This window comes from Mastacembelus armatus, chromosome 13 (genome assembly GCF_900324485.2).
Source record: "Mastacembelus armatus chromosome 13, fMasArm1.2, whole genome shotgun sequence".
Lineage (NCBI taxonomy): Eukaryota > Metazoa > Chordata > Actinopteri > Synbranchiformes > Mastacembelidae > Mastacembelus > Mastacembelus armatus.
The window spans coordinates 9619810-9763596 of record NC_046645.1 but is presented as its reverse complement, the minus strand read 5'-3'; the positions used below and the strand labels follow the sequence as shown (position 1 = coordinate 9763596).

At 40.3% G+C, this 143787-nt stretch overlaps 8 protein-coding genes across 13 annotated transcripts; 3 read left to right on the top strand and 5 right to left on the bottom strand.

Moving 5' to 3' along the window:
• Nucleotides 1-4190: 4190 nt before the first annotated feature.
• On the bottom strand, nucleotides 4191-14761 carry fxyd6 (FXYD domain containing ion transport regulator 6). The gene is made up of 8 exons (XM_026298756.2): nucleotides 14527-14761; nucleotides 8578-8631; nucleotides 8098-8121; nucleotides 7641-7676; nucleotides 7415-7489; nucleotides 7100-7136; nucleotides 6940-6989; nucleotides 4191-5520 (listed from the first exon to the last, which is right to left on the bottom strand). Exons 2-8 carry the CDS (start codon nucleotides 8624-8626, stop codon nucleotides 5483-5485), a joined length of 309 nt encoding a protein of 102 aa, XP_026154541.1. The 5' UTR covers nucleotides 8627-8631; nucleotides 14527-14761; the 3' UTR covers nucleotides 4191-5482.
• Nucleotides 14762-14963: 202 nt separating this feature from the next.
• Nucleotides 14964-22823, bottom strand: tmprss13a (transmembrane serine protease 13a). Its single transcript, XM_026298754.1, has 13 exons — nucleotides 22596-22823; nucleotides 19771-19939; nucleotides 19567-19677; nucleotides 19142-19300; nucleotides 18816-18942; nucleotides 18275-18370; nucleotides 18011-18054; nucleotides 17394-17556; nucleotides 16883-17061; nucleotides 16434-16532; nucleotides 15940-16082; nucleotides 15679-15831; nucleotides 14964-15549 (listed from the first exon to the last, which is right to left on the bottom strand). The coding sequence occupies exons 1-13, from the start codon at nucleotides 22611-22613 to the stop codon at nucleotides 15535-15537; spliced, it is 1476 nt and encodes a 491-aa protein (XP_026154539.1). The 5' UTR covers nucleotides 22614-22823; the 3' UTR covers nucleotides 14964-15534.
• Nucleotides 22824-26349: 3526 nt separating this feature from the next.
• On the top strand, nucleotides 26350-31258 carry il10ra (interleukin 10 receptor, alpha). The gene is made up of 7 exons (XM_026298863.1): nucleotides 26350-26584; nucleotides 27170-27290; nucleotides 27570-27739; nucleotides 27864-28009; nucleotides 28416-28584; nucleotides 29422-29540; nucleotides 29719-31258. The coding sequence occupies exons 1-7, from the start codon at nucleotides 26497-26499 to the stop codon at nucleotides 30646-30648; spliced, it is 1743 nt and encodes a 580-aa protein (XP_026154648.1). The 5' UTR covers nucleotides 26350-26496; the 3' UTR covers nucleotides 30649-31258.
• Nucleotides 31259-38654: 7396 nt separating this feature from the next.
• Nucleotides 38655-51528, top strand: tmprss4a (transmembrane serine protease 4a). Of its 2 annotated transcripts, none has more exons than XM_026315091.1 (13): nucleotides 38655-38946; nucleotides 46148-46199; nucleotides 46471-46611; nucleotides 46833-46985; nucleotides 47090-47216; nucleotides 47341-47460; nucleotides 47968-48011; nucleotides 48248-48410; nucleotides 48525-48691; nucleotides 49201-49296; nucleotides 49381-49523; nucleotides 49745-49897; nucleotides 50228-51528. In XM_026315091.1, the coding sequence occupies exons 3-13, from the start codon at nucleotides 46500-46502 to the stop codon at nucleotides 50237-50239; spliced, it is 1290 nt and encodes a 429-aa protein (XP_026170876.1). In that variant the 5' UTR covers nucleotides 38655-38946; nucleotides 46148-46199; nucleotides 46471-46499; the 3' UTR covers nucleotides 50240-51528. The 2 variants fall into 2 exon arrangements, with proteins under 2 accessions (XP_026170876.1, XP_026170868.1); XM_026315083.1 differs by lacking the exon at nucleotides 38655-38946 and adding an exon at nucleotides 41598-41884.
• Nucleotides 51529-51937: 409 nt separating this feature from the next.
• mre11a (MRE11 homolog A, double strand break repair nuclease) lies at nucleotides 51938-60119 on the bottom strand. The gene is made up of 20 exons (XM_026291647.1): nucleotides 60067-60119; nucleotides 59629-59700; nucleotides 59285-59417; nucleotides 58983-59143; nucleotides 58797-58884; nucleotides 58544-58685; nucleotides 58333-58447; nucleotides 57816-58001; nucleotides 57550-57721; nucleotides 57352-57432; nucleotides 57129-57258; nucleotides 56926-57026; nucleotides 56635-56805; nucleotides 56268-56327; nucleotides 56003-56183; nucleotides 55398-55484; nucleotides 54509-54573; nucleotides 54343-54404; nucleotides 54123-54222; nucleotides 51938-52180 (listed from the first exon to the last, which is right to left on the bottom strand). Exons 2-20 carry the CDS (start codon nucleotides 59646-59648, stop codon nucleotides 52139-52141), a joined length of 2097 nt encoding a protein of 698 aa, XP_026147432.1. The 5' UTR covers nucleotides 59649-59700; nucleotides 60067-60119; the 3' UTR covers nucleotides 51938-52138.
• Nucleotides 60120-60275: 156 nt separating this feature from the next.
• cep57 (centrosomal protein 57) lies at nucleotides 60276-64641 on the top strand. Its single transcript, XM_026333754.1, has 11 exons — nucleotides 60276-60612; nucleotides 60993-61146; nucleotides 61448-61648; nucleotides 61755-61876; nucleotides 62032-62160; nucleotides 62369-62446; nucleotides 62597-62692; nucleotides 62937-63017; nucleotides 63146-63375; nucleotides 63468-63612; nucleotides 63710-64641. Exons 1-11 carry the CDS (start codon nucleotides 60565-60567, stop codon nucleotides 63890-63892), a joined length of 1467 nt encoding a protein of 488 aa, XP_026189539.1. The 5' UTR covers nucleotides 60276-60564; the 3' UTR covers nucleotides 63893-64641.
• Nucleotides 64642-66806: 2165 nt separating this feature from the next.
• On the bottom strand, nucleotides 66807-68629 carry LOC113125379 (uncharacterized). Its single transcript, XM_026298777.1, has 3 exons — nucleotides 68136-68629; nucleotides 67540-67762; nucleotides 66807-67364 (listed from the first exon to the last, which is right to left on the bottom strand). The coding sequence occupies exons 1-3, from the start codon at nucleotides 68464-68466 to the stop codon at nucleotides 67241-67243; spliced, it is 678 nt and encodes a 225-aa protein (XP_026154562.1). The 5' UTR covers nucleotides 68467-68629; the 3' UTR covers nucleotides 66807-67240.
• Nucleotides 68630-70625: 1996 nt separating this feature from the next.
• dock10 (dedicator of cytokinesis 10) lies at nucleotides 70626-126011 on the bottom strand. Of its 5 annotated transcripts, none has more exons than XM_026299305.2 (57): nucleotides 125755-126011; nucleotides 100345-100464; nucleotides 98193-98282; nucleotides 97220-97302; nucleotides 95879-95951; nucleotides 95442-95585; nucleotides 94930-95064; nucleotides 93904-94090; nucleotides 92849-92934; nucleotides 92355-92438; nucleotides 92018-92173; nucleotides 91668-91916; nucleotides 91436-91558; nucleotides 90781-90863; nucleotides 90548-90670; nucleotides 90360-90439; nucleotides 90071-90258; nucleotides 89873-89938; nucleotides 89625-89717; nucleotides 89369-89492; nucleotides 89123-89244; nucleotides 88887-88970; nucleotides 87903-87995; nucleotides 87567-87685; nucleotides 87241-87310; nucleotides 85724-85837; nucleotides 85408-85479; nucleotides 85100-85246; nucleotides 84707-84790; nucleotides 84504-84600; nucleotides 84326-84358; nucleotides 83949-84127; nucleotides 83329-83445; nucleotides 83077-83194; nucleotides 82789-82910; nucleotides 82129-82243; nucleotides 81745-81811; nucleotides 81377-81424; nucleotides 78752-78862; nucleotides 78104-78219; nucleotides 77909-78024; nucleotides 77391-77528; nucleotides 77118-77300; nucleotides 76911-77021; nucleotides 76563-76778; nucleotides 76418-76475; nucleotides 75662-75763; nucleotides 75017-75123; nucleotides 74779-74901; nucleotides 74567-74680; nucleotides 73322-73468; nucleotides 72980-73190; nucleotides 72701-72891; nucleotides 72512-72612; nucleotides 71989-72127; nucleotides 71705-71777; nucleotides 70626-71539 (listed from the first exon to the last, which is right to left on the bottom strand). In XM_026299305.2, exons 1-57 carry the CDS (start codon nucleotides 125860-125862, stop codon nucleotides 71481-71483), a joined length of 6612 nt encoding a protein of 2203 aa, XP_026155090.1. In that variant the 5' UTR covers nucleotides 125863-126011; the 3' UTR covers nucleotides 70626-71480. The 5 variants fall into 5 exon arrangements, with proteins under 5 accessions (XP_026155090.1, XP_026155089.1, XP_026155091.1 ...); XM_026299304.2 differs by lacking the exon at nucleotides 125755-126011 and adding an exon at nucleotides 107420-107916; XM_026299306.1 differs by lacking the exon at nucleotides 125755-126011 and adding an exon at nucleotides 102484-102698.
• Between the last annotated feature and the right edge of the window lie 17776 nt (nucleotides 126012-143787).

Sequence of the window (143787 nt, the reverse complement as noted above, 5' to 3'; positions counted from 1 at the left end):
TCTCCTCAGTCAGCAGGTTTCATTTCCTCTCCACCTGTGGAGAAGAAGCTGTGGCCGGTGAAGTTCTTCCTGAAGCGGTCACAGCTCTGGTGCGGTGGTGCCACCTTGTGATGGTCCAAGGAACTTTATAAAGTCCGGACTTAGTTACTTCTATCCAAGTAAACCGGCACATCAATAGATTGTCTAGAAATATTTTTATTTCAGTGTATTATTATATAACCAAACCTTTTGTACAGGCTGCAGTACTGGACATGTTTAAATGTAAATCACACTATTACACACACAGGGAAACTTTGTCTGTCCTGAGAAAAGGGGGCGTGCCCTCTGAGTCAGGAATGCTTGGATCTGATTGGAGGTCCAGCTGTTGTCAGAGGCGTAAATATAAATAAATATAAACAAATCTCTCCTGAATCCTAAATATTACAGAAAAATGTATCAGGTGTTATCTTCGGTACCAGAAAGGTTCTTCAGGGTTCTTTATTTGTGTTGTTTTGCGAAAGAGTTCACAGTCAGATGTTCCGGCCCAGATCCAACAAACGAACACACCATGGTTACATACAGTTTATTCATAGAAAAACTTTTATACTCTTATACACATAACAGTTTACAGCATCATTGCACATCAGAGCCCCCACCCCCCCCCCCCCCCCCTCGTGGCTGTGTCTGCACAGGTTAGTCCTCCTCAACATGTCTTGGCTGTAAATAATACATCAGCTGTTGTTATTGTTATCTCAGGGTTGTGTGCATTTATTCATATATTTTTCCATTTCTATCAATTACCTGTCACATTTAAGTTCAGTATGCAGAAATTAAAAGGCTGTATTGTCTCATAATGACCAGTAGGTGGCCTTACAAAGCCACATTTTTTAAAAACTGTTTGTTACCAGGTTCCTTACCTTGGATTTGCCACATCTGGCGATTTTGTTCCCTTAATAAGAGAAAAAGAAGATCAAGTGATTAGTTTTTTTCTCAAAGCTACAACCTTTTGTGCTTCATTTGAACAAAGTTGTTCTGATAATAAGCATAAAGGAAAGCAGAGACACACTAGAGCCTCAAGGATACGATGCATATGTTTTTATTATTATTATTCACAGTTACTTGTGTTTGCATATTGCCTGTCTTTCCAACAACATACTGATATGACATAAGCTTCCCACATTCCCCAACACACACACACACAAACACAGCCATCACACCCTAGCTGTTGTGTTTCTCAGGATTTTTCTCTCTATTTTCACTCACTGCATCAGACACTTTTTCATTTGGCTGAAACACACACACGCACACACACACACACACACACATACAATATGACTGGTGACTTACCTGCCAACAGAAATATGGAAAGTAACACAATGACCCCAGCGAAGATCAGACCTCCAACACGTAGTGTATAGTAGTCTGTAAATGCACATAGGACACCAATGTGAGCTGTTGCTTGTTCCCTCTATTCTTCTCTTTGTTTAAACCCCACATTCCTCTTTCATTTCACACCTGCCCCTCTGTTTTCTCTTTCTGTCTTCACTCACCTTTTCCATCTCTCGCTGTTGTTGCTCCTCTTTCTTTCTTCTCTCTATGCGTGCACATTTTATTTACCAATCTAACATCTTGTTTGTGTGTTTTTTTTTAGATAATCTTTTTCTAGAGCACAGGTCAAATGTTTTACCCTTTTCCTCTTCTAGGCTGTAGTTACTTACCATACTCAAAGTCTGCATCCATGTCCATTTCTGCACCTGTGAATAGGCAGAGAGAGAGAAATGCATTTGAAGGAAGGTGAATGTTTATGATATAATATTTATACATTTTAATTCTCATGCTCATGAGACTAATTTCATAATGGCGCTAAAGAAGCGCTGTCTAGCTGTGTTGCTAAAATGAGCTTTAAAGATTTGGAACTTTGCTGCCTGGATGATTAGCTGTCTTGCTGTGGAAATGAAGTAAATGGGTCATAGTCAGCAGTGGTCCATCCCTTGAAGGTGTTTTTAACTCAAACAGCATGCTATTTTTGGGTGGATGTCATATTTTTGTGCATGTGTTCCTACAAATGTAGTTTAATAAGTTATAATCCTGCCCTCAACAGTGTTTCAACTGTGCTGTTACCACCACAGGGCACTTGCACCTATTGTCTTCCCTTTCCTAGTTTCATTATGTCACCCTGTTATCAAGCAGCAGGTCACCAATAGCAGTGCAGAATATCTGAACATGAATATCTGTGGCAGAAAGCTGAAATGTGAGATGGCGAGTGAGACAGGACTCCAGTTGGTTTTTGTTCTTTGTCACAACATCATGGTACCCACAGCATATTAGGCTTTATATTGTTTTTCATTTACCCAGCATATCTATGTTACTCTATTCAGTTAATAAGTCAACCATGTGTTACCCAGGGTGCATGATTAACAAGGTCCTGTTCGTGGTTCTGACACAGAATCAGAAAAGGAAGAATAGCTCTGACCTTGAAAATATTATCTCACTCTACTGGTGTCATGTTAACGCGTCTGTTGTTTGCAGCTAAGCAGTTCAGCTGTTGTGTAACTCACCTTTAGGAGAAGACATGTTGCCGCGTCAGTGTGTGTCTGTGTGTACAGCTGACAAAACTGGAGACATAATACAAACAGTTAACAAAAGGCCGGTGATAACAGCAGACGCCAGCTGGCAATCCATTCATGTCTGCTGAGTTAAATAATTTAATCTAACAATCTTTTCACAGGAACATTCAGCTTTTCTGCATAAACAATAAAGGTATTCACTGGTAGGTCAGATCTTTGAAAAGCATTGTCTGCAGGGGGAGAAGATTTGTGTGGATTTTGTTTCAACGGTCTCTGCATTTTAATAAAGTTAGCGGCTTGTAAAGGCTTGTTTGAAACAGCTTATTGAGTATAGATGAGAAGTAGCTGAAAGGCTCCGAAACTTTATATGTCCTGACAAATTGTTGCACTGGGTTGTCTACTGCAGTCTTAATAGCAAAGTAATTGCCTTGATCTTCACTGAGAACTTTAAGAGGCTAATGGCGATATTGATCCTTTTTCCCCCTCCCCTTCTGTCAACATCCAATACACACACACACACACACACACACAAGCATCTCATTCGATCTACATCTCATTACCTATAATCATTAACACAGAGATTAACAGACTAAAAATTTCCTTTGCTGTTTCCATTTCGTTCCAGCATGCCTCTGTGAATTGTGGACTTCAGTACCTTCATTCATTGTGTGTCAAGCCTGTTCAACGCACCAATGAACGTAAGGGCAGTTACTCATTAATACATTACAACTCCAATATTCATTAACCTTGAACCTTGCACAGTCTGACAGAGGTTATAGATGGAGCAAGAAAGAATAGCTGTGGTGACACCTGCCTAATAATGCAGAATTGATACCCAGTGATTTAGGCAAATAATCACCGCTGAGTTGCATCAGCGGATCACTGCTGTTAAGAATTCCTCAATTGGGGGCAATTAACAAGAACATCCACATCAGGCCACAGTCTGTCCTCTAAACCCACTTTTACTGTGTAAATTAATTGTGTGCTTTTATATTTTACCTCATTAAAGAGTAGAACAGCTTGTTCAGTAAAGATTTTAACTTTTCAATGCAAAAACGCCAATTTTACACAGAAATACACGTTAGCGATCAGTTAAAACCACATATTCATAACAGTCAATTCATCCAAACCAAAGCTTTACTCTATAATTTGGGAGAAATGAGGTCCTAAGATTCCATAGTAATATCTTTTAGGCATAACCTGTACGATAGCTGTAAATGTTGGTTTCTAAAAGCAGATTGTTACTCACCTGAGCTGCTGAAGGCTCTGTATTACTTCTGTCCAGGTGTTTGTGTATGTGTATTCCTGTCTGCAACAGGCGCAGGTGGACCCCAAATTCCCACCACAAGGATCCACCCTCTAACACACGCACAAACCACCTCTCCACACCCATAGCCATATTTCAGTTCAGCTGCTCAGTTACATATTTACAGTCTCATAAAGTTTGTACTCTCTTGCCGATAAAGAGCAGATCTACCAACCTTTGGAGTTATAGCAAAAAAAAAAAAGCAACATATTACTGGTCCTGCTGATGAGGAACCATTTCCTGATGTTGTGCATGGCCTCAAGAATCAGCTTATAACCTTTGCTGACACTAATCTGTGGGTTTCAGCTAAAGAAACACAAAAAACACATTACTATGTGTTCAGACTTATTCAGGTTTATTCATGTATTTATGCCAAAAGCACAACAGGTTGCTACACAACAAGGCCTCATGCATTGAATGAACATAGGTATAATCAGACATCATATTGGTGAAAGCCTGATCTGAAAGGAGATTCACAACAATAGCTGTTCATTTGATCTTTTGCTATGATTTGGCATTAGGCTACTATCAATGCAGTCTGGCACATAAATAATATCAATTTTAAGTTTCACTCAAACTCAGCACCCAAACTTTGTCGTTCTTTTTCAGAAATGTACAGATCATCATCCAAAGCATCATGACGTTATACTGACTAAGACATTTAATCAACAAATAAAGAAAAATAAAAGAAAGAGATGCAGGCTCTGTAGATTTGTGGCACTAGTGAATGTGTGTCTGTGTGTGTGTGTGTGTGTGTTGGGGGCTGGGGACTAATTATATTTTGCTGGAGACTAGCTAATCCTGGTGGAGCCAGTGACGGAGCAGTGTGTGAATGTGGTGGAGAAGATGGCTGAGACAGCTGATACAGCAGCTCCCACCACTAAAGCAGGTAAAACACTGTGGTGGAGGAGCTCATGCAGGTAACCTGCAAACTATTCCTGCGCTCAGTCAGAGACCTGTGGCAGTTGAGATTGTCTAATGTAAGGCTCATCACATTTACATGTAGAGTGACACATGCGCTCGTGATGTACATATACAGTCATACATAAACAGTATATGCAGGATATATGCACACGAAAACACACCCAATCACTCAAACATTGACCTAAATGAAGGATATGTATGTCCTATCTGTAAACTAGCTGTACTAATATATATACTTATACATGTAGTATATAATGTACTGTATCTATTGATATATGTTGTAATAGAAATGTGACAAAGATTATCCAGGACAGTTGACAAACAAGCAACTGACAATCCTAAAACCTGAAGGTAGATAGAAATACATGAAGAAGAACAGCCGACCATACAACATGAAATCTTCTAGGATTCAAAGACAATCCTGTGTTAAAAGTGCTACTGGCTAAGACAAAGAACTAGACTGTCACAGAAAGGCACAGGAACAGACAAGAGCACTGTGGGACTGGCACAGTCACGATGGAGCACAACAGGCTAAAGGTTTGCCTTTAGATTTATGTACATATTACACCTCTAAATGTATACCTTCCCACTTACCCTGTCATATAACCAGTTATAATAATGATCAATTTCTTCACTGTGATAGCGGCTTTGTATCAAATTAAACTGATCATCGTTTCAGAAGGCAGTGTGGTCCAGAGGAGTTTCCTCAGTTCTCTGCTGGAGTCTCTTTGGCAGCTGCAGCAGCTGAAGGAGGTCAAGGACACAGAATTGAAATGCAAAACATTAAACTTGCCCACAGTCGTTTCTCCCTAAATATTTTAGGCCTTCTCTTTGCTTATTCATTCAAGTTTTGTATGTAATCACCAGCTCGTTAAAAACATATATAGTAACTTACACTACACTACTGTCTTTGGTATGTTCTAAACACTGTACTCAGTACAATGATTTAATTTTGAATTAATTTATTTCCACTTTATATTATTTTATACTTGCACTATACTATTTTTCTCTACAGCATAATAATGCACTACTAGACAGCACCATATGCTACTTATGCCGTTCTGATAACATTTATTTGTCTTTCTTTCTTCACTGTCTAAAATTTCATTCTCTGAAATAAGTTGAACATTTAACTTCTGTTAAGTTATAATACTTTAATTCCCCTGATCTCTTTTACTCTACGCTTCTGTTGTAGTAAGCTTTATTTAACACTTTATATGCAAACAAAAGCTCAGACATCATCAAATCTGACATTAGATTGCACGATCTTCTTAAATTTAATAAGCTTTAGGCATTTGTGGAATTTCTGACTGGAGAAAAACAACCCAAATCTAATAGGCCACAATCAACAACCATGGCCCTTATTGATAAGATATTTGTAAGAATTTAAAGTTTTACTTCTCCTGAATCACAATTTTAAATTAGAGTCAAAAACACCCTTATAATATGTCAATGATGATATTACACCTGTGATGATATTGAAAATTGTGAATGCTACAAATATAAATGAAACACAATGATGCAGTACTATCAGTTTTAGTGATTTAGTAAGCTTTAAGAGCCAAATGTGCCACACTTGATGACTTTCTTAAAATAACAGTGCCGGGTCACATTTTATTGAAATAATAAATACAGCCTGGGCCTTTTAGATAGGATAAAACCCAGTAACCAACAACGGCACAACACGGATTCTGTGAAAATCACCATGTACATCAGTTCGTTTCTCTCATTTAAAAGGATGCCAGCTGTACTGGAGCACCATGGACTGCACCACAGGAAGAGATTTTAAAACAGGCCCTGCATGAACAATTAACAGCGTGATAACCTAATTTTCAGAAAAACATAAAGGTGACAAAATGTAAATTACTTATCACAGTTCAGCAAGTCCCTGTCAGTTTATTTTGCTACTGCTGTATATTGAAGTGAATTTGAACCTGCAACCGTTGGAAGGCATAAAATCAAACTCATGATATGCTGCTGAAAATGGTCAGCAGTAAAGTGTATAGAAGTATACTCTGTCTTACTCTACTCACATATGCAGTATAGTTAAACACCCGCACTTTGAGAGAATCCCCTGTGCTGGCGGCACTCAATTATGGATGTATGTCAGGTTGTGAGCCAGAGGTGAGAGGCACTGACAGAGAATTAAAATTTGCATCTTACCCTTGGAGACAATCAGGTTCTCCTCCTGCGCCTCCTCGTCTCCAGGGGCCCTGAAGAGAGGATCCACAGGTTGTCATGGTAACTAAATCATGTTGTATGACAAAAATGACCTTATGCAACCAAGTCTTTGTTTTTTCACTCAAAGAGGGATACTGCATACCTGGGCTTCTGATTGATACTGCAGCGACATCGCCGACCTAAAAACATGAAACACAAAATGATTAGCTATGTTGACTAGTGGGCTAATTAGTTAGACAGATCATCTCTTTCATCACTGTGGTTCAGTGTTACCTGGCCATAAAACATAATTAATAAAAAAAAAAAAAAACCTGACTGAAAATAAAATGGTGTAGTAGTGGAAATGCAATAATGTAGTAACAATTATTAATATAAATGTAGCACTCTATTGTATCCTGTGCATATACATATAATATAGTACACACACACACGTGCACACATACAGAAGTTTACTTACTGAGTATGAGAAGAATACCCAGAGTAAACAGCACCACAGCAAATGCCAGTCCCCCAATCCTCAGGCTCTCGTAGTCTTAAGAAGAGGATGATGAAAGAATATGACAGAAGTGACAGAAGAGGGAAAAATGCACCTCAATGTGCCATTTGTGGCAAAAAAAAAATCTTTGTGTGTACATGGAGTCTACATGCCTTGACGGCCAATGATCAACATATCATAAACTTACCATAAACAAATGGGTTTTCAACTTTCTTCTCATCATCTGTAAAATATAATAGAAAGTGCACATTTAGAACCAGTTTTCACACTTCATCAGTGCTGTTCAGAAGATTATCTAAACAATAGCCAATAGGGTTGGAGAACTACAAAAAATACTGTTAACAGTAAATGCATTGGAAATTCATATATGTTGTTATATTTTCAATCAGATAACCCTCTCTCTTTTCACCCAATCAACCACTCTCATAGCTTTAACATTGATTTCACATTTCTCATGAAAGTCTCATTCTCATCACACACTGTTGGATCTGGTAACTCTTCGACTTAATCCATACATCTGCCACTGATCTATGTAGTAGGCCAATCTATAAGGGTCTGATCTGATCTGAAAACCAACAAACCCATCTGTGTGGCTGTAAGGACTGAGTTGCAACCCAATTACAAATTATGTCAAGTGTACTCACCCTGTGCACTGGGGTCTGCTACAGCTGAAAGATCGCAAAGAGGGGAAAGGGAGTGAAAAGAAATAAGAGAAGATAGAAAATGGGAAATTAAATAAGAGACCATGAAGGGAAAACACTGCCCATCTCTCTATATAAAAAACTACCTCCCTGACTCCACATGTCATTAAAAACGCTTTGCAGCACATCATTTATTTGTAACGTGTGACTGAGTGAGCATGTGATTAGGTGCCTTATATTTAATCATACACTATAAACAGACCTCACACAACCAGTCTGTGAGACCCACACATAAAGCTCTAAAGTAATAATTGCTGTTTCGGCTACGGGCCGACACCCAGTGAGTGCCTTTTTGTGTATCAGCCCTACCTGCCTCTACACTGCCTCCCTATGGACAATTGGTGTGTGTGTGTGTGTGTGTGTGTCTGTGTGTGTGCATTTGTGGATGCATGTGTGTGTTTTGCGAGTCACAGAGCCACTTACCAGCCACACACACCAGGAGTGAAGAGAGGAAGAGCAAAATAGTTTCCATGGCAACTGTTGACATAGAGTAAAAAAGAGGTAACATGGGAATGAAAGAATGAAAGAAAAATAGAAACAAATATATTGAGAGAGAGAGAGGTTTATTTTAGTAACCAAGGCCACTACAGCACATGTACGCCTCTACAATTTGGAACATAAACAATAACAATGAACACATCTACACATACAGATTACATACAGCCTATAAACAATGACAACATGAGCACGCATCACAACATTGCACTCTGTACAAACACCTGGAGTTTAACTGGTGTGAAAGACCTGCAGAAGTAATATTTTATCTTACATAACAACACATTTTCAGTGGCTGCACACATGCTCTCTCTGCCTGTCAGGGATTGCTCCTTCCCCCCTGTGCATGTCTCACAACCTTGGCCTACTTTCATGCAGGCTCTTTAGTGCAAACGACATCTCCTGCAAACCATGTTCATATTCAACTGCTTTCCTCTATATTCAACCCAAATATGTTTTAACCACTGTACTGCAGTAATGTCAGTCTGTCAATACATGGGCAGAACCCCACTTTGACTGCAGACTGAAATACCTCAGCAACTTTTAGACTTCAAGAAAAACTTCAATAAAAATTTGTGCAGACATTTATGGTCCACAGGGAATGAATTGTAATGACTTTTGTGATCCCATGTTTTTAGTGAGGTCCCTGGACCTATGTAAAATTTGATACAAAAATATTATGAAGCCCAGAAGATGTGTCCTAGTGACTTTCCCCTCTAGCACCCCCATGAGGTTGACATTAGTGGTTTCAAGTAAAATTCAACTGTTAATAAATAGCTTACCATGAAATTCAGGTTTTCTATTAACATAATGAGGATATGTTAATTTACATAATCGGCAAGTTATAAATATGTTGATACTGAATCTGTAAAACATCTACAGACACTGTATTTCTTTTCTGCCAGAATGTCTGACCTTGCAGTGCAACATTAACGTTTAGTGACTCCAACAATATTCGCTATTGTTATCGTATGTGTAGGCACTGAAGGTTAGGGGAAGCTTTTGTCACTATGACACATATGTTTATGTACGTTTAACCCAATCCAGGATAAAAACTAAATTTCCATTCACACAATATCTCTTATACAATGGTGAGTTGGGGGGGGGGGGGGGGGTATTTGATTAATAACTTTTCTCTATGTAATTTTTAAGGCACACCGTAACTGAACTTTGCAGTTTTTTACTTTACTTTTATTCAGTGACATCTGAACAGAAGAAACAAAGAGCGAGTACAGTGAATAAACGTCCAGGTCCTCACATTGATAAAACTCCCACAGACTTTGAAAGTTCAGGTAATTCACTGCAATAGACAAATGCAGACTGGTAACAACATACATCAACAATTATACATCACTCTTCTGGAACCAATAGACTCCAGCAGATCACTGGGACACAAAAGAGGAATAAACTGGCATAGATAATGGATGGATGGATGGATGGATGGGTGGAGGATGGATGGAACCATTAAACAAACTAAAAGGGTGTATTGAGAGTAATGGTTCAATATAGATTAATAAATATAGTTTGCCAACGATATTTGACAGCAATGCATTTGATGAAGCATGTCAAATATCCACAATGTAATAAAAACAAAGTGATATCTTGTTTATTCTCAATAAACAAATCATGGAAGCATCTCTCCAAAGATGTTCTATAACTCATGCTTTTCTATTTGTGTTTGAGAGTACCACCTAACTGTCTACCTGCCATCTGTCCAGCAGACTGACTGTCTCTCTGATTGACTGGCTCGATTTATGTCCATTTGGCTGTTTGTCTGTCCTCAGCTGTATCAGTGCTACAGGACATAGTACACCTAAATGAACAGACTCCATTATAGTCATTAGCAGGTCCCACTCTAGCATTCCTTCCCCCACTGACTATTTGTGTGTTAGTGCTTCGTATAGCCTTGTTTGAAATTGTGAGCCCTGTAACATTCATTTAAGTGTTTTTATATAAATCATGTTTTTTGAAATTTGATATTTCTTTTTTTTTTTAGAATGGTATTTTTGAGTTGATGTGAATGGATGGTGAAATGTTACATTTATGGAGGACCGATAGCACAGTCGGAGAGAAGGTACATCTGTTAAAGGTTAAATGTGTAACATAGCGATCTATTAGCAGAAATACAGTATTCAGAAATATGTTGTCATCAGTGTGTAATCATTGGAAAATACCAAGCATTGCATTTTATTAATCTTAAAATAAGTCTTTTAAATCTACATCGGGAACAGGTCTCCTTTCACTGAGACAGCCATGTTGTGTAGCTATGTTTCTACAGTAGCCCAGAATGGACAAACCACACACCAGCTCTAGACAGGGTATCACATTCTGTTTTAAAGGTGATGATCACTGTACCCTCCCTCAAACCCTGAAACTGGGGGATGGGGTGTGAGGGGTGCTCAGAAAGTTGGGTTATGCAATCTCACATTGAATCTTTAAGAAGCTTTCTTGTTTCTATGTTTGCAGGACTCTTTTCCATAAAATCGGGAACTAATTTCTAATGTATAAATCCTTGAGACATAAGAGGATTTTCATTTTAGTTGCGACTGCACAGCCAAGACAAAACCTTTTTTCTCAATTTTTTAGTTCTTTTTTACTGTAACTTTATATGTTGTTAAAAATATAGTGGAGCTTTTGCAGTGTTGTTAAAGCCAAACCTATGAACACTGACTCAGCTCAAGTACAGCAGGCAGGCATATTATTCTCATTAAGGCAGGTGTGGCCTTTAAAATCGCAGTCTATTTTTAAATAATTACATGCTGACTAATCGCACTGAATTCATCTGAGATGCCTTGTCATGAACAGAGAAATGTGGTCTCCCTCAACAGATGTCTACTGTTCAGTACACACTTTCCCTCCTAACACTGTTTTCAATTAGTATTTAAACTAAAAGTAAAAGCTTTATACCTTTAATGGAAAACTTAAATTGAAAATAGAAATTGTGCATGCGGCAGCCTCTTAGAGTAGCTATTTACAAAATATTCCTAAATAGCTTCCACTGACCCCCCATCTCCGCGCCCCATGCAGCACTATACTTAGCAGGAGCATTATGGAATAATGCGTGCACGGCTAGATGCTTGCCTTCATTGGCAGTAGAGACAGGCCTGTCATTGCAAGACTAATGGAAGGGCAGCCTGTTGAAAGGAAAGTTAAGCCTAACCTGGAGGATGGAGAGAGGTCTGGTGCCCTTTTGTGTCCCCTCTCCCTAAGACCTGTGCTAATGGCATAGATACGACAGTAAGGGTTCTGGGTTAAGTGGCGTATTGGACAGGCTCTAGTGCTTCAGTAGGAAACAAAGATAGTCTGGGTTAAAGGCCAAGCAATCAGCCAGACTCAAAATACACAACACCTGGCCCTCTTTTATGGAAAAAGGAAGCAGACCTTTATGCTTTATGCTAGACAAAACAAATGTTTAAAGACAGTCTGTGTTTATTACTGACAGCAATTATTAATTCATTTTCATGATGTAAATCAGCTTCAATTTATGGCTGTCAGTGCTCTCTGGCTGACAAACTATGCAAGGATGTCTTTAGACATATCATTGGCTATTCTGTACTGTGGTTTTATCGGCTACACTGGTACTAATAAATCTAAGTTATTCATATCCTTCTATTTGACTTTATATTTATTGTAACAGGGACCAATATTTTCAACCCTCACACCAAAAAAGGAAGTGATACAATTGTAATAAAGAGTCTAACTTTTGTTAGGGTGGAATATGAATATCTTCTGAATCTCTTATTTTTAACCATTAGTAGATCGGTGTCACATGTTTGACCTATGAGAATCCGTTAGGGTGTTTGGCAGCATGGCACTGCCCAGTGTACTGTGTGATACATGGCACCTGAGCAGTTTCCTCTTCATCTTTCTTCAATCTACGCTGTTATTTAGCGATATCAGGTTACCGAGACAGGCTGGCCTTTGTTTGAGGGGAGAGGACACGAAAAGGGCAGGCAGGAAGACAGTGAAAATGGGGAACATGCAGACGGGGACAGACATGGTCTGGCAGGAGAGCACAGGTGAAGGGCATGCAGAGGAGACACTGTCTGAAGGGAGAGAACAAGGGAAGGACAGTCTGATCTGTAGTATGACAGTGACATCATCAGCATAAAAAAAAACAGTGTATTAAAAAAGATATGGTAATGTAAATGCGATGAGGCGCAGAAGGAAACAGACAAGCAATCAAAACTACATCAGTGAGTCATAGCAATAGGAGCAGGGAGAGGATAAAGTAGGCAAGGGCAGCAGTGATCAACAATCAGTGGGACGTGAAAGAAAAAAAAAAAATCTAACCTCTGACATCATTCTGTGTGACTCACACAAATGTGAGAGCAGTGCCACACAAACTTTTGTAACACAAACATCAAAAATAAAAGTTTAAGCGATGAACTGGCAGAAGCTTTCAGAAAAATGATGATAAACTGACTATGTCTGCACCGCCCACTGTGTATGTGTTGAATATAGAACCGCACCCAACAATTAATGTGTCTTCAGACACTACACACAAAAACACAGAGATTTTGAAATGACATTGTGTGACAGGGGATGTTGCCCTGGCCTGCAAGTCTTGGATATGCAGCTTCACATGAAATACTGCCTGTTCTACATATGTTCTCTGAGAGAACATGTGCCTGTTTGCATGAATATCTGTGTTGATTTATGTGTGTGTGTGTGTGTCCCTCTCTAATGCAACTTTCAGCTGTGCACTCTCATTGTGGTCTGACCCTGAGGTTTCCATGTAAGTTGTTAAACAAATGAAATGCAAAAGTCTCAGTGAACATGGCAAGACTTTTGTCCTACTCGTCCCACAAAATGCAGGGCAGCTGAAATAGGTGAAATAGGAAATGCCACTGGTCTCTGTAACCTTCGTGAGAGAGAGAGAGAAAAAAAAAAACTTAGCCCAGTATATCTGGCATCATAATGATGTTGCATCACCATGACAACAATGTGCGTCGTTCCATAGAGTCCAGTTATCTCCATGGTAACTGTGTCCAAATGAAAATTCTGGCGCCGAACGAGAAACGGGTTAAGATGACGGGCGCACGAAAACACCAGGACGCGCAGGGCGACGGGGTGTGGCACGTAGCTTTAAAGTCAGAATTACTGGAACTGTTTCTAAGAGAAATCGCCACAGATCCATTCATAAAGGAAGACAGCCTATTATAAATACGAGGTAACATTTAGACATTCAGCAGCGTCTGTTAACGTGTGGTTGCGCGCATGAGTAACGCACTTTATTGTGATGTCCATGCACAGCCTGGGCTACAGGCGCGTCCAGGTTTCACTGACAGACTCACAATAAGCCGCTGGCACGGAGTGTTTCAACATCCTTTATGTGACGCCTGCGCATTTACATTTGCGTCCCTCAAACCTGTGGATCATCTGATGGAGCAGAAAGACGAGCCATTGTGGTCTGGTTTTCTACCCGTTTCTAGTAGACTCCCATCAGACACGACATCAGATTTGGTTTTTGTTTTTTTTTTGTTTGTTTGTTTGTTTTTTTGCTCTTCCTATACACGCCATAAGAATCGCCTCAGAGAAAGTGAAGTGGGGACACTTGTTTTAAGCGTTTGGTCAGTAGACTATCACTCAGTGAAGGATGTAGTGATCGTGCCTGTAGACACACCCTCATGGCTGTACCTTAGAGCAGTGGTCAATAACAAGTAACGTTGTAAACTGCGACTCTGCAAGTTAATGAAACCATAAACTACACATGTCGACTCAAAACACCTCCGTCTTACAAATCTGCCTGATTGAAAAAGCGACACGGTTTATTGACATTGCACTAAAAATGATCTCCTGGAAATAAATGATGATAAAATCAGCGTTCCCACCCTAAAAGAAGTAATAATAATAGCACCACGCTTATTGACTTACCTCTGGTTTCTTTAGCCTACAAACTAATATCCAACCACAAGAACGAATCCGCTTGTCTCACAAGGTTTTTGTTCCGATTATTCTCATCTGTCAGATTGTGAACACTGCTCACATCTACTCGTCCTGGGAAAATAGATGTGACGGATAACAATGAGACTCCTTGGAGAGAGTGTTTATTCACCGCCTTAAGCCCTCTGTGCTGCTCTCCTCTCTTTTTCTCCCTCTCCCTCTGTCTCTATCTCACACACACACACACGCACACACACGCACACGCGCGCGCGCACACACACACACACTAGACCTCCCCAGCAATATACCAGCCTCTTGTGTGATTGACAGCTTGTGAGAGTGTTGTGGCAAGGATTGATTTTGTGATTAATCAACTCCATGATAAGGGTTTTCCTTTGTTTGTTATTTAATGTATGCTCAGAATATATTGTTCAGTGGTCCCACACATAACACAAACACAACAGAAATTATTGTTAGACTCCATGGTAAATGTAAATGTGACACAGAGGGAACATACACATTGACATACATTGAGAACAACTACTTCTGGAAGCCGTTGCCAGTGTGGGGATAAGGTGAGGTTTAAGTGTACAGACAGTGCCAGCTCAGTAAAGGACTCAGGGGTCACACTGCTTTCATTCTTCATAAAGTGAATACATAAAGTGTTCATTTTTGATTTAATATGGTAAATAATAGTTAACAATTTAAAAAAAAAAAAAAAAACCTGAGATGTGTCCTGAGGTAAAAACACACCGACACTACTATAAGTCATTTTAAAAGAGCATCACTCTCCAATTAACTGAAGAAATCAGACCTGACCTGAGAAGGGCCAGCTGTATTTAAAGCTTGCTCAACAAGTACAGTAGGTAAACATACAGTATGACTGAGTCACCAAGACACAGGAATAAAATCAGGAATGCAAGACTGAAGGAAGTGGCTTAATAAGGGGACTCACTGGGCAAGGGGGCAAGCCTATCATCAGCAAGGGATAAAGGGATATCACGGCCTCTCTTGCTGTAGGAGACACAGAAAAGTTAAGATGGTTAACAGCTTTGATCGCTAGGTGTGAATGTGTCCTAAACATTTGGATAATACATATGCGTTCCTACACTATTGATTAAATTTTTTCTTTATCCATTATACCTGCATGTTGCTGTAGATCCATGGCAGGACACTGGTGACATTGGTGTAAACACCAGGATTATTTTTTCGGCCACATCCAATTCCCCAGCTGGTGATGCCCGCTAAGTACCAAAGGTTGTTTTTCTGACACACCAGAGGTCCACCACTGTCCCCCTGTGAAACATAGTTCACATTAAGTTCATTTAAATTAGCTGCATGTTCACAGCTCTGTGTATATTGGTCTGATTATTATAAACCTGGCCCTTCATAGTGACAGCTCACCTGACATGAGTCTTTGCCTCCTTTCAGGTCTCCAGCACAGAGCATGTTCTTGGTCACGGCACCTCCATACACATTGGGGCTGTTACACACTTGTGTATCAATGATGTCCACACTCACTTCCATCAGACTCCTGGAGGCAGTACCTGAATTGTAGAAAACAACATGCACCTTGATTTTTTTTAACAAGATTATAAAATATGTAATCTGGCCTTTTGAGTTATTGTTGTAAAGTACAGATCTGAGACTCAGTATAATATGCATTTATTTATTTATTTTTTAATTATGTCTAATAGGATTTATTGCCACAGGGATGCCACACTGAAACACCTAAACAGTGTATTCCTTAATGTTCTGACCTGGTCTGAGTTTATAAGTCCTTGCTCTATATGTATGCACCTTATTATGTCTGTCTGTTTTTTCTGCTACAGTGGAAGCTACTGGGGAATAAAATAAACAATAATCCTAGTATGCTAGGTGAATATGCCCAATCTTACCGGATCCTTCAACAGTGGTGCCAAACCCTGTGGTCCAGCATTTAGTTCCTGGGACAAACTGTTGGTCAGAACCCGGCAGACACACTGGTTGGACTTTGTCTGGGGAGCAAAAAAAAGTATTTAATGCTTGGAAAAACACTCACAATCCTGTGTCCTCAGACAGATGCACACACACACATGCACAAAGACACACAAAAACACTGAGCTGGGAAAATCAGATTACCAGGAGGACTGTGGTTTTAGCACAGTCCTTAAAAGCCCGGACTAAACAACAAGAAAAAACAAAAACATTTTGAGTGTGTGTATTCTCAAGCAGGATCCAATCATATTGGAAACCCACTCCTTACTCTTCTTTGGGTGCAAATAGGTCATATGTCCACAATGACAGCTCTGGTATGCAAGTCAAATAAATAGGGATATTATTTTAATAAAGTGAAGATGTGACTGACCATTGAAGGTAACAGGAGATGTAAGTCTGAGCAGAGCAACGTCTTGATCATTAGTCTTGTTGTTGTAGTCCTCCTTGAGTAGGATCGTTTTAACCAGGTATGGCTGAGGTAATGTGTCCTGAGAAACCATTCCAACATACACTTTCCACCTCTCCACCGTGAGAACTAAGGAGTTGCTTCTACAACACAGAAATAGGCTGTTTGTTTGAAAGGAATGGACTCCTGCTGGTTTGGCATTGGCACTTAAATTTCTGTATTGGCACTTAAAGTGTATGAATTATGTTCAAAGAATAAACAATATAGTATAAAAGAAACAAGACAGATGTAGTGAAGGAGGACATGAGGATAGTTGGTGTAGGTGAGGAGGATACAGAGGAGAGGGTTGAATGTAAGCGAATGATTCACTGTGGTGACCCCTGAAGGGAGCAGCTGAAAGGAAAAGAAGTATAAAAGAAACAAGACTATCAAAGTGTGGAAAGGGTTGCAAGGGTGCATTTTCGATGTAAGTCACCTTGGGAAGCAGTGGGCTGCAGTCACCACAAAATCAGGAGCGATCAGGACTCCTCCACAGACGTGGTGTCCTTGATAATGGAGCGACACCTGCCATGGCCAATTACCCAAACTAGCTATGCTGCCCCCAATGATCCGGGATGTGGACCGCTGCCGACCACAGTCTAGGAGCAAGAGACAATGTAAGACACTGTACAAAACAAATACAATTAAACAAAATACAACATTTTATATTAGGTCGAACGATGCTTCTATATTTCTTATTGAATTTCAGTGAATTTGAGTTGATAGAATCATTATATTGTGCTATATTCTGCCTTCAAAGTCAATTATTCCAAGAAATTCTGAATTTAAAACTAAAGCAAGAGTTTTTTGTTTTAACATGTGAGGGGTTATCCTAGTTTGCCTGGAGGCATGGAAGCACAAGAGCAAAGCACTGATTGCTGAAGTAGACATGACTGAAACAGAAAGCTATTTGAATTTGATCCTGCTTTAAGAATCAAGTCAAAGAAAATGGCTGGATGTGTCATTGTAGGTACTGTGTGCGTGAGAGAGAGAGAGAAAAGACAGAGCTAATGTGTAGCTACATAACTGCAGGAACAGATGGAGGCTCCTTACCTACACACTGCAGGAAGACAGTATTCTGCTCTGGACAGGAAGAACTGCATAATGCCACAATAAAAAAAAAAAACCTGTTAGTTAACATAGGTCATACAGTAAGTCAATGTGTTCGCAGAAAATAAGTCTGAAGGGATATATTTCCTGAAATGTTTTTAAAAATACTGCAGTATTTCACATAATGAGATAATAGAGTGAGGATGAAAAGATCATAGATTAAATGTTTGTCTGTGTGTGACAGAGAAAGAACACTAGATCATATACCTGACATTTAACAGAGCCTGGATAGGCTGTAGGGCGCTGCTGATCAGTGCTAAACTAGTGGGCTCCTCAGACTGGACTGCTTTGGTTAAGTACGACCTGGAGACAGACAGAACGATTATTTGGAAAGCTGAAGAGGTAAAGCACATACAGAGATACTTTGCTGAAACAATGGCCAACTGGCTGTGGAAACCTATTAAGGTACTGTCACACTGAGACACATTAGAGATATCTGTGGAGAAGCAATTCACCCCTACACACACAGCAGCAGGTGAGGAGGACTTATAGTTCTGAGTGAGTAAATTGAAGATAGAAGCCCACATGACTGTCATGTAAAATGACTAGCTAAATCACTCCTTCTTGAAGTCTGAGTTAGCTCTAAATAATTACAGAGAATGATAACAAACATCTTTCTCTTTTTGCTAAAGTGCTGATACAAAATGGATTTTCAGCATTTAGTCCTACAAATCTCAGACCTTTCTATGGATGTGGTTTAGCGCAGTTTAGATCAAATTGGCTTAGACTAAATTGTTGTTGACTTTACTTTCTGAATCCCAGTTGAGCACAGGTTTGTTCAGCAAAGCTCATATCCCAGCCGTGGTAACACACTGGTAGGAAGCGGTTATCTTGAGATGTCCTGACCTGCAGTTTGTTGTTCTCGCCAAATCTCACTGGGAAAGACAATGTTTGGGTTAGGACAATGACAACTTCAGCGACATCGCTTCAGCTGGTCACGGCTAACGCAATGTCATTGCAATACATGTGATGTATGTGGCCTGAGTGGTGCTGCTGGTACTACTAAAATTACTGATAATATTATTAAGGTAAGTGCTGGTGAAGTCATGGTGTATCTGCATGCACCTTACTCACCACAATTAGTTTCATCGGTGCCCATTTGGCAGTCTTTTATGCCATTACACTGGACAGCATTGGTGGAGCAGGTGTCATTCTTTGGCAGTGACAGCTCTTCGCTTCTGTGATCATCATGCTCGTCATCATCCAGTGTTGCCCGGCGGACACCATAACGAACTGTCATTGAGGCATAGTGGAAAGTAATGAGTATGGCTAAGCAGAGGTACAATGTGCCTTGTTATTATTTATAGTTCCCTATATCTTGAAAAAAAAAAAAAAGCAACTTAAATGAACTACTTAAAAAAATATCTCACTGCTTATAATTACTTTTTAAAAGCAGGTGTATCCACAAAAGAAAAATAAATATTATAAAAATGTGTTTATCATGCAGCTCCCTTAATTGGAGCAAGTACAAATGATCTATATGACCAAACATAACATACCTCCAAGCCAGATGCCCAGTGCCAGCAGAGCAAGGAACAGTAAGACTCCCACTGACCCTCCATAACGGTGTGCCGTTTTCTCACAGCATCTGTTCTTCTTACGACTGGGGGCTGGATACAGACATAAACACACATGAATAATCCTCAAAGTGATTCAATAACACTTGAATTGGATAGAATACAGGAGTTGTGGCTATCACTCACGTATGCTTAACTGTGTGACTTGGGGAGCAACCACAGGTGGTGCGTACTGGGGGATGTAACGCGGCTGGGTGGGAAATGTCAGGCCTGGTCCTGCACCATATGGCGGTAGGTAGGGATGAAGCGGGGGATGACTGTGCACAACAGACGAGTAAGGAGGAGGGAGATCGATCTGGGAGGAAAAACATAAAAGACAGGAAAAAAGAGAGGAAAGTTAATGACTAGAGGTGATTCAATTGATAAAATCCCTCATTTTAAGAAAACAAAATGTGATGTCTTTAAATGTACCATCTATTAAGTATAATAATATCAGTAGTTAGATAGACAGTAAATAAGGAAGCAAATCACATATTTTTGGTTTCCCAGTTTAAGCAGCGAATCTATTGTCTTCTATGAAATCTTCTATGACACTATTACCAAGTGAAAATATAAGCCCACACCTGGGGAAAACCTTACACACAGTCATGTGTCCGGGAAACAAAGACGTTTTAACCATTCAGTTCCTCATTCTGCTCTACAGATTTTGAGTTTGTGGTATTTGAATTTTTGGGACTTGATAGCTAATATCAGCTCAAAAAGCTCCATCACTCAGTCACCATGAAGGACTCATGACGCACAGATTACTCAGACTCTCACTGGTAAAATAATAGCCTCTCTTATCACTGAAACCTGTACTCTCGTTATCACAGTACATTTTCAAAAGCAGGAATTTTTCGCCGATTGTCTTGATTGTTCAAACAATCTTCACTGACTGCTTGTCAGAACGCAACCATGTTGAAGTTACGATACTGTACATACTAGGATGTTGTGTCAGAATAAAATGATAGGAAAGCCGCCATCTGAAGAGTCCACCCGCAGCTCCTCTAAAGCTCAATGAGATATATGTTATGTTTTTTTTATCCGTACAAATAGAAACTGGGTTAGCTTCTTCCTTGTGTTTTTGGTCTTTGTACTACTTTAATGAGTATGGCTACAGGCATGAAAGTGGTTGTTCTGATTCTCAGCAAGGAAGTATTTAAGCATAATTACCAGAATATCAGACTACTGTACTTTCATTGTCAGTAAACTCAATCTAATGTGTTTAGTTATTAAAGGCATTAATGTGCACTAATTGGTATGTGTTGTGGTATGAGGATGCAAATTCCTGAAAGCAGAACATTTATGTGACAAAACTTGCTTGAGCACAAGTTGCATGATCACCTGTGCATTTACGGAAAGTAGTACAATGTGATCTAACAGGCTCTTCTGTTGTTCTATGAATAAAAGAATTCAAACCAGGTCACACATGGTTGGTTTTAGCCCTTTGGAAGAAGAGGTTTCATCATGGGTACATGCTAATAGACACAGATTTGGTGTTGCATTGTGGCAGTCTGACATCTGTTGTTATTATTGTCTTTTATTTTCATTTTAGTTTGTTTCTTTTTTTCTGTAAGTTATTTGGTGTCATATGGAGTACGAGAACAAAACACTTTCTTGCAAGGGATTAAGAAAGTATTCTGATTCTGATCTCCATAACACCTCACTAAAAATTTGATGGCGCTACAAAAATTGTAAAATGTACAGACATAGTCAGTTTCTGTTACTGTATTTTCAGTACAAACTGTTCATGATGAGCACAGCATTGAGCAGTAACCATATCAAATCTGCGCATTTTTGCAGGTTTTACTTCCCAATTGCCAGCGACCATCATAAAGATATTGTTCCTCCTTCATCAAAAAAAAAAAATAAAAAAAATCCATCAACCCATCCATCTATTTTCTACACCCACTTATTCCTATTTAGGGTCATGGGGATCTGCTGGATCCTATCAAAAAAATCATTTATCAATAAGATTAAAGGATTTCATCTGCTGTGGTGGCACTGAGAAGGTTATGGGGAACTCACTACAAAAGGAGTTTCATTTTTCCATTTCTATTGCACATTGAACAAATATCATAACATGCCTATAGGCAGCATACACCCACTCAATTGAAGTGCAATGACAGAGCTGAATTCATTGTATTGCCTAGCACAGTACACATGGATCATATTGCACAGCTTGCCTATTAAAAAATATTGAATAGTGGAAGAAAAAAAAAAAAACACAAAAAGATTAAGGGTTCACAATTTAAATGACTTGAATGACTTGAATTTTAATCGAACAATAGCTATGATAAAGTTACAAAGCTGCTCAACATGATATGGGAAATTTGTTTCTTGTTTATGTTTAGTTGCCCAGTCGATGAAGACAAAGTTAAATTACAGTAGATGCATGCCAGGTACTGCGTTTGTTCAGAACATACAGTTTAGCGATATCAGCTTCATTTAAACAAATCCAGAATATTACTCCTTTATAAAACAAAACATTTTAGTGTCAGGTGCATACCTGTGGCAAAGTCAGTATACAATGTGCTCATCATCGCAAATCTTAAGTTTGTCTCCTATTCTTAACCTTTAATTTGAACATTTTTTTCCTTTTGTACATCTTAAGTAGTAAATAAATAGGAGTAACCGTGTTTATTTGAATTGAGAGAATCCCCTACATCAACCTTTACAAAAAAATGCAAACACCCTGCTTACCTGCTCTCAGGTAGGTAAACTAAAACAAATGCTCTGATGTCAACACAATAACAACAGCTTTCAACCTTCTAAAGTCTACATATGCTTACAGCCAACACAATAGGCTGAAACCCAAACACAGATAACAGAAAGGTGCAGAAACAAAACAAGAACCAGAGTATCTGGTGAGTACAGATTAAGGAGGAGGTTTCACTAAAGGCTGAAGTCAGAGGCCAAGAAGCACACCGGTGCAGGAAGAAAGAGGAAAAGTAAGGCGAGGCCGAACTTACCGGCTTCTGCTTTTCCATCGGACACAGGCAGGCAGGGAGCAAAGAAGCAAAGAGCTGAGAGCAGTTTGGTGTTTACTCAGTCACAGAGCACTGGTTAGTGCATGATAGCGCCACATCAAACACGTCTGCTCTCCTTGACCCTTTCTCTCCTTTAAACCTATCTGAGTTTGTCGCTGACCTTCATCTAAGCAGTAACAGGTTCGTCTGCCTCCTCCTCCCACCTCCAGCCTCCACCATTCTCTGGCTTTCATTCTTCTCAGGCAGGCACGCCCAGTCCACCTGCGAGACCGGTTTCAAAGTTTATTCCACAATATGAAGCTCCATTAACTCTCAGATGACACCAGCTGAGCTGTCAGGGCCCAGAGCCAAAATGTCCTCCTCTACACATACTGTAAAATGTAAAGTAAAATACAGTAAAATCATTTTTTTAATTACAGTGATTTTTAATATTTTTTGATTTTCATGAAGAATGTCGTATCTGTATATTTTATACCATAGCACATGCAGAGTGCTGGACAAAAAGAAGCTGTCAATGTGTCAGAAATACATGATAATATTAATGCCTGTTATTGTTTGAGTGTTTCCTTTAGCTTCTGTTTTTGAAAGTCAGGCTGATAACCAATGTCTTTGCTGTTTCTATAATACACAGATGATATTCCTGGAAACTTTTATAGTTTTCCTCTGATCTCACCTGTCAGCTGTGTATTCACTTTTACATTCACATTCCAAGGTCGCTTCAGTTCCCTATATCGTTTCTCCAGTTTTGCAATTTCTCTTTTATTTCTTACTTGAGACAACATTTACCACCACTTCTGTTTTCTGTACCCTGTCCATTAGCAGGATTGATCACATATGCTTTGTGCTTATCCAGCTCTGGATAGCCTCAGGTGGTTCAGTTGTTTTGCTTCTCGGTGTACGATTTTCCTAAATCTTTTACCTGGATACACTCTAAGCTTGCATGTGCTGTATGATAAAAGGGAGGCACTCTATTGACTTGATGCTGAGGGCCTGCTCTTCTGTACAAAGTTTGCTATAGCACGCAGAATCATGAATATAGGGAACTTGATGGCAACAACATAACAACTATGGTCCTGATGTGAACTCAGCAAGCCCAGAATATACAGTATAACCAGGAATATTAAGCAAATAGAGCAACACATAAAATCAGTGCTGAGTGCTGAAATACAGAAGGTCAGATAAACTTTCAAAATTCAGTAATTATTTACAGACAATGATATACTGAGTTTCTGAGAAGGATCATAACATATTCTATGTAACACCACTAGAGGGTGATATTATGTATAGTGGCGACAAAAGAAGTACTGCAGTAAAACAAGAAATATCACATTGTAAAAAATAGTGATAGAATTAAAAGTCCTGCATTCAAAATATTACTTAGGCAAAAGTACAAGTACAAAAGTATTAGCATCAAAATATACTTGAAGATAGTTTGTGAATTTCCCACCAGGGTTCTGTGATGTTTTATGATTATGCTGTATTTTGTTGTAATGTGTCAGCCCTTTGATAGACTGTCCAGGGTGTACCACAACTCGTACCCAATGTCAGCTGGGACCAGCTCCACTACCACCCTGAATTCGGCTAAGCGGTATAGAGAATAGATGGATAGATTTAATGAAGTAGCACAAAATGGAAATTCTCCAAGTTCAAATACCTTAAGATTGTACTTATACAAATATACTTGACTAAATGTACTTAACTTTTTTCCACTACTGATATACAGTCTTTTCTAATATGTATGTAGGAGACCAGGCACACACCAAATGACCTGTGAGAAAAGCCCCTTTTCTGAACAAAAGCAGCACATAATCTTTGACATTTAAATAAGAGCCCCCACAGCTCAGATTTAGTCAGCAATTTCTCACCCATCTGCTTAACACAAATTGAAACAGTAACAATGTGTTTGCGTTTACCAGGAACTAACTTAAACAGTCAAATGTGATAAGGAGGTGAGAAACAAAAAGGAAATGGAGCTCTATTTGCCTATAATTAGGAGAAATATGCCTTCTTAGAACTAAAAGCCTCTCTCAAGTACTGACTGTAACTAATGAATGTCACAAAAATGTAAAGCAAATAATAAACTAATGATGGACTTCTCTTCCTGGACATCGTGATGACGCACACTTTAGTGTATTAAAAGAGGCACTGAGGTTATGTTACATTATAACGGGGCGTTGGCTTAATTATAGGCATAATAAAGGTCATATGCCAACGCTGTATTTACTTAATAAAGCTAGCACCAATGTCATATATCAATAAATCAATAACATTTAACTGGGTAAACTTCCATATTTTATTAGTGCCTTTTCCTGCACTAATAAAGTCATGATTGGTACCAGTTATATACTTGTACTTCTTAATGTACCTTGCATTTCTACAACTTTGGGAAATACTTCTTTTTTTTTTAATTTAATTTAATTTAATTTTATTACTATGCACCCTGGTCACTTAATGCCATTAAAGAGTTTTAGGACACTTTAAAGACTGTGGTGAAGACATGATTTCAATCAAGGTTCATTGTTTTGTTATGGAGCGTAAACATATCATGTATGTCCTGTATTTTTAATATGTTGCAAACCAGTCTAGCTCCTTTTGAAAAACAGATCTATCAATGGGACTTCCTGGTAAAATAACATAAGCAAAATATTATCAGAGGAAACAAGTGGCATAATTTGATTCTTTCAACAGTAAATATACTATTAATTTAGGGCAGTTCTGTTATAAATCCATCATTTTATTGTTGACTAATCACTGAACTGTACTGTGTCTGCTCCGTGTTATGGAAATAGTGATAGTCATTATGTGAAAATACATTTCCCAAGCAGTGAGCTCTTATTTTTATCTGCTGACCTGTAAGTTTCAACTTCTAAGTAGCATGCGAACTCAGAAAGGCCCCGGGTCAAACCCTCTTGCTATGAGAAGATAGTGCTGACCACTGGCCCACATTTTAAGGGGTAGTCCCTTAAAATGTGGACTAATACTGTACATATTGGACTCATTATGCATTGAGCTATGATGAAAGTATATGTCAATAAAACATGTAAACTTATATCTTATTTCTATTGCCAAATTTGCTTATCTTTTATACCTTTTATTCATTTGCTTTGCTTGTCAATATTGAAAAATAATGATATTCATTTAAATTATCTATAATATTGTGTTATTTTCATTGTCTTTTCTCACTCAGTTCTTCTCACACTGTTTTGCAAAGCCACCTGCAATGCAGCCAACCACAGCTGACGTTTCACAGCCACAGACTCAGAAGAAGATACGACACTTGTACATGCACTGTAGTCACAGTAGGACTAAGATGGTAAGTAGATACGACTAAGATGTATCTTCTGCTTCAAACTGCATATTTTATTAGAGAAACTACAAAATAAAAAATACACATTCACTTTAAAACAACAGACTTCCCCACTTATCTAGCTACTGCCTACAATGAACAATTCGTGGAAGGGGAATTCCTAAAAGCTTCCCTTCCCTTTTCTTTTTTTGACAAGTTTTGTTTACAGTTCACCGTACATCACAACGCTGTAGAGAGCGGAAAGGGGAAAAAGCAAAAGAAGAAGGAAAAGCAACTTGACAAGAGATGTTAGAGAGAGTCATGAAACTAAGGACAGAGCCACTGATGTCATCACAACCGGAAAGGCATCATCGGTCGGGGAGGGGAGTTGAGCAAGAGAGGAAGGTATTGGGGCGGACTGTAGAAATAAAGTCATTTGGGAAAACCGAGCTGCCTCTTATTTCCACAGATAAGCGAGAGACCAACTTGTTGAGAAGAAAAGATGTACACATTTACAAGGTGTGTACAGCATAATTTCCTTTAGTGTTGACTGGAATAAAGGACTTTACTCACAACTACTGTGTGGATTATGACTAAATGATGAAATCACTCTGGACGCCAAAAATGGATTTAAACAAGACACCAATTCTTGGCTTACTGATTATCTACATAAGCTGCGTGTCAGGTAATTAACAGACTTTATTGCACCATATCTTCTTCTTATTTTTTTGTCATTGTATTAAACCATCATAATGACACCATCCTCACAATAATTTTTATTGCCAATTTTGATGTCAAACTCTGTAGAGAGTGACGAATAAAGATATTCTGGGAAATGTTCTTCTTTTATGATGAAAACTATGTTTTTAACCAGTGTTTACAATATAGTTTCTATCACAGTGTCAGGGGAAAAAGACAGAATTTTATACAGCATTGTTCGCAAATGTTCCTCCTCCATTCTCGTAAATTAATCCCTCAGCTGAAGTGGAAATGGCTAAAAGTCTTGTTCCCTTCTATGAAACGCCCACAGACAATCCCTAAATGATGTGCAATTTGTTTTCACCACATCACATTTTTCATTTTGGATTTTCAACTTCCTTTTCGTCTCCTCGCCTTCGCAAATAATTTGTTTAGTATGTGTAGGCCAGGTCTTTGGTTTTACAGAACAGCCTGAAATTAATAGTACTTTATTTGGATTCATTTAATTGTCTTGTTATACTAAATGTTATAGTGAATGTACTTTACAATGCCCCTGTGTTTTCTGTGGCAGGACTGGACATCCCTCAGCCTGATAACATAACAGTAAATATTTTGGATGGAGAGGTGACAGTATATTGGAAACAACCTGCACGTGCCCCTCCAAGCTCCCAGTACAACGTAGAAATGGCAAAGTATGTTTCATTTCAAAATATCAGCTTTGCTTCAGAGTTATAGTGTTCAAATTTTGCAAATCAAATGTCCCAGTATTCTCTTCTTATATTCTTTACTTCTAACCTGCTTAAATGTGTTTATAACCACAACCTCTCATTTTGGGGTGACTGATTTGACTAATTACATAAGGACAGATATTAATCACTACTGAATGTTTTACTAAAACCTTAGAAGTTTTAAACCTTGTATTGATGACTCCACTTCTTTCAGCTGGTGACTGCTGTGTTTTCTGTTCTCAGGTACTATGATGAATGGGCCAGGGTAGACAGCTGCACAGGGATCATAAAGACTTACTGTGACCTTAGCAATCTTATACATGACTACCGTGGTTCCTACAAGGTCAGAGTTCAGCTGGTCGCAGGTGATGACACATCTCCATGGACAAAGAAGAAATTTCTCCTAACTGAAAGTAAGTATAGTTGTCACTTGGCTATGATGTTGGGGTGGTCTGGTAAAAATATTGTACTTTGCAGGTTATGTAATTACACAGTCACTCAAGAGTGTTGGTTTCTTATCTTTCTATGTTCCTGTAGGTGAACTGCAGCCTCCCTCCTTCAGTTTGCAGGCTACATCCAGCACTCTAACAATTTATATTTACCAAAAGCCCATTCTGAGAAAGCTCTTTCCTTATGGACTCACCTACTCCATCTATCTGGAGGAGAAAGGACAAAATAATAAGGTAGGAATTGGGTTCAAAGGCACAATATGTATGTACAGTAAAGACTGCAGCCATATTTTCCACCAAAACTATCACTAAAATAAAGATTCAGACCAACTGGAACCTTTAAATTGATTATAAATTGAACCCAAATTTTAAATATTTGTTAATATGCTACTAAAACTTGGTTCTATTTAAGTTGGGATAAAATCTACTACTTAAATACTGTTTAAATTTATGTTTTAAAATCCTGACTGGACCTTAGTCAGGTAAATAATCCAATATAACAGTATTAGAATATTTAAAGATTTAGAGTCATATATCCAAATCAACATCTGCAACATACTTATCTCAGAGTCTGTTGTACTGTGTGATCTATATTGTACAGTGCATTGACCTGAATGTCATTTTGATGTTTACACTACAGAATATAACAGAATACTTGAAAGATGAAGTGGATGAAGAGCAGAGAATTAAGACTTTCAGTTCTCTCCACTGGGGAAAAGAATACTGCATTAGCATCAAGATACAGGGCAGTGGAGCTCTCCATCCCAGCAGTGTGTCCCCTAAACGGTGTCTGACACTGCCTGAGCAAGGTAAGAAAAATACTGAAACTTTTATGACTAATAAGGTGCCAACACTAAAATAAACATGAGAAACATCCAGTGCATATGTCAGCTGCTGCTAATGGACATGGCACATCCACACATACATATGCTAAATTCAAATAAGTCAAACTTATTTGACAAACCAGAAAGTAATAAAACAGCAGTTTGGGGAAATATGTGTATTCAATTTCTGGATGAGCGATGACCACTCTACATGCTAAATAATATTGCCCCAGACAGCAACCAGTTAGCTTAGCTTAGCATAAAGATTGGAAATAGCTAGCTTGGCTAATTAACACATTATAGCTTGTTTGTTTAATCTAACAAAACTTTATTTCCCAAAAGTTTAAGCTGCTTCTTTAACTTAAAAGTGCAATGTTAAAAGATTTTGTGGATTTAATAGATAGCAGCATGCAGAGCCCCCAACCTCCGCCAACCCACTCCCCATTTCTAGGTGTTAGGGTGGGTACAGTGGCTGTCACCTTTAAAACATGATTCCCTGTCTAGAGCCAGTGTTTGGTTTGTCCATTCTGGGCTACAGCAGAAACATGGTGGGGCAACATGGCTGCCCCCTGTGAAAGGAGACCTGCTCCCTATGTAAATTTAAAAGACTCATGCTAATAAAACACTGCTAAAGTTGGTACTTCCCAGTGATTACACACAGATGACAAACTATTTATGAATATTATATTCTATTTCTGCTAATGGGTCACTCTAAATATTACACATTGAACCTTTAGAGTTTGTGCTGACGCATGATGCAAATTCAAATCTTTGGGGAAATCCCATTACATGTAACACCCTCAACTTTTGGTTTTCCGCCAGAATGGTTCATAATTGCTGTATCATCCCTCTCTACTCTGGGTGGGCTGGTAACTTTTGCTATCATGGCAGCTATCTTCCTATGTTACCTAAAACGACCAGTCAAGACACCTGCTGCACTGGTAAGTACATTACTGTAAACTACAGAAAAGCAAGAAACATATCACTTTACTGTACTGTCTAGCAAGAACATTGTTTGACAAAAAGACAAAAAGCAAAAGGTTACATAACCCACTTTGTTTGAAGCATTCATATAACAATGACAAATATTACAGAATTGATCTTTTTCCCTTTCTCCAGAAATCCGCTGTAAGTGGCTGGCTTCCACTCTCTGTTGGAGAAGGGACTATGGAGGTTGTTACAGACAAAGGATGGTTCCTGTCCAGTTACAAGACAGAAGTGGAAAACTGCATCAAAGACCCAGTGACCCAAGTTATGATAGCGGACACTGAAGAGGAGGAGAGGAGGACAAGCATGGACAGTGGGATCAGCATGGTGTCCAACTCTGCTATAAACAACAGAGGAAGTCCTCCAATGAAACAAGAGGACAGTGGCTGTGGCAGCTTAGGAGGCCCAGAGAGCTCCACCAGTGGTCAGACAGATTACCCCCTGCAGGATAAGAAAACTGGTAATGACACAGTTCAGAAAAGGGAAGATAGTGGAGTGGGACTGGGCCTCCAGCTTAATTCTTCTTCCATAAATCAGGATGGACAGGACAGCGGGCCTCTGAAAGAATCTGTAAATGAGGGTAATTATCACCGCCAGACGCCCTCCATTATGCAGATCCATGTGTTAGACGATGAAGAGGCCTTTAAACAGACACTTCCAGATACAGATTTAGCCGAAGTGGTCACAGGTTACAGGGCTGGGCCTCAAGCTTGTATCTGCTCAGGAGCAGGTCAGTGCACTTGGTGCCATAAGCAAGGCCATTATGGATCTGACGTTATCAAACAATATAGAGCTATGTGTATTGAAAATGGACTACTTAATGGTAAATGTGACTTTGTGGATTCTTACAAAGCGGGGCTTACATTTTCAAGTTATGCTAGTAAAGCGCCAATGGACGCTGTCATGATAGATGACTTAGAAAAGACTTTTATACAACTGGGAGAGACTTTCCCTTTGCTAACAGCACTGTCATCCATGCCGTTAGTAGAAGAAAGCCAGGACTTCAATATGAACAATTTGCCTCTTTCCCTTTGTGATGTACAGCTGAAAACTGAAGACTGATACACTATGGAATGTGACAATGCTATTTATATAATTATGCTGACAAAACCCGGCTGAGTACTATATTTCAGCAAAACAACTACATTTTACCTACATGACAAACTTCTGAATCATGAACTAGGAGCGTTAGGTGGTGTTTTTTTTTTTTTTTTCAGTATTGGAACTCTGAAAGAAAAAAGCCAGAAATGTGGAGAGGAAACAAAGCTCTCACCACCTTGTTATTAAAGGAAGGAAGGAAATAAGGGCTAAACCACATAAGCTGTTGGCTGGTACCTGTAGATTGGCGACTCAAGAGCTTATAGAAAATATGTCAAAGTTTTGATTCAGACATGTCTTGTTTGACTAATATGTGGCATGTCGGAAGTGAAACTGATGTGGGGAGCAATGCAAAGAAATGGTTTGACAGTTACGTGCTTTGGGGACATGATACAGTTTGAGGAAGAAACTTTATCGCCTCAATTTAAATGTAAGAATAGGTTTCTTTGTGAGCCAATTTAAAATATAAGTGCTCATTTTTCATTCAGGGCATTGTATTCAGGGCATCTCTTAACATAATCCATATATTTTTTGTGATATCAAATGATGTCAGATAAAACCGTTAAACAGCAAACATTTTTGTCTTTATTTTTATTTACATGCTGAACATTTCCTTAATGGTTCTTTCAAAGGATTTCTTACTAAGCAAGCAAGAAAATATACAAAAAACCCAACCAGTAAACAAATAACGTTATGTTGATTCGCAGAAACCATGACTCAAGCAAACACAAGGAAAACCCTGAAACAACAAAGTAATACCTACTGGAAAAGAACATCACGTTATTGCTAAGCTGTACCTGGGATGCCCGTATGCAAATTGGGCACAGTAACCAGAGCATTGGTTTTGAGGCTTCAAAACAAAAACTTCCTCTGTTACGCTTCAATCAGTTGAAAAAAGTCCCACACTGCCACCCACATCAATAGCACGAAGCTAAATTTATACAAAGCTAAATTTATATAAATACTTACATTTATCTTATTTTTCTTTTTACATAAATTCAATACAGCTTAAGTACAGTAGTTTCAGTGATAGAATGATCATGCTCCCTACTTCTTCATGTGCAACATCAAGTACAGAGGAAGTGAGACAACTTTTGGCTAATCTTAAATGCTGAGAAAATACAAAATCCTTCTTTCACATGTTACTGGTTTTGTAGCACATGATTGCTGAGTTTATGATTCATGGTTTTTTTCACCACTTTATGTATGGCTCAATTACACTGCTCCATGTTGAGCTCTAAAGCTTCAGCTCCTGCTTCGGCTAATATGCACTTCTGCAAGAATTCAACTATATTTTAAAGCAGCTATGGATACACCATATGGGAACCACAAGGACTCACTGCTTGACTTTTCTGATACCAGTGGAAATTACTGAGACAGAATAAAATAAGCATGTTGGGAAAAAAATGTTCTGCTATCTTTATTTTGGTAACGCAAACCTAGCAGGGCAATATTCACTGCAAAGATGAACCACCATAACCATCGTTTTCACAGTGAATGAATCAATGTAAATATGGATTAGTCCCATAGTCAGTAATGAAACAAGGTGGGAATTCCCACCACTGCTTGTATCACAGAGTTACTGAAACATCATAAGCAGTTACAGTTCCCCAGGCTTTCAGGAGCCCTGAAACTTGTGTGGTATTTTGTTGTAATCTAAATTATTTATTTATTTGTTAATATTCACCACTCAAAAATAACAAGTGAAAAGCCTTGAGACCATCTTCACCTAAAATGTGTGTGATTTCTGCAGCTCTGGGCAATATATATATATAAATACTTCCACAGCCCTGGCAAGTGCTCTTTATCAGTTATTAGAAGGCAACAGGATACACACTGCACATTCAAAACAAAAAGTGTGAGGAATCAAGGGGTCAGTAATTGATCTTGCAAGATATCCTGGCCTTTGTCACCAAATATATCCAAAGTCTTTGAGAATTAACACTGGAACAGAGTCTTTTTACATCTAGACCTTTACACTTTACTTAGTGATGCCTTCTTAAATTATTTAAAAGTAAATCAGACCGAATTTCTGGAGTCTACCCGTGATAATGGTAAAAAAGCAGTTCAACTATGCATTGGCGCCTGACTTCATAACTGATTTTAGTTTTGCAGTCAGTGTTATAATTCATGCATATCCAAATGTTCAGTGGAGTGAATGTAGATTATGCCCAGTCACGTGACATATGAGGTGGTGTGCAAATCAGCACAGCTGCAGGTAGTCAACTAAAAAGTTCCACAATATTTCCAATATTTGGAAACCAAACTAAAGGAATTTCTCCCAGATATAAAAAAGCTGTTGGAAGTTTTCTGGATATTACTTATAAGAAAGTGGTAATTCTGACTTTCAGAATAAAGTCTATTTTTGATCACTAATATCATTACAAATTAAGAAATGCAGAGAATTTGTTTCTAAACATGGCAGCTCCATAAAACACAAAGATTGGAATCTTAAACCTTTCTCAATACAATTTTTGTCTTGTTTGCGTCAAAGTTCTATTTTTAACTGAATAACATGACCTTTATAATGATATTTATTCACCTTACTGTTGGTAGCTGCAATCAGAAAAACACCTGCTAAAGAGAAGCCTCTTAGTTTCATTAAGGGAAAAACAATGATACTGAGGTTCCGCCAACGATAGAAAGTATGAAAAGGGTAGCACGTATGTGAATTTGGGGGGAAGTCACCCGCATCTTACAAGAAAACTGATCTGCTTAGTTGCTGCGGTTAAACAGCTTCTATTCTGCCTTTGCTTGAAACCTTTTAATGACTAGAACAGTATGTGCATTTGTTTCTCTGTGGTGTGTGTGTGTAGACTCCTTTTTGAGAACATAAAGCCACAACATGACTTTTTTTTTTTTTTTTTTTTTAACTTGTCAGGTTCTCATGACAAGTAGCAAGATGAAATTACAAGTAAATATTTAAATGTATATTTTCAAATTCATTTCAATCTATTTTAAATTTACATTCATATGACATAAAAATCCTATTTTACACAATACACAACAGTATACAACACGTCTCTGTTTCAAGGCATGACTAAAAAGCTGGCCAAGAAACAGCAACATGGTTCCAAAGCATCAAGTCATACAACAAGTAAAATGTGACCTAGAAATAACATGATAAATTCCCTCCACATTGAATTATAGCAGCATAACACAAACAGGAAGAGATGGCATTCATGCTGAAAAACAAGATGAGTGGTGAAAGTAAGAGATGAGGGGCATCCTTTCCATTGTTGTGGTTGCCAGAATTAAGTGCCACCAATTCCGTTGTTATTTAATGCTACTGCTTATGGAGAAAGGAGGGGAAGACTTCTTCATGCCTACTTTACTGTAGAAATAGAGATCAAACACAGCAAACATATTCATACTAGAATAAAGCAGCAAGAGGACAATAATCTGAAATAAAACTTTTTATTTGAAAGGTAGGTAAGGAAAAATCCACTTACGTTAGCATTTTGTCCTTCAATGAAGGCTCTACAGATAAGAGGAGAGACAATGAATATGTATTTCTATATAACAATTGCATGACAAGACTCATATTGTAATCTGGTTGATGTGATGGGTGATGTTTACCATGTATGCAAATTTCTTAAAGTCTCTTCCTGCACAAATATAAGTGCTGGTTCACCCAAATTGAAAAGCTGCTCACAGTATTTGGGTTTTATTTGTGCAGGTAGAAATATCTGTTCCTAAGATTCATGCCTCTGCCCCAGATGAGTTAAGTTAGCATAGACTAATGGATCTCTGGTAGTGTACCATATTTTACCGTACTTGTCACTGCCTGCCTCAGGCCTCACTTCTTTATACCAAATTCACTCAACAGAAAAAAAAAAAATTACTTGCCAACAAACCCTCTAGAACAAACCTCTGGTGGTCCGACCTTAACTTTCCAGTCACGCTACTGTGGGTCCATAGCCAGTTCTGTATATCTAAGTTTTTTTGTCCCTTGAAGGCCATTTCTACAGCATCTCTCCATCCTCAATTGATAGTCTCGCCCTGCCTTTAGCTGCCCTTTTATGCATCATGACTGTTCAAAGTTGCTTCTTCCCTGCCTTTTTCACCCTCCCAAACAAAGAAAATACCTGCTTGAGTTTTCTTCTCATTCACAAAGTTTACCTCTAGGTGTTTACTTTCAATAGCTGCTGCTAGACACTTCAACTCCTGGTTATGTCTTGAGGTGTATCACCCATGAGCCAGGCTTTTTTTACTCCCTGAGAGAATGTGTTGCTGTGACGACACCCCTGAACACAAAGGAAACTCTGGGTCCTCACCAACCCATCTAGTCAGATTTTGAGGATAGGGTACATCATCAGGATGCACATAACATAAATCTAATCCTACCTGCTGCCATGTTCCACACTTCTCTCCAACTTAGTTTCTTTCTTTAGACACTTTCCCAGTTCATCCGCTGTCCCTGCTGTGTCTGAGAAACTGCCTTTGCACATCTACAAACCTTTTTCTCAGAATCTCATTAACAAACAGTTTCCTCCTGTCAGTTTTGAAGAGAAGTTTCTCAAAGAGCCATGAAAAGCTTTCACAGAGGTCTTTGGACTTTAAGAGTAATCAAAATTGATACGGTGTTGCTGTTGAACCTGTTTACACAATAAAGCAACATCACTATATGGAGGAGGCAGCCAATATGCATATCTCAAAACCTGGTCAGATCATCTGCATAAATTAATACCACTTGTCAGAAAATCATTGCTATAGTGATGGATCATTAAAGCTCCACTCACTCTTTTTCTTGCAGAACTTTTTGCACTTTTTGCATTTGTACTTGCAGCAAAATTGTACAATTGCAATGGTGAAGAGGATCGCCAGGATGCCAAATCCCACAGCAACCCCGACTGCTGCCGGGTTTACACTGCTGCCTGCAAATACAAACACAAAGAGGTATTTAGATTATAGCTATAGATTTACAAAATGTTAAAGATCATCATAAAGCATTCAAGAACCATAAACGAGTCAACCGAACAACAAAAAATGTTTTTGAAATGCACAGAATATTGTGTTTCTGACAAACTGAAATACTGTGTCTGGCTGCCTCCACCTAATTAGATCGTATATGAATAGCATATCTGTTCATTATGAATGAATATATTCTTTCTGATGAAAATGATTAAACAAACAAACAGAAAGATTCTGGCCCTGCATCTCTAAAGACCCTTGAAAGACAGGTGTGTAAGAGTAAAGACAAAAATAAAGAGTTAAATTAAGTTACCTGTTTTACCTTACTCTTCTTAACCAACAGCTTTATTGTATACTGTAATGGTCTAAAAGACTCTTCATACCATCAGTTATAAGCTGCTAGTTAGGAAACGAACAGAGCTCAATAACTGGGAAATAAATACAAAACACAGCCCAGGTAACATTGGATACAGAGATGAGAAGTACTTTTTGTTGGAACAGCAACGCTGCAAAATATAAGGTAAATTTTTAGAAGCCATGTGTGACACTGTTGGTGTCAACAGCATTAAAACTCAGTATCTCACCAAAAGACACTTACCACTATTCCCCATAGTTGACTAGCCAGGATGACCTTGTTTATCTCCCGTCTGTCTTCTTGTCCCCTCTCTTTCAGTTTAATGTCGAGTAGGTTGTGTTACATAAGTCTTCATTAAAGGATTTCTCTGGACTCTCGATAGCCAAAACAGTGTAGTCTCTTCTTCTTTGCCTACGTCTGTTTTTCCATGTCCCCATACCAGTCATTCTTTTAAACCAGTCCATCTTCTTTCTTTCTCCTGCATCTCTTATAGCCTCCCTTCTTTAGCAGATAAAGCAAACAAAGTGGAGGTGACAATCTCTCGTTCCCACGTGGACAGTCCGTGAAACGGCCCATTACTTTAGAGTTTACTGTGGAGTACTTTGATACTGTGCAGCAGCAAAACTTTTCAAAAGACAACATTCACCCACATTATTGGACTGTCAGAGAAACCTCTAATACAACCAGAAACTCTACAGCAGTCTGGCCCTCTCAAGAAACAAATCAACTATATTGAAACGACTGCTATTGTATATAAAGTCCCATTCAATAAGGACATGTTCTTTCGTCCCTCAGGTGTCCATCCCAGCGCTAGTATCTACCTCATTGCCATGTAATAACACCTGAATCAGGTACTGCATGCAGTCTCCTGCTGGATTACTGTGTTATTACACAGCATTGTCATCACTGTTGAAAATAATGACACAGATGCTAGATGAAACCTGGGATGGAAAGAGTACCAAAACAAGTGGCGGGACTTTTTACACTGACTCACAAAATTTCACCAAAAACATTGAAAATATTTTGATAAACAGACTTTTTTAAAAAAGCGTTTCTTTTCCATCCAATTAAATGATTCTGCTATATGCTGATACTATCCTGCTGTTGTATTTCTAGGATAGCTGAGTAAATTTCCATATCTACACAAGGTGGAGGGAATCTTTCTCTTTGAGAAAAGTCTATCACGATTTTTTATAATATTGGATGAATGTGTAGTGTATTAATAATTATGACGTAAACTAAATACCATAGTGTAATAACTGCAAAATTACCATGTTTAAGATCTGTCTTGCAATACTGTCATGTAGATGTGTCACCACCCATCTACATTATCACTTCAAGTGGTGATAAGTTTCCTGTTATTCAGCTTGTGTGGGTGATTCGCACCCTGACATCACGAGATAACTGTCGAACATAAACCACAAATACGCTTGAAACCACACAACCTTCTTCCATTTACTAACATGTAGCCTGTGGTCTAGATAACTGTGCACCTTATACTAATAAACATGACTGTTGATCTTGTACTGTTAAGTATTGCTGGTGGACTGAACATCATTTAACTTCTCCACATTCGTCTGATATTTATTTTAAACTTAAGTTCCTCTTTCCATCACATGTACAAGGCCATTTTTGTCCTTTCATTTAGCTTAGCTTTAGTCTAACACGACTATGCATCTAGCTGTTAATAATGTGACTTGTTTTTCAAAATTCAGATATAGGTTTGACTCTATATACACTAAATGAAGCTCTGCTGGTTACTGGAGGAATATTTTCCAGAGAAGTGTCACTATAGGGATCCTGACCTGTCAGTCCACTACTTTTAGATGATGTCTAATGAAGTGTCCAGACGATAATGTCTCAAAATTTTGTGCCTACAGTCATGGTACACAGAGAATGCATTTTTGTATGCAAAAGTGCTGTATAAAACTAATTGTTGAATCACTAAAACTTTGCTTTAGAGAAGACAACTATGATGTGCTAATTAAAGTTTGGTATAAGAGACTAGTCGAGTTAAGGTGTAGTAGTAAAGTAGATTCGGCTGACTAGAGATTTTTTTTTTAATTTGTCACATCCATTGGTAAAATCTAATCTATAGCTTTGTGTTTATGAAGTGAATACTAAATGGGGAAAGCAGAGAATAATTATTTTCAAATAACCCTTGTGGGATCTACTCACAGTACAGCAAATTTTCCAAAAAGAATTTGATCTTAACATCACATGATCACAGAAACATGACCTATTTTATGGTGATCAAGGCAATAAAAGGCCATTGTTCTGCAAAGCCATCTCTGTATGATGATATCATCTACTGTATCATTGTGTAGGGACTAATAGGTCGCTGAGGATGTATGCAGCATGCTGGTACTACAACAAGTGGTGTGGTTTTACATTTCTCAGCAAACAGCACAAGTACTTCCTTGTACTGTAAATCCATTCATTTGAGGTTGCTCAGGTTCAGTGGGCCACACACAATATGAATATGTTAGCATGCAAATTATATAGTAAAAAAACTGTTGCATTTTCAAAAATTTGCTCAAAACATAATGTAACTTTTAGAGATGAGACTCGGACAACATATGAAAGCAGATAACATGAAATGTACAAGTGTTAATTATTAACTAGTTATTTTTTTAAACCGTACTTCCTCCAACATTTCACAAGCTTAAAACAGGATCATGTTTCACAAAATGCACACCTGTGTGAACAATAGTGTGTTTGACCTGTCGGGAAATGCCACTGTGTTATGGCTTTGATGGGAAATTGAGGCAGAGTGCATGTGTGTGAGAGACAGCGAGAGAGACATCAGTTTGTTGTAAATGGGAAGAGGGGTCTGATCTAAGAACTAGGACAGGTGGTCCCTGCAGAAACAATCAAGGTTGGCTCCTCTGTGGAAGATGCTGAATTTCAGACACTGGGAATGTGTTTCTCTATCTGGATAACCAGCAGATGCTTTTCTAGCAAGGACTGACAGACTGAGAAGAGCTTTATAGGTGAGGAAAAGCACAGCTCTATGGAATGATGTGTGTGTGTGTATGAATATTACTACTACTATCATTATTATTTTGTTCATGTTGTTTGTCCCTACTCCTAATCACAATGACATCTCAATGCCAAATGCGTTTATATCACTTTTCATTAAACAACAAAATCATTGTGTGGTAATTTTACAAACTCAAACAATTCAGAAAATAACCGTAATCCATAATTAGATGGCAAACTTTATGCAACTAGTTATTTTAAAGCCTATGATCTTATTCATACATTAATGTTGTGCGTCTCAACTCGAGTACAACTTATTTGTACAGCTATTTGGCCAGTAAGTGATAATACCTGTGTTCTAACACAACTGCAGATATTTGCTATGTTCATGTTTATTTCACTTTACTCAAAGGTGGTGTTGTAATCATATTATAAAGTTGACGAAATGCTTCAGTGTGAACAAAGATCACGCTGTACAAAAATCCCAAATGAATGAATCAGTTAATATGTAAACCCTCTGGACTATATACTTTGGGAAGTCAGGACTCTATTTAGTTGTCCTTGAGCTTTACACGCACCCAGTTTCAAAAGAAATCACTGTCATTACACACAGCACTGACAGAGAAATGAAGAATAATGAACAAATGAATTTTGTTGGCCTGATTTAGACCGTGCGTTTCACACTCATGCTGTGACACCTGCTGAACAAAATGAAGCAGTTTGACTCAGCAGAATAATAAAAGCCTGCAGTCAAACAAGGGCGTACAAAAGATTTATTAGATCAATCTGTTGCTCCCATCATCTCTTTTAAAGGATGTGCAAACATTCCAGCAGCCTTTGTATGAATACGTCAGTCTGTCAGACAGGACAAACACTCCCAAAATATTTACACGATTCTCTGTTGAAAAGCTACTTTATATTTGAGAGAATGGAAAATCAGTGATTAACTGTATATTCAATGCAGTAGATGACTCTTTTGGGACCCAATCATTCAAAATGGTATCAAAATGAAACTTTTACTTAGTTGAGTGAGGAAGTCCCTAAATGTGTTGGCAATCTGAATAGCAACCTTGACAACATTACAGAAAAAGACCTTGTTTGGAAAACACTCAGGGGTCAACAGGGTCAAAACAGTCCCCACCTACATTTAAAGATCTATCCATCTATCCATTTTCACATCTACTCTGAGACTATTACTGTGGTCTAGTGAGGAAAGGTTGGGAGTGAAGTTTAAGGTTCACTGCATTTAATTGCCCAGGTCAAGCAACACAGTTAGCTGCTGTTTATAACAATGGCTCTTTCTTTTCAGCCAACCTTATCAGTTTTTATTTCCCTCATACTCCCAATAAAGCTCCTTCCCCCCATCCCCCTTTAATGCATTTATGTTTAGTGTCCCATAACATTAACAGTGGCTTAATATTTAGAAGCACTGACCTAGTGACCACACCAGCCATTAACTGCATTCTTAAAAGGGTAATGTAACACTTCAAAAACATAACACATTGCTGCTGTATTGTTTCTATGGGTTGAAATATTCTGGTGTGTTGTACCTAAGGTCACAAAACAATTAGTGATGTCAAAACAACTTTTTCTTAATTATTCGACTTTGGTATGTCTAAACAGCAGCACCTCTGCATGTCTTACAGTAACCCTTACTCTATCTTAAAGTAGTTTTATGACATGTTATTCTGTTTTCAAATAATCTTTAATTATACAGTGTGTTCAAATATAATTTTAATATGCCATAACAAAACAAAGGTTGGTTGTTTGTTATGGCATATTATATATGGCAAGGTTGTCTGGCCACTTTGGTCCAGACTGAATTCTCTCAACAGCTACTGAATGGATTGCTTAGAAATTTTGTACTGACTTTATACTTCCCAGAGGATGAATCCTAAGGATTCTGGTGATCCCCAAACGTCCTCCAGTGCCACCACAAGGCTGACAATTAGTTTTTTATTGAAACGTCTTGACGATTACTTGTTGGCTTGCCATTAAATTTAGTACAGGCATTCATGTCTCCCACAGGATGACATTCAATTTAGTGTTACTGATTAAAAATTAAGATTCATCCAACACTTTCATTTATAAAATATCACACCTGGCTTTACGCTGCCGCTGTAAGTATTAGTGTGCTGGCATTAGCAGTATTTGTCATGCTCCTGTTATGCTCATGTAATGAGACATAGCACGTCATGATTCACAAAAGTCAGACAGGTACTCCAGACTGATACCAACCAACTGTCACAATAACACAGGTGAGAAAAGACACACCTCAGCCTCAGGGCATGCTACTGCACACACACTGCACTCCTGCATGTTCCATCCGCGTTTGTGTGTTTTCATTGAAGCAGCACCGCGTTAGGTCCTTTTGCATGTAGCCTTTGTATTTCTATCTTTCCAGATGTATAGTTATGTTGGTAAAATATAGGAGGCAAAAGTTACTGTAAGGGAGCTAAGGACTGAAGGAAACAAAATTGGACTAAAAAGCGAGGTGTGTGCTCTATGTCCAAAGGGTTTAAAAAGTATGGAATGGGAGGAGAAACAAAAGACAGCGCAGAGGTAGGAAGAGACAGGTAGGAGGGTTCAAGTTTTTTTTTTTTTTGCTTTGTCACCAGCTCTCTGAATCTGCGAAGTGTCAAAACACAACGCTACACACTGCCACTCTTTATTATAGCCTTTGGACTTCAGAGAGGGGCAAGTCAGATCCCTTCAGCCTGGATTCAGTTACACTGCAGTTGAATGAAAAAGAATAAGACAAACTGAAACAAGCCACGTTTTGTAATTTAAGCTAGTGGATCAGGACAGTGAGAGGACGTGGACGAAGAACACACACAAGACAGTGAGTTACTGTCCCACCTCTAGCGAGCGAGGGCGGTGTTTTCTAGTTGCCCCGTCTTGGATGAGGTGCATCTGGGCCTTACTGGTAAAGACAACTGCATCATGTGGGTAAGTTCAATCAACATTGTAAAGATGGGTAGGTCATTGGTTTGCATTAGCGTGACCAGGACAATTTGAATGACATCATACTGCAGTACAAAGACCCACTGTAGTTTTAAAAAAGTACTCAAGACTGTTGGTTCATACCAGCTGCTATGACTTGCAGGAGTCCAAAGGTGCTGTAGGATAAACCATGGGCAGGTATGACAGAAACTTCACATTAAATTATAAGGTATGCTGAATTCTGCTGGATAAAAAAAGGTGTGCTATCAGTGGCAGCTTTTGGTGTAGCTAAGAACATTTTTTGGTAAACTTTATTTGGGTTAAATGGAAATAACAGTTTTAATTTCATTTAACTTCTACTAGATGACGCCTTAGAATACATGTTCATTTGTCCACTTAGTAGTGCTGGTATAGATACCAGCCTTGGATTAAACTTGTCCAACATTTTCTAAAATCCCTTTTGTGAATCTCTAAATTCATAGGAACACAATCCAACAAAGCTGAGAAGCAGCAAAGGGAACAGCTAATTTCAACAAAAAGTTTACCATATCAGCCTTTTATCTGTTAAGGCTGACCCAGTTATGTTGTTCCATCTAACACTAGGTTAACTGGCTGGACTCCATCATATAACTGACCCAAAAAGCAACAAAAATCACATTTACCAGGTTAGCTGTTAGTGCAGAAATAAGACATGAGATATGGTCATGTTTGGCTGCTGCTACACTGCTGTAAGTACTGTTGAAACACCATTATGTTTGCATTAGTCATGGTAGCAGTAGGCACTGAAATCATATGTCACGATGTGACAAAACAAAACCTGGATTTTCAGGTATCTTGTTTGTCCAGTCTTTGAACCATGACACTCTTCAGGCGTTTTCTAGTTTCCCAAGTTGGATGAACCTCCGACGTTGTTTGAACTGCTTCATTCATTCTGCCTTTAGTCTTCTCTCAATTATTCAGCTCATACTGCATACTGTCAGCTAGTGATGGCCTGGTTTATGTGATGTGTGTCTTTTTACAGTGTGTATTAATTATTAATTTACATGTATGGCTCACTATTATGCAAAGTTTCACCTATGATTCTTTAGACTCCATATGCAAGTATCATTCAGATATAAACTCTTATATAAAAATCTGAAAACTATTATATAAAAGGACAGGTATTTTGCTATTAGCAGGGTTTAATGCACACAAGTGAAATTTTCCATTATTCAACACACAGAAATCAGAGATTTGACAACACAAAATAAAATGTCTCAATCTTTGATGCATGAAGCTACTATACTATAAATTGGATATGCCAATTTTAAATGCTGTGTTATAAGCCTCCCGCCATGGAATTTCTCAACAAAACTCTCAGCCAACACAGCTGATTCATAGCAGGAAAAAGAGTGCACCCTTCTAAGAGAGAGAGAGAGAGAGAGAAAACTTGCCCAACAACATTCTTAGTCTCTCTGCATTTCACTGACAAGAGCTGACAGTGGACATGAAATAGCTGCATCAGTTGTAATTTTCACAGAGATAAACAACGCAGAAGTGAAAATCACAGAATATATATACATATAAAGTTGTGTGGACAAAACAAAATAAGAACATGGGGTATAACAGATAAAGGTGCTCTTAAAACTGTCAACCTGTATCTACAGCATATAACATGAGATGAGCCCTTTAAATACTGGTCAGCAGCTGTACTGATGTGATACTGAAACTGACCTGTAACATTACAGGATGAAATGTATTCACTGTAATGAATAATAGCACATCTGCCACACTGCCGATCTGCCAACTACAGAAAACACACTGAAAGTAAAACACAAAAACTGAAAGTGCCACAACACAAAGGACTTCTATGTGGACCAGGAAACGGGTTTTGACTGAATCATTTCAGTACTGTTTCTAAATATGGTGACATGAATCTTAAGGTATTGGTGAGTCATATAAGTCTGTTTTTGAAAAACAAAACAAGAGTCAAGCCTAAATTTGCAACTGGCCTTGGCTTTATAGTGAGCCTTAGCTTATTGTTTAGCTGCCCAGCTCCACAATTTTCTTGATATGGTTCACTCTTATTGCTCACATACAGTAGCACTGTGTTCACCTGCAGCAGTAATCTGTTTTAAAACAAAAAAGCTCAAGCTCTAACACCATTTGCTCAGCACCAAAGAGCTGCCAGACACAGATACAAACTAGATTGACGATAGTGGCGCATTTGGTAGGCTGAAGAGCCAGATATCTCCCTCGGTAGTAGAAGAGAGTGAATTCGCCAGTTGGCAATTTTTTTTTTTTTTTTTAATGAATGAGAATGATATTCCCTAACTACTGAACAGGTACTTGTGCCATAAAAGCCATGTGAGCTCTGTATATGTTTTTACAGCCTTAACACTAACATTAACACACATTAATAAACATAACCATATCAAAAATGGCACACACTGTGCTGTTTAGTGAAAGCCACAGAGACAGAAGGGGGAGTGAATGTCACTCATCCAGTTTAAAGAGGAAGGCTGTTCTCCTGTCTTGTATGCTAGTGAAGGGGTCAATAACCATGTCACCATAAGGCCACCACAACACATTCAATGGATATTTTGCCAAATCTGTCTTGTCTTTTTGATTTAATGTGCCTCTCAGTTGCCTGGCACACATTGGTAAAACTTGATGAATCCTAAACTAGTCCAAGGATGGATGGTCCAAGGAACATGGCTGTGATTATAATACATATTACAAATGATGTATGTTATTGTGAAGGATGGTAACGTAGTATTGAATGGTGTTTTAACGTTGATGTAAACCAGAACAGGAATAAACTATAATAGTTACTTAAATCAGGCATATCAGGTAATGATGTATTGCAAAAAGTACCGTTAAATGTGTCCACAACAGGACCATACCAGCTTATGACCTAAACATCAGCATTAACGTTAACTAGTTACCACTCACTTGCTGTCTCTGGTTAAAACAAATAAAAACTAAATTATTTATATTACTTTAACTGAAAACATCATGTGAAAGGACGGAGTAGCGTTAGGAGTTCATTACTGTTAGTAAAGTTATCTAGCTGATAGCAACACAGCTCAGACTTGACAGAAGCAAAACAAAGGGAAAAGTACATTAGCCAATAGTCTTAGCTAGCACATGCTTGAAAAATCATATTAACGCCAATACAATATGTGATTTTACACTTGTAATTATGGGATTATAAAACATAACTGTGAGCGTGTGTGTTCAGATTTACTCACCCCTCCAGCGTTGACTTCACGACCACGGCCTTGAGACCTGACCAGTAAAATAGTAATCCAGCTGATTAGCAACTCTGTGCCACAATTTTCGTCTTCGAAAGCCTGAATTCCTCCGTTTCCTCTTCGTACCTAGCTCTAGTTTCATTATTGGTCTGCCATGTGATTTATTTTTAAATTGGTCCTGAAATTTTCTAAATATTAACCCTTCATAACTAGCTACACTTGATAATGTTGCTAACGGTGACGTCTGTCTAAAACCGACACCGGCACGGAACCGGTTTGCTCCGCTCTCCATTTTTAAATGTGAGGTGCATTTAATGAAATTATTGAAATTAAAATGACATTGCCATCAACTTTAATGAAAAAATCAATTAACACAGTTTGCCAGCTCAAACGAAAATGTAAACAAATATTTATAAAAGAATTCACCAGGTGCTGAGTGGTAAATATGCCTTTTTTTTCCAAACAAGGTTTTTTTTTTGTTGTTTTCAGTTTTTTGGGATTGCAAGACAAATCTGAGGGTTTGCAAGGTGATTAACAAGAAAGAAAAAGAAAATATACTTTTCAGCTATGCAAAACACTGGTTGTTTTTGGTTGGTTTGCTTTTTACTGTGAAATGTTGAATAGAGGTTCCAGGAGGTCCCTGTGACTATAACAGGAATAAGGTAATAGATAATTAATGGATGGATATTAGATAGATAGTTTACCACTTCAGGCTTCATTTTCATTTTTCAAGTGAAAGTCTGTGAAGGCAAAATCATCGGTCTGCTAATGAACACCCTGTAACAACACAAAGAAGGCAGTTGAGAACCACTGCAGCAAAGTATGCTATCCCTGGACTGGGACATAAATTTTGTCATTGATTTTGTATTATAATCACTTGGAAATTTAAAAAGAAAAGCTACATGCATAGCAATAAAGTAAGCCCAGATACTTGCATTAAAACCTGCACACAAAATTACAGGCATGCACCTCTCAAGCCATGCCATGCAAAACACCTGTGCTGACCTTGTCTTATGTGTTTGTTTTGCCCCAGATTGCCCAGTTGCCTCAGGAAAGCACCAGACCACTGAATTCCAGACAGGCAGGTAAACTATCAGCTGTTGCTGGTTTTATTTTAATATATGCATTAATGGAAGATTTATATTAAAAAAAAAACATTTTGAATACTTGGAAACTGTGGTGTAGGACAATACCAAGAACATGCAGCACATTCAGTACACACCCTTTTTTCCCCTTGACTAATTTTCTATAGCCTTTCACTCTCTTCATTTGCATTGTGGTTTCTATGCTGCCATCTCATGTTTCTATCATTGCCTCTCTTATTTTTCACTTGCCACTGCTCCGTATACCCAAAAGTGCCACGGCCAGGCCGTCACAGAAGGCCCATGACAACTCCAAGGACTCAGAGAGACAAGGCCTCTAAAAGGAAGAGAGTGTTGCTGACTATCGTGACTGTTGTGGTGATACTGGGCATACTAGCCACAGCAGTCTACTTCAGTGAGTTCCCAAAAGCAGTTCCTTCTCACAAAAATACACATACAGGCCTGGATGACTCCCCATTTATTTTTTCCACTGCTTAGACGATAAACAAGTTTTGCAAAGGTGTGAAATTAATGACAGGAATCAGTGTCATTCATTGTCAGTCAAATCATGCATGCAAAATGACACTTTCACCTGTGTCTTCTTCTCTTCCAATGTGCCACACCTTTTCCCTCCAGTTAAGCAGCTAATTGAGAGCAAATACTTCTTCTGCACGCGCTCAGTGAAGTTCATTCCAATAGAACAAGCCTGTGATGGGAAAAATGATTGTGCTGGAGGAGAGGATGAAATTACTTGTGTGTCATGGTTCACGGTCAACACTACTTTTCCAGGTATGACAAACACCTGATTCTCTCTTTCAGTTTGTCATCACACACACAAAAACAAAGCTTGAAAAATGACTTCTCTTTTCTTGCCGGGCCATTCCTCCCTCCAGTGCGTCTCACAACAGGTCAGTACATCCTGCAGGTGTACAGTCCTGCCGTGGGTTGGCAGAGCATGTGTAGCGACGACTGGACTGAGCAGCACACACAGACAGCATGTAATCAACTGGGATACACATAGTGAGTTTACAGTTGACAGAGATTAATGAGATTACTTCCAACACACAGATTGTGCTGCAGATTTATTAACAGGGTTGTCTGACCTGAAATCCAGTCTAACATCATCCCCCCTCTGTCTTAATAGTAAACCTAAGAGTACCAGCATCTCGGTGAATACGCTAATATCCTCCCTGAAAACTGGACCATTCACTGCCATCATTCCTGGGACTACAAGCACACCCATTCATCAGGCAACCACTGACCGGTGAGGAAGAGAATATATTTAATTAATTTATTGTCACAGTGGTAACAGACATCTAACAATGGACAGTGACTTGTAAATATAAAATATATTAAACACTTTGTTCTCTAACCCTTGTTATAGTCCTGTCAGTTCGTATCTTTCACATGAGAGTTTTCCATTTAGATCTTCATGTTTAGTATCACTGTTCTCTGCTGACTTCCCCTTCATATGTCTCTTGTACATAGAAGACTGTCTTCTTACAGTTTCACTTCCTAAAAAGGAAAAAGTCCCACAGTTTTTGTTCCCGCTCTGTCTTACTCCCCATGAAAGTGAAAAAAAAGGGTATTTTACTTAAACAAGTCTGAACAGAAACAGAGACAAAGTTCAAAACAGGGGCGAATGTAGATGAGGTTACATCAGTTTGTTTCTGTGTTTTTTCTGTTTGATTAATTGTCTGTCCATTCCTAGCATAGGTAGCGCAAAATATTTGATAATCTAATATTTTACATTTCTTCCTCCACACAACAGCAGCACGTGCAGATCTGGATCTGTGATATCTTTGTCCTGCTCAGGTGAGTTCTATTTTTAGAAAAACAGCCGACGTCACTAACATTGGTGGTAAGTGGAAGACGACATAGTCATGCAACAAATTTCACTGACAGGCCCATGCATGCCCACAATAAGAAGCTGAACTCTTTGCTAGCAACATGATGACATATTCATGCATTTACAAACACAAAGTTATTTGAAAATGAACCACAGGAAAGAAAATGAGCTCTGCAAATAAATGTCATTATTATTTTGTCAGACTGTGGGAAGGTCAGCCTTGAGGATCGTATTGTGGGGGGTACAGATGCTGTCATTGAGGATTGGCCCTGGCAGGTCAGCCTGCAGCAGAATGGACATCATACTTGTGGAGGCTCACTGGTGTCCCCACGCTGGGTTGTCACTGCAGCCCACTGTTTTTCTGGGTCAGTATAGTTTTAATATATTCCATTTCAAATGAATTTTCTCTGTGGTCAACATTTAATACATAAACTCATGTTCACACTTCCATCTTTGTGCTTTTCTCTTGGGCCTTGCAGCAATACAAAGGAGCTGAGTCGCTGGAGAGTGGTGTCAGGCCAGACATACATGAGCACACTGGGAGGGTCATCTGTGGATCGGATCATACTGAATGGAAAGAACAATGCAGCAAAAAATGACTATGACATAGCAGTGATGAGACTCAGCAGCCCAATCAGAGTGGGAGGTTAGAATTTCATGTAGTGCTCATAGAAACACACCTACAGAAATAACTGCCTGTCCAAGCTGGTTAACTGACATAGTCCTTAGTTCAAAATTAAAACTCCATAGTTAAGGTAAGGACATTGACCATATTATATTGGGACAAAATAATAGAAACACCTGTCAGTATAAGATAATACAGTTCAACACTGCAACTTCCAATATGATCACACAGTTGAACGAGCACCTCTCTAAAACAGTGAACATTATCACCATCATGAGAGAATCTACTGCAGGATTGTTGGACAGCATTATTTTTAACAAGATGAACCTAAAACTTCCAGCTGAGTAGGCTTTACTATATTACCCCCTAGTGGTGAATATATCAAACATCAAACTTCATTATAGCCAAAATCCAGCCAGTCTAACTGCTCTGAATATGAAAAGTACCAACGCTATTATTGAAGCTTACAGTAAGAACCCTAAAGGTTAAAATTTCCATAATGAACCCACTTTAACTCCTCTGTCTTCCAGTGAGTCGCAGGCCGGTTTGCTTGCCTCCCACAACCTTTGGTCTTACTGCTGGCTCTTCCATGGTTGTGACTGGTTGGGGATACCTGGAGGAAGGCGGTGAGAAACATCATGAACAGGAAAAGCCAACTTCTTTGAAGTTGGCATTATCACTAAAATCTTGCTTTCTCATTCTACCTTCAGGTAACATTTCTCCTTCACTTCAGAAGGCCAGCGTCCCTCTGCTGGACCAGGTCACGTGCTCTAGCCCCACAGTGTATGGTAATTTGATAACCCAAAGGATGATCTGTGCTGGTTTCTTGAATGGAGGAGTGGATGCCTGCCAGGTAACAAACAACTGATTTCACAGTACAATCAGTCGTAATGACATGTAAGACTGCAAAAGTAAAAAATGAATGTTTAATTACTAGGTCTGACATAAATGTTTTTAAACTATTAACCCCCCCCCCCTCCTTTTTTTATGTGTACGAGTCCTAAAAAGGTATACTTTGTCTTCTGGCAAATGGCATTGTGTATTAAAATAAAATCAAAATGTTTTGAATTCCAGGGAGACAGTGGGGGCCCTTTAGTGTACTATGAAGGCTCAAAATGGCATCTGGTGGGAGTGGTGAGCTGGGGTGTTGGCTGCGCTCGTGAGAGAAAGCCAGGTGTCTACTGCAATGTGGAAGAGATGCTCAACTGGATTTATACTGTCATTGAGGTAGAGTATACAGAAATGGTGTTTCAGTGTAAGGTCCACTTACTGGCCTTTTCCACAGCTTAAAAGGATGAAGTTTGCTCAGCTGTGTGTCAGTTAGTAGAACTGAATAAACTTCCACTTTCTGAGAAAGACTGTGAGCCTCAGGAAAAGCTAGTAAATGAATCTTATGTTAAAACAGACTGAAAGTTATTTTATGAACAGAAGTATGAAAGGTGTGCTATGAACATAAAAGTACAAGTCGACTGTACAGCACCAGTGCTTGAAATCGATCATCATCAGAAGTACAATACATATACAGCCAAGCCTCATTATTTTACCTTATCTTTCCAGAAAAACCCCTGAGGTTTTCCATCATGACAAGCAGTCATATGAAACTCCAGTCCAGAGACTCCAGTGCAGACTGTGAAGCTAAAATTAAGGGGACGTTGAAGATGCATCTCAACAGAAACACAGATGAACTGTTAAACAATGCAAGCATAAAAACAGCTCTCATACACAAGAACACACACTTACATACAAACATTTCACACAGTTATTTAAGGTGTTTGTGTCATTTCAGGATTTCAGGTTCTTATCTCAGGGGACAAGTTATTTATATAGCTGTCTGTCTCTGGCTAGTCTGGGGATTTCATTGCAGAATGTTCATACAAAAACATGTTTTTATATTTAACAGACCTTCGTTCAGTTGTTGATATTCAGAAAAGGAATATCAGTAACCCTAAACCTCAAATGAAAATGGTGTGAGGACATAGCAATAACTGTATAAACTGTTATAACCTTACTAGACTGCTGGACTACAGACTTAATATACTTTTGTGTGGGGTAGTGTGTTATCAAGATTGACATGGCAAACTGCTGTGTAAAGAAAGGAGACAGACATGGTAAACCTGTGCTATACTAATGCCAACACAAGTCACTGTAAATACAACCTCAGGTTAATATCACCAATATTGTAAAAATGACCAGTCCAAGAGTTTAACACATTTATGGTGCTGAGTCAGTTGATCTGATGTGTGCTCTTTTAAAAAGGCAAATGTACCTTTTTTTCATACAGATGGTGTGCTTGCAAAGTTAGTACATTCATTTACATGAGTACTTTTAAATAGAAAGTGAGAATCCTTTGAACCGGCTGTATGCAAAAATAATTGATTCAAATACTCTAAATGCACTGAAGACTGAAACTCAAATTGCAGTTATGTGTTCATAGTGCCTTCACATAGAGCCTCACAGTGCAATGACATGGCCATTGTGCCTTCACAACTCACATCATAACTGACTTTTTGTCTTTAAAGTTAAATGTATAAAAACACAACTGTTGTATATATAATCAGCATGGTCCCATTACTTATTTATTAAATGTCTGCACTCAGGGAAACTCCCAATGTTATCATTCTGTTTGTAGCAAAGTAAAAGAATACATCAACCTCTATGTTTGATTGACAAGTTAGACTAACACAAAGGATTATACATTGGCACTTTTGAATTTGAAAATGATATTTAACATGTTGTATTTTGCATAGAGTGTAAGTGCCAGAGTGGCTGGCACCAATAGACCGTGTATATGTTACACTTTGTTGATTTGAATAAATCTGTAAATAGATTGTACATATAATAAAGACATTCTAATTTAAGATTATGTATAATGCAAGCCAAAGAAAGTTGTCTGAAATATGTGCCTTGCTATGCTGCATCTTGACCAAATCTGAGTTTGGATAAATGCAATGCCTTTGAAGTTTTTGACATTCATATCTAGTAACATAATTCTCACCCTATGCCTTGGACTTTATTATACCACCCACCTCTTTTGGTTTTCCACCTTTAACACCCAACACAAGGCTATTTCTATTCCTTTGCATCCACAACCTTTGAACAAGAAACACAGACCATAATTCAAAAGCAAAGAGACAGTTGAAAAAAAAACTGCTGAAAACTTGAAAAAAGATTTATTATTTCCTAAATATGAGTGCTACAAAGGCCTATGGCTAAGCCCAGCACTGATTAGCAGCAGCAGACTATGTGCAGTTTAGTCTGAAATCCACCTCCACCTCACCTTTAATTAGTAGCTGAGCAACAGCAGTTATTCATCGCCAACAGAGTGGTGAGAGTACCAAAACGTGCACATTTAGATGCTTCAAAACACACTACAACAGCTTATGTTCTAGTAAGTATTTACAGATTTATTTTTTTTTTGGCTTTGGAAAATTAAGAACTTTAACAAGTATTCCATAGTAGATGCACTAGTTATCGCCGAGAACGGTGGCTGGGGCCTTTGAAGGGGTTGTCCTGTATCGAGACAAAAAAGAAGATGGAAATGGGATTACAACATTGTCTATGGTATACTGAAAAGGTTAAAAAAAAGCTCCTTTTTGGAAGGCAAATATACAGTGGGTACGGAAAGTATTCAGACCCCTTTAAATTTTTCACTCTTTGTGTCATTGCAGCCATTTGCCAAAATCAAAAAAGTTCATTTTATTTCTCATTAATGTACACTCAGCACCCCATCTTGACAGAAAAAAACAGAAATGTAGAAATTTTTTGCAAATTTATTAAAAAAGAAAAACTGAAATATCACATGGTCATAAGTATTCAGACCCTGTGCTCAGTATTGAGTAGAAGCACCCTTTTGAGCTAGTACAGCCATGAGTCTTCTTGGGAATGATGCAACAAGTTTTTCACACCTGGATTTGGGGATCCTCTGCCATTCTTCCTTGCAGATCCTCTCCAGTTCTGTCAGGTTGGATGGTGAACGTTGGTGGATAGCCATTTTCAGGTCTCTCCAGAGATGCCCAATTGGGTTTAGGTCAGGGCTCTGGCTGGGCCAGTCAAGAACGGTCACAGAGTTGTTCCGAAGCCACTCCTTTGTTATTTTAGTTGTGTGCTTAGGGTCATTGTCCTGTTGAAAGGTGAACCTTCGGCCCAGTCTGAGGTCCTGAGCACTCTGGAAGAGGTTTTCTTCCAGGATATCTCTGTACTTGGCCACATTCATCTTTCCTTCAATTGCAACCAGTCGTCCTGTCCCTGCAGCTGAAAAACACCCCCACAACATGATGCTCCCACCACCATGTTTCACTGTAGGGATTGTATTGGGCAGGTGATGAGCAGTGCCTGGTTTTCTCCACACATACCACTTAGAATTAATGCCAAAAAATTCAATCTTGGTCTCATCAGACCAGAGAATCTTATTTCTCATAGTCTGGGAGTCCTTCATGTGTCTTTTGGCAAACTCTATGCGGGCTTTCATGTGTCTTGCACTGAGGAGAGGCTTCCGTCAGGCCCCTCTGCCATAAAGCCCCGACTGGTGGAGGGCTGCAGTGATAGTTGACTTTGTGGAACTTTCTCCCATCTCCCTACTGCATCTCTGGAGCTCAGCCACAGTGATCTTTGGGTTCTTCTTTACCTCTCTCACCAAGGCTCTTCTCCCACGATTGCTCAGTTTGGCTGGATGGCCAGGTCTAGGAAGAGTTCTGGTCGTCCCATACTTTTTCCATTGAGGATTATGGAGGCCACTGTGCTCTTAGGAACCTTGAGTGCTGCAGAAATTCTTTTGTAACCTTGGCCAGATCTGTGCCTTGCCACAATTCTGTCTCTGAGCTCCTTGGGCAGTTCCTTCGACCTCATGATTCTCATTTGCTCTGACATGCACTGTGAGCTGTAAGGTCTTATATAGACAGGTGTGTGCCTTTCCTAATCAAGTCCAATCAGTTTAATTAAACCCAGCTGGACTCCAATGAAGGAGCAGAACCATCTCAAGGAGGATCAGAAGAAATGGACAGCATGTGAGTTAAATATGAGTGTCACTGCAAAGGGTCTGAATACTTATGACCATGTGATATTTCAGTTTTTCTTTTTTAATAAATTTGCAAAAATTTCTACATTTCTGTTTTTTTCTGTCAAGATGGGGTGCTGAGTGTACATTAATGAGAAATAAAATTAACTTTTTTGATTTTGGCAAATGGCTGCAATGACACAAAGAGTGAAAAATTTAAAGGGGTCTGAATACTTTCCGTACCCACTGTAAAACAGTTTTCATGATATTAGGTAATTAGGTATAGGGGTATACATTTTCATAATATTCAGTTAACATGCAATTTTAATTATTAGAAAACTATATGTTTAAAATATTAATCCCATTTCACAGGTTCACTGTTACCAGCTGAAAACAGTTCACACCCCAGCACTCAGAATATATGCTACATAATTCTGGTGTTTTTTTTTTTTTTTTTACCTCATCATCATCACCACTGTCATCAAATTCAACTCCTTTAAATGACTGGCTCTGGCTCTGTGAGCTGTACTTAGAGAATGATGAAGACGACGATGTTGATCTATGATAAGCAAGACGAATAGAAAAGGTTAGTGGAGCTACGCCATGTGTGTATGTCCATACTGTATACTGTGCACAGTGTGGACATCTATTAATATTTTTCCCATAAACAAAAACATACTTTGTAGGGGGACGGGTAGCTTTCCTTACAGGTATATCTTCATCTGAGTCATCAATGGTCACCTGAAGATGGATAAAAATGAGAACCAGTGATGAAGGAGGTTAAAGTTCACATACATTTTAAAAAAAAGTTGTTTGTGTTTATCGTGTGTCATCATTTAACTCACTTCATCTGCTGTGTGAGATGTGGTGGCTGCAGCTCGAGACGATCTCTGTGATGGGGCCTGAAATGCTAAAAAAGAAGATGTAAAGATGAAAGGAAATTGAAAGCGACAGGGTAAAAGGTTAAAAGGGTAAAAGAAGGAAGAATTAAATATAGCCGCAAGCGGCGATAAGCTGCCCTCGCCTCGAGCGAACCGCCTCCCCCGGCGCACCGCCCCCGCGAGCAAACCGCGTCCCCCAGCGAACCGCATTCACGAACGAACCGCCTCCCCAAGCGAACCGCCTCCCCGAACGAAACGCCTCCCCAAGCGCCCCCGCCCTCAGAATTGACCAGCCCCTAAAAATCGGCAGCCACCCCAAATCCCCTCCCCCGAGGAGTTTGCACCTCCCCATGTAGACCACGTCTTTGAGTGGACCCCCGCGGAGGTCTGTGCCAAATTTGGTACAGTTCTGACAAAACCTGGACATTTTGCAAAATTCCCATTGGAAATGAATGGCGAGATTTGGTCATCGCCAAGGCAACAGCCTTGAAAATAGGGCATGGGTCCGATTGGCTTTTATGATCAGGATGCCCTAAAGGATGTCTGTGCCAAATTTGGTACAATTCTGACAAAGTAAATGTTTTGGTTTGAATGGCAATTTTCAAATCGTTATACAGGGGGCGCTATAGGGCCTAATAATCCTAACAATTTCCAGGCCCACGGCCACCTGTCAATCATAACATATACATTTTCTGAAAGGTCTAATGCCCAGTAACGTCATGGTGGGGTGCAGGCAGACGGTAGACGATGCCAGAATATTGTTGAATATTAAGTATTATCTATCTTTATTCTATGTGAGGCCTTTGTCTGGCATATTAGTGTGTCTAATATGCCAGACAGACTGTAACACTACCTTGCATTATGCTTCTGCTCTGGGTTGTTGCTGAGGATTTCTGAGAACGACCCCGACCGGCTGGCTTTGGTTCAGAGGCAGCTGCACCTGGAGGAATAGACAACAGTGGAGCATTTTATACTTTGTTTTGATGTCCTGGTACATCATCTTCAGTCTCATATATCTAATGTCAAAAGATAAATTCAGGAATTAAATGTTAACATTGTTTATTCATAATAATAAAAATAAAAAAAAAATCTGGCCTGCCTAAGTTGAAGCACATATCCTGAGCGATTCTATCAAATGTTGCAGCAAAGCACTGTGGTCTGTGTTAGAATCCACAATAATCTTATGATTCTTGTTTAATTATATACCTGTACCTGGCAGAATCTATCAGATGACCTCTTATAGATCAAACCTCTCAAAATAACTGCTGTTTTTCTAGGCTGCCCACCTACATATTTATATTCTAGCTAAGTCATAACTGTTTTTTAATTTGTGGTTAATTAGTGTGCATATTTCAGCATCACTCACCTACATATAGTTATTATGTGTGTATATATATATATATATATATATATATATATATCAATATTCCTATTGTGACAGATACTATGACAACTCACCCCTGCCCCTGCCCCGGCCGCCCCGCCCCCTGCCTCCTCGCCCTCGGCCTCGTGTAGGAGCAGGGAATGGGACTGACCCCTCGTCAGAGTCCATATTGACATCTGCAAACTCATCGGATATACCCGCATCTACAGAGTCGTCACCGCGTTCCAACCGGTGAGCCTTGGCTCTGTTCATAGCCTGAGTATTGAAGAGTTGAGAGCATAATACATGTAGGCACAAAACAGACACAAAATTTCAGGAAAATGTGCATTCATTACTCACTTCTCTGATTTCATTATCTTCCTCAGTTGTGTTCTTTTTTGAGTCTCTTAATCGTTTGACCTAAAAATTGAAAATATGCATTCTTAAAGAGACATCCTGTGCACATAAACACTCTGTAATGGTATTTTTTAAAGTGCTATCTTTATTTGCTCCTCTTCAAAGGGCTACTCCAGGGCTGGGCAACCCATGTTCCTCAAGAGCCACTACCGTCAGCTGAGGGTGGAGTGGGGGGAGACAAAGTATCTTTCAGCTTCTGATTGACTGATCATGCTTGATCCAGTTACTCAGGGCAGGGTAGGGCAGGGAAACAAGCAGGGCAGTGTCCCTTGAAGAACACAGGCTGCCCACCTTTGCCCTACTCCCTTACCTCTGCATCAATATCCTGCTCTGTAGTCACTCCTCTGGCCTGGAGGTGGCGCTGTGTCTTCTCTAGCTGGTAAGTGATGAGCTCCTGAATGGCATCTTTTTCATCTTTGTCTACAAACTCCTGAATGGCCTTCCCCATGCCCTGCTCAGTCAGCAGGGATAACTGTCCTTTCTGTGAAGATAAGCAGACACACCTTTTAAGAGAATACACAGCAAAAAAGAAAATGCAAATAACTATTTTGACACTGTGTAAGCATGTAAGTGTACAATCTGTGTGTGTACTTTGAGTTACCTGTTCGGCTGCCTCAAAGTACTGTTTAACCAGGTCCTCTACTCTCAGCCCCTCAACTGCTGAGGTTTTCAACAACTTGCCATAGTCAACAGTGACTTCGTCTAAAAAGCACAAAGATAGAAGCATGTTAAACAGACGACACTATACATCAATCTACTGTGTATCCTGTTGGTCCATAGCTCTGTGTTTAAAGTATGTCAGACCTTTGATGTCCTCTTTTTGCTCACGGCGTCTGAGAAAGTGAATGATGTCTTTTGGGTTGGCAACACGGTCCACAAACTTCTGACTGAAGCGAGAAGTGCTGAATGTTTCAAAACCTCCGCTGTAGTCCACCTGGGGAAGGCAATGAGACAATGAAGTTGATTGAATTTGAAGGAAGTGTAAATATGAAGATGTGCGCACACGCTGCAAGTGCGTCTATCGTACTCTCAGGCGAATAAGAGGTTTCTCTGGGGTGAGCGGACATCCAAGTCTTTCTCTTTCAGCTTGTTCTAACATCTCTGTAACCTACAGAAAGAAAGAGAGAGAGAAAGAAAAAAAAAGATTCAAGGGGTCAAATGAGGGGTAGGACAGCAATAAAAATTGGTCTGGTTCTGTATGTTTAATGGTGACTTTAGGTTTTACCTTTGCATAGCAGAGGTCCTCCACCTTCTTTGTGACCTGGGGTGTATCAGGTGTGAAAAGGTCTTCATAGTCAGCCAGCACCACATCTTGGATGAAGAACTGACGCACAGTCTTTAGGGGGATCTTCTGCATGTTCATCTTGTGACCTTTCACCTTGAGCAGCCCTATGTGCCTAGACACACACAAGTAAAGTGGTTTGGCTACTTCATCACTTTAAAACACAATCAGAATATGCTGACTATCATGTACTGTGTATTTATTTGTACTTTTTAGCAGCCTCTCCAGGGGACAGGGAGGTGGCTACAGAGCTGCCAGGCTGTGTCACATAGAAGAGCTGCTGTTCATTTCGTGTTGGTGTGATCAAACACTCATGCTCGTGACCCCACACCACCAAATCAAGAAAGTCATCCAAGAACTGCTCAGGAATGTAGTTAGTGGGACCATGCTTACTCCTAGAAGAAACACAGAATGAGTGACAATTACATAAACAGGGTGCAGAATGAAATTGAAATGAAATGAAACTGTTTAATTTCTAAAATTACAAACTAGCCCTGGACTTATGCTGTGGCAAAAATGTACTAATCCCATTGTCAACAGGCTATTCACCCCCTTAAAAATACTGGTCTAACTTATCTTTCTAGCTTCTGAAACAGGACACAAAGGCATACAGTATTACAGTCTGACAGCTTTTCAAATCTCTAATTATTTGTTATTATATGACTGCTGTTGTGGGTAGTAAACTGAATTTGGCTTAGACAACAGCATACCCATGCATGCACACACCTGTTCTGGTGAATAGTAAAGAGGTTAAACCATTTATCTTGGTCCTCTTTGGGGCGAAGCATGGTAACCTTGTTATTGACAAACATCCTGTACAGGCGCTCATCTGGGATAGAACCTACACATACATGGACACACAAAATTTAGACTGAAACAATTCCTATTTTATTTAACACTAGAGAAATTCAGACAGATTACACAAACACAGACTTACCAAGACCATATAAAGCCAGCTTGGTGTTGCCTTTCTGCATGAGGATTGGACTAATCTCTATGCTCTCCACTGACTGCGAGTGACCAAAGTGATTTATAAGTCCAGAAGCACTAAGCAGATCCAGCGCACACAAACCTTCAGCCTTGGAGGAAAAATGATGTTACACATAAACAAACAGATACACAGGTATGGAGAATTGCACAGCATTGCTTACTACACCACAATAATTTCTCTTACACTGGAAGAAACTCACCCCGGTCGGGTCATCATGATTGCCGTGAACGCTGAACACCGGAATAGAGATGTTCAGGTTTTCATCTTGATAATTAACCCAGGGAAACCTACATGACATTGGCACATAAATAACAACATTATTAAAACATGTATTCACTAAGAAGACAGAACTGGCAGAGATGATCACGCAGAGAGTGTAACTGACTGAGTGGTGTTGAAGTTGACCCTCTGGTCACTGAGGATGTTGAAGTGTATAGGCGAGTCCCCCATGCAGTACTTTCTCAGCATAGTGATGCAGCTGTGGAGGCATCGGCGTGATGGCTTGTTCTCGTGGAACAAATCTCCACCCAGCAGAATAAAATCTGCCTACAAGCAAACAAATGAATAAAAAGAAAGCAGAGGGAATTTAAGACAGGAGGTCTTAGAGTCGTCAGTTCCAGCAGCCAGATGAATCTGATGAATCATCCTTCTGACCCTCACACGTACGCAAACACGACTCCTATGTACCTGATTTGTCTTGGCACATTCCAGGATCTCATTTAGTGTGTCATAAGTGTCATTGCCACGGATGGCATCCTTCTCAAGGTAACCAAGGTGAATATCTGTAGCGATCAGGATCTTGAAGGTATCCTCATCATCCCTACAAAAACAGCACTCAGATTAGTCATTAAGAAGAAATACAGCTCATACATTAGATTGTTCTGAAGATGGATAAACCTTTACACTGCCAGAATTATAAACATTATTCATTATTCACAGGGAAATTTCAGACATGGTGGTAATAACCACAATCAGAGTATACTTACGTATTTCTAACTTATATAAAAGAACAATCATCTAAACAGACTCACATGGTCTTCTCCAAGGACATGATGATGTGGGAAAATGAAAAATCTGGTCCCACCAAGTGATGAGCACTTCCCCTGCAGAAAATACACAGCCCTGATCATTGAAACGTTTCTAATGTCGGTGGCAATAAACTGTCTGACATATTACATCGCAATGGATTTTTGTGGGATTGCTCCCTAACTAATAATGGCTTAGTAAAGCAGTAGCTAACAGTAATACGTATCTGAGTGGTAGTTTAGCTGGCTGACAGGGTAGTGAGTTAGCTTCCACCTATGCTAGAAGCTCGAGCTGAGTGCAAAGTACTAAAGCGCTAGCTGAACTAGTATGTACATCCTGACCCCTTTCTAACCTGCAGCTAATATGTTTGTGTCTCTTAGACCGGTGTTTGTTGTGTTTGATATAAGCTAACAACGTGGACAAACATGTCGTGCTGCACCCACCTCCAATGAAGTTCCACTACCGAACTTGCCGTAAAATCCCGGCAACTCTGCAAACCCTCTCCCCTCCCTCTCCACAGATGGCTCACAGTTATTGTAGTTCTATTCTAAAACATCGCCGTTCAAAATGGCGGAACCTCCGTGAAGGGAAACTACACTTCCGGTTAGTAAGAACTGTGCGCTTGTTTTCTTTAAAAAAAAAGACACCGGAGAAGAGACACCGGAGTTAGCCGTCTCTTCTAAATAACAAAACAAAACAGTGTTTACGCCTACCCGCCCACCCGTTACGGGCCAGGCTGGAATAAATATCGTTGAAACGCCTCAGAGACCCCTGGTTGTGTGTCTTCTCAAGTCATGTTTTCTTTTCGTATTACAGCTGGCAGCTGTAGATACGGTGTTTAGCTAGCAGGCTAAAATAAAAAGGAACCTGCTGTAGTTTATTTAGCGTTTTTTTTTTAACTCGTCGTTCAACACAGGCAAAACTGGATCGACCGTGTTTCAATGGAGACTCTGTCAAAAACACCCGGTGCTGATGCTACTCGGGAGAAGGTAGCTTTACTAGATTTGACCTAATTTATCCAAATATTCAGAACAATGTTTGACGTAGAAACGTTAAGTTAATTTGGCTGCGGAGTTGACTGTGCCTAGCAGCAGTTGCTACAACTCAGAGCTGCTGATGCTGCAGAAAGGTTCACTCTAATGTCTTTTTATTGATCCTAAACAGGAATAAACAAATTTACGAGGCAGCACAGATTAATTTCAGGTTCCGTAGGTCATTCGGTTGTTGTTCCTGGTAAGATGGCTCACTGCTCTAAGTTACATCTCCATTACTGATGTATTCCTGCTGTCAGCCCTGAACATACACTATAGATGTCGACAATACATGTCAGATATTTTGGTTACTGTTCACATGGTTTTTTTTCCTGCAGGAGCTCTGCCCAGTAGTATGTGACAGCGTGTCACTGCCATCTTATAAAGATTATCCTGCTCGCCGACCCTTCATCAACACACCTCAAACACGCACACACCAGTCATGTCGCCTGTCATCGTCCAGCAAGGCCTTCCCTGAGACCAGCAGTGCGGGTAGGTTTGTTGGGTTGTTTTTTTTTTCCCCCCTTTACAAAGTTTCCATTGAGATGTTGTAGTGTTTCAGAGCTCCATGGATACATGTGTAACATGATGCTGCACTACTTGAATGTCTCAGCTGCACCGACCTCTATTCATTCTTTCACATTATCCTCTATAGGCTCCCATCCCACCCACTTCTTCTTCTGTTACACTATGCCTGTAACCATGCCGGAAATCTGTATATCTATAAACATCATACTCTTATTTCTAATCTTTCCCTCACAATATGCATGCACGTGTGTGTGTGCATGTGTAGCGATCTTATCTGCCTTGAGGAACCTCCAGGAGAAGATCAGGAGGTTGGAGTTGGAGAAAGGACATGCAGAGCTCAGCCTGCATACTAGGAGGACAGACGCATCTCACTCTGATCTGCAGAGAGAGAACATCACACCGAGACTCATCAATAATCAGACAGACACACAGAGGGAGATAAGTGAGCCACCCAACTGTAACCAAGGTGGGTGTATAATTAAAACGTAATGACTTATGGATAAACTTTTTCATAGACTTATTTTCACTGCTTCTTCTCTGTGCCTCATGGAGTATGTTTATTCTCCTCATAGTGTTGATCACACACCTGGCTGCTGCAGAGTCTCGCTGTGTGAAGCTGGAGCGACAGCTGGATCACATGAGGAGGATGCTGCGCAGTGCCAAGGCAGATAGGACCAGCCTTCACAAACAGCAGGTTAACCAGTGATCCTTAGTCTCATAATCTGTGATACAGACGCTCAGACTCCTCACTTGACAATACACAAAGAACACATAATCGCAGCGTTTTTAGCAAAAATCTCTTGTGTATGTTATTAATGTGTAGATATTAATTATTCTACACACTCCCAGGTCTCAATGGAGACAGCCAGGTCAGCTGAGCAACAGCCTGACACAGTGTCTGAGCATGTCCAGTTGAAGAAGCTGGAGCGACTGGAGCAGGAGTATCTCAGACTCACACGCACACAGAATAATGCTGAGGTATATTTAAAGGCAGCTTCTTCTGCAAAAAAAAAAAAAAAAAGCATGATTGTAAAAAGCCTAGTGAAGGAAAGACATAATTACCTTTTATCCTAAAATGATCCTGGGATAAAGCTAGTTCAAGCATTGAGAGATGAAAAATAAATTTTAAAATCATTATTATTACAGTAGTACAGTAATTATGGCCATGTGTGTCTGAATATGCCAGATAAAGATTCGCGAGTTGGAGATGAAACTGCAGGTGGAGGAGCACCAGAGGAAACTCATCCAAGATAAGGCCAACCAGGTAAAAAAGACTGTGATTTTCATGTTTCTTTAGCTTGTTTTAAATATAACATCTTGCATGTAAAATGTTGGAACCCTCACACATACATTTGCACATCATTTTTGTACTGTATATGATGTTTTTTGTTTTTCCCCATTGGTCATTCCTCAGCTACAGACTGGTTTGGAGGCCAATAGGATCCTGCTGCAGTCAGTGTCACCTAGCCAGTCCACCAGACAGTCCAAAGAGAAGAAATTCAATTCAAAGGTAAAGACTTTCACACTGGTAGTTTAAGGATTTACTTAGAGTGATTCCTTCCCTCTTTATGAGTAAATATTTGAACAAATGTAACAAGACAGCTGCAGTTTAAGGCTTCTCTACTGAGCTTGTGCATCTGTGAATGTCATATTGAATGAAGAGGAAAAGACATTTTCCTGCATTCGTTTGGATGGCCTTATAAACCCAATTTCATTGAAACTTTTGGTTTATACAGATTTTTTTTTCTTTGCAGAAATCTTCATTAGAGAAGTCACCCTACACACAGCCACACTACAGACTGAGCCTTAGAGATGTACCTTTTGTTGCTGGAACGGTAGTGTGGACATATATGTATTCATAGTTTAATGATTGCAATGACACTGTTTTCAGTTCTTAATGCTGCTTTTCCCCTCCACGCTCTCTCTCTTTACCTCTCTTTCCCCTCTCCCTCCTGGCTTTCAGTCGGTAGGCTGCAGCCACTCAGTCAGAGCAAATGTCCAGTCAGTCTTGTCTCTGCTGAAGCGGCACCAGCCACATCTCTGCAACTGCCGTGTCCTGTCTAACAGTGCAAACAGCTATGAGATGGCTAGCTACAAGCATTCTGAGAGTTGCTCCTCTTCCTCCTCTGCTAGTGAGGAAGAGCTATCAGAGCTGGTGCAAGCACTACAGGAGGAGCTGCGACTCATGAGCTTGTGAGTACAGATGCATCTGAGCTCTACAAGGAATTAATTGCTTACGAAAAGCGCACACTTCTATTCCGTGTGTGTGTGTGTGTGGGTTGCAGGGAGCAGGATGAGCTGATGAGGCAGGTGGAGGACAGTGTGTCTGAAAAAGAGAGAAGAGAACTTCAGAGAGAGCAGGAGAGGCTGCTGCTGAAAATGGAGAGGAAAGGAGAGCAGATCAGTAAGCTCTACAAGCATAAATCACAGGTAGGTTTTCACATAAAAACAATCCACTTCACATGCAAGCAAGATTTTATTACCTTTTCCCTGTCCTGTCCTTTACGTTTCTTTGTCTCTTCTCTAGATAAAAAAGTTGAGAAAGGACGCAAATTTCAGACGGGACGGTAAGAGTGAGGTGAGGATGACCACAGCATCCACAAGAGGTCACTCTGCTGGCGCAGTCAAAGTTAGACCGGGAGAGAGAAGCAGGAGGAATCTGAGGCTGCTGAGGGACATGAAAGCTCTGCAGACCTCATTACAGGGCTGAACCACACCAGGGCATCAACACAGCACATTAATTCAATCCTGTTGGTGCTACCCACCTACATTAGGCCATTACTTCACCATCAACACTGCTACTGCCTGAAACCCACTACATGAACACGACAGGCCAACCTGAGTGTCCCCTGAGAAAAAAAATTCTTTAATGTATCAGTAACATTGTTACTCGTATTAATCAGACATAAGGTGCCTCTACAGTTTTAGGCCTACCTGTCATGTCATCTTGGTGTTAAATGGCAATAAAAACTGTGTGTTTCTTTACAGAGCACACTGACTCAAACATTAGCCTGGAATAGCTGTCAGGGCAGGAAAAGATTTGTTTTTCATTTTAGGATTTAATTTAGTTTTCCTGGCATGGATAGAAATTTTGCATTAATAAACACTGTGGACTTAAAGATTTTATAAGGATATCAAAATCAAATGGTGCTTAATGGCTTGATAGTAACAAATTTGCAAATATTCATAAAGTGGATTTAACAGTCAGTGGTAGTGTTACAAAACTGCAGCTTATCCTACTGATTTGTAAATCTAAAAGACCTAAAATACATTGTACTTGATTTGATTAGAGAATGACTGTATCTCTTCTGTCTGTCATATTACAGGTTTTGAATATGTTAACATATGCACATATTGTGTGTTTTGAATCATATTTTTTAAATGACTATTTTTGGACAATCATAACCTATTTTTAATGCATTTCTGTGAGAAATAAACCATTTATGTTTGCACATATCAGTCTTGTATTGTTGTGACTTATTTGATTCAGTGACAAACGGCACATGCACTGGCAAACAGCCTCAACCAGTAAGTTCCTGTAACCTTGTACCTGTATCTTGCTGTGTTGCATTTGAACTGTTGCTGTTTGCCTCTCCTTTTTAAATGATTTGCTACCTATGATGTCGACATCACAAAGTCAGAAGATGCTACAATTAAATACAATTTTTAAAAAAAGCATTCAAAAATGTTTAAGCCTTAAGGTTAGATGATCTGTTTGTCCAGTCTGAAATTGCTCTATCAAGCCTTTCTTGTGCCTTTCTGTGCCGACAACATGCACATTTCCTGCTCAATCAGCATGTAGCCAGTCAGCTGAAAGAGGCCATGACTCTAGAAGCAGGCTAATGGAATGCAAATGGTATAATTATTGAATAATCAGACTGTCCTAGCTTTTCAGAGGCATTGCATCGGGGAGGAGAGGAGAGGAGAGCTCTGTGCATAATGGGAAATCCCCAGGCAGTGTAGGCCTATAGCAGCATAACAAGGGGATGGTTCAGGGTCACGTGAGCCAGTTCTAACAAAAAGGAAAGTTTTAAGCCTAATATTAAAAGTAGAGAGGGTGTCTGCCTCCTAAACCCAGATGTTCTACTTCTGGAAACTCTGGGAACCACAAGTAGACCTGCACTCTGAGAATGACGTGCTCTATTGGGATGATATGGTACTATGAGGTCTTTAAGGTATAAAGGAGTTTGATCCTGAAGGGATATGTAGGTGAGGAGAAGGATTTTAAATTCTATTCTGGATTTTAGAGGGAGCCAATAAAGAGAAGCTAATATAGAAGAAATATGATCTCTCTTACTAGTTCCTGTCACAACGCTGGCTGCGGCATCATGAATTAACTGGAGGCTTCACCAGGTGTCTTCACAACCACTTTAAATATACGGAGATATTCAGAAATTCAGAAGCCTGGGAAGACAGTGACAGTCATGTGGACTCTGAGGAACAACCCTTGATTACTGCTGCTGGGGAAACCAACAGTCAAAGCAAACACACCCAAACCAGGTTCTGCCTAATCCTACGAGCCAGTAATTACATACTGAAGGGCTTATTGACTATTAATCATTTATTAACCAAGGTGCTGGGTATTTAACACATCCCGTTGCTATTGCACTCCAGTCAATGAGAGAGCAGCTTTGTTTTAGATGGTATCATTCTCACTATGTATTACATCACTTGGTTACATTCACTGCAGTGAGTGTTTCTCCTGAATGAACGTGACATAAACTGGATGTAGCAGTTCAAATATTTTATTCAGGCTTGAGTTGAAAATATGTGCTTTGCTCGTATCTCATGCACCTGTCTGACATAGGAAAAAATAAACGCATTTAAATCTAATGAGCACAAAACGCATCAATACACAGTCAAATGGTTTTGCACATGTTCTCCCTGTGCTTGTGTGGGTTTTCTCCAGTTAATCTGGTTTCCTCCCACAGTCCAAAAACATGTATGTCAGGTTGATTGGTGACTCTAAATTGCCCATAGGAGTGAGTGTGAGTGTGTGAGGTTGTTTGTCTCTATGTGGCCCTGTGATGGACTGGTGACCTGTTCAGGGTGTACCCCTGCCTTGTACCCAAAGAGAGCTGGGATAGGCTCCAGCAGATCACTGTGACCCTATATATGAATAAGCAGGTATAGATGATGGATGAATGGATTTGCACATTTTGATGTAACATGTTAAAGAATCACATAGTTCATTCTTGCTTAACAGATGCATTTAAAACACCAAAATTTGCAGTATGAACATGGAGTAAAAACTAGACTTTTAAAGTTTAACGGTTCTAATTTCATTATTTTGCAACATGCACCATAATACCTTCCACAGTGTGCAGGTAGCTAATAGCAAATGTGAATTTCCAAATGTTACTTTTTATTTATTTGTTCCACTCTGCCTAGTTAAAATTCTTTCTGCAACATGCATATGGTAAATATTTAAATTTGATTTTATGACCCACAATACGGATAAAAAGAAAACACAGAGGCAGCAATAAATAACCTTCTTAAAATTCTTCTTATTCGCTTATCAAGACTGTTCCATGTGCCTTATTTACAGTGGCTTATCTATAAGGATGAGTGTGTGGACTAAAAGTACATTGTCAAAAAAACTGGTCACATGTTTAAACACATATCTGGCCCCTGGACTACCCATTCCAGTTTACAATGTAAAAAGAAACTCGGATCAATAAAAAATGAGCCTGGTGTTGCTCACAAGACCTGAGTCAATGAGCACAACTGTCACCAGCAGGTGTGTGTCTCAGTCTGGACCGTTACCCCAGGGTAGTACAGGAGTCCAGATATCTGATCCTCTCTGCAGAGGTCCCTGTGTCTCATCACTACTGACAGGGCCCTTGATTGCCATGGCCAGAAGAAAACAACACCAGTAACCAGAGTCTTCTGTTTGAGTGGTCAGGTGTGATAAAATCCGTCTGCTGGCTCGCTCATTAAGAGCCCAATCTCCACTGACCTAAATGAGGAGGCTGACCTGTTTGGAGACACCGAAGCTGCAGTTCATATCTGCACTTTGTCCTCACGGCCACATTCCAAGTCTTTGAATGTTCTTCTCTCAAGAATCAGTCTCAGTTATGGGGACCAGCTCTGTGGGCTCCTCCTTATGCTTGGTTAGAACTGGCCTGTTGGTATAAATGTCATCCACTGGCAGAAGGAACGTGACAGTTTTTACCTTGGCCCTAAAAGATCAGAGAAATCACAAACGTTATAATTTATAGTTCAAAAGCTGTGACTTAGAAAAAAGGTGAATAGGGTCTAGAAAACACATTCAAAGTAGCAACAGAGAGAACCTTCCAGACTTTTGCTGTGCTAAATTTAAAGCAAACTTTATCCACATTTATGTGATTTCTGTACCTGTTTTTGTTTACATATTCCTGCAGGGAGTGTCTGTTGGTAACTTTTCCCTCCTCTCCTCTAGCTGGGTTCCCAAACACACCATTTCCATGTTGGATTTCTTCTTGTAGTCTGCCCCATGCAGAGTCTCTCTGCCGCGCCCTGTCGGCCCTTCCATCTCTCATGGTCGCCCCTGACAGGTTAGAGCTGACAGAGTACCTTCGGACTGTCATGACACTGTTCTCTGGAAAATAACATGATGAATAACATGATTGCGTTGGAGTAAATTCATTTCCACAGAGCAGAGATGGATATGGAAATAAAGGACTATGGTGATTTTCAGATTTCTAATTTAAATGTTTAACTAAATATTTCTATGTCTGTCTAAAATGGAACAGATGTTCTGGGCTTAAATACAGTTTCTTAAACTTTCACACATTTGTTCTGTGCCAAAGTAAATTAAAAAAAACAGTTTCAGTAACAGTGAGAAAGACACAAGCACAGGTGTGTTCAACAGGTGACTCACAGGTGCTCCTGCCTTGTATATTCTGTGCAGCTGTGGTAATAAATAACTCTATAGAATTAAAAGAAACCACTTGAGAAGCTGTTTTGTTTACCCTTGGTTTGGCCCTCCAGGACTGGCGCAGACGCATTGCGCTTCAGGTTCACATAAGGGTTTTCTTCATTTTCCTCCAGCCTGGTGTCTGCTGCTGCACACGCCGGGCTGGCTCCCCCTACAACGGCGATGGACCGCTGCCCGTTGTCCCCCCGCAGCTCTCGGTTCTCCTCCTCCAGCTTCTTGATTTCGTCGCGCATCTCCATGATGACCTGCGCCAGGCTGCGGGTGCTCTCCATGGCGCTGCTGCTGCGCTGCCAATACCACGGCTTCCCAAACACCGGCGGCGCGTCATGTAGGAGAAGCTCGCCGCGCTGCTGGGGATTTAACATGCTGCTCACAAAGGGCTTTGGTGGTCCTCCTGCTGTGCGTCTTTGCCTTTGACTCTGCTGTATCTGTCTCTCAATCTCAGTCCAGATCTTTTTCTGGGAAGATTATGTCGCTTTTCACCACTTATACAGCTGAAAGCGCTCCGGCGATCAGTCAGCAGCTCAAACAGGATGTTTTATTAATCAGCCCTGGCGTCCAGTTTCAGGAAAACTAAGCAGGGGTCGGAAATGAAATATGCACTGCACAAGAGCTTGAATACCTGTAGACCTACTAAACCTACAGCAACACTCAAAAAGCTATCAGGTTCTGACAACTTTATGGCCCCACAGCATGTAGAGTAACTTCATGTTGTAGCCCCCCAAATACAAGATGTTTTTGGCACCTCTTCCTCTTGTAAAACCTATGTCTCTTTTGGGATTACACTGCTATCCCTGTAAAATATTAATTCAGTCTGCCAACAAGATAAGTCCAGGAAGGAAAGTCCACACGTCAGTATGTTCTGTAAATCAAATTGATAAATAGCTGCAGTATAGTTTGGATTTTTGTCTTTTAAATGCACACATGGGAGCCCCAGCTCCAACAGGCTGTGAGATATTTTGCACACACCACATACTTTACAACGGTATAAAATCAAATTTGAAATATTGTCAGGAAGATAATTTGCTGGCAGGTAAGTAGGACACTGTACCTGCAGCGCAACCAGGTTTTGTGGTCTGTGACCTGAACCAAATGGCGCTGGGTCAGAGCAACCTGACCCTGTCAGAGTCTAGGCCACCTGGAGGGAGACAGACACACATAAGCAGGTCTGTGGAGGAAAGAAACCCAATCAGGCCCCCTCTTTCTGGTTCACAAAATAGACCACAGGGAGGGAGGAAGGAAGGAAGGAAGGGAGGTGTGCGAGATGCGTCTGAGGAGGAGAGAAATACTGACTTTGTGAAGAAGAGGGTGTCGTAGGAGGTCAGTGAAACTCCATCTGTTGCACCTTAGACATGCGACCACAGGGGGAGACAGCTGTCGTCACACAGAGACAGGGAGAGACGAGTGACAGAGGACTGCATGCTGTCCTTTACCATCAGCTGTATCAGTAATTATACCGAGCTGCTGAAAAAAGACTGACCCCAGAGCCCACGCTACATCTCAATGCCTTCAAACTTCAACCACAACCACATTTTATCGTAAAGTTTCTGTTAAAACTGTAGAAAGTGACTCAAAGCTATTTTACTAACAAGTTACTATTTTAAAGCTCACACAACAGGCTGTGTTGAAAATTTGAAATAGAGGCTGGTATTTAAATACAAAATGCAGCAGCATATATCAGTTTTCCCGATGGCTTCTTTGCCTGAACTCCAGTAAAACAGTCTGGTTGGGGCATCAAAGGTGGTTATGATGAAATATAGAGATGCAAAGCATAAAAGAAAGAGCTCCAGTGTAAACACAGAAGAGATGGTGTGAAACACAGAGACCAAATAACAGACACAGAGCGGTGAGGATGAGAACGGATCCACTGGATCTAAACAAACTGCTCAGATTGGGATTTGCTTGGCTTCTGATGTTGCACTGACCCCTCTGATTAAAGATTGTTGCTTTTGGGGTAACGCCATTCAGTTCCCTAACCACAATCCTGCTTCTTTGAGTTAAAAATATGTTGAAGCTCTCACTAGTGTACATGTACTGTATATGAGGGGCTGCTGTGCACAGCTGGAGTCAAGGCACAGTGTCACTTTAGAAAGTTGTTTACCATATTCAACATGACTGAATGAACCCTGGACTAATGTGAGAGACATACTAGAAGATGAATAAGCGAGATCCATAGGTAAGGTGCAAAATATAGAAGAAAATAAAAAGGATAGTAACACCGAGAGGCCCTGTGATGGACTGGTGACCTGTCCAGGGTGTACCCCTGCCTTTCACCCAAAGAGAGCTGGGATAGGCTCCAGCAGATCCCTGTGACCCTGGTTAGGAATAAGCAGGTGTAGATGATGGATGGATGGATGGTAACACCGATATCAGGAAACTGGATAAAGTATAATCATGAATTCTGAACATTAACAAAATTTTATTTAAATGTTATACATAAAACTTTAGTTTTTGTTCTTTTTTTAAATTCAGCTAAACAAATATTTATATATTGTATATTTTATAAAAAGAAACATTTCAAACATTTTAAATATTAATATTTCTTATTTACAATTCAAAACAGTACAGGAAATAATAACAGTAACAATGCAATTTCAATCATAAAAATGTTACAAAACATAATTTTTTTTTTCTTTTGAAAATGACCAAGCTGATATTTCCGTAATGTTAGCAAGGATATAAAGTAGCGATGTGGAGCTGCTCTACATTCAAACAGGAACTGGAGGTGCGTTCAACTCCTCAGATTCTTCGTTAAAACCTGTATCCAAATTTTTTTTTTTTTCACATGAATCATTTTGAAAGACATCTTTAGATAGTTTGAAAGACAATTATATTTCAGAGAAAAAAATGTAAAAACTTGCACCAGAAAGCTATATATTACATATATAGCTGAATGCACCTCGAGCTCGGTAAGGTCACTGTTCTCTAAAGGGATGGGGTTGTGGAGAGAAGGCGCGTGTTTGTGTGTTTGTGTGCATACGTATGTGAACAGTGTGCACTGTATGTATTTGTTTGTGAGTGTGTCTGTCAGTTTGTAAGCTGATGAATCAGTTGGCAGGGCAGGGGGGAATCCATAGCACGCATGGATCGGGTCTCTAAAACCAAAACAAACATTAGCTAACAGCTCAGCAGCCTGGCATCTACTGTAGATAGTCAATCTTCAACAACAGGACTATAGACTACCACAACCACAGTCTACAAACTTCTCTTGTTTTCTCTATGTTCGCCATCAATCACAGTTCCACTAGCCCGCTGCTCCCTGCTGCAGGAAACTACAGTCAGAAAGAAGCAAAGGAGCTCCTTTGAGGCTCAAACTGGCACTCCAAAGTCATTTAGAGGAAAAATGTCCTCCCTGACAAAAAAATAATTTCTGGTGTGTCTACTGGCCATTCAGTAGGCGCTGTGCCGTTCCGTTCCTGGTTGCCTTGTGTGAGGAATCTGCACACGAACAAGAATAAAAAAGCTTGCATTGGAACTGGTAAATACAAAAAGAGGGTAAGTATCAAAAGTTAGCAGCTAGCACTGTGGCTCAGGGACAGTAGGGTAAGCAAGAAGCCAGGTGGCAAGATGTTGTTCATGAGAGAATTTGATGAGATGACATACCAGTCTTAGAAAGAGTGGACAGAGAGCTGTTAGAGAGAGAGGAGGTGCTGGAGGCAAGGACACTTTTTTGAAGCTGCAATGAGAGAAGTTGGAAAAAAGCAGAGAAAACTATGAAGTCATAACAGAACCTGATGAATCCCATGAAAATATAAAATGGCTCAAAAAATAATGCACATAAAAATATGATGGTCTTTATGCCATGCAACTAGAAGTAAAAAAAAATAAGGCACGGTGCAACATTAAAATGAAAGTGTGGACACTCAGTGGTCATTGTACAGTGAGACCTGTTCATTCATGATGACAGATAGCTCTGTTAGCATGTCCCGGTAGTGGGCTCTCATCTCCTCCTGGTACTCCAGCTGGTCCTCCTTGATCAGACGCTCATTCACATCTAAAGCCTGACCGCAGGCTTCTGCAAACTGTCTGCAGGGGGCGAAACAAAGACTCACTTATTGTAATGTACTGATTATTCAGGTATCATGGAATTGAACCTAACCTTTAATGATCTAGGTCAACATTATTTTCAAAATAATGTACAGACATGTTAAATTAAGCATGATCACTGTGGATAAATAATAATATATAGCAGTATTTGATCTTACATAAATGTACCAGACTCTCTTACGCCTAATGTTTGCTTTGACACAGTTCTCATACAAAGACAGGGGTTTATTATCACAATGGACTAAAGCATGCATACGTCTATTGCTTCACTCTAACACTTATAACCTTAGTACAGAATATATACCTACTGTACAATGCTAGGAACAAAATTCCCTTTGCAATGAATGATGCATTTAGTCATACCTGAAGATCTCCTTAAGCAGTTTGACCTGGTTGTCTGGGTATTTCTTAGCATTCTTCTCCTCCAAAAATGCCCTGGCATAGGCCATAGGCCCTGCATTCACCTGGAAGGGAAGGATCAGCTGAGTTAAAACAAAGCACTTTAATTGAATTGAATTGAATGTGTATCTTTGTCTCTGAAGAATCTCCCACCTTGACGCTGACGCTGCCTTGAAGCTTTAGCTGCAGCCGGATCATGTCCACCTCCTCCATGTTGCAGAGCTGGTTGAGTTCGGAGACTTTACGTGACATCTCATCTATTGCTACTTCGATGGGGTTCATTTCTGTGCTTTGCTGCTCCACCACCTGGATTCGCTTCTTTAGGTAGGGGAAGCTGGAACTCGCTGATGACAACAAAATAAATTTACACTCATTACTCAGACCTGATCTTCATTATACAAACGATGTTCTGACTGGGAAACAAGTACTCACTGGTCAGTATGGTACGTCTCTTGCATTGCTCCTCCACGTCTCCATGTTTCTTTCCAGACAGAGTGAACGGTGTCTCAAACACAAAGCGGTTAATGTTGTGATGTCTCTCAAAATCTGTCCTTTTGTCCTGCTGTTCTTTTTCATCAAAGTACGGCACCACGTATGTCACCTGAATGTAGGCAAACTTGGGATCCAGGTCTTTGGGATTTACCTAAAGAATGTTAAAAAGCAAGAATGAACATTTTTTGTGAAGTTACATATCCACGATGAACGACTAAGGGAAAGCATAAACATTTAAGGTCATAAAAAAAATTAAAGTTTTATAAACAGCTTGTCAATTACCTTATTAGAGTCCTGGATCATCTTGACATTATCGGCTCCAAACTTGTCTGAGTAGAGCTTGAGCAATCTCTGGGAGATTTCTGACAGTCCTGTCAGCTTCGGCTCTTTGTAGATGAACTCTTTGCTCTCCTCCTCCTCAAAGAAACCCTGCCAGAACACACACACACACCAATTAGAAAAAGCTTTTACAAGCAAGGGTGGGTGTTTGCGTGTATGCAATGCAAGTTCAACATTTAGATGATGTTCCTTTGACTGTCACAACACACTGTCTACACTTCAGTCTGGCTTTATGTTGCCCACTGGTTGTCTACACACAGGCAATTACAGATTTGGACATTTTGTTAGAAGAATTCAGCACTAACAGGGTGTCAGTGTTAAGTTTTGGATGGGAGTGTTCAAAGGCCGTTTTCAAAGCAGCATCGGAGTCAAATGTCAAAGGTGAATGAGGTTTATTAAACTGTATCTTCCTGTCCACTGTTGCTGTTTGACACCAGCTCTTCTTAATATTTAGGGAGGAACCAACTTTATCGCTGGAGATTATGGGAAGTACAATGGACCACAGCAAGCTTCTTCAAAGGGTAAGAGCAGCAGATGTTAATAGTGGTAGGAGGAGAAGAGAGATAAAAGTGGTTAGAACTGAGGAAAATGGAAAATCAAAGGCATACAAAACTTACCGCAATCTTGATACAGAATACAATAAAAAAAAAAGGAAGAAAAGAGCAGACAAAAAGTAAGGACACTGACTGAGTCAAAAAAAAAAAAACTGGTCTCTTTATCCTTCTATTTACACTCCTTACTGACAAGACAGTGTATCTCATGTTTTTGTTTGAAGATATTATATTCTCATTACCAGGTGTTTTTTTTAAAATTTCACTGCTGTGAAACCCCTACATAGAAATATTATCCTCTTAAAAACAAATAGGAAACTATGTGGATTCAAAGCTGTACCTAGGCACAACGAGGTGAGGAAGCATGTTAGAGTAAGTTCACCCAAACTGTGGATATGTTGTACCCAAAGCCTAAATGTTAGAAACTGTAACCTGTTTAACCAGTAACCAGGACATTGTTTCTGAAAAAAAGAAAAAAGAAGTCACTGTGCAGTTTCCTCGGCTGTGTTGTGATAAAAGCATATTTTACGGACACCACCTATAGGCTTATATGTTATCTGTGGTTTGCATGTATGTTGTTGTGTATAAGTGTGTCCATGTACATAACTGTGTACTGACTGTGACAGCTGTCCCTCACCTGCCCATAAAAAGCCACACGGTAGTATCGACCGAAGAGACGCTTTTCTGAGTTAACCACCTCAGTCACCTTGAGGTAGGAGCGATGGATGTCGTAGTACAGCTCCGAAAGCCTCTGTGGGCACACAAACACACTCGTAAGGTTAAACTTAGCTCCTTATGCCCCCCCCACACACACACACCTGCACAAAGAGTGGAAGGGTTAATAGTTACCTTAAAATCCCTCCTCTTTTCAAAGACAGCTATGACAGGTTTGTTGATGTCAGCGATGAGCTCGTATCGCTCCGATTTCCACAGATAGTCCACACACAGCACCAGCTGCTCCACCAGGGTGTCCTGCACCGTACAGCGAGATGCAATCCCAGTTAGTGTCATGGCATCAGCATGAAACCATTCTCCCAAACCCTTTTATGTTTTGTGAAGGTTTTGTTAATTAAAGGTGAACACCGACCTCGGTATAGGGTGTGTCTTGTGTACCAGTGTCTTCCTTCATGGCACCCTCCTCTTCAACATTAGGGCTGATGCACATAAATGCTGCCCAGCCCATAGAGAACGATGCTGGTTTCAAACAAGAAAAATAACATCAGGGCAAGTCATTTAAAACATATAGCTGCACACTTCACATAAGGTCACACATTTGTGCTTGAGTTCAACTTGTAAACACAGATGCATATAACCTATTCAACACATACATCCAAGAAGGTTTTATCATTTACAGCAGGTTGCCGACTCAAACCAAACTAAAAACATCAGACGTGCTGCAGAGCAGATCCCAGTGACACTGATTGTCTTATCCAGTGAGACTTGAGTGAAGAGTGAATGTCAAACAGTGACAGTAAAATGTGATAACATGACACAATCTGATGTCATTAAGGCAAAAACAGTGGTCCTCAAAACATTACACTACACAGTATATTATGAAGCGTAGGAAAGTGGATTTGAAGATTTGCTACCTGACAACTTCATGTCTCCAATTCAAAGAATAACTACCTCTCAGTACAAACACATTCCACCCACTTGCTCCCACAGTCTCTCCATCTCTATGTTCTGAACTCCCGACCCCACCACCCAGCAGCCCCCAGGCGCACACACTCACTGTCTTGATCTCGGGAGGTAGTTAGTAAGGAGCTACAGTTAAAGAGAGGACTTTCTTCAGGGGACACACTGGACATCCTGGCCTTGTCAGCTCTCCAGTAGCCTGTTTGGTAGGAGGAGGAGGAGGAGGTGGTTTACAATGTTTATGTCCACTTGCTTTTGTCTTTTATGCTTTCAAGGACAAGGCTCACGCATCAGCCGAGCAGCTGGAACGCTATGCCAGCTATTGGCACGCAGGCTCAGTGCACAAAGCGCATGCGAAAAAAGACAGACACATGCTGTGGCCTATATGAAAAAATATGCACAAAATAGAAAAAAGACTTGCAGATAGAAAAACATGCAACAGCGCAAAACGTGTGGACATCAGTCTCTATTTCTTCTACAACTTGTGAATGAGAATGGTATTGGGAAGCAAAAACTACTTTATACTACTAGTTCCTGAGTTCCTAATTGATTATTACAAACCATAGCAACACTCAAGTCACCACTGTTCTCACTTTCAGGCATACACATCAACCCCCATGACAGTCTAAAGGACTGATGACCAGGTTAGCAGTGAGAAATGTAGGTTTGCTGATTTACAAACGATGGCTGTGGTTGGACTTTCAGGTTAGAGGTTACCATGGCTGCAAAGATACACAGACTAACAGCAATATCATAGCCCTGTATATGCACAGGTATTGGTAGATACACATACACACAAACCATGCTGCAAAAAGCATGTGAACTGACACAGCAGCAGCATGTGCGCACTAACCTCTCCTCTTTAGTGATTCAGCAATCAGGGCTGAGATGTGGATGTAGCACATGGCAGCCTAAAGGAAAGACAGACCTCAAACTTTATTTCATACTCTATGAAGTATCTGAAGTAAAAGCAACCTAAGAAGTAGAATGTGAATTACCTCTGAAAGGTCGCCATTACGGACATGAACTTTGGCCATGCTCTCCAGCCAGGTGCGCCGAAGCTCGGGTGTGCTGGCGTAGGAGTTGGCCAGACTGTACTGCAGATCCACCAGCATCTCTGGATCCTTCTCATGCTCCTTCATTTGAGCTGTAGCCATCAGAACCGTCCTGATCCGCTTAGTCAGGTCCTTCACCTCTGCTGGGAATGGAGTGTTCTATAGAAAACGTGTTATGAACACTCGTTACTTTAAGTACAAGAACAGAATGAAAAACCTCTACAATCTGTATATATATGTTACGAAATTGTTGATAAGAAAACTGTCATGCAGTGCTAGAAGCTACCATACCTTGAGTGGTGCATCTCCATTGGCAAAGTTATTAATTATTGCCAGAGACTGCTGAAATCTTGAGCCTCCGATGCCAGCATCTGCTATCAGCTGGCTCACTGCCTTGATAACCTGAAGTGGAAAGAGGAGCATGTCATGCTGAAACTACAATGCACAAAGCGCCCGATACTAAAATTACAGTTTTGTACTACATTTGGTCTCACTGACCTGCAGATGTGAGCGGACTATAGACTTTCCCTTGGTATATTCAAAGTTTTTCCTCATGAAAAAATACAGAAGAGCAGCTGCCTCCATCTGGGTGGAGCTGGATCGATGGTTACAGCACTTGAGTATTTCATAGCACAGACAGCCACACATGTCTGCCTTACCCTGGAAGAATGCACTGGGGAACTACAGAGAGAGGGACGAGATGAAACCACATGTAAGAAAAGCAACTAGAACATTCCTTAAAAAAAAATCATATGTTTACATTCACTGGACCTTTTGTACAAAGAGCCTGAGCGCAGCGAAGACATGCCGTAACGTGGCGGTTGATTGGCTGATCTGAAAGAAGAGCAAGTAGGTGTCCAGCACCTTCTTCATCAGTGCGTTCTGTCCATCATCCACCTGCAGCTGCTTCTGTGGGCAGGAAAAGAAAAAAACTGAGAAATCACAGTTTACTCTCAGAGTTTCAGCAAGCAATCTTTCTTTTTATATGCAAATGCTACTATATACTTCAAAGTAATTTTTAAAAAATAGGGATTTGTCTAGCCACTAGATGGCAGCACAGTATCACTGGCTTGGCTATAGAAATGGGTGGATGATTTACACATTTATTTAGTCATTTTTTCTGAAGCTTAGACAACTACTGTACTTAGAGCTCAGATTTGACACAATATTAATAAAACAATATAATACATGTGCAGTATATACTGAATATAACACGCATTCAAATAAATTCTAATACTTTCTCTTTAACTAAAGAAAATAAGGCTGTAAACTTGGAAAGGACCACACACCTTGTGATGGTTAACAAAGAGCTCCAGTACATCCAGCACAGTGAGGGCCACCTCAGTGGACAAATTCGCCTCAATATCTGTAGGACTGAGTGTGTCCCCATCTTGAATACTCCCATCTGGAGACAGAATCAGATGTAAATAACTCAATATATGTCATCAACTTTATATTAATCTCAGTCAAAACATGTGTGTTACCTGTGTCCATCATCTGCAGCAGCTTGGGGTTGGTGAGGGCATTCTTGCCCCTGATGATGGGCATAGTTTGGGAGCGAGCATGTCGGTGACCTGATTCTCCTCCAGAAGATGCCATCCTGGAGGCAACAACAAGGATCAGCAGCTAGTATCAAGTGCAGCACTGAAGGAAATGTACTACTAAACCTTTTCTCAATTACATTCAAAATGTAGTAATGTGTTGCCAAACCAGTTTTAGAGATTTTGTACATTTTAGTAGGCAGGTAAATATAAAAGGCATCCATGTCCCAAGGACTTGCTGTTACTGGGAGTCTATTAACACGAGGGAGTACAAAGACAACGACTGGCAAATCACACAAAGCACTGGAAGTATGAGGAGGGGCATGCTGAGAACACAGTTACAGTCCATAACATGGAAACACAGTGGTGACATAAATGATGCGTGCTTACATTGTTGTAGGCTGTACGTGTGTTTAAATAGTCTGGACTTTTCTTTCGATTAAAGAAAATACTCAAATTTTGAGCCAATCACCACATTACACTATTAACATTAAGAAAACCTTCAGTAACCATAGACTCAGTGTTTTCAAGCAGTTTAATGGTGTCATCACGGCTGAGGTGTGGTTTGTTTTCCTGGTGGAGAGTGATTACCATTGTGGGAAGAGGCTTGAGGGCTGAGAGGACTGGGAGGGGTGGTTAGAGCCCTTCAGGGTGCCATTGGCCTGGGTGGACTGGGCCAGCTTTACTGCTGCTGCTAGCTTCCTGTTCACAGGCCAATCACATCAAAGCTAACATTAGTTAGTTTAGTTAAGACCAACATTATTTTAGTTCTCATGGTTATCACCGTTAGTCAGTTAATTACTGTGTGTGGCACGCTAATTGTTTCTTGAGCATGCCTGCGATCAATAAAAACAGACCTTATAAATGTCTAAATGTAAAAACTTACAGCACTATTTTTGCACCTTTGTGACCTTTGTTACACACTTTATAGCAACAAGGTCACGTCGTATTTCAGTAAAGCTGAATGAAATGCTGAAAACATACACGATCTCCAGCATGACCTTGGTGCGATGAGAGCGGCTAGAGTCAGAAAAAAAGATCAAGCTGCTCATATAGAGATGGAAGTCAGCCAGATGGAGAGGTTAGTGGCATAGCAGAATCGCTGGTGTTATTTTGTCAGCAGCTTTAAAATTGTGTAAATGTTGGACGAGTGTTAGTGGAGAGTAGAGACCTGAGGTTGCCGTTAATGCACAACAGTGGACGGCATGGGAATCAGACTGTTTTGATGTGATGAAACTGAATGTCATTTAAGCTGCAGCACAAATCAGTTAAGCAACTGGGTTTCAACAAACAGATGTTCAACATATCATGTTCATATGACGCTTAAATGAAGCTCAATTGGAAACAACTCCCAATCTGCACTTAGCAAATGGTGCTTTGGCAAGCCACAGAGAAGAAGACAAGTACTGTGTAAGCCAAGCAACACACAGGGACTGAGGAGGTAAAACATTCACGCCAAGCGGGAGGTGAGTCCAACCAGTCATGAGCCAGGCCATGGAGACAGAGGGTTCAAAGGTCGACATGCAGCATCAATGAGAGGATGTAAAGATGAAATAAAACTAACAACATATGTTTCCTCTGTATTTACCTTTGATATCAATACAGAAAGGGTTAGTAGAGCCACCAGAACATCAATAATTGTGCAGTCACACTCACAATCCAACATGGCAGCAACATGCACAGAGGGGGAGGGCGTGAAGCATGCACTGAGGTGGAAACTACAACAGCAAGGTCGAACATGGAGAAAACACTGCAGGTAGTTTTTGTTAAATTGCTGTGTGTTTGTATCGCACACTGTACAGCCGCAACGTTCATCTGTATAAATCTGTGTTAGTCTGAAGTCAAGAAGGTGAACACACACACACACACACAATGTCTGGGATGAACGTTTGCTGGCTGACTTAAAGGTCCTGAAAATCTTTGTTTTTCATCCATCTTCTGACCTTACAGGAGAACACAACACATTTGGAACAGTTATGGTTATTTACTGAAGTTATATTTCTCTATATTTGTGTATATGTATTCCTGCTGTTTGAAGAAGACGAGGCTCAGTTAGAAAATTGTGACGTCATCCATGTACCGTTCAGAATTGAGGAACTTTTGACCCAAACTGAGGAGAGTTTTGAGCATGTTTGCTTCTGTAACAGGCCACTGCCAATCAAATTTGAAATAAAATCTACATCCACATAACCCTGATGAAGCAGAATAACAGTGGGGTATAGTGATAAAAGTTTAACAGCTAAATAAACCCCTACCATAATACCTTTTTCTTCAAACTCTGTCCTTTCTTTTTACAATTCCAAAGAAGTATTCAGATTTAAAATCAATTTTCAGGGACTTTAATGTCTTTATTGTTGTCTGATAGGATAGCTGCTGGCTGCCTACACACTACATGTGTAATTCATCACTCCTGAACCTCAATGGGTGCCCGCTCTGACTGGGCCGGGCGTCAAAGAGCTAACAGAGACAGACACTGAGACAGACACAGGAATGACTGTGAATCCCCCATGGCCTGGTATTACAGGCGAATGTTAAGTAGCTGCCAGTCCTAGACAGGGCTTAACCACGCCGGAGAGTGCTAGCTAGACTTCCAGCTATCTTTATTCCGTTAATGCATCCACACACAGTAAAGTGGAGTGTTCTCCAAGCCTTCTGTTGGCTTACAGCTCAGCATCATATTGCTGAAAGGAAAAAGAGGGCTAATTTAATTAGCTGGGAGGAACCAGAAGACGGAGGAGTCTAGCGGTGCCAATGGCTCCGCTCCAGTAAGAGCACTAACACACACACACACACACACACACACGATAACCCCCATCCTGTGCTTGCCAAATCCTAGAGTAAAATATCTAGCAGTGATTGTCTCTCAACAGAAGACCCAGGAGTTTCACCTTCCCCCTCTCTTTCTTTTCTCTCCTCCTTCATCTTTTCTCCTCTTTAGTTTATCTGAGTGTGCACACACATACAGAACACATATTAGTATTTCTGCCTCACTGTGCCTGATTCATTTATTTGTGTGTGTTTGCACATGTGTCTGTGTGTGTGGCTGTGTGCATTCGTGTGTGGATGATTATATGAATTATGTATCAGTGGGTGGGGGTGTTACAACCTTTAGCTGTGCTATGCGTATTGAGTTAATAAGCTGTTTTCACATCTGCAGCAGTAGAATGAATGGATCTGAATAAAAACCTGGGCCCTGTCTTGGAAGTGTACACTCACCTTGCTATGTGGCGTTTGCCAAGAAATCTGAAGTGTTGAAGACACAGCCTGAGGAAAAGAAAAATGCAAAAACATCTTAGGTGCCGCTTTGACCATGTTTTGAATAACACAGATTAAGTGGACTGCATGAGATCTGAGTTCTACTGGTATGCTGACACAAGCAGGAAACACAGGCAGTTAATTTACTGTTCAGTGGACTGAGGGCCCTCATTGGAATTACAGCATGTTTTTCTTCTCTCACTCTTGCTGTGTGACTTCCTTCATGTGTTCCTTTCTTCTTTTCTCATTTGCTTGTCCCCTTCCCTGTCTTTTCTCTGTGTGTGTACTATCACTACTCAGCCTAACAATGAAGAAAGACGAGCACTTACTCCAGGATGTTAAAAAAGTCTGAGATCTCCTGGTGAATGGCCCGGTGCCAATAGGATACTAGCACATCTGGAAAGAGGTAACAAAGACAGAGCAGATCATACAGTATCACCCATTTTGAAGAGGACTACCCAAATGCCCAAACAAAATCTTCTCGAAGATCAGGATACTAGTAAACATTGTTTTAACCTGCACAGAAGTGTAGATATCAGGTATTTGCTATATTAGAATGATTCACTAACTAGCCTTAATCTTCTAGTCCTCTATGGATGTAGAATGTAAGAAAAGCACACATAGTAAGCAGCATAAACAGTATTTAGAAACGCAATTTGCCAAGGCTCTGGACTGGACTGTGACTGGACTTTTGTATGAATGTAACTTCTTACCCTCAGATATGGTTTTCATGATGTGCAAGAAGCACATAAGCAGGCTCCGGGTCTCTGCCTGGTCCAGCTTGTCACAGCGAGAACTGTAGGCTATCAGGGACTGGGGACGAGCAAACTGAGGACAAACATCCAGACAGTCATGATTTTACTGTAGTTATAGATTTGTGGGTTTTGGTAAAGGCTATTTCATAAACTGGTGCAGTATATTCATGTTTTATTTTACTTCTTTTGGGCCACTGTTTTTACAGGCAAGGTGGAGAAATTATAATACCAAACTACAAAAACAAAAATTGAGTTTATAATTTAAATATAAGAAATCTAAATTATGAGTGTAAAAAATGAAGAGACCTTTCTCTTTTGGTATGTAGCTGAATTTATCTAATGGTGGTGGTGAGGGGACTGTTGCAGGGGCTGATGTCTGTGGTATGTTTTTTCTTTAAGAGGGACAACATTGCAGACAAAGAAGGTGGACCGCAACTGTCTTTTAGAAATCTGTGTGTCATACAATTATGAACGACTCAGACAATGTGCTGTAAATATCAAACAAATACAAATGTATCTACATTTTTGACACATTTTTACACAACTGCTCCTACAGTCTCAAAAATAAAGACAGAGGCTGATGGCTGTTGAGTTTTCATAAGGCTATTCATATCTGACCTTCTCACATCCATCCATCTTTTCACTGTTTCTGTCACTGTTGCTAGGGTTGGAGTCCACACTGATGAGAGAGCCCCGAGATTCGGTCTGGTTACCCGTGGCAACTGCGAAAGACGAGAAGGCTGGTGGAGATGGGAGGAGGAGTCAATGTCCTATTTCACACCTTTTTATACAGAAATTAGACAAATTTGCAGACACACACCCACACACATGCGCGCGCGCGCGCACACACACACACACACACACACACACACACACACACACACACACACACACACACACTGCTACCTGTGATGGAGTTGAGTACTTCTTTGGAAAAGGAGGCATCCACAGAGTTGGCATGGCGAGTAACAGGAATTATCCCTCCAGCAACTCCACCTCCTACACTAAGGTCATCTCGGGAGCCCTGGTAAGGATGCAGACAGGGAAAAAAGATTTTGTTCAGTCTGAATTTTATAGCAAAAAATAATGATTATGTATGACATACAGCTGTCAACCAGTGTAGTACACGATAAGTAAGTCTTTTGTCTTGATTCTTACCTGGTCACTAGCAGTGAAGTAGATGGGGAAGAGGTCCCTGAGGAAGAATCGAGGCATGTTGTCCAAGATCAGGCCATACAGAGGCAGGTAAAGTGATGCGATTCTTGCCTGCTTCTCCTGGAAATGCAGCCAGTTAAATGACTTGACATTAGTCTCATTATAGGATTTGTGCAGGTTGTCAGACATACTTCTTTGATTTAGACAGCTTGTAAGTACGTGTGCCATGTCTTTACATAGATGTTCCTCTCAAATGAAAAGTGTTGCTGTTGATTATTCATTGACATTTGCCAGTTTTGTCTTTTATTTTCCTCTGCACACATTTGGTTGTGAATGAGACTCAACTAGGCTGAGTCTTGGTCTTGACTACAGCCCTGCTATTTTATTGTGGTTGGCAATATTCAATACTGTTTAACACAGGGCAGATTACTGACTCCATCTGATCGGGACACTTCCCAGAACTCATTAGGACATCCTCACTGTTGCTTGCAGCTGCTACGAGCAATCACATGTCAGAGTGTATGTGTTTGGATGAGTAACACTGGAAGAATTTCTACTGTGAGATCATGACTCACTGGTCATGCCTTTTAGTTTCCTCCCATGTAAACATATGTTCTCTCTACCTTGGTGGCATAGCGTGCATCCAGGGAGTGTTTGGCCATTAGAGTCTTCAGGGTGGCCAAAGCTAGGTGTCTCAGGTCCTGCTCATCCTGGAGGGCCAGCCCCAGCTCCCGAAGCAACAGGCCAGTGAGGAAGTGCTTCCTGCAGAACTCTCCAGTCAGGTTGTACTCAGGCACTGACACTGAGGAACCACAGCAGAAAAGAGTCACATTTTAAATGAAAATTAACTGAGCTGCTCGAGCCAATATTTGCTTTCCATCGGGGAATCTGGTTACAGTGAGGAAATAATATGATGTGGAATTCCCATTATCATCATACAAATGTAGCACACACTCTGTGGTGCATACGACATTGCAAAGGAATGAGCAAACATATTTACCATGAGTGCTTTGTGGCTCTGTGGATGCATGGTCTGACATGGACAAATAGTCAGAGAATATGACAGAGAGAGAAAGATAGAGAGACAGAGTGTTAATAGACAAATGAGAGCGAGAGCTGCTGGATGTATGAGTTATCACATTAACACCGGTGTCACTGAATATGACTTGAGCTCCTACCTGGAATGCGAGCGGAAGGTAAAGGCAGGCTGAGAGGAATGTAGTGCTCGTGGTTACACACCTCTCTTAAGAATTCAAATTTCAGCTCGCACAAAACCTAACAAACACACAAAAATTATATTGTATGGTATGTACACAGTTACACTGTTTTTTTTTTCATCCTAAAATTGTATATTATAATGACTATATATGTTTTGTTTCACCTTGCTGTCAGTAGCTGTGATCATGTTGATGTAGTTGCTGATCAGTTTGAAAGTGAAGCCCCTGTCCATCAGAGTAAAGCATCGCTGCAAAGAGACAGAGGACCCATCGAATTGGAGATCAGGCCCAGCGTCAGTTAATAACAGCATGAGAGGCAGATCATTCAGCACAGATGGAAAAATCCATAGCTATCAATTGTAAATGGACACAATTTCCATTTGCAGACTTTTAGGTGGTTTATATTGATCTACATAAGCACATAAACTGTATGTACCCTTTATATGTACTCAAACTCCGCTGGGTCCCAGAGCGTCGATAACTAGCCCCTTTAAAAAAGGTTTCTTCAGTGTTAAAATTTAAATATACAACACTAACTCTAAACGTTTTTTCCCCACCTTGACAAAAGCTGCCACCGCTAAGTTTGCACTGCGTGTCTCTTCTGCCATTTCTTTGTTTTTATAAAAGATGTGTTCGGATACTGTCTCCACCAGGGTCTCCACGCGGCTCAGGTAGGATGAGGGAAAACGCTGGGGTCTGGGAAGCTGCAGGAACAAAGAGTCATCATAATATTATATGCTTCATGTCATATCCCCGGTCAGATTGTACAACTGCAAATCAACTGTACTGAACCAAGAATAATGGGAGTAACAAACTTTAATGATGGGATCACTCGAGGGTCCCTTAGTGCAATATGTCACCTTACCTTTACCTTGTCAGGGTCAACCAAATGTTGGGCCATGGACTTGACAATCAGGTCAAAGAAGAACCAGGAGAACTGAAACCAGGAGGGTCACAGCAAAGTCATTCTCTAACATTTCTAAATCATGTAGTTTGTAACACAGTTTAATCACCTCCATTGTCAAAGCAGGGAGATGCATATGATGTTGTTCAGAGAGTTACTTTTCTTTGAAAAGCCCAGAGGCATAAACAACAATTATAACTAATCCATTTGAACAAGATCTAGTGGTTCAGCTGAGAGTAAAAAGACAGGAGGTTGAAAAGAAGGGTAAAAGATTCACCTTAAGGACATTCTTGACAGCAGCCTGCTCATTGCTCTTCAGGTCAAAGGTCATCCCCTTAGCCAGCTCCTCGTGGACTGTCCTGAAGCCGCAGGCCTCTGTCTTGAACACATACTACACACAGAGAGAGGAACAGATTGAGAGGGTTGTCAGGTAAAGGTGGGGCAGAGAAAAGACAAGGGAATTACATGCAGCAAAGATCCCACCCAGACACCAGGTGCTTTGCAGTTCATAGTCCTGACTAGAGCTGCAATGATTAGCCAATTAATTAATCAATCAATTGAAAAAACCTTATCTGGCATCTAGTGTAATAAATGGTTAGTCCTTAAAGTACCATTCCAACAACAACAATGCTAAAATATAATAGTCCCAGGTTCTCAAATCAGAGAACTTGGTTTTGAATGTTTTACATAAAAGTAATTGAATATTCTTGGATTTTGGAGAGTTTCGTTGGACAAAACAAGACATCTACATCTGGCATGCTCTAGACTATTGTTATGGGTATTTCTCCCTGCTTTTGGATGTTTTATTGACCGCGGTTGTGAAAACTGTCCTACTTAACTTCCTACATTGCACGGAAACCCAACTCTATTTAGATTCTAATGACACAAAGCAAAGAAAAGCAGCAAGTTTATATATCAGAACTAGGGAACATTAGGCAATTTTTGAAAACCTAAAGAACTGGTGGATTACACAAAATACTTGCTGACTCATTTTCTTTTTCGTGTACTCATATATGCAGTATATGCATGTAAACAGGAGCAATAGCACAGAAACCAGAAATTAAGAAAATAAAGTAGTTTCCATTTAGCTACTACAAATAAAACTACATGTCAGATAATGATTCGATAGGAGTAATATGAAAGCATACGCCCCTAAATTCAGCATGCATGTGTGTGAGCATACACACACACACACACACACACACACACACACACACACACACACACACAGCTGTTTAAAGTGGTCGCACCACAAGTCCTGAACATCATGCCAATCCGTTACCATGGCAACATCAGTTCCATTAGTGCTGCTACTGTAGTCCTTTCCTCTTACCTCCCACCATTCATCTCTGCCCCTACCTCTTCAAGCGCTGCAGGTTTCCTTCACTGTGGCCAACATGAAATGGATTTTGTGGTTTCTGCTGCTCTCTTCTCTAATTCTCTTACTGACGTTCCTCCCTAAAACAACATGCCTTGTGTTTCTCATTGAGCAGACTGAATGTCCTAGTTTGCCTCCTACTCAATCACCAATTCCTCTTCTATGTCTTCTCTTCCACTTTCTCTGTGTGTGTTTGCACAGTGTTCTCGGCATGTGGCCCTAACCACACTCCTGCTGGCCCAAACACACACAAATATACACACATACAAACACACAAAGCCCCTTTCTCTATTTTGTTTGCCAAAAAAAAAAATACTGTATTCACAGTGATACTACTCCGTCATGGAAAACAACAGCTTCCAAAATTACTAATGCAAACACACAACACAAACAACTTCTACTGTATGTTTGTATACCTTAATGTAGGAGTGCAGATAGTGATCCAGGTTTTCGTCATGGCACTTTGCAACTATGTGAAACAGCACTCTGCAGACAAAAGGAAAGGAAACAAAGATTATATTTAGCAAAGCTTTTGTTTATCAAACACTACCTGGTGCATTCTCATTTTATTGTTTGTCTCCGATAGTTTGCAGAACCTTTTTGTATGACAGCAAACAAAATAGGGGCAGATGTTTTTTTTAAAGACCGTGTATTTCTTCACCGTATGCTTTATAATATTCACTGAGCCCCAGCCCCTTATGTCACTGTATTTCTGATGGACTTCCATAGTACCGCTGCATACCTGGTGGTGGCAGCAGTGACCTCATCATTGTCATTCTGAGTCAAAACCTTGAACAGCTGGTTGAAGAGCACTGGCAGAAATCGGATGATCACTGGGATTCTCTCCATGCTGAGGAGACCCTGGAGGAGGAGTGGAAAACAAGCACAGGAGGAAGAGGAGGTGGAGAAGGTTGAGAATGAGAAGGGTGGAAATAACATAAACATAAATCATAAAGAGGCCGGAAACAAAATGATGTTTGACATATTGGCACACTCATTAAATGTCAAGTCGTCAAGTTCCTGGTTTTAGTCTTGGTAGCAATAAACAACTGAGGGGATGTAGTGCTCTTTCTCTGACCTTCAGGCAGTTGAGGAAGTTGGAGGTAGGTGGTATAGAGAGGTCCAGCTCTCTCTTCTGGCACTGCTGGAAGAATCTGTTCAGGTGAGGGTCCTGGCACAGAAAGAAGAGGCCATGAAATTCAACAGCTAACATCTGGAATAATACTGACAGTTAATCCCAAAATGTAAACTTCGCCACGTAAATCAAATCTTTAGTGAGTGTTTCAGCCTCGGTCTTCACTCAAACAAATGAAATCAGCTTCATAGACTCAAAACAAACGCAAAGTTAATATCACATTTACTGTAACATGTTTTAGACAGATGTTTTACATTCTGGTGTCCATTGTTATTTTTGATAGAGGAACAAGAAAGAACTTCTGCACACTAGACTGTGTTGGACACTAAATCTTTTATTGGTAATAGAAAAGGTTAATGTTACCAAGAAAGAATAAAAGTATCTTCTTAGTATACTGAGATGAATATATATCTCTGTACAGTATATAATTGTATGTATTTTTATGTGTATTAGCATAGGTGGATCCCATTTACAAACCACCAGTCAATGAAGAAAATGCTGATATGGATATAGTTACTACTCTCCACTAATAAGGATTGTGCATCTCAAGCTCACGTTGCATTTTCCAGTTGCAAAATACTTGAGAATGCTGCAACAACTAATGCTTATTTAATATCCATTTTACAGTTCCCCAGAGACAGGTTCATTTCAATTCTGTATGAGAAAGCTGAGCTAACAGTAATGTCAGGTAATGGATAATATATAAGGCCAGCATTTTCATTTAGGGGTTAAGTGTTCATATAAAAAGGTAGGCCCCTGACAGATGTTTACAAGAATGTAGTGGCTGAAGCAATAGAGAACCATCCACCCACCCATTGTCAGTGGGGAGAAAAACAGCAGGACACACATACAGTATCAGCATGTCAGTAAAACCAAACAAAAATAGAAAGCAAGGTCAAGCTGGAGAAGCATAGATGATGCCCATACCTGAGTGTATACAGTAGAGACAACATTGGTGGTCACTTTAAAGATAGCTTTTCCTCCATCAACCCATTTCACATCTGCTCCATTCTATATGAAAAAGAAGACAGCTGGAATATGAACATCGAAGAACCAACCAACTCAATTTATCACATTCAGTAATGCTTAATATAATTCACAAACAAATGTCTTTATTGTTCAGCAGGATGTGTAATAGTTCTTCCTTCCTTCCCTCCTCTCACCTTGGTGTTGCTAGCTTCCTTGATAGCCAGGTATCCAGGCGGCAGGTTGCAGGAGACGGGGATGTTGAACTCTTGAGATGACAGACGACCTTCTTTGAGAAGAGGCAGCCAGGAATAGCCCACTAACACAGAGCACACGCGTACAAAACAAACATTACTGAATATCGGAAAAGAGCATCTACGAAATAACTTGCGATGAAATAAAAGTTATGCTAAATTGTGGCTCCACCTCCACCATCCCCTCACCTGCAGTCTCCAGTGTCTCTTTCCTCTTAGCATTTGTCTTAGCATTGATGTCACAGGTGACATGGTAAAAGGAGAAAAGAAGATGGTGCTTTTCATGAAGTTGCGTAGGCAGCTCGATCTTCACCTGTGGGCACAGTACCATGTAACAGGTTATATTCTGATAAGCAACGGATTGGTGCTTAAGGTCGGGTGAATCCACTCGCAGGTACTAATGATCTCGATGTTCCTGAAACTCTTTGCGTTTTCCTGTCCTCACCTCATCATAGAAATCAGGGCTCTGAGAGTGGTGCAGGACTATGGAGCAGGCTGCTGTGGCAAAGACTGGACCTCCGGGCTTGCCGTAGATGCACTACAAAAAAAAAAAAAAAAGAAACACAAAAAAAATGGTCGCGACAAAGTCACACTCAGCTGGTTTTCCATGATACAGAGAGCTTAACTGGAGAAAACAGAGTCTTATAAATCCCACTAACTGTCCCATTAGCATGTTTTTGGACAGCACTCTACCTTTAAAGGTTTGGCAACTTCTTCGTCTGAGCTGCGGAACTCAACGTAGACTGCAAGGTTACGAGCCTGTGAACAAGACGACCATTGTAACAGTAATAATGGCCCCTACACCAACACCAGCGAGTAATAAACATATGAAATATATAAAAAATCATTCTTGTTAAACAGTGCTCTGCTGTTAAAACTACTGTGATATACCTTGGCGAAGCTCTTCTGGCTGTCATATTTAAGGTGCTTCGGGTAGACATAGATGTGGTTCTTGTAAACACGGTGTGGCTGTGTGAACTTGGTGGTGTCCTGGACAAACTCCTCCACCTCCACTGTTGGCTGGTGTTTGCTCAGGTCTTCAAAGGGCTTCACTGGCACATAGGAGGATGTTACACAGTCTGAAAGTCCAGAAAAAAAGAGTTTCATACACAGTAAAGGGGAAGGGAGCAGGAAAAAAAGCAGAATGGGGTCATGAATGTAAGACAAAAAGCTGAATTACTGGGATGCTCCAAAGGAACATAGTCGACTGCGATGTCCAACGTCCCAGGAATAGTCTGCAGTTTGCTGGTCTTCTCAGCTCTGCAACCACAAAATTTAGAATAAAACATTGTAAGATGTGTTTATTTGGTCTCAGAGAAATCCACAGTAGGTGACCTACTTTCAGGTAAAGTTTACAGTCCAATTTACCTCCTGTACTCGGTCACTAGTTTAATCAGGTCATCTGTGGAGATCTTGTTGCTCTCCTGTTTGAAAAGAGGTGAGAAACGAGACTCTCGGTCCAGTGCTCCGTGATTATCCTTAAACACCGGCCTATAACAGACAGAACAAGACAATGAGGACTTTGGTTACTGATTAGATCCTGTGGGAACTTGGTAGGTACATTTTAAAATGTACAGAAGGCTCTAACCACTGACACTGACCTGACAGACCAGGCAAATGGCATTCGGTACTTTCCCAGTTTACTGCAAAACTGTTTGTTGGACTTTATAATCTTTTGAACAATCTGTTAGAGACACACACAGAGAAAGATGGACAGAGGGAAATGTTACCCTATACAGTGTGATGTGACCAGCCCTGCACTGGAGTTGACCAAGGCACAGTGAAAGCTTAAACCAGAAGTTGTTTAATACAGAAACTGTAGCAGCAGGTTGAATGTCTGTTGATTCACTTAGCCATTGAAACAGGGACCACATGGAGAACTGCCAGTGGGGAAGCCAGGAAATATCTTGGATAGGATCTCGGAAAAAAAACCCAATTTCTGTACTCTCCAACACAACTGGCATTCACTAGTGAAGATAAACTCAGGCCTTACAGGAAAACCATTGTATAAACATCATACATTAAACTGTTTGACTAGATTAAGCCATTTGTCTTAAAATATACGCCCTAACAGCATGTTCATGAATCATTTTTCCTAGCTTGCTCCAAGAGTTGACACAATGTAAAATGTTTAGCCCACTGTTGTCACTTCACGACAGAAAATTAATTCAGAAAAAATGTGATGTTGTTAAGCAACGTAAGTATTGGTGCAAAAATGACAGAAGGACCAAATAATAAAAAAAATGACTTTCTGACCTTGCTGGAGTCTGTGTTCTTGATATAAGGTTCAGTGCCACAAGCAATATTTCCCATGAGCACCTTTTCAACTCTTGCCACCATCACTATGTCTGTGTGGGGGTTGGTCACTGAGAAGATGGCCTGTGTGGACAGTGATGAAAAGGTGTATTAAAGCAGAGCAAAGGAGGACAAAAAAGTCTTTTTCTTTAGCTGATTTGCATCTGGAAAACAAACTGTAAGAGTAATGTACCTGTTTGGGAAAGCAAAGCCACTGTTCCAGATCCAGGCTGAGGTAGCAGTCTCCTGGCTTCTTCTCAGCAGGAGAGCACAGGCCATTTTCCTGACCTCCAACCCCGGTCCCCGGACCAGCTGTTCCATTACTGCAGCTTCCGAGCATCTGACGCACCGCCTCATGGTTGAGGTCTAGGTGGAAATCTGCTGACACCTTTCTCCCTTCTCGCACATCCAGCAGAGTGAGTGACACGAAGAGGGGTTCAATCTAGTGCAAATCAAAATATCTTATTACCCATATTGTCTTACAGATTTAGTCAAATCAAGTAGGTTTGAATAACTGTCTGAAAGTGTGTTTGTACTCCTCACATTAGTTATTGGTCCGGTTTCACTCTCATTGATGCAGCCCTGAAGCATGAGGCCGAGTGATCGGCAGGTTACCATAAACCTTCTGCCCAGTTTCTCCTCAAAAGGACGCACTGGTGTGTTTTCACTTGAATGTTCGGACCGTGGGCTCCTCAGAACCTGTTTGGTGAAACACTCTTTGTTACCTGGAGGTATGCTTAACCTTATTTTATTTCATTGAGAAAAAACAACGTCTCAAAGGACAACAACACATAAAGTCAAAATCTGAAAAAGCACAAAATGTTAAAAAGTCATTGCACATATGAAGTCTGACATGTGTGGCCAAAGACTTTATAATTACCGGAGTGTCGGGGTCAAGAGAGAACAGATTCAGTCGCTCTTCTCTTCTGGCAGATCGTATTCCTTCATCTGTCTCAGAGATATACTGTGACAGGACAGAACAACAGGAGACAGTCAGAGACAGCTATAATAAATAATAAAAATGGCACGAAGTCAGTTATGGTTTCACTGGTCTTGCTGTTTCAGTGACATCTGACATTTCAACATATGTTAAACAGAGACTTCTGTGTTTGGAGTTTACATATTTCGAGGGTGTTCTAGTTGTGTCAACTTAAAGGGAACAAGCATTGATTAAATCCATGTCTACCTTAACTAACAAGCTCGTTCTTGTCTTCTCTTGCTGAGATACTGCCACTGTACACTTCTCTACATACTAACATTAACATTAGGCCCATACATGTATATTGGACATGCATATACATTTAAATATCATGATGATAGCTGCAGGTAGTAGTAGCAGTGTTGGGAAAAGAGAAAGCTGCTGGTGTAGCTAACCTTTGCCAGCTCTGGATTGATGCCGTTCTCTGTAGTATCTTCATTCTCCTGCAAACAGGAGTCACTCAGCGATACGTCGAACACATCTGGAGAGAGTGCGCAAACAATCAGGACATCTGAGAGGCACTTCTGTTTACGAGTGATGACTGCCGTCATCAAGTGCATGGGAAAGCTTATCTAAGCAGTCCAGTTCCCCGCATAGGTTAAAGGCCATATAACATTTTCTAGAATAGGTTCAACAACAGTAAAATACACTCCAACCAGAGTCAGTGGACATACATATATATATAAATATATATATATGTATGTGTATATGTATATATATATGTATAAATATATATCCATCTTAGAATACAATATGGCTCCATTTGAGTTATTTATGGATAATAAGCCAGGCAGAAAAGAAACCTTCATGTGCCTGGAGCCAGTCTTCCAAAAGGCCACACAGAAGAAAATGGCTCATTAATGGCAGGTCACTATACGCTTACAGCCTGATTTAGTAGCTAACAGACCACAGAGCCATTGTAATAGCAGAGGCTATTACATCACTGGGCTATTTCTCAATGTTCTGTCAGTGTGCTTTATGTTAAAGACAACGGTCCCCTGCTCAACCTTTTTACTGAGCTGGCATATAAGCTTGAGTTTTTTTTTAAATGAGTTTTTATTAACAAGGCATGATGTATTAAGCCAAGGTGGAGTTCCTGGTTGTTGTCAGGACTCATTTCCTGGCGGGAATTATTATTATGGATTGAACGTCAAGCCAGCGGCAATTCACCATTAAGGTCACGGCAGGATAGCAGAGTCAGACTGAGACGAAAAGGTTAAATTTTTGCTGACACTATATCAACCCTCTCTTAAGGGCACCATGATTTATACATGCGTTGAAATTATCTTAAAATGTCCTCTTCGTCTCTCTAATACTCCTTTCTCCTCAAAATTACCATTTGTGCTTTAATCCCCTTTTCTCTCTCCAACTTTCTTTCAGCTCCCTCTCTCTGCATTTATTACGGGTAAATCTTATGTATTCATAAAAACAAAAACTGAACCAGTCTCACCCTGCCGATGGTCGGTGAGGTCCAGACTCTTGCGGTCTGGAGCAGGCCCGTCATGGGGACTGATTTGTAAAATGCGGGTCAGTGTGCTAATCCATTCCTCCATGTCCTGCTCGCTCTCTGCAGCCAGCACGAAGTACGTCACCTCGTTCATCTTCAGCTCAAAAGCGTGTTTCCTTAAGCGGTTATTCTTCAGGGAAATGGATGATAATACTTTTCTTTACTTTCTAACATTTGGATTTGGTTTTTGCAAAACTTTATGCCATTTTACACAATTTCAGAGGGTTCTTTATAATGAATTATAAACTTAGCCTAGTTTAGACTGGTTTTGGGATTTCCAAAGTAACATTCCCTAGAAACATTTAAAACATCATAAAGCCTATTGATAACACCTAGTGGATTCCACCTGTACATTTACATAGATAGACAGATTTTTTTCCATTACTGACAAGGTAAACATAAGACTGCATGCACATACTCTAGTATGGAACTGCAGAGGGTGGAAACCGAATAAAGCTAAAACCTTATTTCCACTGTGGTCCTTGTAAAAAAGTAAGGGCGCTGCAAATCCCAAACCCACATACAGTACATCCAGCAATTACTTTAAGCTAAGCTAGACAACTGTGCCTTTGAACCACATTCAGCTGTATAAAAAATGACACCCGTGATGTTGTCACTCACTGGATGAGTTAAAAAAAAAACAAAACTAAGCAATCCCTTAAAAGCAACACAAGAGCATCTTCCCTGGGCTCACAGAGATATTCTTCAGTTTGACCATTTCGTTGGTCAATGAGCCACAATTTATGGCAGTATAACTGTAAAACACTTTCTCTCCTCATAAAACATAATACTTACACAGTTACACACAGTTAAAGCTAAATGTCAATTTTTTTTTTTTTGTTTTCCTGCTACTGAGTTTTGTGGAGGAATGCCTAGTGTAAAATTTGAGACAAACGAATTAAGTGTTTAAATCTATGTCTTTTGTCACTTTTTGCATCCAGCACCTTCTTCGAAAGTTTTTAAACTCACCTGCACCACACCAGTGCATGAGTCAAGGAAAATGCATCCTTTGGGCTCCTTAGAAATCTTTTCATCTTTATAAAAGTTCATGATGTAGGAGTTGTCTGTCAACTGGGTGAGCTGGAAGTATCTCCTCTTGAATGACTGAACAGACAAAAACATTAAATAACATGGCTGAAGGAACAAGGAAAATTATTGTGATTGTACATGAATTAAAAAGGACCAAAATAATGGAAATAGACTGTTATTCAATTATTTTGAGGTCACTCAGAATTCAGAATAAACTTTGAGAGTGAACTCTAAGATGCAAACAACCTTACAAGGTGGTGGTATACTGATATTATTCCTTACTGCTGCTAATTGGGTGGGGTAAAAATATCACCACCTCCAGTCACAATTCAAGTACAAATGAGTTTTACCAGGTGAAAGTGAAACATTCAGGTGAAAACAGGCTGAGATCTGAGTGAAGACAGAAAAGTAAGTGTGTGCACAAAAAGGGAAAGCATCAGACATTTCCTCACCCGAACAGTGATACTATTGTTGACAGTGCTATTAAAGTTCCCTTTGTACAGCCAGCCTGACCGAAACACACCAATCCCTCCCCCTCCTCCTCCACTGCCGCCTCCTCCCCCTCCTCCTTTGGACGAGGACAGGGAGGTGGTGTCCTGTAAAACAAGATCAGTTATAGATAAATTAGGTTTCCATTCATTCCTCTGACAGGCCAAAGCAGATGATCAATAGAGAAAAGGAGACTTTCTAGACTCAGCCCATCTTAGGATACATCTTTGTCAGTCAAATAATGTACATAAACAATATTCCACTGTCTTGTTATGAGCTAACTGCTCTTGCAAAGTATATTTTATCAGCTTTGAGGCTCCAATAAACTAATTTAAAGATGGATCCAATATGTAATGCATTCAGTCTAAAAAGCATTTGTCAGAAGATGGTCATTACTGACCTCATCCTTATCCACGTCCTCATAGTCAATCTCAAAAGAATGGGATGGCAGCTTCTCTGCTTTGTACAGTTTCCTAGAAATGGATGGGGGAACAAACAGCAAGATGCTGAGAAAATGTAGTCTCAGATAATAACATGTACAAATAGAAGGAGAAATTATTTTAGGGATTCAATTAATCCACTCTCTTTGGCTGGTGCAAATGACTCTGGGGTGGCTGACTCTGCTTCATCGCTTTCTGTCAGTGGTCAACAATAGGTAGTCCTCATTCAGTCCCGGTTCACTGACTTCACAGGCTGACCACTCTTTGTGTGTGAGCCATGGGATAAAATGCCTTTGTGTGTGTGATGTGAGCTGCAGACAGCCAGGCTGCAGTCTGTGGAGGAAAACACTGGAACCACCCTCCGCTAAAAGTCACGCAGTCGTAAAAAGCTGCCTGAAAAAAATCTCTTAAGCGGACTATGTTTAGAAAAACTCTGGTGATTGTGGGCTGGCCACTGACACAGGAATGCTAATATTAGCCATGGCAAAAATGAAGATTGTTATACAAATCACAGCAGTGGCCACCGCACATACACAGTAGTTGCAGGGTGCTTCTTCTGTAAGGTTCTTCTGTCAGCATGCAGTTCACAGTATGTTCAGTGACGTCTTGGCTTAGTAAACAGCAGTAATAGTGTTTACAATACAGTACTTATGTTTCCCACATTTAAAAAGACAACTGAACTTCACTGAATGATGTTTTTGCACTAGTGTGCACTACTGTCATGTGAACTGACTGAAAGAATACAGTGGCAACCCATGGGACAGATGAGGGACATTCCTGTGGTTGAGAGCAGTAACTGCAGGGCTGCTGTGGGTCAGTCTCACAGGGACTGAGTGACAGCTTGATTTAAATAAATGACTTACTGAGTGCAAGGGGTGTCTGATTGGGCTGGACTAGCTTTCAGAATAAGGGTCCAGAATATCCTCTCTCCCCTCTAACATCGTCCTTTACTTGTTAATGACTTCTCACCTCAGTGTAATAAACTGTGGTTACCATTGACATTTGAAGCTATTTATTTATCTGGCTGTTCGTGAGGAAACATACTGCATGGTTTTAATCAAGTCAGGAAGTCACATAACTCTGAATCCACATATTTCAATCAGGGACTGTTCAAATGAAATAACACAACTACTGATCTGACTTTTGACACAGCTTAATAGTCAATGCTAAGGACACATTTGCTGACCCCGGTGTATTGAGCTTTGATACCCAGCCCTCTAAGAACTCAATATGAGGGATCAGGTTAAACCCTATAGTGCACAGAGAGCAGACAGGGTGACAGAGTCATGTCAGCATATTACCTGGGTAGCAGGCGGAAGTCTCCAGCATAGTCTTCATACTTGAACTGGACCACATTTAGCTCCGAGTTGTAATATTTACAGGCCTGGAGGATGGAGATTGAATTGAAAATGATTACATATTAACTTTCATAATGACGGTCTCTCTGGGAAACTTTGACCTGGGGCAGCTGAAACATCTGTAGACAATGAAGAAAGCTACCCGCTGTAAAAGCAGCATGAGGCATCAGCTCTCTTGAGGCCTAGTTATTTAGGTGCAGGCTAAGGTTTGTCATTAGATTATTTAAATTATAAAAGGGACTGAATTAAGACACTGCCTCCAAGGAATCTACAAATAAAGATATCTTTACATTTCATTAGATCATTTATCTGTCTCAGGGGACGAAGTAAGGAATAAATACACTGAATGTTTTCAGCCACAGTCCCAGGATAATTTTACATCCTCTCCGTCTGCTTGTTGAACGCTGTGTCAGACTCCTCTTTAAACCATCTGTTTAAAAAAGTCTTGATCTTTTGTTAACAATGGCCCAAATTATAAACACACCAAATGGGTTATCAGCTACAATATCAAACTCAGGACAGCTCACACACAAAAGGAGTCAGACACACACACCAGTCTTCACTGAGCTGTGACAGCACTGTCTGGGGAGTTTCCATCTCTCCTAGTATTATTTCTGTGCTGAGCCCTTGAGATTATGGCTAGCTGATCTGAAATGAGTGCTGATGGTCTTCATCGACACACACGCAGACAGGGAAATACACAACAAGATATGCACACGTTTGGTTTATTATAGAGGGATGGTGAAACTAGTATCAGGATGTCCTACCGACATGACACCTCTAGTTTTTTACCACAACCAACTGAAACCTATTTCTTTCCAAACCACAGTGGCTTCAGTTAAGCCTTGTACACACAAGGGCACATGGGTGAACACACACACACACGCATACAAACGCAGGCATACACACTTCATACCTGTCTGACCAGCAGACAGTCAGCCTGTAGCTCTGCCCCTTCAGGAACAGTCGACTTAAGAGTCCGTCTCTCCTGAGGCACCGTGGATACCTTAAAGGGACAAAGGCATCAATTCAATTTCAATTCACTTTATTTATATAGCACTATATTACTGTAAAAATAATAGTCTCAAGGCACATAACATAGTAAGGACTAAACTTTATGTTATAGAGAAGCGTCTATTAAAGAGAAAAGGCTTATTACATGCAGAAAATCCTATATTTACTGGGTGGCTATTGTTTAGGCTGATATTTACTATTGATGCATCAGGCTCTGGCAGGCTTACCACCGCAAATGAACAATTTCTTTGGAGAAAAAAATTGTTAAAGAGGAAATCATCGAGCTAAACTAATTTCCCTGTTCAGGGTATAAGGTGGTAAAACATGATGGCTACTAAGAATATTTAGCGTGGAAGAAACCTCACCTCGAGCAACAGTGGAGGGAACCCTGATTTAGGACATAGAGGTACGTAAACAAACGAGACACTGGACTGATATGGTAGATAATACTCTATTCCACCATCATCAAAACACCAAATGAAGGAATATCTTTTGCATGAATGGCTTCATCCCTGGGCGTTGGTTAGCACCATCACCTCAGAGCAAGAAGGGTCCAGGTTCAAACCCTGTTTGACATTGGGGTCTTTCTGTGTGGAGCTTGCATGTTCTCCCTGTGTCTGTGTGGGTCTTTCCCAGGTACTCCAGTTCCATCCCACACTCCAAAGACATGAAGGCTGGGGTTAGGCTAATTGGTGACTCAGAATTGCCCATAGGTGTGAATGTGAGTGTTTTTTGTGTGTCAGCCATGTGAGAGACTGGATCTGTCCAGGGTGTATTTCACCCAAGGTCAGCTATTATTGGCCCCACCCCCCCTGTGACCGAGGATGTGCCAAGAAAAGTGGTAGATGACAGATGGTTGAAACACTGGATGGATGAAACACTTTACTAATACGTTACTTTTGTCTTGCACAGCAGATATTCACAGTAAAAAAGCATTTGCTGTAGACTCTCAGTCCTTTCAGTCTGTCATGCTTTGTTCCTTACATAGTAACGCCTCATGAGTGATCATTTGGGAGGCCATGCAAAACGAAACTGTTCTGGGTCAGATTCATTGCTGTGAATATTAATAACTCAAGTCAAATCTCTTAGTATGTATTGACTTTCTCAGCAAAGATTAGGCCTTAGACAAATAACATAACCTATGAATCATGCATCTTTAATTATATAAAGTATATTTTATGATCAGTGAAAGAGAAAATCAGCTTTCAATCTTTTCAAGTGGACATCCATATTCAGAAAGAAATACAGAAACAAAGTGGAATGAAAACAGTTCAGCACTAAAAACCTATGTGCATGACCAGGGACCAGAGACCTTTGATTTATACATCACAATCAGCTGGCTAGAGAGTTGAGTTCACTGAACAACTGCCAAAAACGCAATATCCTGCCAAGCCACTTTCACTTACAATTATGGAAATTGACTGTAGGCTGCAGAGACAAAGAAAATCAGAGGAGATTGTTTCCTAGCCAGACTGAACTGGGAACCAACAGAGCCATGCAATCAAAGTACAAGTCTGGGGTCCAGAAGCAAATTATTCCTTTTGCCACATGCATCCAATTAGGTCATCTTAATGTGCAGTGGATCTGAATCTGCAGAAAAGCATTAGTGCAGCAATGAGGGAACTAATTAAAAAAGGAGCCAAATGGAGCTGAAGAAAATAAACTGTTGACTGTAGTTGAAAGACTGTAATGCCCAACAAACATGATTACTGAGAGTCAACAAAGTGTGTAATCAAAACCATTAATTTATTGCATGGAAGTCATCCCCTCTACTCTCCTTCCTTTGATAAAAATAAAAAGTACCAAAAAGAATACTTAGAAAACAGAGATTAAATGAAGCTCTGGCAAGTGACGTATGACTCAATACTGAACTTTTTAGAGATGATTTTGTTTGTGTGTGGGACAAATCCATGTAAAAAACAACTTCACTCTCACTCTTATAGATGGATTCAGGTTTCAGATCTAAATCAAAAACATTCTTGTTCTGACGGCATTAACCACCCAAGCATCAAGCCACCACATACACTCACACACAGACACAGACACACACTTACCGAGAAATCATTGTCGGGGAACAGAAGCAGGTCTTTCAGAGGGTCTTCCTTCAACTCGTCCCCCAGATCAGAGATGACAGCCTCGTAGTCAAGAGGATCGATCAGCTTAGGCTTCTCTTGCTACAAATGGAAACAGAAAGAGACACTGAATTACAAATCCACGACTTGGCTGTTATCAAACAATCTGATCCGATCCAATGCAATACAATAAATCCAGTATCAAAACTGTGTAAAGAACTGAACTTTGGCATCCACATTGATCAATTAGTTCCAAATTGGAAACATTTACTAATTTCATATTCACTATATTCTATTTGGAAAAACGGCTTTGTTTCTCACCTATGCTGTGGGAGGTTTGATATGTTTTAATAAATAACGCTTAAACCCCTCAGACTATAGTACCAAATATTTTGTACATGTGCTGAATGTCAGTAATAACGTCTCCATATCCCACACACAAGCCCACTAAAAACTATTTTATTTCATATTTGATATCTATTATCAAAATAAACACCATTACAGCATAAGATTTTATGAATAGCAGAATCCATGACAAATTCCCTTACTAAAATGTCAGAGTTAAAAGGAAAAAATAACTGTTTATTAGTCACAACTAAAACAAAAAATAGAGGCGTCATGTATAATACATGACGCCTCTATTTTTTTAAGTATCGTGACATTTCCTGTGTTGTGCCATGACATCACTTGGACCTAAAGGACTTGCAGAGGAAGTATCACTACAACTGAAGTGAGGTTTTGACACACTCTACACAATAAAACAACCTGAGCTAAAGGCATTAAATCGGACATAAGATGGACTTTATAACATAATCTGACATTTCTTCAGTGTCAAAGACAGAAAGGCATACAATACTCAGCAGCTCTTTATTGCACTATATATGAAGACCTGCCTTCACACAGTCCCCCAAACTTCATTTACCATCAAACTGGAGGTTATTAAATAATGTTCTTATTGTGTGATAACAACAAATGACACAATAACAAAAGAGTCGCACCAGAAACAGCATTTTCAATGAGTTTTACAGATGAAGGACAACGCTGAATAACTGCTGTCGTTCAGAGGAACGCAACAGAACAGTATCAGCAGCAAAGTAGGAGCTGGGGCAGGCTGTGGTCAGGAAGATGGAGGAAGTGATGATCTCTAACTTGGTTCACATGCATACAGTGCATACTGGGGCTTTTATCACCACAACTACCTTAACAGTCATAACAAGCCTCTTGGCATACAAGTATGAAAGAGCCCAGAGGAGAGAACAGGAGAAGAGACCTAGCTATAGTATATATTTAGTTGTAGAAGTTTTTTTTCAGGTTCTTTTACTTTTACAAGCAAGCATGTAAAACAGTACTAGATACTGGCTATTTAAATAATGTACATTGTTGATTTAATAGCCAATTAGTGAATAACTGTTTATTCTTCATCATTAATCAAACACTTCCAGCTTCTCAAACATGATATTTTTGCTGCTTTCGTCTTCTACCTTTGTCTTTTTGGACCGATGGGCAGACAAAATAAGTAATCTGTGAGATATCTTCTTATAGACAAACAATCACTGAATGTTAAAAAAAAAAAACTCAGCAGATTCATTTATAATCATAATAATCATTATTTGCAGCCCTGATAACTAAAGTGCGACTGGAAATGATTTCTGAAAACACTCGTAAGCAGGTGAATGCGGGTTAAATATCTATCTGTTACAGTGGTCTGACCCACGTGACATCAGGGTGGATGTTTCAGAGAAATGCCTGGCTTTCCTCTCACAAGATTACCCTCTATCAGATACAGCAACAGAACCATTGGCTCTGTCAGGTGTGTATCAGCACGACACACATTATTTAAATTGTTGGCTTCAAAGTGTTCACTTCTGTTTAGTTCTTCCTACCACAGAGGGCCGGCTCACTGAAGTGTAACAAACACATCCACAAAATAGGAGGAAATGAAGCACAGACACGAAAACTGATTACAGCGTAACAGCTACAGATAAACCGTACTAATCCTTACACCCAGACCTGTGTAAGACAAGCTTAGTAAACTAAACCCAGAGTGAGAGTCAATAAATATTTGCAGCATCAACGGTCATTTCACATCGTAAAAACTATTTGAAACAGAAAGAAACATACAATACTCAGCCTGTTAAAATGCGATCGCACTCGTTTGCTCTTAATTTTCTTCCTGAAGGTGATTTTGCTCCTGAAGCTCATCGTCAGCAGAATTACACGCACACACACACACAAGTTGCAATATTACTAAAGTTAGATTGAGTCAACTATACAAAAGATACATCGCAGGCATGTGCTCTGTCAGAAGCAGAACTAACACTGAGCGGGGTTATGAGTTTGTGTCAGCACACGTGGATGTAGAGGAAGTTGATGTTTGATGTCCAAAATATGCGCACGCACACACACACACACACACGCACACACACACACACACACACACACACACACGCCGTGCACGCACACACACACAGTGACAAAATCCCCCACCCAAAAAGAAACCAACTAACCAGGTGCTACAGTTTCTACAGATCACAGTCATGCTCTTGAAACCTTTCATTTTAAGACAGCAAAAAAAAATCTCACTTTGGCCATCAACATTACTACCCATACAAACAGAAACAATAACAGACAACCCCTTTTACAGTTACACGTTATCATATGATCACAGACACTCAAAGGGAAACTCTTAGCATCTTATCTGTGTCTGCTGAAATGTATCAATAGCCTGCAAGCTAAATAAAACGTACAGAGGTATTTATTAATGTCTGGTGCCATTAAAATCCACGGCCGTTAACATAACATTTGATATAATAATTCACACATTGTCTGTCTGTATGCACAGACACTTACTTCCCCAGATTAAACCTCACAGCAGAACCGAGCCCTGTACAAGAGGAAACATGATGATACAACAAGCTGGTATATCTGTTTTAGACACATTACATAATGCACAGCCATTAGGTTACTGAGGAGCACGAATGGATTCAATGAGGCAGAGCAGTCTACACCACCATCTTTTTTAAGAAACTGTTGCTTTGTTTCACTCTACACGTTCTCCATTTCTTATAAGGACTACTTTGATAGAAACATGTCACATAATATAATATTTACACCAATGTGTGGATTATCCACAATACTGTATATGGGACACATTGATTAATGCTGTCACAAACAAATAATTCATATTAACTGTATCGAGAAAGAGGGGGTACTCTCAAAACCTAAGCAAACAAAAGCAAAGCAGAAGTGTAGATTTAGATCTGAGCTATGATAATCAAGATAAAGATTTTGCAGCAATTAACACAAATCGAAGTTTTCTTATAGCTCTTTCCCCTCTGCTCTAATGTTCAGCGCTACAGATTTTACTGTGCAGCATGTGGAGCTTGAAATAGTTGATGGCAGTTGGTTTTATCATATGAAGTCAAAGTAACTAAACTCTAACCATGTGTGATTGAAAAGCAAATGTCAAACACAAATGTGTGATATGAAGCAGCTACAAATCCAAAGACCTGTCATTTGTTCCAGCCATATGAGATTTTATGAGTCAGCTGAGATGACACTATTGTTGTGTTTCGTAATATTTACATGCACAACATGGACCTGCAAGCTTACCAAGACAAGATACTTCTAAGTGTTAATCTTAATGTGCTATTTTTTCCTACTTTAATATGCATTCATCAGTCTTTGCATACAAAAAAAGAGAATCATAATTACACTCTGTGCTGCTCTCCAGTCTATTTGACGTCTGCAGCAACATGCAGAAGCCCAACTCTTCTTCTTTAGCACTGTTCCTCCCACCATCCTTTCTCTGTTCGGCACCAGCTGCCTCAGCTGGCTCCATCCCTCTATCTCTCCCTCGTCCCCTTCTCTTTTGCTTCCTCATCTCATCAAACATCCTCAGCAGCGCACTCCTTTATTTCTTTCTGCTTTGATTCTCTCTCTGTCTTTTCTATACTCCCTCGTTCTCAGCCTGTTAAACATCCCTTTTAACATCTCTCTCCCAGTGCCCCTCTCCTTTCCTCTTAGCAGGGGTGAGGTAGAGTGGGTGTTGATGTTGGTAAACTACAGCTGTGTGGAAGGTACAAATAGAGCACTAGACTGATGGCTCACAGCATGGCTGCCAGCATAACTGTGAACAAGAGTGTGAAGTAAAAACAGAGCAAATTTGGATGGAAATCATATGGTTAACCTCTTTACACATCATGCACACGAGCTGGTCTGTGTCATTATCAAGCACACATTTAAGGGCTTATCATGTCGTCAAGGAAAGATATGAGAAAAGTGTGACGAATACAGAAAAGTAGTGAAGTGTGGAAGATTGATAGGGAATAAGCAATAGAGAGACATAAAGGGATTGGGGCGGGAGGGGGTGGGGGGGTTGTGAAAACAGCTGAGACAGCATAGAAGACAAGAAACCAGACAGAATCCATCTGCTTTATATCACTGGAGAAACAGTCTGAGAAAAGATGCAGTCGGACTAATAGGGATTTATACATGTACAGTGTTGTGCAAAGGTTTTAGGCATTAAAAAATACACAGGAGATGCTTTTAATTTAAATTACATTAATAGTTTTCATCTATCTATTAACTTCATACAAAGTGAAGTAAATGGACCAAAACCTAAATCTAATCAGTATTTGCAGCACAACACACAGTTTCTCCTGGTACTTTTCAGCACCTTGGAGAAGCTTCTGCAATTTGTCTGTATATTCAGGCTCTCCCAGTGTCTCTGTCTCTTCATGTGATCCCAGACTGACTCCACACTCCCCAGATCAAGGCTCTGTGGGGTTCAGATCATCTGCTGTAGGACTCCTGGTTCTTCTTGCCTCTGAAAACAATACTTCATTAACTCCAATGGGTTCTTTATGGGCTTGTTGTCCTTCACAATGAACCTGGGATCAATCAGTGGTGTTGTGTGATAAGAATCAAAAACATCTAAAGAGCCTAAAAGTTCTGCAAAGTCACTCCTTTGATGAAAAACAGTGTTTACTACTTTAAATCTGGCATGCAGAAAGTCCATTGATTGTTTTTCTAAATTCTGTGCCTTCTTCCAAACATTAGATATTGTATTATGGCTGCCTACTTAACACATCAATTTCAGGTTACCCAATCTACAAACCATAAGCAGCCCTGGTCCCACAGATATTCAATGATCTTGTCAACAACTAAATAACCGGCCAGTAAACACATCACTAAATGTAACTCAAGAGGACTAAAGAGGTCGATGCCAGAGAGGATTGACAGTGACCAAAGAGAAACTGCAGGATTTGCATTTTTCCCTAACCACAGTGTCAGTGTCTGGGTGACAGAGAGTCAGAGTGTTGCAGGGTAAGATTAGAGAGAAGTAAGGAGGGTGTACTGTACAGCTAGCAGTCAGCGTTGGACCCAAACTTGTCAAAGTATAATTTGTTGGCTTATAGGTCCCTCTGCCTCCACAATCCCTAATTTTACTACAACTACGCCTGTATCCTTGATGGAAACTTTGGTCACAACTAAGCCTCTCTTTCCTACTCATTCTCCAGCTACTAAAGAAGTGCTATTTTACACTTTTGCCTTACGTACTGTAAATGATCACTACTACACAAGACAGCTTTCAACTAAACATGTTTAACTCTTTTCTTGACAAATGTTGAGGAACTCTTAATCAATTTCCAATTTTTTGATGATCACTTTGATACGGGAAAACATTTCTAAAAAAACTTATGACTATTGATTAATCTATTTAAATAGTAAGCAGAAATCTCAGGATCAAATTGGTTTCATTCATTTTTTTATAACAGGTTCATCGAAAGTGCCTTTGATCTTTGGAGTTCCCCAGGGTTCCATACTGGGGACTTTACTATGCTGCAGCTAGGTAATGTTGTATAGTACTTGAAATATTTATACAGCTATCACTTAATTTTTTTTCCATGGTTTTTCCTCTTAAAATCTAGCAACTCGTACACAAGTATCTAAATTTCACCGTTAACCGGACACCTGTGAATCATCAAGCATGAAACTGTGCTTCAGAAACCTGCAGTTTTTACAAAGAGTGCTACCCAGTTTGCTAAATAAATCTATTTCTTCATGTTTCTGTGAGATTTAGGCCTTTTTCAAATTGTAGGTATTGGTGAAGCTTTACTGCTTTGCTTAACAACAAATTTCTGCATGCCTAAAAAGATCACCAAAAGCAGAGTGAGTGCAGTAGTTTCAAGCCCTGGTCTGGTTTGAATAAAATGGCTAATGCTTGTACATTTGCATCAGAACTCCAGTTTTGCCACAGAGACCAGAAAAGAAAGAAAGAAGGAAAGGGGAAATAGAAGGGTGACTCTAAACACCCCATCTTGCCAAAACTGAAACATTTTTCCACCTGCCTTAAAGGAACCAGGATCTTTCTGGGACTAAAGAAATCTGGCCAGTGCTAGTAAAATCAGATACTGAGCAGATGGCTGACATGTAGCATTGTACTGCAAAGAAAGGACAATAAGTTGAAACACACATTATATGTAACTCATTCATCAATTTCTAGATCCAAGCTTTCTTTCATGTATTGATTAATTCACTCACTCAAACAACTCATCTTCCATCTTATTCATGGTTCTGTTTGAATAGCTATTTTTATCATCCTCTCTGTAAGCCATTTGCAGAGAAAGCAGAATTTTCCCACAGAAACTAGATTCCTCATGTCTGACCCCACCATCCCCCTCTAGTCTCCTCCCTCCATTTCCGTCCTTCTGCCTCTCAGCTGTGAAGGGAAACAACCAGGCCTCAATCACTCATCATACATTAACCTCAGAGACAGTGCAGGCAGTAAAAATGAAAAAATGATCCAAAAACGAAGAAAGTCAAAATTAGGTTTATACACATGGTCAAAATTAGTGCTTCAAGTGAGCAAAACCGAACCAGAAGTTTTACCTTCTGGCTCCAGACATGCCTCTGTTGTTACAATATAAAAAGTACAAAACCATACACCAAAGCACATAAAAATTATAATGCCAGTGAACACGTATCAAGTCTACCCCCACATACTGTTGCATGCATGGCAGGAGGCTGGTGAAGGTGTGGTAGTGTTGGTTACCATAACTATGATGGTTAAAGGTGAGGTGGTGGTCGTGTAACCCTCTAGAGTGGGCGTGGCAGCATCCAATGACATCTGGTCCTGTCGTGAGCACATGTGACCGCAGTCGGCGCCGCCCACTGAGCGTAGGAGCAGGACCACACTGGCCGAACAGCCCATAATCCACTCAGTCTACCTGATCCTGTCCAGCAGTAAAGGCTTCACCTGAACTGAACTGAGATTATCCCTCTGAACCTGAGCTCAGCTCTCTGCCCTGATTACACAGTTCAGTCCAATTCAGTCCAACCAGCCCCTGGTCCAGCCAGCGGTGCTGTACTGTGTTCAGTTCCAGTGGGAAAACTGAGGCTCCATCGTGCCTTCCTTGTCCTGCCACACCTTCTCCTCCACCTTCACTTTTACCAGTCCTGCTTTCGGAGCTTTCTCTGTCCTTCCTGCACTGCTGTGCTTCAGTCTCCAGCACTTAATGTTACTGTTGCTGAGCTTACACACTGGCAGCCTTACATGCCTCTCTCTCTTCCCTCTGTCCCTCTCTTGCTCTAACACACACACACACACACACTGATTGCAGCAGTGCATGGTTCAGCCCAGCCCAGCTCACCCAACAAATCACAGTTTGCAATAGCTGTCAGCTGACCAGAACCAGCTGCTAGAGAGGCACACACACACAAACCTACATAAATTTTTCTGATTTTCATTCTGCAGCGCTCTTCATCTCAATTTCCCTCCCTATCACACCAGGCCTTTCAAGTCAGAGTTCTGCTGGCTGTGTTTGGGCATCTGCAGTTTGTGTGCTGAAGACAGGACCTAAAGCACATTATCCTGCATGCTGATTTTTAAAATGAACATGTTGCACAGAGCCTGAGGTGTATGTTTTTGCATAAGTTTGCTACAGTAAATTCTGCTTAATGTACCAGAGTGGAAGTTGGCAGAGTGTGTTTGAGGCTCTAGGGAGAGTGCTTGGGAGTAGTGAGAGAGGCTATTGAACGGAAAGTGGATGGAAAGTGGGGAGTGGGCGGCTTTACAGATGAAGCATGCATGTGGAGTTTTAGGACTGTGGAGCTACGATGTGAAATTCCCTTTACTTTGGTTCAGCACATAGACAGACAATAGGACACTGACTGAAACACTTCCAATATAAGATTCCATTACATCAGTTTTGATGTGTATGACTGCCAGCGACAATCACTTTTACCACACTAATTTTTCTATGTCACCATAACATCTGGTCCTGCTTCACTGTTCCATTCATGTTTCATTTTCACTGTGTGTGGCTGAAGTGAAAGAAAAAAATGTTTATTCTGAGAACAAAATGGTTCTCATATGTTTTGCAGCCATTTGAAATTGTTCTCATTATAAAATTCCCTTTTGTTTTCCTTGCCAACCATACTTGTCGAACCAGAAGTTGTCCAAAACGTTAGAGCTGAGAAAAATATAGCTGTAATATGAGTTATGTCACTCATAAGTTACTGGTTTGGGGGTTTGCAGGCTTCATTTTAAGTCTACTGTTCTTTACCATCTTTGTCAGCTACTAAGGCCAGAAAAACTCTGTTTGGCCTAGTGGAGGCTGAGGAGGAAGCAGGAAGTGAAACCAGCTGACTGCAGGATGAAACACTTGGAAATCAAACTTCTTCTTTAGTCATAATATCTCCTTAATAGAACACTTATTCTTAAAATTACCACAGACACAGGAAATGAAAATAAATGCCCTGATGTAAGAATGATGTAAAATAACTCAAAAAATTCACTGATTAAAAAGCAGAAGTTTAAAGTTTTTTATTACATAAAAGTCTTGACACATGACAGTGTTGTAATGTACAGTGAGACTATGGGAGTAAAAATTGATAAATATAAAGTTCAAGATAAGTTGTGTAGCCCACAGTTGGAAAATGCACTTAAAGTTATTCAATTTATTGCAGAAAAAAATAATAATAGTAATAAATGAGCATTACATTGCACGGCTATAAGATAAATACATTTAAACATGTATATGCAGCTCCAAATGTAGATGGAAGAACCGGAATAACTGCTAGTTCTGACATCTCAGGTTATTAAAGGAACTATTTTACATGGTTTAATATATGAATGCATTGCCTCCAGTTGCCATCAGCAGATCTACGGTTCAGTGACACATATGTTAATGTATGGGTCCATACATTTGCACGCACTGTTCTTCCGGCAGTGAGAAGGCGGTAACCATGGTGATGTTGTTAGGTCACGATTAAGGTCATTAGTGTCGATAGCAACGTGACAGAAATTCCCACCCAACCGCCCACATAAACGCTCTTTATTATAATGCTTTACGTGGCTAAATTTAAACAGCACAACACACACAAACAGACACAGAGACACACAATTGCAATTCCTCTCCCACACAGTGTACAAATATTAATGTGCCTCACCCGTGGGGAGATGACAGTGCATATGTCCAGTACAATGCACAAAGTCTAGAGAAAGAGAAACATTAACCACACCCACTATCATTGCCCACCTACCAAACAACCCACCAGCTTCCAAAGCCACTGCCTCTCACCAGAGGCTCGTCTTATAGCATGTCTGATAGCAGCAGCTAAAACACACACGAATCACAGAGATGGGCTTTGTTTGTACGCCAGGCCTCCACAATGGTTTTATCATGCTAATATGCCCAAACAACCATGTCCTCTGTTTGCCAGCTAAGTCCCCATGTTATAACAGCTAGCTTGCTGTTCATGCTGCCTGCCTTCACACTGTTTCCAGTACAGATTATATCACTATACTGGCTGCAGCAAGTATGTTTCCATCCAAACGCTGGTGAAACTTGAAACTAATAATTGTACTAACGTTGCTACGCAAAGGTCCTTGAGAGAGGCTGTAATTTTAAATGCTAATTTTAATTGTTGCTGAGATGGCATTTATGTAATTTTTTTATGGATTTGTCTGTTCATGCATATTATGAGGTATTTTTATAAGCAATTTTTCAATTTCCTTACTTTGTCGTGGCATTTGGTAATACATAAGGGCCATGTCTACAAGTATTCATGCAGACATGTCTGGAAATAAAACTCACTAAAAAAATGCAAAAAAGAAAAAAAATTAATTTCAACTATTACTGCATTTTCACTTAATAAATCAGTCAAGAGTAAAACATTTTGCATAAACATGTTGCTTAAAGATGGTTATGTCATTATAAAGCCATGCCTCATATATGCTGTAAGCCATTCATTAAATCAAAATAGTTTGCATATGTTTTTAAAAGCAACACTGCAGTCGTGATGCAAAAGGTTGTTTGAGGACAGCTTTGATAACTACAACCTTCATCTGGTTTGTTTTGTCAGACGCCTTTTTGTAATTGCTTCATTTCCCCTTATTTTAAAATGAAAGGAGGAGGTTGAATTTGACACAAACATGAATTTAAAGCAAAACACCTGAGGCAGCTTTCAGAGAATGAGGTGGTGAATGCTGAATAAGTGATGAGGCCCTCGTACGTCCATGGACGGGAATAAGGAAAGTAACACAGCCACTGAGAATGGTAAGACAGACACTAAGATGATACACCCTAAGGCAGCTCAGCTCCCAGTACACTTGTCCTTGAGTTAGAGCTGGATAGAAGAATAAATAAATCACAGGATGAAATTGGACAAAAAAAAAAAACTAAAGGAATAATGTCACATCCCCAGACAAAACCCCAAACACCTGTACCACCACACAGTCAGAGACAGAATAATCTGGTCTTTAACTCAATTTATGAACACTGGGGTCATAATAAATGCCAACCACTCCAAAAGTATCTCAGTCATGCTTCTTTTTGGATCATTTAGATCAGTTTTGTACAGTATGTAACTAGAACTTTCTAGGCCTAAAGTTTTGAAATGGTGGTAGTACCTGGGCCTGTTACTTTTGACTATAATAACAAGAACATGACAGAAATAGGCAAATAAGTAATTTAACCTTTTATATTCTGTGGAAATAACACAATATAAAAACTTACTGTATGGCCCTGCATATTTTACCTCAACAAAGGTAGTCATTATTTCTCAATGTTAATAATTATAGTTATTGAATTCACATCTGTGCATTAAATGTTGCTAATAATAATATATTTCAACACCAGAGTAGTTACATACTATTTGTCCATTTACATCCATCAATTGAAATATTAGAAAATTATCAGGAATATCAGAATAAAATAGCCACAGTTAATTTCTACATGATCAAGAATTGCTTAAAATAAAATATGTGTGTGTGCACAATTTTACTATTGTTTGTACTTCAAGTATGGCACATGGGCCCTTGCATATGCTTTTCTCTGCTGCCTGTGACTGGTGTGAAGCTGTGTGCGAGTCTGTTAAAGGAGACGTCACTGGGGTGCAGAGGGCAGTGTGCAGCCATCATTTGTTGAGTTAATGCTTTCCAGCTGCACGGCCTGTCTCTGTAATCCTTCTTCTCTCTTTAGAACTGTTATTCTGCTAAATGACACTAAAAGTGACAAGTAGCTGACACACACCATATACAGTATTTCCAGGGGTTTTATGTCAGTGTGTGTGCCCTGCATATGCATACAGGTTAACTTTTTATGTGAAAGATAACATTTTAGTGACTTCAAATACTTCAGTCAACTAGACCAAGTAGGAAACCACAGTCCATTAAAACTCCTGCACACTGCCTTGTAAGCAGTTAGCTCTGCTATAGTTAGGGTCCCTGTAGGGCTGGAGGCTGACTCATGGCAGCGGTGTTTGATGTGGTGCAGAACTCCACTGAGTTTACTCTGGAAAACACTCTCCTGTTCCCATGGAGACCACAACAGGAAGGATGCTGTCACTCGGGGGCTGGATTCTCAGCAAACTACAGCTTGGCCCCTGGCAGTCACAGAGCAACAAGAGGGACATAGGGTCAACCGCTTTTTGGCTGCACTAACCCCTTATTCTCACACAGCACACACACTCATACAGACTGTGACATGCTGCAGAGATGGTGAGTGTTCACTTGCAGAACTGGCAAAACAGGATTCAAAGAACTAAGCCATTCCAAAAAAATACGGTCACGAGGAAACACTGAAAAATACAAAGTTCCAGATCAGCTTTGTTGGTTTGAATGAACTTTGTAACTCACCAGTATGTTCAGAGGCCCCGGTAGTTACAGTAGAGAGTATAGCTGATGGAATAAAATACAACAGGTTTGCAGCTCTAGGTGTTGCTATGTATTTGCAGTGACTATTGCATCTAACACTCTAGTGTTGCTAGTGATGTTAATACTTTCTCAAACTTGTCCTGATGTGTTCTCAGTAAAACCTCATCCTGCGGTTGCAACACCGCAGCACAAACAGGAAGAAAGGTTCTGAACTGAGTTTTTTTTTACCTGATGCACTGAGGTATTCTAAAAATCGATATTTGCATGATTCAAGATAAAATAACAACTAAAACTCCCTTGAGAGTGTGATTTTAAGTCACTATTCATGGAGAAAACATTTAATCCCCTTGGTACCTGTCAGAGCACAGATGTTCTTGTGGTGTGACTCTGCTGTGCAGCAGCTGTTTTTGAATCTGAAATAGTTCCATACAAAAGACCCAACTTTTAAAACTAAAAGTGTGATATTTGTGTTAAAACCTGAGGAGATTCCTTCATTATGACAAATTAAGTTCAGGTCTCACATGTTAGATTTGTTTATGTTTCTGCACCGCCCCCCCCCCCTGCTGGTGCCTGCCTGTCACACTATGCATAGCAGCATTATTTTCTGAAGGAACCTGAGGTTTGATGTAACGGATCACTCTCTTTATACAAACATTGCATAAGTATTTTCACATAACAGTAGCTCCGCAAGTATAAATCCTGATGCAATGGAATTAATTGCGCAACCCTACTGTTGAAGTCGTGTTGTAAACCAGATGACAGACCATGTGTAATGTCTGAGAGATGTTAACAGCAAGAAGTGAGTAAAGAGCTACAGCACACTGCCGATGCCATCTAGTGCTGAGAACTCAACACAGCAGGCGATGTGGACATTTGAAGGAGTGCGTCACTTTGTGCCGGTCTCTGCATCCCTGTTTACAGTAGTTGTTGCCAATACCATGCCTTTAGTGAATAACCTCCAGGTGGCGCTGTGTGCCAGAGATACTATCTGGTCCTCTGGCAGCTGGTTTGTTTGGAAAAGGAAACTATTAAAATGTCTTTAACTGAGAACTCAAGTCCCAAGGCAGGAGAGATGTTGGGGGAGGGAGCAAGATGAGGTGGAAATATAGGAGAGGGGAGGTTGGTGAGGAACAACTGACGGGAAGGGGGGGTGTATTGTTAAAAATTTCCATTCATTCTCCCTGGACTCACCTCCCTCTTCAGATTCCTTTCTGATCCCTGAAAACAGTCAATGAACCCCACCTCTTATCCTATACATCCATCTTACATACATGTGTTGGAGTCTAAAGTATTCCCAGCTAACATAGATCAGCACCTGCAGTTTAGTGTAGGAAAAAAATCCTGTCTGTGGCATTTCAATAGATCCCTTTTATGATATCAGTCAATCATGCAGAATATGAAAGCCTGACAGAGACACGCTCTTACTGGTAAAGAATCAGTGGGAGAGTAACTGGACGTAGACACTACAATATTATTAAATGTAGTGTGTCTCTGCCAAGTGCATGTACAATGGGGAAGGTTTTTCTTTTTTTTTTCTTTATTTGTTTAATATAATGTAATTTATGAAGTCAATAAAACCTTATACCTGTGTAGCTGCCTTTATCACTTTTCCATTCACTCAGTGACGTCCACCTTCACAACGAAACTCATAAAAGGAAAGTCCAGCCTGCGAAAAGTTCAAAGCGGAGGACTAATATTGTTTAGTAGCCATGCAGCAGCAGAAAGACACACAGCTACTGTCACAGAGTTGGTGTCTCATTAATTCACTCTCCCACGTGGCATGTCTCCACATCTCCCTGCTGTCCCCCCCCCCCAAAATCTCATTTCGGGCCTCGGCAGTCAAGCATTAGGCCGCTGAGGTCATCGGCTTCTTATGTACTCTGCAATAAATATTTGCGATAATAGTCATCTTTCTGCAAATAAATGAGGCTGTCAAGATTGTGGGGTTGTGCGGTAACAAGGGTATACTTTTAAAATGTGACTCATTGCTATGTTGTTGATGGTTTACATGAGAAACAGATAGAGCAGCTCATGCTACAGGGAAGGTTTGAGGAGATAGCTGTCCCTTTAATCGTGAACCTCCAAGAGAACATTAATTAGAAACAGAAACGGGCCCTTCGAGGGAGGAGGTTGTGCCAACATTAATCTGTTCATCAAAACCTGATATCACTGGAAAGAGTCCTGCAACAAAATAATAAACACCAGCCCTCTACAGTAGTCACCTCTCCAAGGCACTGCCATGTATCCGTTGTTTCCGCTGTGATATTATCTGGACACAGCTGTTATGCCTCCCCTGTTTCCTGCCCAGGTAAGAAAGTCTCCAACCAATAAGTCGGGTCACTGATGGACCCAAAAACTCTACTTCCAGTGCATGCCTGGGCCCAGTGACACAAGGAAATCGTAACTATTCCTTATGCAATTACCACTAATGATTTCTGTTTCCTGTAACTCTGTTAGACTGAAAAATACGTCCTCGTTCTGAACTATATTCATCCTAAATCGGGGCCAAGCCAATATTTGCTTTTGTTCAGTCATGCCAGAAACACATACCAACACAGTGGATATTACAGTTATACTGTAGGACATTATGAACAGTCATATCAGTTTTATTCCAGGCTGATCAGTGAGAAATGAAAATCATGAGATTTTCTGCCAACCCCCAATCTGCACCCTCAGTCACAAAAAAGCCCACTTGAAGGCCTAGTTTGCAATAAATCATTCAGTCATGACGCCTACATATGACACCTACACAAAGCCTACATGTAACCTCTGCATAACCTCTACGCCAGCACTAACTATCTACCAGACGCCCACTCAGCACTGTTCCTTCTCCCAGAGGTCCCAGTTTAGACTGAGGACACAGCTGTTCTGAAGACTTTTCCTCCTGCGTTTTCATGTCTATCATCCTCCCTTACCTCTTCCCCTTTCTGCCATCCCTTCTTGATTCCCTAATTTCTCTCCCTCTCTTACAGTCTCAAAATCCCTCTTCTGTCTCCCTTTCCGCCCCATGTTTTTTTTTTTTTTTTTTTTTTGCTCAGTTATTTCTTTTACAGATCCCCTTTCAGCCCTTTGGCTGACTTTTAAGGCACACAAAATTGATGTACGCAGAGAAAGATACAGAGGCAGACATACACATGAGCCAGTGCAGATGCATGTATTGGCTTTAAATGCAAAAAGAAATCCTACAGACTACCTCCCGCTAATATCGGCACCCACGAGCATGACAGACAATCGAGCATATGCGTATTGCTTCCTCACCTTTACCTCTTTCATTTATTGAGCGATTTGGCTCTGGGCTATGTTTCCTGTGGGACGCACGTCAGTGAGACAGCTCTTTGTGTCAGGCAGCAGCAATAACAACGAGTGCAGCTGACATCTCTGTGTCAAATCTATCTCCACTGCTGCTACTGCACAGAAAAAAAACCAAAACTGTGACCATATCCTAATAACTCAGAAAGTGATAGGTAGTTGCTCTGTTTTATTACATCTGGTAAGTACGTCCATTCTCATTTTGACTCATGTCTTTTTGTCCTGTTTAATAACCATATCGGCAGTAAATGACTCCAATGTCTCTACACTGAATATGAAGCTACAGCCAGCAGTCATTAAGTCTGACTTCAGTATAAAGCTAAGAGGAAACAACTAGCCCTGTCTCCAAGTAATAAAGCCCACCTGCAGGCAGCTGTAATTTGTATCCAGCCAAGAAATAGTATGGCCCCTTAAAACCACATGTTACACTGCAGTTTTTATCCAGAATAAACACAATACAACATGTTGGAGGCACTGGTACAGAAGACTTGGGCTTATGTATGGGGGTTGATTCCTTTTGTTAGAGCACCATCTTTTAGCTTTTATGATGATACTGCATTTTGTTTCATTCATCTGACTGAAAAGTAATTAAAGTTTTCAGATAAATGTGATTAGAAGAAGAACAAGTACAACCAGTTGTCTCTGAAATGGAGTGAAATCCAAGTATGTAAAGCGAATGCACCATCTAGGTGGGCGTGATCGCTTCATTGGCCAACATTCTAGGAGCGAGAGCAGAGATCAGAGGCTTTGTGAACGTGCAGCAGTGGCCTGAGTGCAAGGAGGACGAGTTCAGAGTGAGGACAGGATATTATATCTCAAAGCAGACTGACAGATCTAGAGTGTAAAGACTGGGTTTGAGAGAAAGCATCAGAATAAACGCCCATGTAGGCTATCCAGCTCACAAGGTTTCCAATGTTTATGCTAAGCTAAGCTCACTGGCTAACGAAAATTGATATGGTGTGTTTGTGGTATCAGTTCAAAAAAGAAAAAAAAAAGTGCCAGGAAATCACAAGTGAAGAATTTTTATTTTTTTTTAAATAAACCAAGCATCTATGCACGTTAACCACAGCCATATCTTGAAAGTACAGCCAGTTATCTTGTGCTATAAGCAGTTATGCCAGCTATTTGTTCTTATGTACTCTACCACACAAGATAACACACATTGTCTGTAAGTGAAAACTATCTGTTCTATTTCTAACAGGGACACAGACACTGCAGACATAATGTCTGTGTATGCAAGTGTTCACCTTTATCTTCGTGTACAGTATGTGTGGGGTGATGTGAGTAACTGCAGCGGGTCTAGTGATGAAATTATAATAATGGCTGTTTTTTTCTCTCTTTCTGTTTTACTGTCTGACACCAGGGCCATAGGGACAGATGCAGTCAGACGTGATTATTGGTGGGTCAGCCGGGTGGATCAAAGCCAACAGGGAAATGGTTAAGGGGAAAAGACAAAAAGAAGGATCTTAGAAAAAGTCATGTAAGAAAAACATGGTTCTGTTGTAATATTTGTCGATTTCGAGAAAGGACTTGTGCTCATGGTAGGATCTGATACAATTTCTTTACATCCTGCCAATTTGTTGCTTAATTTGATCACTCCGGTACTTGCTCTGTTTCACCCTGTCTAGGCAATGAAGACTGTTAATTAGGGAAAGTCCACATCATGTATAGCTGCCACACAGTGTGTATTAATGTGTGTGTAGATACAACAGGGCAAGGGCAGCAGGGCACAGGGGGTCGGACGGTAATGGCAGTAGCATATTCAGGCATCCTACTCTGGAATGCAGAGTGAGGGAGAGACACAACACTGCAATTCACTCGCAGAGAGCCACTGAACTATTCTTAGTCCAGCATGTGAAGTGGATTCGCCCTCCACCACCCCTGACATCAACCCCTCCTTGGGGTCCGCAAAAAGAGTCTGGGTGGATGGGTGGACAGGGGTGTCTATTAAGGTATGGGACGGGATGGTGAAGCTGGATGGAGAGCTTTACAGAAAGAGAGGGAGGATAAAAGTTAAGCTCCAGTCAGGCAAAGCCTGGTCAGCTCAGCCTGAATGGAGCAGTTCACTGGCTGTGAAGCCTCTCCAATGAGTCTATTGTGAACGTACATTTGCACAATGCATGGAGCCCTGGGGACTTCTCTCTCTCATCCTCCTCTCATGTGACCCTCCTCAGAAACACTGACATACACACAGACAAATGCTTTCTCTATCCAGTTTTCCTACCTAGACTAAACAGACCCTGTGTCTTCTAATACAATCCAGCAAACTCTGCTGCCTGACACTGCAAGGCTACATGTATTTTAGGGGAAAAAAATAATTTCCCGTGCTCATCTACACTACTGAGCTCACTGTGCATCATCATGCAGAGTTCAAACAGTAGGGGAATTCAGCAGGAGACAGTGTCACTAGTGACAGGCTTAGATTTGTGTTCCCTTTTCTCTTCTCTTTGCTTTTATTTCTCTGTTCTTTCTGAATGAGTCACTGAGAAGATGGGGACAGACACGCACCAAGGCCTGGCAGTGCACGGCCCTACTGTTATCAGGCAAACATGGCTTAGTCGTCTGCAGTTCAGTCACAACAAATGTCAAAGAGCTATTCATCTCCTCTAATCCCCTTCTCTATTCTCTTGTCTGAATGTATATACACACACACCGGTGACACTAGAAGCATTCACTCAAAATAAGGAGCCAAAACTGAAGAGCTGAGCGAATGCAATCCAGCTGATTTTGAAGAAAGAATAACGGACCAGAAAGGAAACAGACAATTAGTGAATTCATGTAGAGATGGAAAAGCAAGAGGAAAAAAAAAAAAGGGACGAGAGGGAGGAAAGCAGAGGGAGGCAGAATTTAAGAAGTGAAAATATAAGAGGGAGAGGTAAGGAGACACAAAGAAGTAAGAGTATGAATAGAGGAGAGGGGTGACGTGTGGTCTGTAAGGAGGGAGAGAATAAATATCACCACGCTGATAAAATCTCTAAAATGATATGAACGTACATTGAAGTTGCAGTGCATGACAAAGGCACCATGGCTTCTCAGCAATGCCGCACACTGAATTGTTCAGTGTACATGGGGTGAAAAAGGCTGGGCAAGCATGACATCCTTTCTCACACTGTCATTTGAAAGATGCACAAAACACTTTCAGATCCTGGTTCAATGCATATACAGTTTAAAATGAATGCACATAAAGTGATGTGATACAGTGCACACATGATGAGGTGCCTCTGATGGTGAATGTGCAAATCATGACAAGTGTCATACATCAGCTACTAATAGGTCTTAAAGCGGTGGACCTTATAAGCCACACAAAATAAATGGTTTACACCCACTGCCAAAACGTAATGGAAAATTCTGTATCAAAGACACCATCTAAAGGTAATAATTAGCTATACTAATAAAGCAATAACCGTCCACGATGTTCACATTACATTTCATTTTATGATCAGTTCCCCTTGTTAACAGGAACCACATTTGTTAAAAAAGGACCCAGAGACACTACCATTTGCTGTGTGAAACACCGTCACTCCTTATTTATATTTTAATTGTGTGTTATTGTGATCTCAGCAGATGTGATCTTTATTCTAGGCGAGGTGACCCACCTCTGCTATAAATCCTAATAATCATTCTGTAAACTCCCACTGTAAAACTTCTATTGATTCTTAATTGTTCTCATTGGGAAAGTCTATTTTCTCTCAAGTCTTATTTACATGCTAACACGATCCAGCTATGGGATGGTTTCAAAACCCCAACTTATGTAAGAGAATAACTATATTTTATTGGAAAGCAAGGAAATGTTGTTTTGATATGTTGAACAGCTTTATATTCAAATCTATGGGACTCTATGGGACTTATATTTTCTGTCCTAAAATGCTGTGCTGAAGGTGAAACCTGACTTTTCTCAACAATTGGAACACTTACATGGAGAAACACAGTGACCTGAAGAGTTGCTAGTATGGAAAAATATCAATTTAGAGCACCAATTCTCATTGCACAATCAAAAAAATGAGTTGCTCATGCAAATAAGATACCATGTCATGCAAATACAGCACTTAAAAATGTTTGTGTTAAACATGTAATTGCATACACCTACGGTACAGACACAACTTCAGGCACATGCAGGACAGGGTGTTTATAAGAGGACATGTTATCTGCAGTAGACTCCTCTGAGACTACTACTGAATCTGTCTCTTCCTCTTCTCACCCTTCCTCCCTCATTTTTCCCTGCTTTTCCCCTCTTTAAGGTCTACCTCTTTAAAATGACAGGACTGATGATATCTGACCCAATTATAAGCTTGACTCTGGCTCCAGCTCTACTCCTGTCCCTGCCCTACCTTGGCTCGGTCCAGATGTACAGTAATAAGAAGCATGTGACAGAAATGTCAGGATCAGTGCAGATCTCGCTCAGCAGCGACAGCCAGAATACAGTCTGGACTAGTCCTCTTGTAAGCAAAAACCTAACTACAAAGAAGCTAAAGAGATGAATAAAACAAAACCTAGAAGGATAAAGACACAACAATGTAATTTGAATACAAGCAGCTACACAAACAACCAAACTCATTTTTGCATCTTGTATGTTGTTCATGAGTGAGCATGGGAACCGAAGGGCAACAAATGACATAAGATGTACCAGAGGGAAAAAAGTAGAGATAAGTGAGGAGTGATAGGACTGCTTCCTGTAAGAATTCCATCCTAATTGACCTTTCTCTGTTGCCGCGGTAACAGAGGGACGATGGTGGGAGAGTAATTACTGATAATCTGACCAGTTTCTCTCCTCTGGGACAATTGATTTTTCAGCATTATCAATTTGACTAACTCGCACGAGACGGGCATATTAGTTGGTGCCGCGTGCCGCCAACCACTGATTAACAGTGGCAACTCTCTTTTTGAAATAGAGCAGTGCAGCTGTGGTCAAATCAAGAAGAAAAACCACACTCACACAGATCTAAAGCAGTTACAAGGCCATACGCATGCAACAAGCTTTTCGTGCTGCCTAAGTGACTTGCTGTTAAACCACAACCACCATACAGTCACACAAACACAGACATACCATGCTGCTATGCATGTATGCAGGACAAACAGGTCAGCAGTCATGGACAATGCACCCCAGGCGGCCGACATGGTGTGTCATGAGGAGAGATCAGAGTCAGACTGACAGCATAGCCCCCCCCCCCTCCAACAAACACTCACAACATTTCACTGGGGTACATCTACCCAGTGTGCCACCCATCCAACAAATAACTGCAGAATGCTGTGTGACATAGATTTTAGCTCCAGACAGACATATTATCAATTATTTTACAGAAGAAACACACACATGCAGAATATTACTGATATAAGCCCCAAACACACAGAAATAAAGGCTTATCCTCATCTTAACAGAAAAGAGATGCAATGACAGGCAAAAATCAGTCCAGGAGACGAGATTCTTAACAGATTTTGACAAACATCCCGTTTTTGTCTCCATGTACAAAGTGAGACATAACAGATGGAATAAAGCTTGAAATGGAGTGAAAAAGAAAATAAATGAGGTAAAAGAGGTCAGTGAAATATGAATACCTATTTTAATATTTGAAACATACGAGTGTAAGTTTTGGGTCATATGTAATATTATGCAATGTGTGACTTTCTTTCTGTATGTTGCAGTGTGAGAGTGTGTTTTTGATTTTTAGCATTAAAGCCAAAGAACACACACTGTACAGCCCTCTGGTGATTAGTGGGCCAGGAGGTGGGCCGCATTGTGGTAAAGGACCAGAATACCAAAGGGGTTTTTATGTTGAAGGCCATTAACTACAAGTCACATTAATTTTACATCATTGTCAAATAGTTTCCAAAAAACTACATGCGTAGTGAGTTTCTACCTTCCTGGAAGTTCTTAAAGTAGCAAAAAAAAATTAAGCACTTTAACAAGAAACCCACTAATCGATTCATTTTTTGTCATTTTGGAAGCAAAAAGAGCAAATTCCTTAAAGACCCGTGACATTTCAGGTTTTATATCATTGTAAATTACTGGAAAGTTTTAATCATTGTGAAACAAGTGCTTCAGGTTTTGGAGTGTTGGTGAGATAAATTAAGCAATTTCAGAATATCACCTGGGGCTGATGTTCATTTAATTTTTTTTACCTTTCTGACTATTCTAACTCATTTTGCAGACTTAACATTGATCAGTTAATGGAAAAATAATCTGTAGATCATTAATCAATCATGGAAATAATTTTTATTTGCAGCAACATTAATAGCAAACTTAAAACTTATTTGTAACAGTCAGTGGCAGTCAACAGTCAGCAGCAGGGTGATGTTTATATACTGATTAGTAATTAATAAGTTAGATTAGGGAAAATTATTGTACTTGCTAGGTAAAATTGGCAGAATTACAGGGCCATCTTTATGACAGCACAATGAACACTGCTTACATTTAAAATGGACATTTTTACAGAACATGCCTGGATAGTGAGATCAGGCACCAAAACAAATAGTCAACATGTGATCTGGCATGAAGCTAGTAGTACCATAAGGGCACAGAGGATGCCAAGGATTTAGAGTAGCATTATCTGCCAGGACAACGGTGAAATAACACGGAAAACTGGATTCCATGTGGAAAGGCATGAGCATGCATATGGCCTAAAGCAACTAGTGCTGGTGACTGCATACAAGCAACCTTGTGCTATTGGGCAAATAAACTGAGCTACAGTGGGACACCAGGGTGGGCATGTTGGCCCCAATCTCCGGCTGTGGGGTTAGTGTAGCTGGCATCCTTGAGGCATGGTATGACATGCACAACAGGAATGACACTTGTGTCTATGCTGCTCACTTTCGCTGAGAGTCATAATAAACACACTTTTCTGGTGCCAACAATCAGCAGATGTGGGTATAAAATCTGGTGTTAATGTGTTACAAGTTAATGTTTTTATTTCATATTTCATTATTTGCTGTACAAAAGCTCAAAGCCAGACAGGAGCCAGGAAAGATGTAATGGAAAACATCCCATGGTCACTGAAATAACAAACTACATTTTTAAAACAGCAAAACTTAACCACCATTATATCCTTCATTCTAGTGTCTGTCTACCCTTCCACGCTCCCTGCATATTTGAGGATTGGTGGGTTGACCACTATGAGAAACAGTGAAGCAGTCAGAAAGCAGTAATGCATTTCACAGAGCAGTTCATCAGAGGGTATTAAAGGATGCGCCAGATTTATCAGGTATCATGTATGCAATGCTAATGCACACACACATATATATATATATATATATATGACTTGGGGACCCATGCAGAGTGGTGAGACAGTGAGAATCGCAGAGGAAAACAGTGTCAGAAGTTACTTAAAAATGGGAAATGGTCAAGACTAGGAGTGATGGGGGGTAAAGTCGTTGTTGGGTGGGGGTCACATTAGGTAAGTGAGAGGACGTCAGTGACAGAGGAAAAAGTGGCTCACGCTTCACTTAATGTTATGCCATAGGGCCTGATTCTGCTGACCTGCTTTCTTTCATCAACAAAGGCCATGCATTAACACACTTACACTACGCCCACACAGGCACACTCAGTGCCTATGGACATTTACACACACACTTAACCTGCACATTTAAACACATGCTTGTTCTTCTACCCAACTCCCCTCCCTCTTTGTCTCCACAATCTGCACACAGAATGACTTTAAAGTCATTATGTTTGGTTTTTTTTTTTTTTTTTAGCATTACAGACATATAAAATATAGAAAGGTCTTCCACTGAAAGATGAGAAAGACAAGCTCTGTGTCTTTGCACTTACTCATGTAGATCATCAGAGTAACAGTCATACTTTCCTCTTTCATTTCTCACTTTTAGCAAATAAAAACCACACAGCTTTGCAAAAAATGGTTAGGTAAATTCCACATAGAGGCAGGCATTATAGTAACATATACATGAAATACTGTATTACCCATTTGTCACCAAGTACAGATTCTGCCATACAATTTACAATTTAATTTATACCTTTAATATGTTCAGGGGTATTAGGTCATAGCATGTAGTATTTGAAATTAATATGACTTCTTAGCAATGCTGGAGTTTCAGGATGGTTTGCATCTAAGTGATGGATTACTTTCTCTTTCTCCATTTGGTTACTTTATTGTTTAACTGCTTCTCATCTGATCTTCCAAAAAAAAAATGTAGATCAGAATATATAAACTCAGCTAAACCAACAGCATTCATGATCATCAGTTCCGCAAAACCCCTGAGCACTTGCTCTATAAAACTGGGAATTGATTCCTCTTTTGTAGAAAATATTTCTTTTTGGAGCTGTAGGCTATTCATGATACACAACTCAATGCGAAGATCAGCATGTTCCACACCAGACCTTTTTCACACGCAGGAGACAATTCGATTTGTCATAGCAGCCGAAGCACAGGTGTTAAAAGTGTCTTACAAAAGTGTATGAGCGTGACAGTGAGCCATCGTGCACAACAGCAAGTCTGTACTCTGTGTTAACTGTGAAACACAGCAACGGTACTGTACATGCCTAATGGTTGAGGACTTTAATAATGAATACTAATGTACTGACAGACTTTTACTGGGTAATTACTAAATTAGCATAAAAGTATTTAACACTGGTGATAATGGAGAGACATGAGGTGGAGTACCTCTTGTTTCAGGCTTAGATACCGTGACTACCTCTCTTCATCTATCTCTCGTATAATTCTGACTTCCTTTCTACCACCACAGACTACATGTAACTTCAGGTTCAGTGCTGAAGCGCCGCACTATGATGTTACTATATAATGTATCTGTGCCCTACATGACAGCAACACAAGTCTATAAACACATTCAATATGAATCAATATGAACTATGCTGCTGTACTCCAGTCAGGGACATGACAAATGTATAGTCAGTGAACCTGATTTTATTTTAAGGCCTGTGTTACTGTATTGTGTTCTGATCTACTGAGCTGACCCGCTGCATGGCTGCTCATAGAGTCTGTTCAATTCTTTCACATTATAATCCATTCTTCTGCCACTTCTCACTGCTGTCTGTCTGCTCTGCTGGTGTCCCACTGACACACTAACACCACAGTGAAGAGGATGGTGAGTAGGATCACAAAGACTGGAGTGGAGTGACCTTTCTTTATGCAAATGGACACACACACATACATTGGTCCTCTCCCAGATGAATCAAAAGAGCATCATCACAACACAAATCCTTCTCCTTGTGTGTGTGAGTGTGTGTGTGCCTATTTTATTTTTCCTAGATTGCCCCTCCTCCCTACTGTGTCCATCAGAGCTTCTGGATTTAAGGACCGACACACCCACTGACGCGTCCCTTTTCACGATGTGATATTAAAATAGCCCGATAATATAACGGCTCATAAATCAAGCCCAGCTCATCTTCCTCCTTTCCCTTCCTCTGTTGCTCCCTCCATTTTTCTTGGCGTGTGTCAGTGCACGGCCGGGCAGATGTTAACCGCTGTCTGTGCCATGCCGCATACAGACTACTATCCTACTACCACGCCGCTATTTACTGCATTTCATTCACTTCATCCAGCCACGGTGAAAACTCCCGACCCACGGGGGAATATGATAGGCTCCACGACTTTATAGCCACGTTACGGGCCAATAGGCGGATCCTCTCTGATATGTAGTGGAGAGAAATGTGGCGATTCCTGCACCTACTGAGCATTATTCGTTTGAGACGTGGGCTATTGAATTGTTCCCCCCTGCAGGATCGATAGAAGGTGAACAGCATTGCTGCACCGAGCTGCTGCTACTGCTGCATGTGTCCATCCCCTGCAAAGATGCAGCATGAATGTCAATGCTCCAGCACAGACGATTATGATCCTATCAAATGTAATTCAGTCGCAGCTCACAGAAGTAAATGCGTTGGGCCCACAGGTGGTGATGCGTTTTTCCACTACCACCATTCCCCCCCCACCAATTCATACGGGTCCACTCACCGTCACTGCGGAGTGTCTGACTGCGTTACATGCTGTCTGCCGTATCTCCGCCGCGCTCCCCGGTTTCAGCAGGTTCTTGGTGAATCTCCGGGCGGACTCGGCTGCCATGTCCACATGTGAGCGGCCCCCGAGCACAGTCCAGCCTGATACTTTGTGCTGCAGTCTGACCTGGCCCTGGCTCCTAACAGGAGCTGAACCGAGCTGTGTTTACTCACACTCACACACGCTTCACACACAAACACACACACACACACACACCGGAGTGCAGAGGGGATGCCTGCGCACCACTGACGTCAGACTGGGCAGAATCAAAACGCTGCTTCCGGTTGTGACTTTCGTATTAAAATACATTTTACAAACAAACGTGCAGCGGATGACTGAGCAAGAGCGGTGCTTTTATTTTGAAAGGCCGATGAATCTGTCACGTCTTGGTCCAACTTGACGGGTCAGAGGAAGCTGAATAATTTTCACTGCTGCAAATGTATTTCACTTTTCACTTTCATGGAGCCTGGTTTATATTATATAATATATTAAAGCAGATGTATAAACATTCATTCAACATCCTGACAACCTCTGATGAACCAAATGTGACCAGGGTATTCCGGACTATAGCCTACTGTACTTCATGCATTCAAATGGGACCTCTGAAATGTCAGCTATTTATCAGCAGGCCAGTCACGACCAAGGATGGATGGAGCAGGATTTACAGTAGAGCACAGACATGGGAGAAACACGGGCCAACAGCGACACCTGGCGACAGGAAATGGTTGAGACGCTTTGTGGTCTTTTAATGAAGTAGTTTGTTTAACACGCTTGATCTGTGGGCAGCAGTCATGTAGAATGAAACTGATACATCTAAAACAAAGTCTGCTCATTTTTTTTGCATCACTGCAACAACTGCAGCTGGATATAATGTGTGTCTCACACTGAAAGGTGAACGGAGCTCGATAGGCTCAGGTGAGTCAGTCTGTGTGTTTGCTTGATTTTTGCTTCCTTGTGGTTAAATGTTGTTTTTATCTCCTTCCTGTGAGTTGGGTGATGTTATGTGTCTTGTTTATCTGGACACGGACTCTGTTATGGTCTAACTGGGTGAGTGATTCATGTTCCTCCATAGTCGATGCATAGTATGTTTTCCAGAAACTCACTAGTAGTAATCATCCGGCTTGTTACTCAATGAGAAGCTGGAAAATACCAATTCACTTCGTCTTCCCCCACTCCACCCTGAACTGAGTTGGTATCTTCCACCTTTCCGATTAACTGAATACACTTGATCCAGGTACTCAGCAGTGGGAAGGGATAGTTGGAAAACAAGCAGGACTGTGGCCCTCAAGGAATATGGGTTGCCCACCCCTGGTCTAACTAGACCCAGTAACAAAGGGAGATGTGGATTTATTGTGGGCTGAAATGATTTGAATAATGGCTCTACAGAAGGGCCACTAACTGCTTGTGAGAATCTCATCATTCTTATTTTTGTCTTTGGATCAGGTGTGTTCAGTCAATCAGAAGCTGGGGGATACCATTTGACTTTGTCTTCCCTCACTTCCATCCTCATCTGACATGTTATCTTCCAGATTCTAATGGACTGAACACACCTGATCCAGGTAATCAGCAGTAGGTAGAGCAGGGATAGTTGGAAAACAAGCAGGACAATGGCCCTCGAGGATCAGGATTGCCCCCCCCCCCCGGTGTACATGTACTATACTGAGACTTCCTGCTGCAAACATTCGACAGACAGTGTTTCACTTCAGTTTTTAGTCTTGTAGTATTCAATATACTGCATGTTTTTGCATGTCAGGAAGCAGTCATATACCCTAAAGATGTTCATTGTGTTCTTCTAATACTTGACTCTTGTTTAAGTGTATTTGGTCTGTACTTGTACTTCATTTTTTAAATCGAGAGTATAGTATAGTTAAGTATAATTCTTACCTTATATATAACATTTGAGCATTTGTTTTGCAGTGTTTTGTGGGATATTTTGGATTATATAGTACGTGGGTGGAACTGAACCATTAGTAGCAAAAGGACCAGGTCTACTAAAACCTAACAACAACACTGGACTTGTGATATGAAACATGAAATTCCTATAGATATGTAAAAGTGTACTTTTATGAATTTAAAGTGGGCCACCTTGGTCATGGAATAGTAGACTTAAAAGTGTACTATTATTTCATTGATGTTAGTATACGTGGAAAATATACTTTTTTATACTATACCTTTTGTAAGTGACTCTGAATGTGTTACTGTCATTATTTAATTTATTTAAAAGGACAACTCCCATTAGTCAACATATACAGTGGGTACGGAAAGTATTCAGACCCCTTTAAATTTTTCCCTCTTTGTGTCATTGCAGCCATTTGCCAAAATCAAAAAAGTTCATTTTATTTCTCATTAATGTACACTCAGCACCCCATCTTGACAGAAAAAAACAGAAATGTAGAAATTTTTGCAAATTTATTAAAAAAGAAAAACTGAAATATCACATGGTCATAAGTATTCAGACCCTGTGCTCAGTATTGAGTAGAAGCACCCTTTTGAGCTAGTACAGCCATGAGTCTTCTTGGGAATGATGCAACAAGTTTTTCACACCTGGATTTGGGGATCCTCTGCCATCCTTCATTGCAGATCCTCTCCAGTTCTGTCAGGTTGGATGGTGAACGTTGGTGGACAGCCATTTTCAGGTCTCTCCAGAGATGCTCAATTGGGTTTAGGTCAGGGCTCTGGCTGGGCCAGTCAAGAACGGACACAGAGTTGTTCCGAAGCCACTCCTTTGTTATTTTAGCTGTGTGCTTAGGGTCATTGTCCTGTTGATAGGTGAACCTTCGGCCCAGTCTCAGGTCCTGAGCACTCTGGAAGAGGTTTTCTTCCAGGATATCTCTGTACTTGGCCGCATTCATCTTTCCTTCAATTGCAACCAGTCGTCCTGTCCCTGCAGCTGAAAAACACCCCCACAACATGATGCTCCCACCACCATGTTTCACTGTAGGGATTGTATTGGGCAGGTGATGAGCAGTGCCTGGTTTTCTCCACACATACCGATTAGAATTAACGCCAAAAAGTTCAATCTTGGTCTCATCAGACCTGAGAATCTTATTTCTCATAGTCTCAGAGTCCTTCATGTGTTTTTTGGCAAACTCTATGCGGGCTTTCATGTGTCTTGCACTGAGGAGAGGCTTCCGTCGGGCCACTCTGCCATAAAGTCCCGACTGGTGGAGGGCTGCAGTGATAGTTGACTTTGTGGAACTTTCTCCCATCTCCCTACTGCATCTCTGGAGCTCAGCCACAGTGATCTTTGGGTTCTTCTTTACCTCTCTCACCAAGGCTCTTCTCCCACGATTGCTCAGTTTGGCTGGACGGCCAGGTCTAGGAAGAGTTCTGGTCGTCCCAAACTTTTTCCATTTGAGGATTATGGAGGCCACTGTGCTCTTAGGAACCTTGAGTGCTGCAGAAATTCTTTTGTAACCTTGGCCAGATCTGTGCCTTGCCACAATTCTGTCTCTGAGCTCCTTGGGCAGTTTTCCTTCGACCTCATGATTCTCATTTGCTCTGACATGCACTGTGAGCTGTAAGGTCTTATATAGACAGGTGTGTGCCTTTCCTAATCAAGTCCAATCAGTTTAATTAAACACAGCTGGACTCCAATGAACGAGCAGAACCATCTCAAGGAGGATCAGAAGAAATGGACAGCATGTGAGTTAAATATGAGTGTCACTGCAAAGGGTCTGAATACTTATGACCATGTGATATTTCAGTTTTTCTTTTTTAATAAATTTGCAAAAATTTCTACATTTCTGTTTTTTTCTGTCAAGATGGGGTGCTGAGTGTACATTAATGAGAAATAAAATGAACTTTTTTGATTTTGGCAAATGGCTGCAATGACACAAAGAGTGAAAAATTTAAAGGGGTCTGAATACTTTCCGTACCCACTGTATGTTAATGTAGCCCAGTAGCTTAGTAGTTAGCACTGTTGCCTCACAGCAAGAGGGTCCTGGGTTCCTAACCCGTCATTGACCTTTCTGTGTGGAGTTTGCATGTTCTCCCTGTGCTTGTGTGGGTTTTCTCCAGGTACTCTGGTTTCCTCCCACAGTCCAAAAACATGTATGTCAGGTTGATTGGTGACTCTAAATTGCCCATAGGAGTGAGTGTGAGTGTGTGAGGTTGTTTGTCTCTATGTGGCCCTGTGATGGACTGGTGACCTGTGCAGGGTGTAACCCTGCCTTTCACCCAAAGAGAGCTGGGATAGGCTCCAGCAGATCCCTGTGACCCTAAATAAAAATATGTGGGTATAGATGATGGATGGATGGATGGATGTATTAATGTGCCAGCAGGCCAATTGACTTAACACCCTTGTTTGTTATATTTGGCCTCTGAACAACCTGACTGTACTCATTCACATGAAAAGAACAACTGGCTCTAGTGAGGCCTCTGTTGTTTTCAGTACTGACACTGTATTGCCACTGGATAGACCCTTGAAATCACACTGTTCTCTCTATCTTGGTTCTACCCAGGCTGGCTTCTTGTCAAATTTTCAAAATGTTGTTTTTTATAAGAATTTTGACAGAGCGATTTTATGCAACCAGAAATGTTAATAACATTGATAAACAATCTTCAAACAGACCTCATGGGCCACATGTTTGTCTTCTTACTATTAACATTCATATGAGGATAATCATGTATTTCATAGGTCATTGATAACTTAAATATGACATACCAACTTTGATCTCTGGGTGGCAGTATCACATCACATATTGCTGTCAATGAGCATGTCTCAGCTGAACGAGGCAATACCTTTATTCAATGGCCTGCACAATCTCTCTGATGTTGTGAAACTACCATGTAAGCATGAGATCTGGGAAATATTAATTGACTCAAAGACTCAGTCTTTTAATGATGGATTACTTATATTTTTCAGAAATTGATGACAGGTTTAAGAGATTCATATTTAGTACATTGCATTTATTAATCCATGTACTTTCAGACACCTTAGTGCTACCATCAACCTGTCATCTTGGCAGTACCTTACTCTAACCTCAGCAACAAGACATCTTGTCACGGCTCGAATTCCTTCTTAAGTCCTTGACAGGTCACAGATAACATCTGTTACATCAATTCCTCTTTAGTGAAGTCATAGTATAATACGAGGGCAGGCAATCAGCCACTGCCAAAAGAGGAACCTTTTGATAACGCCGATGTTGTCTTACGTTATTAAGTCATCATGGCTGGCTTCTTAGCCACAGATATAATCATAGATCACCTGGCATTTTTTCAAATTTGGGAGTTATTGTGAGGTGTTTATACCAGCTGTTCATTCTCAGTAAAGCTCCAATAGGAAGGCTGCTCTCCTTTTCCTTTCATTCATTTTTGTTAAATAAAAACATGCAGGTTGGTGTGAAGACTTTCAATCTTTTTAAAGTTCTATGTTGGAGGTTTGCTGTGTGACACATATTCAGTGAATTTATGTGATTGCTTTTTTTTCCCCCAAACCTCCAAAATGAATGATTTGCACATGAACCTCTCCTAACATTGCTGCTCTGCAGTACTAATATGTGCATCGTGGTGTGGCCCCAGAATTCCAAAAATACTGTTTGGTGACAAATCTGTTGTGGCCTGACAGGCAAGCAGACTCACTCAGAGCTGCAGGCAGAGGCAGCCATATGGGCAGAGGTGGATTTAAATGAAATGTGGAGAGACAAGGAATGTGATAAATTAATCTCATAATGCATGAGTCAGACAGTTATGAATGCACTGTGAGTTTTAGCCTAATCCCAGTTCTGTATAACTGACACTAAAGGTTAACTGAGGAGTGAAAGTGAAATGCAGGATATGGAAAAGAGAACAGCCAAGACAGAAATGACGGAGTGAAGAGAGTTGGTGAAATGTTAGATCTCCTTAGACAGGGGTTGGACACAGCACAGCTTTAGGCAGCCTATTTTTCTTGTCAGGTCCTCAGATTCAATAACAAGATAGCACTTTCCAGCGCCCACAGGTCCCTCAATTCAAGACTATCTTGAGGACAGTGGAAAGAAAAGGACTATTTGAAACCTTTAGGGAGAGCAACATGATCACATTTCTGCAGGCCAAGCTCTGCCTAGTGTCTACTTCTAATTTCCTCCATGAAAGGAGTCTATGTCCATCTGCAGTAGGGTCCCCCAATAGGGGAGAGGGTCCGATGATCGCATGTGGGCCGAATGTGTGTGTGAGAGATGCATTAAAAGATGTGGATATGATGTGTAAGAGAATAAGTGACTGGCCGTGTGTAAGATTGAGAGTATGGGAAATGAGAGCTTTTGCCAAGAGTGGACAAGCTGATGGTGGATATACAACCACAGAGAGTGACTTAGATGGAGGGAGAAGTGGTGTCATGTTAAAAAGTAGGTGGGGAGGCAAAAATGGATGTCAGTGAAAACAGATCATTTGCAAATAACATATGGACATTTGAAGTTTTTGAACATATGGACTTCCAAATGTGGAGGACAAGTGAATGTCAAGGGAAAAATTCACCATATAGCTTGTTTTTATATTCTAAACACATCGGGGAGATGTAGATATGAACCTGGAAAAAAAACTTTTACAAAGAAAATGTTGTCTGTGATGTCTATAACTGCTTTAACTTATAACTTTAACTAATATTTCGTGAACTTCTTCCTTCCATATGCAACAGCAATCGTTCCTTTATCTGTCAAACCACTCTGTCTTCATCGTGGAAACAATCTTAGTTCTAGAGGTTTGGAAAAGTCCAATTCAAACTGTGTAAATATGTTAGTTTGTTGTGTTTTCCCCCAATAAGTAGCCGTCCTATGTAAATATATGATACAGTTGATGTACTTGTCAGAGATGAATCAGCTCATAAAGAGCTGGGTGTAATGCCACACAGCAATAAACGTACAGTGCAGAATTTCTTCCAGAGCTCTGCTGCTTCATTAATTATAGGCTAACAAGCCATTTCTTCTTAGCGTATTTACACACACATGCATGTGTACACGTGCGAAGAGGTACATGCATCTCTATCCATGTTGAATATGTTTTGACATACCAAGCATGAGTGAGAGGCAAAGGGATGAATAAAATACAGAATAGGTACTACATGTTTTTCCTAAACATGTTAAAGGAGGCACACAGTCTGTTTACTTTTTCATATAGTGTTGATATTAATACTACCTAGTAATAGCTATTCTGAAACATTACTCAGTGTTACCGAGTATCAAAAATGTCCAGGTACCATATAATATCTGTAAAGCAGGAACATGAGAATGTTTGGCATTTTGGCTTTAACTGTTAATTGATTGATTTAATTGATTCCCAGATACTAAATGACTTGCCCTTCTTACTCATTTTGTAAGGGCTGATGATTGCTGAATGTTGAAGAAGGCGGACCTATGCAGAGCAGCACAGAGTATATACAGTGCAAGAGCAAAAACAGGGACTGTAATTACATTAGTGTTCAGCAAACAGACAGACTGGGCCTAAATTGTTTAGTTGGCTTTGAATATTAGATAAGTGAATGCTAAATGAACTGAAGGAAACACAGCATATTTGAAGTATATCAGAAAGAGTCATTATTCAGAATGTGTTTTTTTATAGTATTATAGGATTATAATTATTGATGCATTTTACACTACATGACTTTAACTTTGCAAATGTGAGCTAATTTTAAAAACTTTATATGCTTAGAATTCAAGTTATATTCTCAATAGGTTTGGATTTCCCACTAAGGATCAGTTTAGTCCTGCTAAGTTGAAATACAGATACCTCAAACATGTATTTAAGTACAGTGTTTGAATAAATGCACTTTTCACCACTGAGGGTCACACAGACCAATGAGAAACCTAAACAGCATAATAGTGAACTAATGATAATGTCTAATGATAGTTAATGATATCGTTTCAGAGTTGCTTAAAAAATGCATTGAACTATAACGTTTGACTGGACTTTGCAGGCAACTGCAATGACTGTAACAGCCCCAAAACACTGACTGGTCAGTAGTTGAATGACCTTATATTAGTCATACAAGCTTTTATAAGATAAATAAATATAACAATATGATTACAGATACAAAACTACAAAACTCTTCTATCATGCAAACATGTTTGTATAATATTCAATAGTTCATCATCCCTCTTCCCTCATTCATTCACTGTGTGTGTGTGTTTGTGTGGGTGTGTGTGTTTTAGAGAATAGTGTCTGGTGCCTGGGGTGAAATCAGGCAGATAAAAGGCAGTGATGAGGTCTGGATCCTCAGCATCCTGACAGCTGTAGATTAAATTAAAGAACTTCTGACAAATCAAACAGATTTCTCTCTGTATCTCCCTCTCTTTCCCTCCATTTCTCTCTCTCTCCCTGTTCACCCCTAGAGCCCTCATCAGGCGCACTGGGTGCGGAACTTGAAACAAAATGGATTTCATCTTTAAGGGCTTGGGCAGGCTTTGAAACAGCACCAGCTGCTGGGCCTGCTTGTCTCTTTTTCTTTCTCTTTTGGACTCGTTGGTTTGCCTTTTTTCCCAGATACTTCAACAAACTTGAGCCATATTGTGACAGATAAAGGTATAACATCAGTACTTCAAAACCTGACAGTAATTAAGAGATGAAACAGACACATTTTACAGGTTCTGAGAGGCCCATTCCGAGCGGCACATCAAACACTCCCACTTGGGATTCCAGGGAAAGGCAGAGAGCGAGTTTATATCCCACTGGATATAAATGCCACTATAATAAGATGTTAGTACTTTCTAATGTGGTCTATTGGCAGTTAAACCCACTCTGATATAAAAACACAAGTCAAGTGGGCCCGTTGCTGATCCTGGTAAAGCACAGACATACACACAAAAACTGAAAAAATAGTTGCTACCTTAAAAAAAAAAAGTCTGTCATTGAAGTGTTTGCCCCTAATGTGTGTGTGAACGCCATTTTTTTCCATTATGTCAATTATCAATTATCAAAAGAGATTTATACAATGTTGATTCATTTTTCATCTCTACCCACTTTTTCGGTGTACAATTAACAGGACGAAGGAGCTGATAGGATAAGAAGTATAATAATAAAATTAATAAAAATTAATACTACAAAGTTTTATTAGTTTGATAACATATCCTAAGAATTCTTTGTTTTCTGCTTAATTACATCTCAGTTCTTAAATAGGTAGAGGAATCCACTCATAAAGGTAAACCCTGAAGGTGCATGTTGAAAGCTCATGCATGTAAAAATTAGGCCACAGAACATCTTCAAGAATGTTAACGGGCACTAGAGAGCAGTATTGGGCAGCGATGAGAGGAGAGATGCCAATTGTGTGTGTGTGTGTGTGTTGGTGGATGGGAGAGTAAGAGAGAGAATGATAGAGAATGTAAAAAAGTGTTTGGACTCAAAAGGCTCAAGCTTCAGCAGCTGGCCAAACAGACTGAGCAGGGGTTCAGGGAGGATGTGTGTGCGTGTGTGTGCGTGCGCGTGTGTGTGTGTGTGTGTGTGTGTGTGTGTGTGTGTGTGTGTGTGTGTGTGTGTGTGTGTGTGTGTGTGTGTGTCATAGAGAGAGAGGAGTGGTGCAGACTGCTGAAGACAGGCCTTCTTCTCACCCGACTCCTCGGCCCTGCTGCTCAAGCCCACAGAATTAATAGGCTCGTTTGCCAAGAAAAACACTCTAATCAGTGGGTTTCCTCTCATTAAAAGTTAATTAGTTTGACACAGGTTTCCTGCAGAAGAAAGTATTGGCCACTTAGAACTCATTAGAGCCAAAGCAAAACATCACACTAAGGAAAGATGGAGGAGAGAAAGGATGACTGGGGCGCACGCACCCACACAAATTCATACACAGTGTATGAGTACACAGTACACATCTACAGATATATGTTGTTATCTCTGTTGCTGATATGTAAACACACATGCCAGCACATATTCTGTATAGACACATGTAAGCTCTTTCATACACATGCACACACTCACATAGATATAAACCACTGTAACTTTTCTATCTATTGGAAACATTTTACTATTTCAACACAATGATGTTAACTGTGACAAACTGTCACAGCCTCCAGACTGTAAGCGGTACACTGAAGTATCAAATGAGCCATTCAGGACAAATAGGAAAATTAAAATGATACAATTCAAATTCATTCATTTATCCTGACCCAGCTGTTGGAAAGAGCTGACAGAGACATTATAACTGGATTGATGGCATTCCCATTCTTTCAATCCCATGGAGTTAACATAATGACCTCTGGGGATTGTCTGCTGTCCTTCAGAGTGGTGGTAGTGCTTGTTCTACATTTAGTTAGTTACAGAACCGACTGAGTAAATGTCTTCATAGCTGTTCATGTCGTCACATTGACAGGCATAAGGACAGTTAGGCTGATTGATAACACAGCAAAGCATCTTGTTTATTGTACTGTAAGATCAAAATGTGTTTTGGGTTTTTTTTTTCTTTCCAAGTTTTCTGTAAAGCACTAAAACAGTGGCACAACAAACTCACACATTTTTACAAGTTTAAAGACAAGGTTGCGTAAAAGCCCTGCAGGAATAGGATGGATGGATGGATGATGTGTAAATTCGACACATTTATTGAAACCATTACTGCACAGTTTAATCCTGTGCTTCTATTACTTTGCTATGCTGTGTCTGCCCTGTACTGTAAGAGCAAAGCAGGTGTGGGCAGCTGCTCAGCACCCACTTCGATATTTCATTTACCGTATTTGCTGGAGGAAATTAAGACTTCTGCTGGTGACAATGAGGATAGAAATCCTGACAGAGCTGAGAGAGGTTAGTAAAGGTGGGGGAGGGTGGGAGTGAAGATAAAATTATGTCTGCTTTTAGAAAGAAAGAAATATTTCAAATGATCTTATTGTACTATAATTATATCTCCCACCTAAGTTTTGTGGATTATTGTCAAAATTGCATCTGGTTAATCCCATTCACCCCGACTGAATTTGGGTTATGCCACCCCACATTGTTAAATAATGTATCCCACACCCTGCCCCATTTCCTCCTTTACTCCATCTCTCCACTGTTCTCCAGCCTCACTGATCTGTCCAGTCTGCTCAGACTTCCTCTTCTTAATGAATCATGAAGTTTGACTTTTACTCCTTAATAAGCGGTGTTTTGCAGAGAGCGGGTGGAAAGCGTAGAGTTTGTTTTCCTTTAATTAGCCAGGCAGGTTCCCTGAGCACGGGGCTGAGCGAATGAGAAAGGCCTGGGCCCACAGAGCATCATCAGATGAGGAAATGCTGAAAGGCAGCCCGCACTGCCAGGTGGCGGTAAGACGAATGGGCGCGGGCGCAGACTGAGACGAGGCAGGAAACATAGAGGCATGGTGCTGCGAACTGAAGAACAATGAAAGGAAATGTCCTGGAGAAAACAGACCAGCAAGTGGTGAAAGAAGTGCTGGAAAGATGGAGGGAGGTGGGGGAAAGAATGATGATGAGTAACGAAAGGAGAGAAATAGTGAACACAGGCGAAAGAAAGGAACTTAAAAAAGGAGTGTTAAGATGAAGACAGAAAGAGAAAGATGGTTAACATTTAAAACATATTATAAACTGGCTTTGGTGGAATGTAACCAGCCTAAGTACATTTACTAAGGGCTGTACTTGAGTATAATTTCGTAGTACTTATACTTTACTTGAGTACATCCATTGTAAACAATTGTATACATTAAAATTATCTGCCATAATGACTGGGTATTTCACAGATTGAACACCAGTGTTTGAACAGTTACATTTCACGGAAAAACAGTTCATTTTAATGGAAACACTAAACTCAGAGGACTTGCTTACTAGAGTCAAATAAATGCACATAAATATTTCGACTCAAATTCAACTTTGGTGAACTTTGAGTTGCAAATTTGATCTGTTGACCAGTACAAAGGCGTCTTCGGTACTTAGCTTTGAGGGAATGAAAAGTCAGAAAGTCCTAAATGGACGAAGCTGTCAGTGCTTATTAGCTGTGTTGCATTCACTTTATTTTATTTAATCCTTCTGTGTTTGATTATAAACCACAGAAGAGCAATGGTACTACTACATGTTTTAAATGTGTGAACTTGTAATGCACATTTATGACCCAGGTAACATGCTGGCTGACTATCAGCTTAGTAGATGATGGAGTTCCTGTTCCTTCTTCTGTAATGTTGAAATGTAATGCTGTGTGTGGATGGATAGACAGAGACATACAAAGACAGACATACAATAAGATGCATTTTCACAGGTGAGACTGTTTTAGCAGTGTGTTAAACAGGTGAAATTAGTTCCATCATCACAGGCTGTGATGTTAAAATGCTGCTTGTGTTAATGCGTCAGAAATCCAACAATATAATTATACATGAAAGTATCATGTACCTTTGCTGTAATAATAATGTTTTTGGCGTTTCTATATAAGATCTGATTCTTTCACTGCTGAACTGTGGCCTTTGTTGTTTCTGTAGACAGATCAGCAGGTTAAAGATTTTAAATTCTGGCAGACAGACTGCACAGCAGTCATGCTCCTGCAAATGTTAATTGTTGACATTCGTGGTACCATGAGACAAAGATTAGCATGGTGTCAGAATGGGTCCAGCAGTTTCTGGAGTGTTTTTGGTGGCAAGTTAAAGCATAAAATGCCTTGAGCAATTTGAATTGTTTCAGCAGAATAGACACCAGAGACCCCGAGGCTATTTGTTGTACTCAAGTATTGCTGTAATCAATTCAAAGTAATCCTTAGAGCAGCATTATGATTTCGACTGCATGCCTCATTGTGATTGGGTTTGTGTGTGTGTGTCTTTGTGTGTGGGTGTGTTTACACCATGGAGCTGTGGGATCACAGGTATTAGACTCTCATCACAGCAAACCTTTGTAGAGTCAATATCAGAGGCTTCACCTCAGAGTCTGACCTTTCCAGTCTGTCCCCTCTCTAAAAGACCCCCCCTCTCCCATCCACACACACACATACACACACATGCACAGTTACACAGACATGCACACACACACTCACACATATACACACCCTTACGCCCCTATGATCAATCTTCCCCCCGGTCACTACGACAGCAAAGCGCAAAGCTATCACATCAACACGGCTGGGATGCCACACTCTGACGAAATGTCACTGGAGAGGCTGTGTCAGGAGACCTTGGGCCTGTTAAGTGTCTGAGAGTGTGTGCATGTGTGTATGTGTGTGTGTGTGAGAGAGAGAGAGACAGAGAGAAAGAGAGAGCATTTATGATCTTATAAGATCTAAAAGATTCTGTTTGTAGGTGGATAGAGGAGGACTTGGATTGTGTGTGTATGTGTGTGTGTCTAAATGGAGCAAGAAAAGAAGTTAAGTTTGTAAGATTGTAAGTGATTCAGTTATAGTCAGACCCTTTATCTCATTCAGCAGCAAATGATGGTGTGACCATAATATATGCTGGTATTTCAGCAACTTTTGAATTACGCAGCAACAGAGTTAAATCACCCTGGAGGCTATGAAGATAATGCCATCATGTCATACTTCAATAAAAGGGCAGGTTAGTTAAGAGACAGTCAACTAACAATGACACAACACAATACAGCTATAATATACTTTCATTAATTCATCAGGAAATCAATTTACATCCTGTAGACACAGGTCTTGCCCTTCATGATAATGTTTCCCATGCACTAATTAAACAATTAGTGATCATCCTTTTTCTCTGTATATTTAAAAAAGGACTGCAGCCAATCAAATACAAGATGGAGCCCGGCCAATGCTGTGTACCGTATATTATTGCTTTAGCTGGGTCACATTGTGTTTGCGTGTGAAGTGGGATGCCAAGACGAGGCTTCAGAGCCCATCTGAGTCTCGCGTCCTACAGACAGCCGTCTGCGTTCTGCTGCCAAAATCACCTGGACTGCTTCACCTGTGCTTGTGACCCAGTGGTGCAGTACAGCTCCGTATCTGTAACGCTTTGGCTGAATCAAAGAAAAGTGGTGTATAACACTAGTGAGAGAGAAAAAGGTTGGTGACAGGTACAGGACATAACACCCACAGAATAACAGTAGCTCTGTGGTGCCAAATGGTAATTGTTTGCTGAGCTAATGGTGCAATACAGAGCCTCTTTCTCATTGTAACATATATAATAACAACTAAAGAGCGCTGTCACACTTCAAAATTCATTTATGTTGATAGTATCTGCATGGAGGACTGTGTGACCCAACAGAGAAAACTGTTTCTATTGATTTTGTAGATTATTTTTTAGACCTTTGAAACAGTAATATTGTAATATGTAGTGTATAAAGGCAAATTAGGCATTAATTTGCTTAAATATTACATATACAAAAGTAATAATTTACTTAAATCAGTTAATAAATTAATACAATTATTAATAAATCCCACCATGTATTACGCATTTGTTCCATTTGTTCTGTAAGACCCTCCATCCCTTGAGTCCTCACAAAATAATCTCTTAACAGATGTTTTATATAGTGAGAGCAGATACTCACCCACAATCACTTTACTTATTTATATCTGTGCTTTTCTTATTTTGACGTGTCAAAAATATTTTCCTGTGAAAATGGCCTGTTAGAGAACTACAGTATTTTTTGTGTGTGTGTGTGTGTGTGTGTGTGTGTGTGTGTGTGTGTGTGTGTGTGTGTGTGTGTGTGTGTGTGTGTGTGTGTGTGTGTGTGTGTGTGTGTGTGTGTGTGTGTGTGTGAAGCACTGGAGCTTTATTCAATGCTTCTTCTCTGGGAGGTTTTGCACTAAAATCGTGTTGTTGGTATAAATGAACAGACTACACGTACACATGATTCAGTAAAGCTGACACCACAGGCTTCTCCCATCTCAACATCTATGTTCATATTTATGTTTGTTTGTTTGTTTGTTGATTACTTTCAATTATATACACTATAGCATCACCATCCATTGTGAGGGGAGTGTAGTGAAGAAAGTGTTGCTAAATTAATATGCATAAAGAGAAGCACACAGTCAGTTGGTTTGTTTGAGAATAGCTCTGAGCAGCATGTGATCAATGCTGGCTGCCAGCACCTACATTTCAGACATCAGAAACATTTGCATCGTTTGACTGTGGATAAACCAAGTGTAGATATAAGTGTATTAGCCCTAAGGTTTGCCCTATGTTTTGTGTGTGTTTTTTTTTAAATAAATATTTATTTTTTAGGGCAAAGTGGGGTTATATTTGGAGAGATTGATATTCTCTATTTACAGAATGAATTATATTAACCAAACAAGAGGTCACTGGCTCTGGCTAGCATGTTGGGGCTAAGGGAGTGTCTGGAGTTGAAGAGTATCAGCGTAACCTCTGCTTTAACCCCACATATGAGCATTATTGATTCATTCACTTTGAAGAGGTCCTTGAAATTGTTTCGATGAGGAACTACTGTGGCAGTCTATCGGGGCATCCAAGGCACCGGTCCAAATGAGAATGTCTCCAAGCTGGAGACAGACAGACAGACAAAATCACAAAGGCCGTGAAAAAAGACAGACAGACACAGACAAAAAAAAAAAAATGAAAAAAGGGAGAAAAAGAGTAAAAGAGCTATAAAAAAAAACAGAGAACTCCTTGTTTCAGAAACAATGACTTTACTGCCGATAGAAAGCGATGCCTGAGCTGTTGCAATATCCATGTCTCTGACAGAACTCAGGGCGTATCAGGCTTATTGCATTACCTGGAAAAAAGGGAAAGGGTAGAAATAATCAAAAATGCATCAGAAATAATGCACTTTTCAGACTCTATCCATCATTGTTTCGCCACCCTCGATCCTTTACGAGAAGTGAGTGAGTGGAGGGAGGGGGATGAGGCGCTTGCTCCCGCTCCAACAGCCAAAGAGGAGGATGGGTAATTAAATTGTGTGTCGCTCTCTAAGAACTAAAATGAATGAAATAGATGAATGCTATTGCATTATGCCACAATCGTGACCTGCAGAAAACTAATGGCAGAATAATAGTTTTAGGTACTGGCTCTATTTCTCTGATGCAGACAGCCGCTTGAGTGAATATGCAACCGTACTCGCAGTCAAAATGGTTTGTCCTCCACCTTGACTATGTAATGGCCTGTCTGTCTTTTTTCCTGCAGCCTGTCCCTGTCTGTTGGCCTGTTTGTCTGAGCGCTGACTTTCTTACACCATCCATCCATCTACCCAACTTTCTCTCTCTCTCTCTCTCTCTCTCTCACAAGCTGTCATGCTCAGATCAACCAGGCCAACATGGAGTCCAAAGTGGATGAACCAATGTAGTTTTTTGTTTCTGAAGCAAGCAGCCAAACAAGCGGTCTTTTTCTCTATTCAGCATGCCTCCCAGAGACAGGGCCCTTGCTTTGTAGTTTGTTGACTGTAAAGAGCTGGGAAAATTGTCCTGAAATCCTGAGCAAAAAGGAGTGTAAATAAAAGATCAAACCAGGCCTGTGAGCAGAACCAGCGGCCTGGTATTCAGTGCAATAACTCACCACACGTCACCATGTATTAGTTTGAAGCGTTCAACCGGGCTGGAGAGAGGTAGCCAGGAGCTCTTTCCAGCTGCTCTGTAGTACTGTACAATCACCTGAGGAGATACAGCATCTTCTGCTGTAAAGAAATGCAGCTTATTGAAGCTTTGAAGTTTTTTTAAGTTGTTCATCATGATTCGCCTGTTTCGTGAAGATTATAGAATTATAAGTCTTCTGTTTGAAGAAGGAAGGAAAAGTCATAAGATAATTTTTTTTAAGATTTAAGATTTGATGAATGATGATCTGCAAAGTTCTGCAGCTTCTAAGTCTATATCTGTTGTTGATCTATGTACAGGTTGTTAGTTTAATAGGAAAACTGCTATGGAGTTAAATGTAAAAAAATAAATAATATTCATGATACTCTTCTCCACAAGATGAATTTGCTCTCCTCATGTGGCACATGGCCAGAAGATGGCAGCACCCAGCTATGCTTTGGCCTCCTCTGATCTCTGCTTTGCCCATTGGTCTACTTATGGATATGCTGTGTCCAATGATGGATAGAGATGTTTCATGGCTGCGCTCGCTACACAGTGTAGGTCACTGGGCTGAGTGAGGCCCTGGTCTTCCTCGCTGCTCTCTGCATTTAAACATGCTGAACCAGTTAACCACGGCATTCCTGGATCGGCACACGAATCAACAGCTGATCAACAGAATCACTCGTGACACATCCTGGCACTGGCTGCTGAACATAACTTAACAAATAGCTGCCTGGGGAAATGAATGAGAAGATGCCAGCCGTCTCCAAAAACACAAGCAGACAAATATACACAAACCTTTTAAATGACTGCTCAAACTTCGCAATAGCCTTGAAGTAAAAGTTTTTGTCCTATTGTTAGATATAGACAACCGAGGTTTATTTCTGTTTGTATATGCTGGAGGGGGTTGTAGCTCTGCTCCTGTTGGCCCTGTTATTTGATTTCCTCTTTTACAAAGGCCACAGTTAGAGCTCATGTCAAAAGAATGCATGCAATAACAAAACAAGCTTGACTGATAAATACCCTCTTTTCAGTGTGTGTGTTTAAGTGTGTGTGTGTGTATCTTCAGGGTTGTGCTGTTAGTGATCTTCCTAGAGTGCATCTGACAGAAAGAGTCTTCCACACAAAACCAAAGCAGCTTGAGACTCTTCCAACCCTCTAATGATGTTTAATGATACCTATCAGTGATGGAATATACACACACACACACACACACTCACACCCTTCAAACCCCTCCAGGAGTACCAGCACCTTGCCGATTGTGGAATTACAGACAGGCGATAATCAGGTCAGCCCGTAGGTCCTCGGGGATTGGAGGTGTTCATAAACATTCCTGCTGCTCTTTTGTGTTACTTCCTGCGGTAAAACAGCAAGGCACTCCAGTCGAGCCGACGCAGGCTAGCTAGTGCGTTGGCGCGCCCCTGGGTGCACCATCCCTGTCTCTATGTGGAGGTACACACACACATACACACCTTCTCTGGGATATTAAAACACACTCAGGCTTCATGTAGACATATCATCAGAATATTAACCGCCTTATTAGCATAAAAAACCCTCCTAGTCGTCTACAGCTGATTTGACATTTGGCATTGAAATCAGTACTGCGACTTAAAATAATATCTAACAGCATTATACATTTCTTTTAAA

Bases quoted from the DNA above. Each gene is read 5' to 3' on its own strand.
- fxyd6 (XM_026298756.2), bottom strand. From the start codon at position 8,626: ATGGAAACTATTTTGCTCTTCCTCTCTTCACTCCTGGTGTGTGTGGCT. The intron at 7,137-7,414 runs GTAAGTAAACTT...TCATGTTTTTAG, and splicing joins GGGTATTCTTCTCATACTCA to GTCGGCGATGTCGCTGCAGT. The intron at 5,521-6,939 runs GTAAGATGCAAA...GACCTCCTTCAG, and splicing joins GAACCTGATTGTCTCCAAGG to CTGCTGCAGCTGCCAAAGAG.
- mre11a (XM_026291647.1), bottom strand. From the start codon at position 59,648: ATGTCCTTGGAGAAGACCAT. The intron at 58,686-58,796 runs GTGAGTTTCTTC...TTTTCCTCCAAG, and splicing joins ATCATGATGACCCGACCGGG to GCTGAAGGTTTGTGTGCGCT. The intron at 54,405-54,508 runs GTGAGTTAAATG...ATCCATCTTCAG, and splicing joins CATCTCACACAGCAGATGAA to GTGACCATTGATGACTCAGA.
- tmprss4a (XM_026315083.1), top strand. The intron at 49,297-49,380 runs GTGAGAAACATC...TTCTACCTTCAG, and splicing joins GGGATACCTGGAGGAAGGCG to GTAACATTTCTCCTTCACTT. The intron at 49,524-49,744 runs GTAACAAACAAC...TTTGAATTCCAG, and splicing joins GAGGAGTGGATGCCTGCCAG to GGAGACAGTGGGGGCCCTTT.
- il10ra (XM_026298863.1), top strand. From the start codon at position 26,497: ATGATGAAATCACTCTGGACGCCAAAAATGGATTTAAACAAGACACCA. The intron at 27,740-27,863 runs GTAAGTATAGTT...ATGTTCCTGTAG, and splicing joins GAAATTTCTCCTAACTGAAA to GTGAACTGCAGCCTCCCTCC. The intron at 28,585-29,421 runs GTAAGAAAAATA...GTTTTCCGCCAG, and splicing joins TCTGACACTGCCTGAGCAAG to AATGGTTCATAATTGCTGTA.
- LOC113125379 (XM_026298777.1), bottom strand. From the start codon at position 68,466: ATGTTAAATCCCCAGCAGCGCGGCGAGCTTCTCCTACATGACGCGCCG. The intron at 67,763-68,135 runs GTAAACAAAACA...GTTATTTTCCAG, and splicing joins CCTGGAGGGCCAAACCAAGG to AGAACAGTGTCATGACAGTC. The intron at 67,365-67,539 runs GTACAGAAATCA...CTGATCTTTTAG, and splicing joins GAATATGTAAACAAAAACAG to GGCCAAGGTAAAAACTGTCA.
- tmprss13a (XM_026298754.1), bottom strand. The intron at 19,301-19,566 runs GTATGTTATGTT...CCTCAATGACAG, and splicing joins ACTGGGCATCTGGCTTGGAG to TTCGTTATGGTGTCCGCCGG. The intron at 18,943-19,141 runs GTGAGTAAGGTG...TGTCTTTCCCAG, and splicing joins CACCGATGAAACTAATTGTG to TGAGATTTGGCGAGAACAAC.
- cep57 (XM_026333754.1), top strand. From the start codon at position 60,565: ATGGAGACTCTGTCAAAAACACCCGGTGCTGATGCTACTCGGGAGAAG. The intron at 60,613-60,992 runs GTAGCTTTACTA...TTTTTCCTGCAG, and splicing joins CTGATGCTACTCGGGAGAAG to GAGCTCTGCCCAGTAGTATG. The intron at 63,613-63,709 runs GTAGGTTTTCAC...TCTCTTCTCTAG, and splicing joins TCTACAAGCATAAATCACAG to ATAAAAAAGTTGAGAAAGGA.
- dock10 (XM_026299304.2), bottom strand. From the start codon at position 107,578: ATGGGCTGTTCGGCCAGTGTGGTCCTGCTCCTACGCTCAGTGGGCGGC. The intron at 89,493-89,624 runs GTGAGGACAGGA...CTGTGCCCACAG, and splicing joins GCCCTGATTTCTATGATGAG to GTGAAGATCGAGCTGCCTAC. The intron at 76,476-76,562 runs GTAATTCACATT...TCTTTCCTTTAG, and splicing joins GTAATGGCGACCTTTCAGAG to GCTGCCATGTGCTACATCCA.